General features: G+C 39.7%; 3 protein-coding genes, 1 long non-coding RNA gene and 2 pseudogenes across 8 annotated transcripts; 1 reads left to right on the top strand and 5 right to left on the bottom strand.

Annotated features, from left to right (window-relative positions):
- Nucleotides 1-18,248: 18,248 nt before the first annotated feature.
- Nucleotides 18,249-20,813, bottom strand: LOC123648902 (fibroblast growth factor receptor 3-like). 3 transcript variants are annotated; one of them, XM_045566823.1, is made up of 3 exons: nt 19,905-20,813; nt 19,726-19,818; nt 18,249-18,959 (listed from the first exon to the last, which is right to left on the bottom strand). In XM_045566823.1, exons 1-3 carry the CDS (start codon nt 20,239-20,241, stop codon nt 18,838-18,840), a joined length of 552 nt encoding a protein of 183 aa, XP_045422779.1. In that variant the 5' UTR covers nt 20,242-20,813; the 3' UTR covers nt 18,249-18,837. The 3 variants fall into 3 exon arrangements, with proteins under 3 accessions (XP_045422779.1, XP_045422780.1, XP_045422778.1); XM_045566824.1 differs by lacking the exon at nt 19,726-19,818; XM_045566822.1 differs by lacking the exon at nt 18,249-18,959 and having other exon boundaries at nt 19,473-19,818.
- Nucleotides 20,814-26,078: 5,265 nt separating this feature from the next.
- LOC123649199 (zinc finger protein 665-like) lies at nt 26,079-65,067 on the bottom strand. The gene is made up of 3 exons (XM_045567159.1): nt 64,884-65,067; nt 47,565-47,691; nt 26,079-29,161 (listed from the first exon to the last, which is right to left on the bottom strand). The coding sequence occupies exons 1-3, from the start codon at nt 64,884-64,886 to the stop codon at nt 27,762-27,764; spliced, it is 1,530 nt and encodes a 509-aa protein (XP_045423115.1). The 5' UTR covers nt 64,887-65,067; the 3' UTR covers nt 26,079-27,761.
- A 6,821-nt stretch (nt 65,068-71,888) lies between these two features.
- LOC123648851 lies at nt 71,889-97,637 on the bottom strand. Of its 3 annotated transcripts, XR_006738804.1 has the most exons (6): nt 97,526-97,637; nt 95,973-96,059; nt 91,361-91,487; nt 90,300-90,394; nt 74,338-74,437; nt 71,889-72,168 (listed from the first exon to the last, which is right to left on the bottom strand). It is a non-coding gene; the product is annotated as an uncharacterized LOC123648851 (long non-coding RNA). The 3 variants fall into 3 exon arrangements; XR_006738803.1 differs by lacking the exon at nt 71,889-72,168 and having other exon boundaries at nt 74,007-74,437; XR_006738805.1 differs by lacking the exons at nt 71,889-72,168; nt 74,338-74,437 and adding an exon at nt 77,345-77,474.
- A 13,012-nt stretch (nt 97,638-110,649) lies between these two features.
- LOC123649010 lies at nt 110,650-121,214 on the top strand (annotated as a pseudogene).
- A 1,676-nt stretch (nt 121,215-122,890) lies between these two features.
- LOC123649009 lies at nt 122,891-123,688 on the bottom strand (annotated as a pseudogene).
- Nucleotides 123,689-123,743: 55 nt separating this feature from the next.
- LOC123649007 (transcription factor SOX-2-like) lies at nt 123,744-138,916 on the bottom strand. Its single transcript, XM_045566964.1, is given in 4 exon segments — nt 123,744-123,961; nt 123,964-124,317; nt 124,320-124,749; nt 138,674-138,916. Coding segments are annotated over 4 exon segments (1,245 nt in total).
- Nucleotides 138,917-144,179: the final 5,263 nt, after the last annotated feature.

Below are 144,179 nucleotides of genomic sequence, written 5' to 3'. Positions count from 1 at the left end.
CCCCCTCTCGGGAGTGCCTTCCACTGACTACCGAGTGGCCCCGGACTTATCTCCCCTCTCGGGAGCGCCTCTCACTGACTGGAAACCAAAAAAAAAGCAAAACCAACCGTGGGGGTGACGGACGTCTCCTGTCACTCCCGACCAGCGACCCACCAGCGTGTCCGCCTAAGTCTTCTGCCGGTCTCTTCCCAGGGCCCAATCACCTACACCGTACGGATTTCAAGAGTTCCAACTCCTCCTTGGATCCGGATTCTGTTCCGGGGGATTTGGGATCCCGGACGAGCCCCCAAAATGTTAGAGCCAGATTCCCTCGGCCCCGGGAACAGAATGACAGAGTCACTGAGGCTGTAAAAGGCAAAGGAGTTTATTGACTAGTTCGAACTAGGGTCCAAGCCCCGAGCACCAACGCAGTGGTCTCTTTCTATGGGCAGGGACCCCGCGCAGCGGGAGTACAGGTCTCTTATGTATTTTTGTTTTCTCAGCTCTTTATCGCAACCAAGCATTAAGCAAGCAAGCCTTGTATACAAAAGCGGACTCTGGCTGTTAGCTATAAGTTAAGCAAGCCATCACAGAATTAACTAAAATATTGTTTCATTCCTGTTCTACAACGGAAGGCCAGGAAGGAGATTCTGCGACCCTTGGGCCTCATGCCCTACCTATGCTCACGCCTACCTTCTCTGACAGAGGCCGGAGGGCAGAGAAGCAGAGATGATGGAGGGAGAACATCTGTCCCTCCACAGGGGCCTTTCTGGCTAGCTCAGCCATCCAAGGAGGCATCCCCGTGGCGGTTGGCAGCACTTTCTCCTGCCGGGGTGCCAGCTTGTACACCGACACCATGCCCCCACATCTTTTCTCTTCCTCCTTGGCTTCAGAGGGCCTGGACCCTTCTTATGGAGGAACGCTGTGCGCCAGAAAACATTCCCACTCCATCAAGGTCAGCATTGGGGCATCCACTGTGTGAAGCTTTCCATCTCCACAGTGCATTCTTAGTGACTGGGCAGGGCTGAAGTCTGTGCCCATCCGCCCAGCCATTTGTTCTGTCAGCAAGGGAGTGAAGCCTTGCTGTCAGTGCCCCATCGGTGGTTCCTCATGATTCACATGAGCTGAGCGGCAGCACACCTTCCCTGGCCTTTGCCTTCTGAGGAAGAGGCTGTTTCACTTGGAGTCCGCTCTCCATTCGTTCCTTTCTTGCAGAGAGATATATGCTTGCCTCGTTCCTGCGGAAGCATGGATAAGGGTGGGTAACGGCTGGCAGGGGCCATTTCCCGCCTCTGTTTGCACTGAGGGTGTTGGGGAGCAGGAGGAGGAACTGGACTTGTGTGGCCGCAAGGTGGCGGTGGCCCTGGTCCCCTTCGCTGAGGTTGGGGGGCTGAGTGCACTGCCTGGATAACCGTTTTCTCTTCAGGCGAGAATGCCCAGTCTTGCCCAGGCCTGCGGAAGCGGGCCTGTGCATGTGGTCCCAGGTAGGCTCTGCTTTCCCCAAGCTCTCTTGGGGCACTTTGGGCCCCTGGAAAGGGTGCCTTCTCCCCAGGGTCGAGTTGGAGCCGGCCGGTCCTGCGCGGGAAACACCGCCGCCTCCCTCCCCGGATCCTGCTGGGCTTTCAGGTCTTAGCCAGGCACCACACTGGTCACACTTGCTGTCCCTGGGTCTTGCCTGGCTGAACCTTTCCGCCTACCCGGAAGAGCAGTGGGGGCAGGCAGGATCCCACGGCGACTAAGACCAGGCCAGTACCTGGTGGGCCCTGGGGGCCCCTGTAGGCACAGGACACCTAAGTTGCTGAACTGTTACCTGGAGCCTTCCCTCGGGCCTCAAGTCACTCCTTGTGCCCCACAGGCCCGGTCCCCGCTCACCAGAGTTCACGGCCGCTGCCGTGGGCAGCCACGCCTGTCCCCAGTGGGTCTCATGTGAGCTGAGATCCCAGCAGGAGGGATGGCAATGTTCGCCTCTCACCTGAGGCCGGCCCTCCCCTGGGAGCTGGGATCCCAACCAGAGCTCTGCGCAAAGAGGTCCTGAGGAAAGGACGGGGAGGCTGTGCCCCCCCTCTCGCCCGGATCGTGGCCCTGGTGCGGTCCAGGCCCCGTTGCCTCACAGCCTCCTTTGGCCCTCCCAGACACCCTAGGCAGCACCGTCTCGCCCTCCACCGCCGCCGCAGGTGGGCACCCCTGTCGCCATCGCAGGATTGCCAGGCCAAAGCCGCCTTGGCCTGCTGATAGCCTTGCCCCGCGCGAGAGCCGGCCTTACAACCGCGCACGCGCAAGCCGCTGTCATTATGACAGCGGCCGTAGCCTAGGGGCGCGTCCCTTGGCGGGAGCCCTCTGAGGCCAGGCCGGGCGCGTCCTTGTCAGGCTGTGGCCTGTCCTCTCCAGGATGCCTGCCAGGGGATCGTCCGCGCTTCCAAGGAGAAGGAGGAGGAGGGCTCAGCGGGCTGAAGAAGGCTCCGTCGTCGCAGCCTGCAGGAAGCAGCAGCGGGATCCACAGACCGGTCGCCCATCGCCACCTCACGGCCGCCTGCTGGCTGTGTATGTGAGTCTCCCCGAGAGTCCAGAGTCTTCATACCCGTGACTCGGAAGGCTCGACTACCCGTATGCCCGTGTGTCCCTCTGGACTCAGGGGTTCTCCTTCGCCAGCCGCAGAGCATGGCCCTGTCGGGACCTGGCTGAGTGCCTCTGGCTTCTGAGAGAGAGAGGGACAGAGAGAGAGAGAGAGAGAGATGAGAGAGAGAGATGAGAGAGAGAGAGAGAGGGAGATTATAAGTATGTTTTCTCGCCAGTGGGAGTAAATGGTCTGTGGTGTTCGCCATTTGCCTCAGGGCTCTTTTAAGTCACCTCTTGGTGAGCCCCTTGGTGCAGTTCCGCTCGGGCTAGGGAGCCGGTGCCATTCGTTTTCCGTGCGGTTCCTGCTTGGGAGTGGGATGGTCTGGCTCCGTCGTGGTCGGGGGGTGTGACACCTGGCACCGGCAAGAGTAGGAACGTCCTCGCCGCCAGGAGGTGAGCCAGCTTTCCCATCCGAAGACGATGACAACCAAGCGGCCACTGACGAGGACCACCACTTCAACAGGAAGGCTGGATGCCAGGGAGTGGTGTGCAGGGAAGATGAGGAAGGAGATTCTGTCACCCTTGGGCCTCATGCCCTACCTAATGCTCATGCCTGCCTTCTCTGAGGGAGGCCGGAGGACAGAAAAGCAGAGATGATGGAGGGAGAACATCTGTCCCTCCACAGGGGCCTTTCTGGCTAGCTCAGCCATCCAAGGTGGCATCCCCGTGGTGGTTGGCGGCGCTTTCTCCTGCTGGGGTGCCAGCTTGTACACCGACACCATGCCCCCACATCTATTCTCTTCCTCCATGGTTTCCGAGGGCCTGCACCCTTCTTCATCTGAATGAACCGTGTGCGCCAGAAAACATTCCCACTCCATCAAGGTCAGCATTGGGGGCATCCACTGCGTGAGGCTTTCCTTCTCCACAGTGCATTCTTAGTGACTGGGTAGGCCTGAAGTCCGTGCCCATCCGCCCAGCCATTTGTTCTGTCAGCAAGGGAGTGAAGTCTGGGTGTCAGTGCCCCATCGGTGGTTCGCCATGATTCACATGGGCTGAGCGGCAGCACACCTTGCCTGGCCTTTGCCTTCTGAGGAAGAGGATGTTTCACTTGGCATCTGCTCTCCATTCGTTCGTTTCTTGCAGGGAGACATATGCTTGCCTCGTTCCTGCGGAAGCATGGATAAGGGTGGGTAACGGCTGGCAGGGGCCATTGCCGTCCACTGTTTGTACTGGGGGGGTGGGGGCGAGAGTAGGAGGGACTGAGTTCTGTGTGGCTGCAGGCTGATGGTGGCCCTGGTCCCCTTCCCTGAGGATGGGGGGTTGAATGCACTGCCTGAGTAACCGTTTTCTCTCCAGGCAAGAATGCCCAATCTTCCCCAGGCCTGCAGAAGCGGGCCTGTGCATGTGGTCCTAGGTAGCCTCTGCTTTCCCTGAGCTCTCTTGGGGCCCTCTGGGCCCCTGGAAAGGGTGCCTTCTCCCCAAGGTCGGTCTTGGAGCTGGACGGTCCTGCGCGGGAAACACCGCCGCCTCCCTCCCCGGATCTTGCTTGGCTTTCAGGTCTTAGCCAAGCACCACACTGGTCACACTTGCTGTCCCTGGGTCTTGCCTGGCTGAGCCTTTCCGCCTACCTGGAAGAGCAGTGGGGGCAGGCAGGATCCCATAGCCACTAAGACTAGTGAAGATCGGGAATTGTTTTTTTTAAAAAAAACAAAACTGTGCTGTCTTTGATTCTAACAGATTCTAATTGTTTCTGTAAACATGGTTTGCTGACCTAGCTTAAGTGGAGCCAAGGCAATCAGCCACTTTTCAAGGAGCAAATGAATTAAGGAGGGAGGGGGGATGGCATGCCCCGGGGCAGTGCTCTGCTAAAGAATATAAAAGACATGCGCCCCCGCTTTGGGGGCTTCCTGCCCATGGAAAGAGACCACTGCGTTGGTGCTCTGGGCTTGGACCCTAGCTCAGGCTAGTTAATAAAACTCCTTTGCCTTTTTGCAGCCTCAGTGACTCCGTCTTTCTGTTCCCGGGGCCGAGGGGTACTGGCTCTAACATTTTTGGGGGCTCGTCCGGGATACCAAAAGTCCTGGAACAGAATCCGGATCCGAGGGGGAGTTGAAGTGCTGAAAATCCGTACGGTGTAGGTAACTGGGCCCTGGAAAGTGACTGGCAGAAGACTTGGGCGGACACACTGGTGGGTCGCAGGTCAGGAGTGACAGGAGATGTCCGTCACCCCCGCGGTTGCTTCCGCTTCTCTTTTGTATTTCCAAATGGTGGGAGGCACTCCCGAGTGGGGGATAAGTCCGGGGCCACTGGGCGGAAACTCTATTTGGGAAAGTGAAACCAAGTGGAGCCGTTTGAGGAGGAATCCAAAGGGTAGCCGGCTAAAATCTCTGTTTGTTGCTTCTTTGTTTGTCCTTCGTTTTCCAAGAGCGGGAGGCACCCTGAGAGGGGATAAGTCCGGGCCCTTCGGTGGAAATTCTGCTTCTGTTTGTCTGAGTTTTAGATGGTTAGCACAGGACCGGTCTAGTATTGTCTGTTTGTGCCTTTGTGGATTTCTTTTGTGTGATACTGGCCAATTTGTGAGAGAAAGACCAAGAAACGAGTCCGGACTCTTAGGTCAGGCGTGTGATTGGAATTAATGCTTACTGTATGGAGAGTCTGTAAGTGCAACTAATGGTGAATGAGATTCGTGGGTGAGTCTGCTGAGCCGAGGTGCTGCTGAGTGGAGCAGCCCAACAGCTTCTCCTTTTTCTATGGCCCTCTCAATCTCTGGATTTACACTCTCCTGGTTACGGGTTGTTCTTTGGGGGCTCCCTTCCCTGTTGGTGCTACTGCTTGGTATTGGCTTGTATGCTGTGACCCCTCAATCTTGGGGACCTCTAAAGAAGGCTGCCTTCACACTTCTCTACTAGCTCTTGGTGGGACTCCTTGTGTGGCTGCGAACTGCCCCCCCCCTTCTAGTGGCTTTGTGTCATTCAACGTCTTTTAAATGTTTTCATTCCCCTTTCTCTCCTCACATGACTCAGGAGGACGGGGCGTCCTCTGAGGCCCCGCCGCGGAAAGAAAAAAAAAAAACTAAAACAGGATCTGATCAAGGTCAAGACCTGCTGCCCATTTTGTGCAAGAAACCAGAAGAAAAAAAAACAAAAAAAAACAGTAGGCAACAAGAGCAGGCAGCAGGAACTCGCTGGTGATGCCGGATCAGCTGGTGGAACCAAATCACACCAACTAACGGTGTCTGTTTCCTTGCAGGAGTGCTGCGCAGATATGGGACAGACACCATCGACTCCCCTGTCCATTATTGTGGGCCATTTTAAGGATGTTAAGGAAAGGGCGCACAGCCTTTCCCTAAAAGTAAAGAAAAAGACATTCATCACCCTGTGCGAGGCGGAGTGGCTGACCCTTGGGGTGGGATGGCCACGGTAAGGGGCATTTGATGCTGAGCTTATTGAGAAAATAAAAGGGGTAGTCTTTGGTCATCACGGCCATCCGGACCAAGCCCCCTATATTATAGTCTGGCAGGACTTGGTCCAGGATCCGCCACCTTGGCTAAAGACCCTCCTGCCAGCATCGAGGAAGAAGACACAAGCCCTAGTTACCGAAGAGGTAAAGAAAAGTGGGGTGCAGGACCCTCAGCCCACGGGATCACCTGTGCTGCCGGACTCTAATCTATATCCAGATTTAATAGACTTAGAGTGGCATACACCCCCACCTTACAATCCTAGAGTGGCCCAGGCGGCCTAGGCAGCTCCTGTGGCTCCCGCAGCCCAGGGGAGGATGGGGCCTCCAACAGGGGGGCTGGCATACGGCACTAGACAACGGACTGGACAAACTCCAGATCTTGAACCAGTGAGGGCACTTCCCTTGAGGGCTGTGGGACCCCTGGGAGTGGACGGGGAGCAGGTGTATCAGTACTGGCCCTTCTCCACCAGTGATCTTTATAATTGGAAATCTCAAAATGCGAATTTCTCTGATAATCCGAGAGATCTAATTAACCTTTTAGATTCTGTCCTTTTCACTCATCAGCCCACATGGGACGACTGCCAACAGTTGCTTAAGGTTCTTTTTACCACGGAGGAGAGGGAGCGAATCCAGGGAGAGGCACGAAAGTTAGTCCCTGGAGAGGACGGCAGGCCTACCATCAACCCGCGGGTCATCGACCAGACCTTTCCCCTTGAACGGCCGCCATGGGACTACAATGAGGCTGAAGGTAGGGAGCGTCTCTGGGTCTACCGCCAGACTCTGATGGCCGGTCTCCGAGCGGCGGCACGGAAGCCGACCAATTTGGCTAAGGTAGGGGATGTTCGACAGGGGCCTGAGGAGAGTCCAGCGGCTTATCTAGAAAGGATTATGGAGGCTTTCAGACAGTACACTCCCATAGATCCTAATGCAGAAGAGAGCAAGGCGGCGGTAATGATGGCTTTTGTTAACCAGGCAGCCCCTGACATTAGGTGTAAAGTGCAGAAAATAGAAAGGCTGAGTGAAAAAACTTTGAAAGACCTGCTGGAAGTGGCAGAAAAAGTCTATAACAATAGGGAGATGCCAGAAGAGAAGTTAGAAAGAATGAGACAGGAAGATAGGAAGTTCCAGGCGGGTGAGGCACATAAGGCAAATAAGGAGATGGCCAAGATCCTACTTGCAGCCATGGAAAGGGGACAGTCAGGGGCAGATGGCAAAGGACGACCCCGGAGGGAAAGACTAGGCAAGGATCAGTGAGCCCACTGCAAGGAGCACGGACATTGGGCTAGAGAATGTCCCAAGAAAAAGGGGGGCCCAGGGAGGAGAGCATCGCCTAAGAGAGTCTTACTAGCGGGGCAAGGAGAAGATAGTAAATAGGGAAGATGGGGTTCAGACCCCCTCCCCAAGCCCAGAATAACCTTAGATATAAAGGAGAGCCCAGTCAATTTCCTGATAGACACAGGGGGTGCTCACACAAACACTGAGACCTTGGAGGCAGCTGATGGTGTACCTGTCCAAAAAGCTGGATTCGGTGGTGGCAAGATAGCCGGCGTGCCTGCAGGTTGTCGCCACTACTGCTTTGCCGGTCAAAGACGCTGACAAGCTCACCCTGGGTCAGCATTTGCACATCACCACCCCTCATGCCATACAGGGGATCTTGAAGCAGCCGCCAGGGCAATGGATCACAAACGCGAGGCTGACTCACTACCAGGGACTTCTGTTAGACGCCCTTCACATTGAGTTCCGGACTCCTGCCATCCTGAACCCAGCCACGCTTCTGCCAGATCCGGTGCCAGCAATGCCTGAACATAGCTGCCTTGAGATCCTGGCCGAGTCCCAGATGGCCCGGAGTGATCTGCAAGACCGCCCCCTCATGAACAGCGACCTGACCTGGTTCACGGATGGGAGCAGCTTTGTCCGGGACGGACACAGGTACGCAGGGGCGGCCATAGTAGATGAGCAAGGCAGGCTTATCTGGGCCACGCGCCTTCCACAGGGGACCTCGGCCCAGAAGGCTGAACTGGTCGCATTGACAGAAGCCCTTTGCCGGGCCCAGGGGAAGAGGCTGACGGTGTATACTGACAGCCGCTATGCCTTCGGGACAGTGCATATACACGGAGCCCTCTATAGAGAAAGGGGCTTCGTTACAGCTGAAGGCAAAGAGATTAAGCACAAGCCAGAGGTACTCCAACTACTAGAAGCCATCCTGCTACCCAAGGCAGTGGCTGTAGTCCATACCCCGGGGCACCAGAGGGGGGACTCCCTTGAGGCCAGTGGCAACCGGGCCGCGGACATTGAGGCAAGAAGGGCTGCGGAGGGACCGGTACTAACCGATGTTCTGCATCTGAGCTTGCCACCCCCTGGGATGGGAAAGATGCCCCCCCAACAGGACTATTCCAGCACGGACATAAGGTGGGCCACAGAAAAACTGCAGGCGATGCCGAACAAGGACGGCTGGTTCCAAGACGGAGAACATCGCCTGATAGTCCCTGAGGCCTTAGGGAATCACCTACTAGGGCACTTGCACCAGACAACGCATCTTGGCAAGAAGAAGATGTTACAGCTGCTGGCCACGGCACGACTCAGATTCAAATCACAAGAGAAGATGGCAGAGGACATTGTCAAAAACTGCCATGTCTACCAGGTTATGCAGCCGGGGAGGATCAGAGGGACCCATGCAGGTACCAGGGAACGGGGGAGGCAACCTGGGTTGTTTTGGGAAATAGATTTTACAGAGGTAAGACCAGGGAAATATGGGTACAAATACTGGTCATGGTAGATACCTTCTCAGGGTGGGTAGAGGCTTTTCCTACTAAAGGAGAAACTGCTTTAATAGTGGCAAAGAAAATATTAGAGGAAATAGTTCCCAGGTGTGGGCTGCCGGAGAGCATAGGGTCTGACAATGGACCAGCCTTCACAAGTCAGGTTAGTCAGGGACTAGCCCGGGTTCTGGGGACAGATTGGAAATTACGTTGTGCATATAATCCCCAGAGCTCGGGGCAGGTAGAAAGAATGAACAGAACCCTAACGGAGACTTTGACTAAATTGGTCCTGGAGACTGGCGGAGACTGGGTGACCCTCCTTCCCTTCACCCTGTTCCGAGCCCGGAACACCCCCTATCATTTAGGCCTAACCCCCTTTGAGATTGTATACAGTGCTCCTCCACCTGTAGTGCCAAAAATGACTTCTGGGGCTCTGCCTGAAATCCCTAAAGGAGTGCTGCAGGCTGTACAGGCCCTGCAACGAGTTCAGGGCCAGATCTGGCCTGCGCTCCGAGCCTTTTATCAGGCAGCCCGACAGGAGGGAAAAGAGGTTGCCGGGCACCCCTACCAGCCGGGAGATTGGGTATGGGTGAAACGGCATAATAACAAAACCCTAGAGCCCAGGTGGAAGGGACCTTTTCAGATTATTCTTGTCACCCCCACTGCCCTAAAGGTTGATGGAGTGGCGACCTGGATACACCACTCTCACGTGAGACCTGCCAACGAGGACGAGCGAGAGCAGCAGCAAGTTCAGTGGAGAGCCTCGGCAGATCCAGAGAATCCACTGAAGACCAGACTGACTCGCATGACAACCAGACCGCCACAGAAACAATGATAAAGACACACGGATTAAAAATGCTTGTAGTGACTGCTATATTCATAACTCATGAAGTTTATAATAGGACTTCAGGAACGGCCCCACTAAACACTTGATGGCCGGACCTGTATTTTAACTTAAAACAACTGCCAGGCAGGGACAATCTGCAGTATGACCCTAAATAGCAGAGATTGGGCTATAAATGCCCGGATAGAGCTAAGTAAGAATGGGTTTTATGCATGTCCAGGATTTAGAACAGGGAAAATAAGACACGCGTGTGGGGGGATCGAGTCCCTCTACTGTGCAGCCTGGAAGTGTGTGACCACCAATGACAGAGAGTGGAAATGTGCCCCCTGTATTTCTGGAGACAAGATTTGATTTCAAAAGTCACATAAGGCTTTGCCTTAAAGAAAAAAGAAATGTGTCAGTTTAAAAGCTGCCTTGTCTCAGGAGGGCATCTCCTTGGTCAGTAATAGCTGCACTTCAAAGAGACAGCTGTAAACTGGGCCTATGGTTCTCACCTGTTTTGAAAGACAAGACAGGCTTCTTCCTAGAGCCATGGGTTGCCAGAACTGATAAGGGCCCCCAGAAAGGAGAGCTGATCAGAGAGATATGCTAATGGCTAAGCCGGGCCCAAAAGGAGCCATGCGGTTAAAGTAATTAACATAAGGCACAGCTCATGTTGACTTCTGAGATCATCTCTGTCTCCAAGAACACAATCACAGGAGCCAAGATGTCTCTGTTTTTTTCTAAAGTAATAGCCTTATCAGAAAACTTAGAAGTTTGCCCCAAGAACAGTTTACAACTCATTGTTCCCCTAGTTAGAGTTAGTTAAAGGATTTGTAGTAGCCTTTTAGAAGACTTTGACCCTAAGCCTGTTAGTATGTAAATCCCATTGCCCTTGGCAACGGGAGCCTGTATCTACCCTATATAATACCTGTGTGGATTTTCAGTTTTGGATATATTTTAGTCGGGAGCGTGAACAAAGAGAAGTATGGTTTGAGTCATGGTTCAATAGCTCCCCTTGGCTGACTACTTTGCTTTCCACTATATTAGGACCCCTAATTGTAATCCTGCTCATCCTCACTTTCGGACTGTGTATTCTAAATAGATTAGTTACTTTTGTAAAAGAGCGGGTCAATACTATACAATTGATGGTATTGTGGCAGCAATACCAAAAGCTAAACCGTGATACCTGCTTAAAAATAGAGGAGGTGGGAGACCCCCATGTACGAGCAAGAGTGCTCATAGGTAAAAGAAAAAGGGGGGAATGAAGAACGGGAATTGTTTAAAAAAAAAAAAGTGTGCTCTCTTTGATTCTAACAGATGCTAATTGCTTCTGTAAACATGGTTTGCTGACCTAGCTTAAGTGGAGCCAGGACAATCAGCCACTTTTGAAGGAGCAAATGAATTAAGGAGGGAGGGGGGATGGCATGCCCCGGGGCAGTGCTCTGCTAAAGAATATAAAAGACATGCGCCCCCGCTGTGGGGGCTTCCTGCCCATGGAAAGAGACCACTGCGTTGGTGCTCTGGGCTTGGACCCTAGCTCAGGCTAGTTAATAAAACTCCTTTGCCTTTTTGCAGCCTCAGTGACTCCGTCTTTCTGTTCCCGGGGCCGAGGGGAACTGGCTCTAACAGTTTAACAGTTTCTCCAGAGGATGGAGTAGCCATAATAAGACCGGAATAAGTATCTACAGAAACATGTACAACACCTAACTTGCCAAATTCAGGAATATGTGTAACATCCATTTGCCACAATTCATTTGGTGAGAGACCTCGAGGATTAACTCTTGCAGAAAATCTAGGCTGATTAATTAATTGACAAGTGGGACAATGAGAAATAATATGTTTGGCTTGATTATTGGTTATGTGAAATTTTTTAATTAAACCTTTAGTATTAATATGAGTCAGTTGATGAAATTTAGTTGCTTCTTGAACAGAACCAACAAGCAATTGATCTATTTTTTCATTGCCAGCCACTAATGGGCCTGGAAGGTTAGTATGAGATCTGATATGGGTAATAAAAAGTGGAAACTGGCGATTCCGTATAATCGATTGAAGTTGCTGAAATAGTTTGGAAATTTTATCAGTTTCTGTAATAGTAACTGTTTCTAAGGCTAGAACTGTTTGTACAACATATTGCGAATCAGAAACAATATTTAAGGGTGAAGTAATATCTAGTAAAAGCTGAGTAACAGCCTGTAATTCTACTTTTTGTGCTGAAGCGTAAGGGGTGGTCCATACCTTAGTTAAAGGACCAGAATAACCTGCCTGACCATTGCTACTGCCATCAGTAAAAAAGGTAGGAGCATGAGGTATAGGCATGGACTTTACTATCTTAGGTAATATCCATTGAGTCAATTTTAAAAATTGGAACAACTTATTTTTTGGATAGTGATTATCAATAATTCCTATAAAATCAGATATACCTGATTGTCAATCTAGGTTTTGCTGATAAGCCGTTTGAATTTGAGAATTAGTAAGAGGAACAATGATTTTTTTTAGGATCTAGGCCACTTTGATGTTTTAATCTTTGATGGCCTTTAAATATAATTTGACCGATTTTGTCCAAATATGTCGAAAGACGTTTTTGTTGTTTATGTGGGAGAAAAATCCATTTAATTATACCCTTTTCTTGAATTAAGGTAGCAGAGGGAGAATGTTCTGATGGATAAACAATTAAATCTACTCTCTTTTTAAGATTTATTCTAGAAAGTTGAGCTTTGTGAATATGAGATTGAATCCATGCCAATTCCTCCTGAGCTGCCTGAGTTAGTTGGCGAGGACTGTTAAGATCAGAGTCACCCTTTAGTATAGCAAACAAATTACTTAAAGCATAAGTAGGAATCCCTAACATAGGTCTAAGCCAATTTGTGTCTCCTAACAACTTTTGAAAATCATTTAAAGTTTGTGATTTGTCAATACGTAACTGAACCTTTTGGGGAATTATTTTGTTTCTATCAATGAGAGATCCCAGATAAGTAAAGGGGTAGTCTTGTTGGACTTTATCTTTAGCAATTATTAAACGGAATTGAGGCAAAATTTGTCTGGCCTGTTGGTACAGTTGTTCTAATTTTTGTTTTGATGAACATGCAAATAAAATATCATCCATATAATGAATAATATAACTATGAGGAAAACAGTTTTTTAATATATCTAAATGCTGATTGATAAAATGTTGGCACAGGGTTGGGCTGTTAAGCATGCCCTGAGGCAAGACTTTTCATTGGTATCGCTTAGTCGGCTGTTGGTTGTTTAATGCAGGTATGGTAAAGGCAAATTTCTCTCTATCAGATATTTGTAAAGGAATTGTAAAAAAGCAGTCTTTTAGGTCTACTATTATAATATGCCAATCTTTAGGAATCATAGCTGGAGAGGGAAGTCCTGGCTGTAGGGTTCCCATTGGCTGTATAATTGCATTGATTTTTCTTAAATCAGTTAACATTCGCCATTTGCCAGATTTCTTTTTAATAACAAATACAGGAGAATTCCACGGACTGGTGGATTCCTCTATATGTCCTGCTTGTAATTGTTCTTCTACTAATATTTGAAGAGCACCCAATTTTTCTTGGTTTAGTGGCCACTGCTCTTTCCGTATAGGCTTTTGTGATATCCAATTTAAAGCCAGAGCATAATGGTGCTTTTCAGTAGCAGTGGCCGCTATCCAAAATTTGGATAGCCTAAACCATGCCGAGAAGTATGTCCCTTTGGTGCCTTGAAAGTCTTAGCCCCTTGGCTCCTTTTACCCAAACCAAAACAAGGGTTGTAATTCATATTTAGCATAATTTGTGTAGCAGGAGCAGATATATTAGGTATATGGATGTATGCTCCCCATTGCTGTAACAAATCTCTTCCTCACAAATTAATAGTGATGTTAGTCACATAAGGTTTCAAAGTGGCTGTCTGTTCATCAGGGCCTGAACAGTTTAAAATTTGTTGACTTTGAAATATATCAGTCATTGTTCCTATTCTGGTAAGAACAGTACGAACTTGTTGTAAAGGCCAAGCCTTTGGCCAAAAACTTTTAGAAATAATTGTAACATCAGTTCCAGTATCTACAAGTCCAACAAAAGTTTTGCCATTTAACTTAATTTTTAATTGAGGTCTCAGGTCATTAATAAAAGTTTGCCAATATACTTTAGTTCCAGTACTCCCAAAACCTCCTTGCCTTAGAACATCAGATTTTCCAATCTGTATATAAGGTAATAATAGAAGTTGCGCAATACGGTCTCTAGCTTGAATAAGATAATCAAAATTGGAACTCATCATAACTGAAATTTCTCCTGAGTAATCTGAATCAACTATACCCAAGTTTGAAACTGTTGTGGGGAAGCCGGGAACTGCCAAACTGGGAACTGTTGGACTGACTGATTTCCAGTATTTTTCTTGGGGCCCCGGGCAAGGCCCTGCACCCCGTTTCCCTGTTTCGTAAGGGGGTAGCCATTAACGTGAAATTTAGAAATGCAATTTTTGGCCCAATGGTATCCTTGGCCACAGCGGGTGCAAAGTCCAGGAGCAGGACCAGCAGACTGGTCGTTGTTAAAAGCCCCAGAAGGCTGTTTACAGTGTTTTTTCAAATGTCCTTTACCACCACAACTGAAACATTTTACAACAGTTTTTTGTTTTCTGAAATTATTTTTCCCGCACATAGCCTCTGCCAACATTTGCATTTTATAAACTTTTGATCCTATGTCCTGGCAAATTTTTAAATATTCTTCAAGCGGTGCATTGTTTAATTTTAATGGACGCAAAAGCCGCTGGCACTCTGAATTAGCAATATCAAAAGCCAACATATGTAACATCAAATTTCCCAAGTCAGGCAGATGAACCATCTTCTGCACAACATCCTGTAATCTAGCAACAAAATCTACATAAGTTTCATTGACATTTTGTTTAACATTTATACACGAAGGCAGGGACTGACCAGGAGATGCTATTTTTTCCCATGCTCTAATACAGCACTGTCGGACCTGGGCAATGGCCTGATCATCATATCTTAATTGAGCCTTTATGCCAAACCAATTTCCTTGTCCTGTAATTTGAGCTTCTGAAATTTCTATCGGCGGATCATGAGATTGGTTTAGCCATGCTTGTTGGCGAGCTTCATCCCTCCACCGGGTAGTGAACTGTAAAAATTCTGAGGGAGACAGAACTGTTCTTGCCAAAGACTCCCAATCCCAAGGAATTAATCCTTCCGTTTGAGCCAATCCTTCAATCAAGTCCTTGGTGTAAGGAGAATTTGTACCATACGTGACACAGGCTTGTTTTAATTCTTTTAGAGTTTTAAATGGAATAGGCTCGTGAATATAGCGGGGGCTCTGAGATACTTGTTCCGCCCCATCCTGATCATCAGAATCTGAATTTGTCTGTACTATAGCCACAGGGTAAAGACACGCCTCCAAATCTCCTTTTAATTGCGCCTCTCTGATACCCCTCGAAATCTTCGTCTGTCCCTTTGGAATTCTTTCCGTTGTCTTTTCTAAGGGCAAATCACACTTTTGGGCGCTGCTTGCCTTATAAAGCAATGGTTCAGCAGATGGAATTTTAAGGTGACTAAGTCGTGCTGAACAATGGGAGAGGGCATCTTTAACTGTCACTGGAGCCTCTTGGCCAGTCTCATAAGGATCAGAATGAGAAGAAAGTGAAGATTTACTTTCAGAGTCTTTTCTTTCCCTTATCCTTTTTGCAGACCCGTATGAAGGGTCAGCGGCCAATTTTATTGGCTCTATCTTATCTTGACCTGAAGCAGAGGGAAGGTCATATGTAACTTCTTCCTTCTCGCAAAAAACAGGCTTTGTATCTTCCTCTAAGCTTTTTTTAGGAGGGGAATCCTCCATCTCACTAGAAGATTTTGAATCAGAAAAGATAGTCTTCCTCATTATTTTAATCCAGACAGAATAATAATTTACTTTGCCCTGGAGATGTTCACTTACCTCTCTTCAGGTAAGACACGCACGTGACTTTCAGTCCACTCCAGGTCCCTTGCGATGCAATTCGGGAATTCCTTTGCTCGAGCAAAGCCTTTTGCCTTTAAGATCCTATCGGAATATCCTGCCGGCTACGCCAGTTTGCGGGGAGTTAGCTACTCTCCCTGCAAAAGGGGTTTTATCTCTTTCTTCGGATCAGGTCTCTAAGTTGACCACGCCAGTTTGCAGGGAGTTAGCTTCGCTCCCAGCAAAGAGGTTTTTTCTTCCGATCGGGTCTCTCAGGTAGGGGTCATCGCAAAGGATGAAAAAATAGCAGGAAACAGAAATAATAACAATAATACACAGAGCCAAAGATACAGTTTATAAAGTAAAGGTTTATGAAAATAGATAAAAACAGGGTATCCGGATGGGGATATTTCCTCCCACTAGAAATATATCCAAAACTTAATATCCACACAGGTATTATATAGGGTAGGTACAGACTCCCGTTGCCAAGGGCAACGGGATTTACATACTAACAGGCAGTTTGCTTTAGGGTCAAAGTCTTCTAAAAGGCTACTACAGATCCTTTAACTAACTCTAACTAGGGGAACAATGAGTTGTAAAATCTTCTTGGGGCAAACTTCTAAGTTTTCTGATAAGGCTATCACTTTAGCAAAAAACAGAGACATCTTGGCTCCTGTGATTGTGTTCTTGGAGACAGAGATGATTTCAGAAGTCAACATGAGCTGTGCTTTGTGTTAATTACTTTAACCCCATGGCTCCTTCTGGGCCCGGCTTGGGTGTTAGCATATCTGTCTGATCAGCTCTCATCTCCGGGAATCCTTGCCAGCTCTGGCAACCCATGGCTCTAGGAAGAGGCCTGCCTTGTCTTTCAAAACAGGTGAGAACCACAGGCCCAGTTTATAGCTGTGTCTTTGAAGTGCAGCTATTACTGAGACGAGGCAGCTTTTGAACTAACACATTTCTTTTTTCTTTACGGCAAAAGCCTTATGTGACTTCTGAAATCAAATCTTGTCTCCAGAAATACAGGGGGCATTTCTATGACTCAGTATTCTTACGCTCAACAGTAGTGTATTTAAATGGTCGTTATTTAGCATCCTAGAGAGTACATCTCTTCTAATTAATATTTTTCAGAACTTTCTGAGTTATCTTGGGCAATTAATGACATCCTCTTTAAATGTGTATTTTTATTTTGAGACAGGGTCTCTCTCTGTTTCCCAGGATGGAGTGTCATGGCATCATCATAGCTCAAGGCAACCTCAAACTCCTGGGCTCAAGCAATCCTCCCAACTCAGCTTCCCAAGTAGCTGGGACTACAGGCTTCTGCCAACATGCCCAGCTAATTTCTCACTCTTGCTCAGGCTGGTCTCAAACGCCTGACCTCAACCAATCCTCCTGCCTTGGCCTCCCTAAGTGCTAAAAATACAGGCATGAGCCACCATGCCCAGCTGTAAGTGTGCATTGTCCCTTCCTCACTGACATCTGAGGTCCCAGCCTTATGCTCAAGAGGAATCTTGGGTATCTGCACCTTCCCATGTTGATCTGTAAAAAGGGAATGCTTTCAATATTACAAGTCATAATTTCATCATGAGAATAGTTCTTAGTATGTAAAAAGCCTGGATGTTGAGAATGGGAGTCCACATGCTTGACCCTAGCCATACCTTAGAATCACATGGGGCACCTAATTAAAACCACATGGATGCTCCCACCCAGAAAGACTCTGTAGGGAGGGAACAGGTGATGATGTTTCTTCAAACTGGTCATGGGATTATAATTGGAAGCCTGGGATGAGAGCCACTTCGCTGAGCATTGCCTCTCAAGCTTCAAGGTGCATAGAAATCATCTGGTGTCCAGGCCCCAGTCTAAGTAATGTGATTCTACAGATGTGGAAGGGGGCCATGGATTGCACATCTTTGCAGTTGTAAATTAGCTTCAATTTTGTTATTACCAGAAAGAAGAATAATGAAGACAACTTTTTTAGTAGGCCAGAAAGAAGCAATACCATACATACAGTTAAAATTTAATTCAACATAGTGCATTATAATTGGATACAAGAGATATATTAAACAAGAAAAAAAAATCAGAGACTATTTGTGTCATTTTAGCAAAGCATCCAAAAATAGGCCAGGTGCGGTGGCTCACACCTATAATCCTAGCACTTTGGGAGGCCGAGAGGCGGGAGGATTGCTCAGGTCAGGAGTTTGAGACCAGCCTGAGCAAGAGCAAGACCCTGTCTCCACTAAAAAAAATAGAAAGGAATGATCTGGACAGCTAAAAATATATAGAGAAAAAAATTAGCCGGGCATGGTGGTGCATGCCTGTAGCCCCAGCTACTCGGAAGGCTGAGGCAGTAGGATCGCTTGAGCCCAGGAGTTTGAGGTTGCTGTGAGCTAGGCTGATGCCATGGCACTCTAGCCTGGGCAACAGAGAGAGACTCTGTCTCAAGAAAAAATAAAAAATAAATAAAAAAGCATATAAAAATAAATGTAGTTTGCAAATTGCAGCCAAATCTACATAATTTCTTGCTCTTAAGGATTCAACTTTATTTGAATATACTTTTCCAAATGTCCTTATAACTGCTATGGACAACATAGAGATTCTCATTTTTACATGTTAATGTAAGTAAAGTGTAGGATCACTGATAAATGTTCTGTTACATGGCTTTTATTTCATTTTAGGTTACAATTATAAAAAAGATGATGTTCAAAGCAGATTTCTAACTTTTACCTTTTATTTTTATTGTGTTATTACAATATTTTTATCCCTGGTATCACCATGATTCAAGTTGCACTTCAATGTTCAGTGGTCACTGATTCATTTAAAATATTTATTGAGCACATAACAACTGACAAGTGCTGTTCTAAATAACAAAGTCACATTAGTAACAGACACATTCCCACCCCCACAGAATTTACAGTCTGGCAGGAAAAGCTGAAAGACTACAGGGTGGTAGAAGATCTCAGTCAAATAGGGGAAATATAGAGAGACATATACATTTAAATATAGGAAAGGCCTCTTTCAAGAACCGTTTCTTCAAACAAAGAGCTCAATATGAGTACATTTTATCAGCAAAGGAAGACAGAGATCATGGTACATGAGAGGCATAGGAATGAATGTGTCACATTTGAGGATCTTTACTAAGTAAGATATGGCTCAAATGACAACTGAGTGGTGGTTCCACAGATAATTTTAGGTTCCAAAAATTGTTTAGAATTCCTAATCTACTGAGCAATATAAATTGTACTAGAATCATGAAAGGGACTATGAATTTTACTACATTACATTCTAGAGAGGACTTTTTAAAAATTTTGTAGTAAATGTGTTGCATGTCTTACACTTATCCAAATTTAGTGCATAAAAAGGATAGCATGATAGCATGCTGACATCTTACGTGCAATGAGTTCAGGAGGACACCATGATTTCCAGGTTTGATTTCTTGGTCATAAATTTCTTTATATCCTGAGGAAAAAGCATATTATTACTTTGCCACAAATATAGAACTTTTCAGAAGTACTAATGTGGTAGATGGCTATGTTTATAAGAATATGCATAGTTATATAATAAATATGGCATAAATTCCTGAGGAGCACATTTTACTGTATAGCAAGCAACTTAAAGTGTTTTATATTAAAATAAACGCAACGGCATTATGGAGTAGAATGTAAAATTTGTACAACCATCAAAAACATTAGCATTTGAGGAGAGTTTATAGGCACAGTAAGTAAAATTATATTATTGCTTCCACACGTTTATATTGTCTTCTCCTATGATGACTGTAAGTGGTATACTAATGAATACATTTGAAAACATTGATCATTTGAACTTGTCTGATTCGCATGGTAGTTGACTCTGATTATTCAGCACATCCCCTTCTACATGTGAAAATGCTGATTCATATAAGGTTTCTGTGATGCAGACCTGAATCATCTTCGGTAGTTGTCAATATCAAACTATTGATTCTTTTAAAAAACAAATTGCATATGACAAATTATTTTGGGTCTATTTCAAATTCTAGGCAAATTTACATCCAGTAGAACTGATCACTGCAGAAGATTTTGTGTCCTGGGTGGTGCCCTAATTTTGTCTTTCGTAAGCCACTCCAGAAGCTCTATAATGCTGGTAGACTTCAGTGAACTGGAGCCCCCAGGCTGCCCACCCCCACACACCCAGCCAACGGCAGTGCTGACCCTGATCATGGTAAGGTGGGGACTGTGGTTGAGCCCACCTTGCTGCCACTCTCCTCCACCTGTCACTGGAGCCTTGCAGGGGACCCCCTCACTGCCAGCACCGCTGTCTGGTTGGCCGGCGGCAGCGCTGCCTGCAGAACGGGCTGGTGAGGAGAGCGCTCTGCCAGGGCGGGTGGGGCTGGGGCTTCCCCTGCCTGCCCCTGCCTTTGGCACTTACCCAGCACACACTGCCAGATGCTGCCAAACTCGATCTCCGCCGCACAGGCAGAGTGGCCGAGGTCCAAGGGCACCACGCTCTCCGCGACCAGGCTCCACTGCTGGTGCCGCAGCTGCAGGGGGATGCTCAGGTGGCAGGACTGAACCACAGGCCCTGCCCCAGGCCCCACCGCCACCTCCTCCCAGGGACGAAGGCCCTGCCCCTGCAACCAGGCCCACCCTGAGGCTGTGATGCGATGCCCGCCATGGAACTCCTTGCAGTTCTTCAGCCAGGAGCTGGTGAGAGCAGGGTAGCCGCCGACTGGGCAGCAGAAGCAAATGGTGCGCGTGGCCAGCATGGCCGGCAGCTTCTGCTCCACCCACTGGGGCTGAGATCAGTAAGGAAGGGCCCTGCCAGCCCTGTTATGAAGGTGATAACAGAGGTGGGAGCAGATGCCCATCTGATCTGACTCCCCCTTCCAAATCTGCCCCTGCCCACCCTTAGCCTCCATTTTCCTTCCTGTGAGGGGAGCACGCTGGCCCTTCTGGTACCCCTGCCTTGGTGGAATGAGGCTCCCAGAAGCCTCAACACCATGTCCCCCCATCCCCACCCCAGGCATCCTCAGAACCGGGCCATATGTCCCCTTCCTTCTGCTACTGCTGAGAGGTATGGGTGCTCCACCCTGGCCTGGGGGCCTTCAGGGCATAAGTGCATCTCCTAGGGGAGCCCCAGCCACTCAGGGAGGCTCACCGAGGCAGGCCCTGCAGGGGGGATTCCCAAGACCCAGCAGGCAGCCTATCCAGGTGGACAAGCCAGGACAGGCCTTGGGAGCATTTTACCAGGAAAGGGAACCCAGATGTCCACAGAGCCAGGAGCCTCAGAGGTAGAATCTGAGACCTACGCCACCCTCTGCAGAGCTTAAGGGCCTGGTGGGCACCCGTGAGGATGGCATTCTGGAGGTCCCACCTCCTCCCTGTCCAAATTTTCAGAGCTGCTACCTTCCCCCTCTCATAGCCCAACTAGTTTTTCTCCTTCCTGGGGGCTGCAGTGGGGTCTGTCTTCCTCCTGGACTTTTCGGGAGGCTGGACTGCCACCCACCAGAAAGGAGGCACCAGGGACCCAGGGCAGAGAAGGGAGGCAGCCTCCCCGCTATGGTGATCTTGCAGCTAGCCACCCACAGGGACACACCCAACTCTTAGGGAAGGAGGCTGAGGCACAGGGGGGAGCAGCATGGACAGATGCTGAGAAGAGGCACCTCCCAGAGCTCTGAGCTGCCCTCCTGGGCCTCCTGGGAGAGCCCAAAGAGAGGGACACAGAGCCCAGCAGGCCATGGGAGGGGCTGTTTCCCAGGACTTGGAGACCAGAAGGACTCAACACTGCCCACTGTCAGAGGGTGCCTTCTGGAAGGCAAATCCCCAGTGATCCTTGCAGCCCAACCCCACACAGGGCAGGAACATCAAACACTTGCTTGGGACCACCAGGAGGGCAGGGCGAAGCAGGGACTCAGGGAGTGGGCACTGGAGTGTGTGGTTGAGGCAGGGCCAAGGGTGCAGCCGAGCTGGAACATTTCCATCCTCCCCTGGGGTCTGCTCCCCTGGTTCCTGCAGCTCCATCTCCTTGGCTGGTTCCTCCCCATGTCTCTGCCTGCTCACCCCAGAGGGCACAGGGGCTCAGCCTACACAGCATCAGTCCCTAAGTTGTAACTGCCCCTGCTAGTACATCCCATGATGACCCTCATGTGCATGTGCACATCTCTCAGCTCAACCAAAACTAGAAGCCCCACCTCCCCAACCAGACCCTCCATGGTTGGGAAAAGTCCATCTGCCACTGTCCCAGGCCAAACCACCAGGCATTGTCCCCTGACTGCTCTCTCACACCCACAGCCCATCCACTGGAAAACAAGCTGCCAGCTCCCCCTTTACAGCCCCACAGCCACCTCTCCTCCTGCTGGACCGGGACAGTCACCTGCTGGTACCCTTAAACCCTAGGTCCATCTGCCCCGTGGCAGCCACCTGAGCCGCCATGCCCTGTTGTACTTACCTGTGGTGGTCATCTCAACCAGAGCCAACACCAAAGTCACCCCACGCCATCCTTGGCCTCCTCACTCTTCCAGTAACCCCCAGAGCCCTATGCCTCAGTCTCCCCATCTGCACCATAGGTGCCCCCCTCTCAGCACCAGCCTGCTACCCAGACCCCAGGCCCAGGCATCTGGAGCAATCTCAATGTCACAGGACCTCCTCCAGTGTGACCCCAAGGAGGTCATTCATTTCCCAGGCCTTGGTCCCTTACCTGCCTGTTAGGTAGGGCTTGGTAGGTGGCAAGCACACCCCACCACTGTCCAGCCCCGAGCACCTGGAATCTGGTCTCACCTGTGTCTTTAGCCTTGTCCTCCCATCCTCCTCACCTCCTGATGGAGCATGTGCAGTGCAGGAGAGGGTAAAAGTGAGTGGAAAATGTCCCTTCCCCCTCTTTGGGTCCCACAGCTTCTGTTCCTGCCAGCTCCCCCATCCCCGACCTCAAGGTGTTGACTTCCACCAGGTGCCTCATGCCAAGAACAGCTCACTGTGCAGCCCAAGGGGGTGCTGAGTCCTGGAGGGGCCTTGCTGGGCCTGGGGGGCATTTCCTAATCACAGAGTCTTTCTGACTTTGCCACTTGCTGGCCCTGTGACTCGGTTTCCCCCACTGTGGCACAAGGGTAAAAATTCCAACCTGAAGACCAGTGGTCCCACAGAGCCACCACACCAGCTTAAATGGCTGCAGCATGTGAAAGTAGGAGGGTGGGGGTGAGAAACGCTCCCTGCCCTGGGTTTCTTGCCTGGGGACTGATGTCCATGAGGCCATGGCCAGGCGAGGGTGCTGTGGAGCCATGCCTCATGCTTGGGGAACTTTGCTCCAGTTCTCGGTCTCTAGAGTTGAGGCACAGGGATGGGATGGAGGAGGAGCATCATACGGGCCTTGGGTCAACGGCAGAGAACAAGCAGCAAATTCAGACTTGTGTCTGAAGATGGCTGCCTCAGGGGATTTGGGGTTTGAGGTGAGATCAGGGCCTGGTGTCAGGGAACAAAGTGTTCTGCTTTTGGACACGCAGGAAGTTCTTCCCCGCTCTCTGGGGTACAGGATGTGTTGCCAGATATGGGCTTTCAAAGAGCTTAAGAGCGGAAGCACAGGGAAAGGCTCTGAAGCCCAGTGCCTAATCCGGCAGCATTCCCGCCTCCTCACTGGGAGACTTTCATCAGTTTCTTAACAAAGTCAGGGAGAGACATACGAGGGGGGTTGGGGGGAGAGAGATTGTTACGCAGAGGCCAGGCAGGCTGAGGGTTTACCGAAATCGTCAGTCTAATCATTGACACAACCCTGCCTTCTCAGGGCCTCTCAGGTGAAGAAGCAGGTTCCAGGAGGGCACCCAGAGCCGGGGTGGGCAGCTGGCAGCTTGGGGCCCCAGAGGTCCGGGCCGACCCCCCTCAACCCCCACCAGAGGCGACCCCGCTCCCGGCTCATTCCCGTGTAAATCTCAGGCCGGCGGCGCCCGCCCTGCCCCAGCCGCCTCGCTCACGTGCCATGGCTTCCCTGCAGGCTGCTGCCAGGTGGGGATGGAAGTGTCCCCTCTCCCAGGCCGGGAACTGAGCTGGCTGTCCCCAGGGGCGGGCTCCCGGCAGCAGCCCCCAGGCCACCCCTTTCTGCCCTACAGCTTGGAGCCTGGCAGAGCCAGGTTTGGCTGGGGGGCCCTAGGGGAAGCACCTCGGGGACGTGGCGCTCCGCACAGGCTGAGCCCCGCAGACCCTCCCCTGCTCTGGCCCCGCGGCTCCTCCTAGAAGACCCACCGCCTCGGGCTGGACCTCGACCGCCCGGGGCCCCACACCTCTGAGACACCCGGCCTGTCACCTCGGCCTAGCGGCCCAGGGTTGCAAGTGCATCCCTCCGGGACACACCCCTGAGCCCACCAGGCAATGAGAGCAGGGTAGGGGCAATTGTTGCGCCAGGGGGTGTCACCTCGTCTTGCCGGCCTCTGGGGGCAGGGGCCGGCTTCCGCGGGCGCACTGGCACCCACGCTCCAAAGCCCACCCTCTCGCTACCTTTGGCTGAAGCTGGCCAGGAAGCGGGACGGGGGCAGAGGCTGAGTACGCCACTTCCAGGCTGTGGCCTCACACTTGGGTGGTGGCCCTGCAGCTCCAGGAGCCACAGAAATCGCTGAACTGGCTCTGGCCCCAATCTTCGCGGAGAGCAGGAAGGAGGGCGCAGCCCGCACTCCCTGTGCCGCTCACATCCGGCGGCCCCTCCCCACCGGGCGCCCGTTCGGGTCCCTGACGCCTCCGCTTGCCGCGCCCTGGCCCCTCCCTCGGGCCCGCTGGGTCCTTCCTCATCTGCCACTCTTGGCAGGACTCTCTGTCGGGGGCTCCGAGGTGGTTCCGCCAGGACTACAAAGGCCACGCGGAGAGCTAGGGCGCAAGCCCTGAAGGCCACGAGGGCCAGCGGCGTCCTCAGGCGGTGGCACCGGCATCCACAGGAGGGAGCCGCTCTGGAGTCTGCGGGAGGAAGAAGGCAGCATGTCACCAGAGCTTCAGGAGCGAGCTCTTATCCCTCCCTTCTAATCCCATGCAGCCAAACCTGCTCTCAGAGAGGGATAGAAACACACCCTTCTCTGGTCCCTGGTTCCAGTCCCTACTCATGCCCTCCATTGGAATGGGTCTCCTCCTCCTCTGTGTGTTAAACCCTCCAAAGAAATCTAAGATGCAGAGGATGGAGCCAGGGAGTGTCCTGCCTGGGGGCGGGGGCTCTGACATCCATATACCCATGCTGCCCCAAAAGTGAGGGCCCCATCTGCTCACATTCCTCCTTTTCATAATGTTGAGTACATTTCCCTGGAAAGCAGAGAACCAAAGTCCATCAGAAAGGACCCCGAGCCCATGACTTGCCCCCATCCCCAACATGCTGCACTACCACCAGGGCCACCAGAGGCAGGGGATGTGCACAAAGCAGCAACCATATCTGCATCACACTCTCCACTGCGGAGGAGGGAGGCAGGGCAGCTGAGGCTCAATGACCCTCTATCCCAACCCTCTCTGATGACAGACAGGAAAACAGAAGCCTTGCATAGATGGAAAGTGCCAGCCACTTAGGACCTGCTTGATCATCAAAACAATCTTGATGTTATCACAGAAGTAACAGTCTATGAAGTACATAGAATTGGCATTTTTGACTTTTCCTTGAAGATCAACTTTAATTGTCCAGCACATTAACATGTCTACTCCCTGTATCTGGGGTGTAACAGCACAGAGATCCACCTGTAGCGTTGCCACCCATGACCATGCACCTGTCTATAAATTCCCCAATAAATCAGCCTCTAAGGACAAACTGGATTTGTCTGTCTTTGATTTCTACCTCCTTCTGCATCTGGGCATCGCTTTGCCATGTATGGATATTTTGCAAAACAATTGGTGTGCCACCCAGCAGCACACACGTCCAGTAACCAAAGTATGGGCAACTGGAAGAAAGTATTGGAGTGGAAAATCTGGGGTGTTACTGCTCATCTATTTGGGGTGGTGTTGCCAGTGTGAGATGCATGTGGACTACTGAGTACAGGGATACCCCTAAAATGCCAGAGGGACTAGAAAACTTATTAGCAGAAAACTTTATTATGCCATAGGGTAAAAAAGATCACCATGTGGCATTAACATTGGATTAGCCATTACTAGGAGCTCTGCAAGTGGCCACAGAAGCCAGTTATCAGCTCAGATGAAGGTATAAAAACTAGATGAAGAATTAGAAGAGGATATGAAAACCTCCACATCCATATTAGTGGTTAGCCTTATCGATAAGTCTGAAACTGAGAAGGTCCAGTTGGAAACTCTATCCTGATTTCTGCAGCTTGAAAGGTGGAAGCTGACACAGCCTAAAGTGTGAGCATGTGGCAGTCCATCTGTTTTCAACAATTTGAAGGACAAGAAAATCATATAATTACTCTAACTGAATAGGTGGCAAGTAAAAAAAGATAGGATTTGTAAGGGAGAATTCTGCACCCTGGAGACATGAGATTTGTAGGAAACATATTTCATGTACTGTAGAGAAATTAAGTTTACTTTAAGAATTTGTAAGGTCTAGTTTGCCTGTAAATCATCAGCTCGTCTGAAATTATCAGTTTTGATCCACTATTTCCATTTCCTTCTGAAAATAAGAATACACACACACATATTTCTTCCTCTATAGTTCTCTTACACAAAGTTTATTTTAGCTTGATGTATTGTGTACTACATTCAATGTAAATCTAAAAAAAACATCTCTATGTGTTCAACTAGCCCAGAAAAGGGCCATGTACAAAGAAAAATACTGGGTAAAATTTTATAAATAGTGATTTAGGATTTAAAGGTATGGCTTCAAATTATACTCCCATATAGCCTTTATCATAACCATTTCAACATCCCTATAGTTACAAAAGAGAAAAGGACACAAAATAGTAACTATGAGAACAATATTATCCAAATTATTGAAAGTTTAGGTCCCCAGGAAAAGTAGATTACTAGAGAAGTTATTCCATTGTGTTACCCAAATAGAATAATATTTTCATCTGTTAACTACAATCTTAGACAAGATAAGATAGCTTAACATTGGTGGCAGAGTAACATCTCATTCATTGTACATCACTGTTAATACACTAAAAAAAAATTTAGTTTTATAAATGAAAACAAATTAATTAACCCATAGCCTAAATAAAGCATTTTTAAATCCACTATATGCTCCTTGGTCACAAGTACTTAAAAAGTATTATTTTTTGTAGAATATAGTGATCTTAGAGTTACGCTGCTTTAAAGATTGAGGCTAATTATTTAGTGCACACTGATTTGAATACATATACAACCTTTCAGATAGGAGTTATCTTCGCTTTCCTCTGATACCTGTGAAGATGTTTTTTATTTTTATTACATCAAATAACATTTAAGACTTCTATGCCCCCTATCACATCAAATAATATTCAATACTTCTATTCCATTCTACTATAAAGCTATGTCAGTGTTTTAACTAATTAGCCAGTATTTTCCTACTTAAGGAGCAACTGGAAAAATGAATTATTTTGAAAATTTAGAATGTTTTTCTTAGTTTAATACAGAAGAAAAAAAGCCCTGATTACATACAGTATGCTTACATGCATTGCTGTTTTATGATTCAAACACAAAAAGCAACTCTCTTTAGATTTTCTTAATGTATTTCACATTTGTGATTAAAATTTCATAGAAAAATTGATATTAATCATACTCACCTAATATTGAATGACCTCTCATAGCTCTGATTCAGAAACAACAGATCACATATTTTTATATGAACATTAAAGATGAAGGTATTAACATCAACTAATTTGGGACTGGAATTACATCAATATTTGCTTTTGAAAAAATTCATATACTATAAATACAAGGTACCCATGGAATATAATTTCCTGTCCAAACATCAATCTTCTTGCTCTTCTGAAAAATAGGATCAGATAAATTATCTAACTGCTTTGACCTCACCTTATTCTCTACCAAAAGTAACTTGGTTAGGGTAAAAATTCTGAAAGTACGCTTTAGTTTATACTTATCTGAGAATCCCCTGCTGCACTTAGACTTCAGTTTTGATAAATATTCCTGCACATTTATTGCATCTATAACGCTGCTTCCCCATGAACTCTTTGGTGATTTTTAAGTTGTATATTTGGAATAAAACTTTTTTCACATACATTATTACATCTCTAGGGCTTCTGTACTATGAATTCTCTGACGTCGAGTAAGGTGTGAACTACAATAAAAGATTTTGTCACATTCTTTAAATTTGTAGGGTTTCTCTCCAGTATAATTTCCCTGGTGTTGAGTAAGGTATGAAGTATGGTTAAAGGATTTACCACATTCTTTACATCTGTAGGGTTTTTTCTCTAATATGAATTCTCTCATGTTTTCTAAGATTTGAAAACTGAGTAAAGGCTTTGCCACATTCTTTACATTTGTAGGGTTTTTCTCTAGTATGAATTATCTGATGTGTTCTAAGATTTGAAAACTGAGTAAAAGCTTTGCCACATTCTTTACATTTGTAGGGTTTTTCTCCAGTATGAACTACCTGATGTTTTCCAAGGCTCGAAGACTGGGTAAAGGCTTTTCCACATTCTTTACATTTGTACGGTTTCTCTCCAGTATGAATTCTCTGATGTTGTCTAAGATTTGAAAACTGAGTATAGGCTTTGCTGCATTCTTTACATTTGTAGGGTTTCTCTCCAGTATGAACTACCCTATGTTTTCTAAGGCTTGAAGACTGGGAAAAGGATATATTACATTCTTCACATTTGTAGGGTTTCTCTCCAGTATGAACTCTCTGATGTCGAGTAAGGTGTGAACTACGGTTAAAATCTTTGCCACATTCTTTACATTTGTAGGGTTTTTCTCCGGTATGAATTCTCTGATGTTGTCTGAGGACTGAAATCTGAGTAAAGACCTTTCCACATTCATTACACTTGTAGGATTTCTCCTCAATACAAATTTTCTGATGGTTAAGGTGTGAATTCTGGTTAAAGGTTTTATCAAATTCTTTATATCTGTAAAGTTGTTCTTCAGTATGGATTATGTTATGTTTTCTTAGGTTGGATGACTGACTGAAGACTTTCTCACATTTATTATGTCTGTATGAACTTTCTCCAATGTGAATTCCCTGATATTGAGAATGACCCCCTGACTGGGGAAAAGCTTCCACACATTCATTACATTTGTAAGAATACTCTTGAATATGGATATCCTCATGGCTAATCAGGTTTAAACACTGATGAAAGACATTCTCACATTTTTTACATTTGTACTGGATCTCTGGATATTGAGCTTTCTGATATTTTGTAGAGCATGAGGCTTGGTTCAAGGGTTTTTCAGTTTTATTGAATTGATAAATTCTCCCATCATCATAAATATCCTGGTAATTATTTAGGGTAGAGTTCTTGATAAAGCTCATCAAAGTTTTATTGGTTATGTAATCCTTTTCCCAATTATTTATTCCATGATATTGATTAAGCAGTGATTGGGTAAACACCTTACCAGACTGATCACAGTTGTAGATTTTGGCATCTGACGGTATTATTGGTTGGTGGATAAATAATAATGTTTTAATGAAGGATTCATCAAATGGATCACATTTAGAAATATCCTCTTCAATTTTAAATATCTGGTCTTCAGAAATATTTGACTGAACATTTGATCCAATTCTATATCCAAAGTCCTGAGTTTCTCTGAGGCTTTCAAAAGACTGGTTATTGCTTCCTTTAATATGTAGTGCTGAAAAGAAATTGATATAGTTTAAATGATATGCTGAGTACAGTGATAACAGAGATGAATAACTATTACAGCAACAGAGACTGTAGAACATACACAATTCATCATGGAAGGTAAAGATTAATAGCTTTTAACAACAAATAGGCAAACCTTTTTAGTGGGGAAAATATACACAGCACTCCAGAGAAGACACATCCTGCCAACAGTTTGAAGAAGTACCCAGAATTTCTACTGTGCCTGTATGGTGCTAAATTTCTCCTGAAAAAAGCCATTCTCTAAAGGATGGAACAGATAGCTGTTTTTTAAATGACCAAAATCTTACCAAAAATGAAAAGACATCATAGACACCAAGAAATATAGTTCCATGAAAGGGCAAAAATAAATATTCAAGTGATCCTACAGAAGTAAAGATCTATGAAGAAATTTTAAAAGTATTTAAAATATCTCTAACAGCAAAATGAGAACTTAAAGATGTTCTATCAGCAAAATGAGAACACAGACAACTAAATAATAGGAGAAAAGCAATGCATGAAAAAATGAGATAACTAAAAAAGTCATTAAAACTAACAAAACCCCCAAAAACCTAAAGTATGGAGCTGAAAACTAAATAACTGAATTTAAAGATTCACTAGACAGAATCAACAGCAGACTTGATACAGCAGGAAAAAAAACCCAGCAAGCTTTAATCAAAAGAGCAAAATGAAAAATAATGAAGAAAGGTGAATGGAGCCTAAGGGATTTATTAGCATCAGCCATGTCAAAATACTCATTGTGGGAACTCTAAAATGAGAAAAGAAAGAAAAATGGGTAGGGAATTTACCTGAAGAAATAACGTCCAAGAACTTTCTAAAGTTGAGGGAGAAAATGGCATAAAATTTAAAGAAGTTCAACCTACTCTAATTGGGAACAACAAAAAGAGACCCAAACCAAACATGAGGAACACAAATTTGTCTCACTTATCAGTTCTCTCATTAAATGTGAATGGATTGAATTCCCCACTCAAGAGACATAGACTGGCCCAATGGTTAAAAAAATACAAGCCAAGTATCTGCTGTCTTCAGGAAACTCATCTAACCTGTAAGGATGCATTTAGACTGAAAATAAAAGGCTGGAAATCGATATTTCAAGGAAATGGAAGCCAAAAGAAAGCTGGTGTGGCGGTTTTAATCTCCGATAACTTAGTTTTTAAATCAACAAAAGTAATGAAAGACAAAGATGGTTACTATATACTGGTCAAGGGTACAATTCAACAAGAAGACATAGCTATACTTAATATATATGCACCCAACTTAGATGCACCCAGATTCATAAAGCAAACCCTACTTGATATGAACCAGACGATAGATAACAACACTTTAATAGTCGGAGACTTTAACACACTGCTGACAGTACAGGACAGATCCTCCAAACAAAAAATAAACAAAGAAATAATGGACTTAAATAGAATGCTAGAACAAATGGGCCTGACTGACATCAACAGGACATTCTACCCAAAATCCACTGAATATACTTTCTTCTCATCAGCTCATGGGACATTCTCCAAGATTGACCATATCCTAGGACATAAAGCATGCCTTAAAAAATTTAAAAAAATTGAAATTATACCATGCATCTTCTCAGATCACAGTGGAATAAAAGTAATAATGAACCCTAACAGAAACTCTCATTCCTACATAAAGTCATGGAAATTAACCTTCTCCTGAACGATTATTTTATAAATGAAAAAATCAAGACAGAAATCAAAAGATTCTTTGAATTAAACGACAAAGGAGACACAACTTATCAAAATCTGTGGGACACAGCTAAAGCAGTCCTGAGAGGAAAATTTATTTCCATAAATGCCTATATCAAAAAGACAAAAAACTCACAAATAGACAATCTAATGAATAGACTCAAAGAGCTGGAGAAGGAAGAACAGACTGACCCCAAACCCAGCAGGAGAGAAATTATTAAGATCAAACCAGAACTAAATGAAAAGGACAACAAACAAACCATAAGAGAGATTAATAAAACAAAAAGTTGTTTCTTTGAAAAAATAAACAAAATAGAAACACCTCTGGTTAGACTAACCAAGAGGAGAAAAGAAAAAACTCTAATAACCTACATCAGGAACATGAAAGGAGAAATCACAACTGATGCCACAGAGATACATGATATCATCTACGAATTCTACAAAAATCTTTATGCACACAAATTGGAAAATGTGGAGGAAATGGATAAATTTTTAGAAACACACAGCCTTCCCAGGCTCAACCAGGAAGAAACAGAAGTCCTGAATAGACCAATATCTGGATCTGAAATCGAAACAGCAATAAAAAAACCTTCCGAAAAAGAAAAGCCCTGGACCAGATGGGTTCACACCTGAATTTTACCATACCTACAAAGAAGAACTGGTGCCCATCCTACATAAACTATTCTCCAACATCGAGAAGGATGGAATTCTCCCCAACACATCTTACCAAGCCAACAGAATTTTGATACCAAAACCAGGAAAGGATGCAACAAAAAAAGAAAACTACAGACCAATATCCCTTATGAATATAGATGCAAAAATTCTCAATAAAATACTAGCGAATCAAATCCAAGTGTTTATCAAAAAAATAATCCATCACGACCAAGTGGACTTCATCCCAGAGATGCAGGGATGGTTTAACATACGCAAATCTATAAATGTAATTCACCACATAAATAGAAGCAAAAATAAAGATCATATGATCCTCTCAATAGATGCAGAAAAAGCACGTGGCAAAATTCAACACCCTTTTATGATAAGAACACTTAACAAAATAGGCATAGATGGGGCCTATCTAAAAATGATACAAGCCGTATATGACAAACCCACAGCCAACATCATACTGAATGGGGAAAAACTGAAAGCATTCCTACTTCGAACTGGAACCAGACAAGGCTGCCCACTGTCCCCATTACTTTTCAACATGGTATCGGAAGTTCTTGTGAGAGCTATCAGGCAAGAGAGCAGAATCAAAGGAGTCCAAATAGGGAAAGAAGAGATCAAACTCTCACTCTTTGCTGATGATTAGATGTTATATCTAGAAAACCCCAAGGATTCAACCAAGAGACTCCTGGAATTGATCAATGAATTCAGTAAAATCTCAAGATACAAAATCAATACACACAAATCAGAGGCATTCATATATGCCAATAACAGTCAAACGGAGAATGAAATTAAGGACTCAATACCCTTCAAAATAGCAACAAAGTAAATAAAATACCTAGGAATATATTTAACTAAGGAGGTAAAGGATCTCTATAGGGAGAACTACAAAACACTAATGAAGGAAATCGCAGAGCATGTAAATAGGTGGAAAACCACACCATACTCATGGATCGGAAGAATCAACATTGTTAAAATGTCTATACTACCCAAAGTAATCTACAGATTCAATGCAATCCCTATTAAATTACCAAAATCATTTTTCACAGATTTAGAAAAAATAATTATACCCTTTGTATGGAATCAGAGAAGACCCCGTATAGCAAAAGAAATTTTAAGCAATAAAAACAAAATGGGAGGTATTAATTTGCCAGACTTCAAACTATACTACAAGGCTGTGGTTCTTAAAACTGCTTGGTATTGGCACAAGTGCAGGGACACAGACCAGTGGAACAGAACAGAAGTCCAAATATAAAACCATCCTCGGCCGGGCACAGTGGCTCACGCCTGTAATTCTAGCCCTGTGGGAGGCCGAGCAGGGTGGTTCGCTCGAGGTTAGGAGTTTGAGACCAGCCTAAGCGAGACCCCGTCTCTACGAAGAATGGAGATAAAAATTATCTGGACAACTAAAAACATATATATAGAAAAAATTAGTCAGGCATGGTGGCGCATGCCTGTAGTCCCAGGTACTCGGGAGGCTGACGCAGTAGGATCGCTTAAGCCCAGGAGTTTGAGGTTGCTGTGAGCTAGGCTGACGCCACGGCACTCACTCTAGCCTGGGCAACAAAGTGAGACTCTGTCTCAAGAAAGAAAAAAAAGAAAAAAAAAAAAACAAAAAAAAAAACATCGTCATATAGCCATCTAATCTTTGACAAAGCAGACAAAAACATACTCTGGGGAAAAGATTCCTTTTTTAATAAATGGTGCTGGGAAAACTGGATAGCCACATGTAGAAGACTAAAACAGGACCCACAGCTTTCACCTCTCACAAAAATCAAATCACTGTGGATAACAGACTTAAACCTTAGGTGGGAAACTATTAGAATTCTACAAGAAAATGTAGGAAAGACTCTTCAGACATTGGTCTAGGCAAAGAATTTATGAAGAAGACCCCTAAGACAATCACAGCAACAACAAAAATAAATAAATGGGACCTGATTAAATTAAAAAGCTTCTGCACAGCCAAAGAAACAGTCATGAGAGTAAACAGACAACCTACAGAATGGGAAAAAATTTTCGCATACTACACATCAGATGACTGATAACAATAATCTACTTAGAACACAGGAAAATCAGTAAGAAAAAATCGAACAACCCTATCAAAAAGTGGGCAAACGACATGAATAGAAATTTTTCAAAAGAAGATATCAAAATGGCTAACAAACATATGAAAAAATGTTCAACATCTCTAATCATCAGGGAAATGCAAATCAAAACAACAATGAGATATCACTTAACTCCAGTGAGAATGGCCTTTATCAAAAAGTCCCAAAACAACACATGTTGGAGTGGATGCAGAGAGACAGGAACACTCATACACTGCTGGTGGGAATGCAAACTAGTGCAACCCCTATGGAAAACAATATGGAGATACCTTAAACAGACACAAGTAGACCTACCATTTGATCCAGCAATCTCATTATTGGGCATCTACCTAGAAGAACAAAAATCATTCTATAAAAAGGACACCTGCACCCGAATGTTTATAGCAGCACAATTCACAATCACAAAGATGTGGAAACAACCCAAATGCCCATCAATTCATGAATGGATCAGCAAAATGTGGTATATGTATACCATGGAATATTACTCAGCTATAAGAAATAACGGTGATATGGCATCTCTTTGGCTCTCCTGGAGAGAGTTGGAACCCATTCTATTAAGTGAAGTATCCCAAAAATGGAAAAATAAGCACCACATGTACTCACCAGCAAACTGGCTTCCCTGATCATCATCTAAGTGCACATTTGGGAATAACACCAATTGGGTATCGGACAGAGGTGGGGGCTGGGGGGAGGGGATGGGTGTATACCTACTTGAAGAGTGCAATACACACTGTCTGGGGAATGCGCAGGCTTGAAGTTCTGACTGGGGGGATGAGGGGAGGGGATGGGTTCATACCTATGTGATGAGTGCGATGAGCACTGTCTAGGGAATGCACACGCTTGAAGCTCAGACTCGAGGGGATGGGGGGGCATGGGCCATATATATAACCTGAACTTTTGTACCCCATAATGAGCTGAAATAAAAAAAAAAAAGAGAGAGATACCCAAAACAAGCCACATTGTAATCAAAGATTTATAAATTAAAAACAAAGTGAACCTTGAAATCAGCAAGAAAAATATGACTTGGCATGTACAAGGGGACTCTTATAGGATGATCAAGAGATTCTTTAGCAAAAACAACCTTACAGGCCAGAAAGGTGAAGGATGATATACTGAAAGTGCTGGGAAAAAATGACATCATCAATCAAGCACAATATTTCAGGCAAAACTGTCCTTTAAAAATGAGTTAAAAACAACAAAAAAAGCCAAAGATAAAAAAAAGCTTAAAAAATTGATAACCAAGAGACATAACCTATATGAATTGTTAAAGAAATTCATTTCTTCATACTGAAAAGAATTACTTACATAGTTATATGAATATATAAAGTTCCATGGTAAACACAACTATATGCAGATACCATTCTGTATTATAATCATGGTGAATAAAATGCTTTCAATTCTGCCACTGATTTGAAAAGATGAACTTTTAAAATAACCATAAATTTGTGTTACTGGATACACAATACAAAAAGATATAATTAGTGACATCAAGAGAATGCAATAGGGGATGTAAAAAGGAAGGGACTTTATATGAAATTAAAGTTGTCAGCTTAAAATAGTTTTTAACTTTCAGATGTTTTATGTAATATCTATAGTAATCACAAAAAACTACTATAGTAGATACACATGTCAATTATCCTAGGGTTTAAAAGAAAAAAAAGTGTAGTAGATACAAAAACTGAAATGAGAAAGGAAAAAATGTCACTAAAAAAATCAACAAGACACAAAGGAAGAGAGTAAAAGAAAACAAGAACAAAATGGCTATAAGACCCACAGAAATAAATAAAATATAACAGTCTTTCCTTTTCAGTAAGTACTGTCTTTATAAATGAATCAAATCAATCAAAAGACATTTTGTCTGAATAAATTCAAGAAATAAGATCCAACTCTATGCTTTCTACAAAAGACTCACTTCAGATATAAGAACATGGACTGAAAGTAAAAGAATTAAAACATGTTATTGAATGCAATGTCAAGTACTCTCGCATTGACAAAATGTTACATCAAAAATTGTCACAAGGGACAATAAAGGGCATTATGTGATTAAAGAGTCCACACATACCAAGAAGCTATCACAAGTACTAATACATATGAATCTACCATCACAGCTCCCAAATACATCAAGCAACCTTTTACAGAATTGAAGCAAGAATCAGCACCACAATAATAGTAGGATAATTTGATACAACAGTTTCAATAATGAAAAGAAATAAGCAGATGAGAACAAAAAGGAAGCAGAAAACTTGAACAATACTATAGATCAATTACACCTAAAAGTGTTATACTGAACTCTCCAACAGCAGCAGAAGACACACTATTCTTAAGCATATATAGCACATTATGCAAGACAGGCAACCTGGTAAGCCACAAAAAAAGTCTCAACAAATTTAAGCACATAAAAGTTGCATGAAGTATTATTATTCTGCCTAAAACAGAAGAAAACTATAAGTAAAAACCAAAAGAAAAGTGAAATGTCCAATAACATGGAAATTAAACAAAAAACTATTGAAAGCACTCTTGTTCAAGAGCTAAAAGTCTTAATATTGTTACTATGTCAATAGTACCCAAAGTGATCCTCAGATTTGATGAAATCTCTATCAAAATGCCAATGGAAGTTTGGGCACAAGTGTTATTTTATTCTAAAATTCCTATGGAATCTTTAAGAATTAAAAACAAACAATACTAGAATAAAGAAACAAAGTTGAAAGCATCATATTTTCTGATTTCAAAACATATTACAAAGCTATAGTATTCAAAAGATTGTGGTACTGGAATAAAGACAGACGAATACATGAAAGAGATTAGAAAGCCCAAAAGTACACCCTCATTTATACAGTCAACTTACACTCAGCAAGAGTTCCAAAACATCACAATGTGGAAAGGACAGTCTCTTCAATGAATAAGGTTGGGAATACTGGAAATCCAAACTGGACAAATTGAAGTTGGACCTTTTCTTGCACAATATATAAGCAAGAATTCAAAATATACTGACTGATTTTTTTGCAGCTTTTAAAAATGGAATTTTGAAATTTCTTTTTCAGTTCATTGTTATTGTACGGAAATAGTACTAATTTTTATGCTGATTTTGTATTCTGTAACTTTACTGATTTTTTAATACTTCTAACAGTATTTTTGTGGTGTAATCTTTAGGTTTTTTTTAAAAAAAAATACATAAGGTCATTTTGTCTACAAACAGGAACAATTTGTTTCCTTCTTTCTAATTTGAATGACTTTAATTCTTTCTCTTTTCTTTCTTTCTTTTTTTTTCTTTTTTTTTTTGAGACAGAGTCTCACTCTGTTGCCTGGGCTAGAGTGCCGTGGCATCAGCCTAGCTCACAGCAACCTCAAACTCCTGGGCTCAAGCAATCCTCCTGCCTCAGCCTCCTGAGTAGCTGGGACTACAGGCATGCACCACTATGTCTGGCTAATTTTTGCTGTATATATTTTTAGTTGTCCAGCTAATTTCTTTCTACTTAGTAGAGAGGAGGTCTTGCTCTTGCTTAGGCTGGTCTCGAACTCCTGAGCTCAAACAATCTGCCTACCTCGGCCTCCCAGAGTGTTAGGATTACAGGCGTGAGCCACCACTCCCAGCCTAATTCTTTCTCTTTTCTAATTGTCTCACAATGACTTCCAGTACTATGTTGAATAGGAGTGGTGAAAACAGGTATCCTTGTCTTGCTGAAAATCTCACAAAAAAAGCTTTCAGCATTTCCCTGGTCACTATAATGTTAACATTGGTTTGTCATATATGGCCTTTATTTTGTTGACATACATACATATTCTCTATACCTAATTTGTTGCATCTTTTTAACATAAAGGAATGTTGTCCAATGCTTTTCCTTCATCTACAATAGCTATAAAAAAACATTAAGATGCTTAGCAGTAAACTTAATTAAAAAGGTGAAAGTTATCTACTCTGAAAACTATAAAACATGAATAAAGAAATTGAAATACCCATGGATAAATGGAAAGTTATCTTACGTTAATGGATCGGAGAACCAATTTTTAAATGGCCATACTATCTAAAGTAATCTACAGGTTTAATGCAATTTCTATCAAAATACCAATGACATTTTTCACAGAAATTTTTTTAAAAACCCTAAAATGTATATGAAACTAGAAAAATACCACAAAAAGCCAAAGCAATCCTGAGCAAAAGGAACAAACCTGGAGGCATCACAGTTCCTGACTTCAAAATTTACTACAAAATTGTAGTAACCAAAAGAGTATTATACTGGCATATAAACATGGATGGATCTTAAGGACATCAGGTTAAGCAAAATGAGCCAGATACAAAAAGACAAATTATACATGATTGTACTCATGTGTGGAATCTAAAAAGAGTTGATATCATAGAAGCAGAGAGAAGAACAATGGTTACCAGACACTGAAAGAAGGGGAGGATGAGGCAAGGTTGGTTAACAGGTACAAAATTACACTTAGAAAGAGGGAAAAAGTTTTGGTTTTCTATTATACAGTAAGATGACAATGGTTAAGAGTAAGGTATTGTATATTACAAAATAGTTAGAATTTTGAATGTTCTCACCACAAACAACAAATAAATGCACAAGGTAATGGATACAGTAAATACCATGATTTTATCATTATGTAACATATATCCGAAACATCAAATTGTACCATATATATGCACAATTACAATGAGTAAATTAAAAACACATTCTTCAACATGAAATGAAGAAATGCTAACTAAAAATATGAAAGCATAAAAGTATAAATCTCACTAGAAACACTAAATACAAAGAGAAATTCAAGACTACTCAATTACTGTAATGGTGGTACATAAATCACTTGTAACTCCAGTATAAAAGTTACAAAATGAAACTATTAAAAATGAAGACAGATAAATAATTTATTAATGGATACACAAAACAAAAAGTTATAAAGTGCAGCATATACAGTATAAAATGTGTGGAGGGGAGAAAATTTGCTGAGTGTTTTTCTATGCATAGAAGTTTAACTGTTATCATCTTAATATAGACTGTTATAAGTATAAAATGTTCTATGTAAGTTTTATGAAACACTAGGAAAATAACTGTAGTACAAAAAAGAAACCAAAACATATACCAACAAAAAAATCAATAAAATTAAAAACAGACAGAATTAAAAAGCAAAGAAACTATAAGACAGAGAAAACAAAATTGCAAGAGAAAGTTCTTGCCTATCCATAATTACTTCACATATAAAGAGACTAAATTATCCAATGAAAAGACACTGCTACAGACTAAATTGTGCCTCTAAAATTTAACTGCTATATGATGGAATTAAAAAGTGGGACTTCTGGGGCCGGGCGCGCTGGCTCACACCTGTAATCCTAGCACTCTGGGAGGCTGAGGCGGATGGATCCTTTGAGCTCAGGAGTTCGAGACCAGCCTGAGCAAGAGCGAGACCCTGTCTCTACTAAAAATAGAAAGAAATTATCTGGACAGCTAAAAATATATATAGAAAAAATTTAGCCAGGCATGGTAGTGCATGCCTGAAGTCCCAGCTACTCGGGAGGTTGAGGCAAGAGGATTGCTTGAGCCCAGGAGTCTGAGGTTGCTGTGAGCTAGGCTGACGCCACAGCACTCTAGCCTGGGCAACAGAGTGAGACTCTGTCTCAAAAAAAAAATAAAAAAAAAAAAAAAAAAAAAAAAAAAAGTGAGACTTCTGGCCGGTTGTGGTGGCTCATACCTGCAATCTTAGCACTCTGGGAGGCCGAGGTGGGAAGATTGCTCAAGGTCAGGAGTTCGAGACCAGCCTGAGCAAGAGCTAGACCCCATCTCTACTAAAAATAGAAAGAAATTAGTCCGACAACTAAAAATATATAGAAAAAATTAGCCGGGCATGCTGGCACATGCCTGTAGTCCCAGCTACTCGGGAGGCTGAGGCAGGAGGATGGCTTAAGCCCAGGAGTTTGAGGTTGCTGTGAGTGAGGGTGATGCCAGGGCACTCTAGCCCAGGCAACAGAGTGAGACTCTTGTCTCAATAAAAAAAAAAAAACTAAAAACATAAAAAAAAAAAAAAAAAGTGGGACTTCTAAGAAATAGGCCATGAGGGCAAAAATGAATGGATTAGATTTTTTTTTTAATCATAAGACTGTGTTAATTATCATGAGCATAGGTCTGTTTCAAAAAAAAAAAAAAGGCAAGGTGCAGTGGCTCACACCTGTAATCCTAGCACTCTGGGAGGCCAAGCGAGAGGATTGCTTGAGCTCAGGGGTTCAACAACAGCCTGAGCAAGAGCGAGACCCCACCTCTACTAAAAATAGAAAAAATTAGCCGGGCATGGTGGTGCGTGCCTGTAGTCCCAGCTACTCAGGAGGCTGAGGCAAAAGTATTACTTGAACTCAGGAGCTTGAGGTTGCTGTGAGCTAGGCTCAAGCCACGGCACCGTAGCCCAGGCAACAGAGCAGGACTCTGTCTCAAAAATAACAAATAAATACACAAAATTAAAAAACAAAAAACCAAAACAGTTCTGTCTGGTGCACACCCTCTCTTTCCCTCAGTTCTTTGGCCTGGTTATGTTCCATCCTATGTTGCAGCAGAAAGGCCTTTACCAGATGCTAGTATTATGCTCTTGCCCTGCCCAACCTAAAGAATCTGAGCCAAATAAACTCCTATTCTTTATAAATTACCCAGCCTGTAGTATTCTGTTATAGCAGCAGAAAATAGAATAAAACACAATGGCTGAATGGACTTTTTGAAACCCAAATCCAGGATTATGCTGCTTACAAGAGATTCAGTTTTGATTTCAGGACAAACAGGCTAAAAGTGAAAGGATGGAAAAGAATATTCCATGTAAATCATAAACAAAAGAATACAAGGGTGGCTATAATTATATTACACAAAATAGGCTTCTAGGAAAACTCTATTACAAAAGGAAAAATCAGTCAGTATAACAATGAGGTAAATTTGTGAAGAGGATATACAATTAAACATACATGTGCCTGCAACACTGGAGCTCCTAAATATATAAAGTAAACATTACCAGAACTGTAGGGAGAAATAGACAGAAATACAATAATAAAAGGGGATTTCACTACCCTACTTAAAACAATGCATATATCATTCAGACAGAAAACCATTAATAAGAAAAGACTGCACTTCTAAAATACAATAGACCAAATAGACCTTAACAGTTATACATATAACATTCCATCCAATATTGGAATGCATATTCTTCTCAAGAACACATGGAATACTCTCCAAATAAAGCATATGTTGAAACAAAAAAAAAAAACTCTTTTCAAATTTAAGAATATTAAAACTATATTATGTTTTCTTTCTGATCACAATGGTATGAAACAGGAAATCAATTGCAGAAGGAAAATTTGGAAACTCACAAATATGTGCATAGTAAAAAACATGCCCCCAAATAACAAATAGGTCAAAGAAGAAATCCAAAGGGCAATCAAAAAGTGTTTTGAGGCAAATTAAATTGGAAACACCACCAATAAACACTTCTGAGATACAACAAAAGCATTACTAAGACAAGTTTATAATAATAACTTTTGACATAAAGAGAAAAAGAAAGCTCTTAAATAAACAACCTAACTTTTATCCCCAAGGAACTTAAACAGGAATAAAATAATACCAATGTTAGCATAATGTAGGAAAAAATAAAAATTAGAGCAAGAAAATTAAATAAATGCTAGAAAGACAATAGAACAAAGTAACTAATAGTTGAGTTTCTTAAACAAATAGAATTGAAAAACTTTTGTCTAGATTAACCAAGGGGAAAACAAGAAGAGGACTAAAGAAAAATATAAATTAAAAAAAAAATTAAAATTGCTATTACATAAATATGAAGTATAATAAGGGGGATAATATTATGAGCAATTATATGACAACATATTAGATATATTAGAAGAAATAAATAATTTCCACAAAGCAAACCCATCAAGATTAAATCATGAAGAATTAGAAATACTAAACAGACCAATACTGAGAAAGGATACTGAACCAGTAATAAAAAATCTCCCAACAAAGTGAAGCCAAAGACCAGATGGCTTCTTCATAGGTGAATTCTATGAAGCGTTAGAAGAATTAATGTCAATCTTCCTCAAACTCCTTCAAAAAAGTGAAGACAGCCACTTCCAAACTCATGTTATGAGGCAATCATTACCCTCATGAGGCAGATAAGGATACTACAAGAAAGAAAACCACAAACCATTATCTCTGCTGAAGATACAAGCAGACTTTCTCAACAAAATACTAGAAACCAATTTAACAACACATTAAAAAGATCATACACCATGAACAAATTGGATTTATATTTGGAATGCAAAGATTTTTCACCATATACAAATCAATAAAAATGATATACTAAGATAACAGAAAAGATGCAAATCACATGACAATCTTAAAAAGATTTATTCTTGGGAGACAAGGATGTTTCAACATATACAAATCAATAAAAATGATACACACCAAAAACAGAAAAGATGCAAATCATATGATCATCTCAAAAAATTTATTGAAAGCATTTGACAGAATTCAGTACATTTCAAAATAAAAACTTGAAACAATAAACATACTAAGGTATGTATCTCAGCATAATAAAGGTCATATAAAACAAGTTCTACCATTATGCTAAACAGTGAAATGCTAAACAATTTTTCTCTAGTATCAGAAACAAGAGAAAGATACCCAATCTCACTACTTTTATTCAACATAGTACTGAAAGATCAAGCCAGAGCAATTAGGTAAGAAAAAGAAACCAAAAGCTGAATGCTGAAAAAGCTGAAAGAGAAATGAAGAAGTAAAATTCCCCCTGCATGTAGATGAAGTGATCTTATACATATAAAACTGTAAAGATTATATCAAAAAAGTTAGAGCTAATAAACCCATACGCTGAAGTTATAGGTCACAAAATCAACACTCAAAACTCAGTTGCATTTCTATACAGTAACAAAAAACTATCTGAGAAAAAAGTTAAGGAAACAATCCCACTCAGAAGAGCATTAAATACTATAAAATTCTTTAGCCTCAATTTAAAAAAAGGAGATGAAAGATCTGTTCAATAAAATCTGATATTAATGAATGTAATGAAAGAATATGCAAATAAATGAAAAGATATTCCTTGTTCATGGATTGGAATAATATAAAATGTCCACACTATACAAATAAATCTACAACCTGTATTTAATCCCTATTAAAATTCTAATACTGTTTTCTCACAGAAATAGTAAAGAATTTTAAAAAATTCTATAAAACCACAAATAGCCAACAAAATCTTGAGAGAACAAAACTGCAGTCTCCAGATTACTTGATTTTAAACTGTTACAAAGCTATACTAACCAAAAGTAACCAAGAGTATGGTACTGACATAAAAACAGACAAATGGACCAATGGAAAAAATAGAGAAAGCATAAATAAACCCAAGGCATTAGAGTCAACTAGTTTTAACAAGGGCACCAAGATGCACAAAGGAGAAAGTATAGTCTTGTCAATAAATGATAATAAAACTGGCTATCCCCATGCACAAAAATGAAATTGGACATTCATACCACATAGAAAAATTAACTGAAAATGGATAAACATTAAATGTAATACCAGAAACTATATAACTTATAGAAGAAAGCATAGAGAACAATGTTTTTGTATCACACCAAAAAGTATAAGCAACAAAAAAAACACCAAAAGCAAATAAGACTACATCAAACTTAAAAAAGTTTCTGTGCAGCAATGGAAACGAAAAACAACAAAAGAACAACCCAAGGATTGGGAGAAAATATATCTGATGAATGTAATGTTTAAAATATAGAAGGATCAAAAACAACTCAATAGCAAAACAACAAAAAAAAAGGTAAACCTGACTGAAAATATGCAAAGGACCTGAGTAGATATTTCTCCAAAGACAAAAACGTAGCAAATAGGTCTATGAAAATATGCTCAACATTATTATTCATCAGAGAAATGCAAGTCAAGCCACAATGAGATATCACCTCACACCTGTTATCATGACTATTATCAAAAAGTCAAGAGAGAATAAATATTGGGAAAGGTGAGGAGAAAAGGAAACCGCTTTACAATGTCAGAGAGAATGTATATTGATCTAGCCATTGTGGAAAGCAGTATGAAGGTTCCTCAAATACTAAACACAGAAGTAAGGGGGAACTATGAAACACTGAGGAAGGAAATAGGAGAGGACATAAACAGGTGGAAAACTATATCATGCTCGTGGGTTAGCAGAATGAACATTGTTAAAATCTCTATACTACCCAAAGTGATCTACAGATTCAATGCAATCTCTATTAAAATACCATAATCATTTTTCACAGATACAGAAAAAATAATTTTACGCTTCATATGGAACCAGAAAAGACCCCATTTAGCAAAAGCAATGCTAGGCAATAAGAACAAAATGGGAGATATAAATTTACCAGACTTCTAACTACACTACAAGGCTATAGTAATTAAATCAGCTTGGTATTGGCACAAGAACAGGGTCACAGACCTGTGGAATAGAACTGAGAATCCAGATATAAAACCATCCTCATATAGCCATCCAGTCTTTGACAAAGCAGACAAAAACATACTCTGGGGAAAAGAACCCTTATTCAATAAATGGTGCCGGGAAAACTGGATGGCCACATGTAGAAGACTGAAACAGGACCCACACCTTTTACCTCTCACAAAAATCAAATCACGATGGGTAACAGCCTTAACCTTAGGTGTGAAACTATTAGAATTCTAGAAGAATATGTGTGAAAAGACTCTTATAGACATTGGCCTAGGCAAAGAATTTATGAAGAAGACCCCAAAGGCAATCACAGTAACAACAAAAATAAATAAATGGGACCTGATTAAATTAAAAAGCTTCTGCACAGCCAAAGAAACTGTCATGAGAGTAAACAGACAACCTACGGAATGGGAAAAAATTTTCGCATGCTACACATCCTATAAAGGACTGATAACTAGAATCTATTTAGAATGCAGGAAAATCAGTAAGAAAAAATCAAACAACCCTATCAAAAAGTGGGCAAAGGACATGAATAGAAATTTTTCAAATGAAGACAGAAGAATGGCCAAACAAACATATGAAAAAATGCTCAACATCTCTAATCATCAGGGAAATGCAAATCAAAACCACAATGAGATATCACTTAACTCCAGTGAGAATGGCCTTTATCAAAAAGTCCCAAAACAATAAATGTTGGCCTGGATGAGGAGAAATAGGAACACTCATACACTGCTGGTGGGACTGCAAACTACCGTAACCTCTGTGGAAAGCAGTATGGAGATACCTTAAAGAGATACAAGTAGACCTACCATTCGATCCAGCAATCTCATTATTGGGCATCTACCCAAAAGAACAAAGGATACTCTACAAAAAAGATATCTGCACCCGAATGTTTACAGCAGCACAATTCACAATTCCAAAGATGTGGAAACAACACAAGTGCCCATCAATACATGAGTGGATTAATAAAATGTGGTGTATATATATACCATGGAGTATTACTCAGCTATAAGAAATAATGGGGATATAGAATCTCTTATGTTCTCCTGAATAGAGCTGGAACCCATTCTACTAAGTGAAGTATCCCAAGAATGGAAAAATAAGCACCACATATACTCACCATCAAATTGGTTTCACTCGTCAACACCTAAGTGGACATATAGCAATAACATTTACCAGGTGTTGAGCAGGTGGGAGGAGGGAAGAGAGGATGGGTATATACATACATAATGAGTGTGATGCGCAGTGTCTGAGGGATGGACACACTTGAAACTCTGACTAGGGGTGGGGGGCAGGGGCAATATGTGTAACCTAAACATTTGCACTCCATAATATACTGGGAAAAAAAAAAAAAAAAAGAAGTACCATCCAGTCCTTCCATCTCACTTCTGGGTATATATCCAAAGGGGGAAAAAAAACCCAGTAATACAAAGACTAATCCACTCTCCTATATTTATAGCAGATTATTCCCAACAGATGGTAGAGTATGGTTCAGACATAAGATGTGAGCTATTTGTGGAATCTAAAAAACCAGAAATCATAGAAGGAAAAAGAAGAATGATGGGTACCAACAGTGGCAGGGGGTGCAGTATAAAAATGAGGAGATGTTTGTCAAAGAGTACCAACTTTCATTTACAAGATGAATAAATTCTGGGGATATAATGTGCAGCATTGTGAATATAGTTAAGAGTGCCATATTGTATGTTTGCAATTAAGTAATACTATATTAAGTAGATTAAGAGAGTAGACCTAAGTGTTCTCACCCCTCAAAATTTGGCAACTATGTGAGATGATGGATGTGCTAAGTTCGTTTGTTAATCATTATACAATGTCTACATATATCAAATCATCAAGATGTACACCTCAAAAACGTAAAAATTATATTTGTAAAAAAACTAGCCACATGTCAGAAGGAAAGAACAGATGAGCAAACAAATGACCCTAGAGGACATATTCTTATAAGTTGCGTACTTAAACAAACAAAATTATAAAATGATAATTATTAATATATAAGGTAACAAACTGTTACTATATGCTGGACAATGTTCTAAGCTTCCCATAGACCATTTTTAGTTAAGAACTCTATAGGAAAAGCAGTACATTAAAATAGTTTACATATGTGGAAATCGTGCATATATAGTTTAAATTTCTAATTTAGTTCAGGCTAGGAAAAAGAAAACTGTTTATGTGAAATATATGGTAAGATTTTTAAAATAAATATTTAAAAATTAAACACATAATTAAATGTTTCATAAGCAATTTAATATTTAATTAAAGGGAGGTGCTTTATACTCTGATTAAATTATACAGCCTCAGTTTCTCTAGAATCACCTTTCAAACATCCATAGGATTAGAAATTAATAAAACAGAAAATATTTGACATCTGTCTATAGTATTCCTGGGACTTCTGAATATCACTATGTCCACAACTATGTTCACACACTTCTGACATGAAGCAAAAACAGAACTTAAAAAATGGTTTCAACATAGAAGCACTCTGAAATATGCACATATTTTTCCCAGGATCCCAAGGGAATGGATGAGTAGATCATGGAGGCCCTCACAGGCCAAGGGGAGAACTTTGGCTCTCACTGTGAATCGATGGAAGATCACTGAAGGACAAAGAGAATCCTCAGATAATATTTTTGACATTCTTAAGGAGAATCAATCTTCAGATAATCTAAGAGCAGGAGAGAGATGTTCTTCTATGAGAGCAAGAGAAATAAACCTGAGCTTCTCAAAAAGTAGATGCATTGTGCCAGAGCTTCTTAATCCACACTCTAAGGTCTGGCTTCTTCCTTGACCTTTGAACCTATCACCTGTGTTATCTGCTTCATTCATTCCCACCTACATGGGTGTTTCCCTACTATTTCCTCTCTCTTCACATTCCAGGTCTCTTTCATTTGTTTCAAAAAGGTGAACAGGTCCAGCTTAGACACAGCAAGTTCTATTTTAGTAGAAAAAGACACATGAGTTTTGTTTGAGGTTCCTCAATTTTCAACTTAGTATTATATTCAGTAGAGAAGAACAAATATTATAGAAGATTTTAGAAAATTATTTTCCAAAACACTATTTCCTGACAGACACTGTAGAATATTCAGGACGAATTTTAAATTTGTGGATTCTGCATTTCACTTTCAAGTATGACTAAATCAAAAATAAAACAGGAGTAAATAGATTTTAAGGTGCAGACAATATTTTATATCACTGAATTTCTAGAATCACCACTAAACCAGACTGAAACTTGCAAATCACCTCTAGAAAGAAGGTAAATAATGAAGTCAATGATTTTTTTGCATATTAATAAACCCTTCATTTTTTCCTGTAAGCAGGAATGTGAAACTCATTCACACAAAGCACTAATTCCCAAGATACATTCTGCAAAGGAAAGAAATGAATCCCTTGCGCTATATCAGACATTATGGAGGTAAGTTATTCTCACCCACAGAGACCAGGTTTCGGTAGTTCTCTAACATCACATCCTTATACAAACTTCGATGAGCAGGGTCCAGGTATTCCCACTCCTCTGGAGAGAATTCTATGGCCACATCCCTGAATGTCACCATTTTCTGAAATAAAAAAACAAAACAAAATAAAATAAATAAATAACACATTGATCATGTGGCCATGGGACGAGTTCTTGGGGCCCAGGTATTTTCCCTCCTCCAGAGAGAATTTTATGGCTATATCACTAAATGTCAACAGTCTCTGAAAAAAATCAAAAATAAATATATAAATGACCATGTGGCCATGGGCACAGTTCTTAATTTGAACCAAGATAAAATAAGGAGGCTAAGAGTGCTGGCTCTAACATATATGAGTGACCTGAATTATACTTTAACACACTAATATTCCTTAAGGCATTCTCTACCCTTGTGAAACAGAATGACATAAGATCCACAAAGTTAGTATAGTATCTATGCTTCTTTTTTTTTCTTTTTCCAGACAGAGTCTTACTCTGTTGCCCGGGCTAGAGTGAGTGCCATAGCATGAGCCTAGCTCACAGCAACCTCAAACTCCTGGGCTCAAACGATCCTCCTGACTTAGCCTCCCAAGTAGCTGGGAATATGGGCACACACCACTACACCTAGCTAATTTTTTTTTTTCTATTTTTAGTTGCCTGGCTAAGTTCTTTCTATTTTTAGTAGAGACGGGGGTCTTACTCTTGCTCAGGCTGGTCTCAAACTCCTGACCTCGAGCAATCCTCCCACCTCGGCCTCCCAGAGTGCTGGGATTACAGGCATGAGCCACCACACCCAGCCTGATACTATGCTTATATAGAATACTAAATATAAAACTAAAGCATCAACACAGGAATATATACTTTTGAGTGCTGTATTTTCATCATACGGAATCAGTTGTGTCTGTTCCTCAGGTGGAAAAGTTATGGGGAGTTAGAAGCATATTTCTCAAATTTTATTTGGTTCTACAATGAACTTCAGATCTTGTTATAATGCAGATTCTGATTCAGGAGATCTGGGTGAGGCCTAAGACTACATTTCTAACAAGCTCACCTGTGATGTCAATGCATTTTCAACCACAGAGAGGGAAAATTTCATGGATAACATGCAATGAAGAGTTTTATAAAACATACAGATTATAACATAATAGCAAGAATAGCAACAATCCTTTTTGAACATTTACTATATCCTAGATGTCATTGTTGCAGTTTATATATTAATGCTTAAAACCACAAAAATAATCTATGAGAAAAATAATAGTATCCTTGTTTTATGAGAATATTTTGCCAATTATTAAGAAAACAGTAGAGCTTGGATTTTATCCCAGTTTATCTGACTTAGAATTTAACTCAAAGGTACATGTACCCCAAAATACAGAGACAACCTCAACAGAATGTTCAGAGCAGCTTTCATAACTGAGAAGAGCAATGAAAACAAGTTAAAGAGGCAGCAACACAAAATTGATCAAATAATGCTTACATTTTATCCACACAAATACACAGAAATAGTAACTATATACACATTAATAGACTAGAAGATTTTTTGTATAAATAAATATATTTAATTGTAAAAAAATTTTAAATCTGTCAATATTTTTTAAACATTCTATGGAGACCACAACAATGATTTAAAATAAAATAAGAGCTATTGTTCCTGAGCCTTGTATTTTTTCAACTTTTGTCCCATTTATTCTATATGCCCTGTTATATTTTAAAGTTTTAAGATGCTTAAATATATTATGTGTTATGAGGTGAGAAAAAAATGGGAACAAATAGGACTGAGGCATGACTGTTTTAAATCTACCAATTTCAAAAGCAGTATCTCCCATCAACAAATGAGATACTTTATTCTCCAAAGCAAGCTGTGAAACTAAAAAGAAAGAACAGTTTTTGCATTAAATGTGATTGTTTATACACACCAGTCAGTAAATTTCCCCAAGATAGCATCAATGACAAAGAGAAACTAATGAACTTAATAGTGAAGGAATCTTGCAGAGAGCACCTTGAGACATTTACTACCATATGAGTTGTATTTAACTCAGGCTAGTTTTGCCCCTGGATCCTCATCAAGCAAAACTCTGCAGTTGGTTTGTGAAAATCTTACTTGTTGATGTTCTTATTGTTACAATTAATATTGACAATTTAATTCTGAAAACATGGCTTGCATTACATGTAACTCATGCACAGAAAACAATAACAAATAACAAACTAGAAAGGATTGCTTTAATAAAAAAACATGGCCCCAGGTAAAAATTTTTTTTTCTAGTGTGGCAGTCAATCTATTAACCAAATGAATTAAGTTACCGTCAGATTAATGGGACAAATAGGGAACCGCTGACAATGAGCACAGATGGACCATAATCACCACTGTGATATGAGTGGGAAAATTAAATCATAATCTGAATCTAATCACAGAAAACAGAATTTGTGAAGGAGGGCACAAGTGATGGCTTGTCTTCAAATTGGCCATGTCATATTAACTAGAAGACTGGGCTGAGAAAGACAGCCAAGTCTTGTCTCTCAAGCTACAGTGTGCATATAAATTATTTGAGATTCTGGGCCCCACTTTAAATAATGTGGTTTGGAAGGGGTCTAAGAATTGGCTTCTATAATAGGCCCCTGCTAATGCAGATGATGGTCTCCCTAGACCCATTATCAGTAGCACGCAGCTAGAGACAGTAGGCACAGCACAGAGTCCCTTACACCCAACACTCTTATCACAACACAAATAGCGTCCTGAAAGATCACATTCTTTGTTGGCCATTTCAAGTTTACAGAAGGCTGGAGAAGGCAGCAATGTCTGAGTGAGTCTACATTTGTAAAACAACATGCACACATGTGTTAATGCAATGTTTACTGAGCAGGTGCCACATGCTCACAAGCATGTTACAGAGCTCTGTGCTGGGGACATCATAGTGTGATCCTGGGAGTCAGGTACTAAATATCCCTAAATTCCAAGGAAGATTCAGATGAAAGACCCAGTCTTTGTATTTCTCTTAGGTTTCCCCATCACTGATTTTAAGAAGAAAATATATATAATAAAAGCTAAAACAGACAGGAGCAATACGAAAAAGAAAGGTGGAGTATATTTCAGAGGGATGTTTCATTGTTGTGTTTATATTTACCTTTTTATAACTTGTGGAGAAACTACTGGATCTGTAGGAATAAAAAAAAGGTTGCTAGTTGAGATGTCTCTAGAAACACAGGTTTTAATGAGAAAAAAATAAGGCCCCAAAATATATAGTCCTTTCTTCCTATTTACCTGCTTTTGTGATTTAAAAACTTGTGAGCACTAGCTTTGGAAAGACAGTTTGAGCAGCCACCCAAAATATAACCTCTTCTAGTCAGTTCTGTCAGGGGAGATTTCCAGGGAGGAGCCAGCATGGGCCAGGCTCAGAAGAGGGTGGATCTGGGCAGGGCTGGGCAGGGAGCAGGCCCAGGGCTTCTCATCTCTGTGCTGCTGGTTTGTTTTCAGTTGTCTTTCCTAAGCCTGCCCAAGGGAAATTATACTTACAGAATTTGTTTGATTTTAGTCATTTACACTCTATCTTTATCTATTCTATAAAATAACAATAAACAATTTAACCCAAACACTTAGGGCTTTCTAGAAAAACTATATTAGAAGCTAAATATTTATTCTTAAGGCAAAAATCAACAGAAATAATAATCATAATGATAACGACAACTCTTCTCTTCATGAATTGTCCTTCAGTGTTGATATCAGCACTCACAACAACATAAGGGAAGTGGTGCAAATGAAGCCTGAGTCCCCTGTACACCTCCCTTCTTGGTACTGAACACAAGATGCTAAGTGCAACCATTTACACATCTTTTCTGGACTGAAAGTTTCTGGACATTAAAGACCTTGACTTTTTCATCTGGTTTTCTCGTGGCCAGATAAAATGAGGCAATTGATTTACCTACCAGTATGCATCTCCAGACCTCCTCCTTGTTATTTACCCAAGGACCAAGACACTGGAACAACTCCCATCTGGGCACCAACCAAGGAGATTTCTTCTGTGAGGGGAGAAACAAACCCTAGTTCATTCATTTCTCTCCTTCTGAGATGGAATCAGAATTAAACCCTGTTGTCAGCCTGCACTCAGTCTGCACAGCACAACCCCAATATGTCAAAGTCTCCCCGGTCCTGGTAAAAGAGTCCCTAGTGACATTAGTCTGATGCTCACATGGTGATCCAGGCAGGGGAAAGTCAGGCTCACTATGTAGGTCACAAGAGAGAATAAGCCTTCCCTAGTGATGCAGCTGACCCTGGATTAGCTGTGTGCTATTGCCTATTCATGATCAGCTAACTCTGGAGCAGGAGAAAGGACAAGAATACCCTAACACCCAGTAACACAGCAGCTCAATGGAAAAGATCTGGAAAAGTCAGAGGGCCCCACTCCAAAAATAGGGCTTTAAGATATCTATGTTGATCTCTCTCAATGCAGAAAATGTCTCCCCTAGACTTTCTGTATATCTTCAGGTCAAAATCTGATCCTGTCTTGTGAATCCCAGGTAGGGGCCAGATCTTATATATGCAGATTCTAGGTGGGATCAACCTGGCTCTGTATTCTTGGGTGTTGCAGTGGGGGGGGGGGAGCTGTAGGAGAGATCTCCTCATGGAAAGGCTCTAACATATTGCGAAGAACCCCAGGACCTGGATTTAAATTTTGGAGCTACAGGTTTAGGTCTTGAAGATGTGGGGGATGTGCAGGTGCCTTCTACACATCCATGAACATTTGTGCAACAAGAGGAGGGGGAAGTTGAGATTCTAGGTCCTACTCAATGCAGGTGTGCAAGCATGGTTGAGTTTTGGGACCCCGTGGCCTGTGATTCAGTTTCAAGTTCAGAAGATACCAAGTACATTCAAAAAAAGAGCTGGAATGACTGATTGCTGCCCTGTGAAGTTATTTTCTTTTGTAGAAATCTGTCCTAAATGTTCTAGAAGACACTGTAGATGCCAAATAGGCAGAGAGATGATTCCTGGAATTTGTGATAGAAAAAAACAACATAGCCTATCAATAGCTTATGAAATTTTAATGTAAATTCTTAATGAGCTTAGAAACTGCCTCTCCTTCTTTTTCTTAAAAGCCCACTTGTAACTGATACTAATTAGAGCTTATATTCAGGGTAACTTGAATCTATGCTCCTGGGTAAGTCATCCTTAACCATTGCACATGAATACTCTCCTTAAATTAGATTCTGATCTTTTTGATTATTTTAGGTTGACAGTCATCAGTCCCAGCTGTAAAGTGACACTGAATCCCATGACAATTTGCGGCATATCAGCCCATGTGCAAGAGGACAGAGCTTCCCTTCCCTGAGACACCCAGAGTCTTCTTCCAACCCAGGCCCTGCCTGATCCACACTGGGTGAAATTCACAGGCATTCATGTGTCCTTGGTCCCCGTAATGTCCCTCACTGGAAACATCTGATCTAAGTTTGGGAAACCTTAGCACAAAACCCAGTCCCTTTGTTTTGGGTATCTCTCAATTCATATCATCAGGAATGGTGACAGCAATGAGCATGAAGGTGTTTTTACCCCAGCTTTATTTGAAAATGAACAAATGTGCAACAGTGGAGCCTGGTTCCATAATGTGTGGCGAAAATGCATGGAAGCCATTAACAATGATAACACGATGCCTACGTGATGATACACACAAAGGATGTCACGATCCCTGTAATATGATAAAACAGATTATAGCAGCAATAAAAAAACCTAAATATTGTTTTTGCTTAGTTTGTGTGTATATATTTTCCGTGAATTGTAGTAAAATATATATTCTTTTTAATTATATTTTCTTACCTTTTAAAAGTGTATTGTTTCAGGTAAATTGGAAAAATTCATTTTTCAAATATACTTTCAGAGCATTGAATCTTTTAAAATGATAACTAAAGTGTTTCTTACTCAACACACAATTTAATATTTATGTAATAAACAATTTTTACTTTACTGGGTTCCAAAATTTTTTATCTAAGATCCTTTTTAGAAATGATTAGTCCAGTAGCATTACCTCAATATAGTAAGCATATGGGACATTCCAAATACGAAAATAAAAAAATTTACAGATTTTGAAGAAAATCTCATACCAGTAATTGGGTAGAATTGATATGGAGGCACGTGTCTTACTGCCAACACATACAAAGAAACAGACAAGCAGAGCAGGGATGTGGTTTGCACTAGGCAAGGTAAAGCAAAGATGGAAGGGTGACTGGGAGTACAGTTAACAACAGTTGAGTTTAGGTGAACCCAGGAAGGCATAACTAATTAGAAAGTTTTAATAATTAATGGTGAGTAACACAATTGTGATGGAAAGGGTAATGAGAAAGATGCAAATTTAATTTGTCATAGAATTAAAATGTTGGTGGTCCTACGGAATGAACTATTAATTTCTCCAGTCCAATGACTGACATATTCTCATCATTTCTGTTATATCAGTTAACTAATCTAGGTGAATTATTTTAACTTCCAAGTCAGGATATTACATTTGTAATCTTTTCTACTCCCATGGACAGCTTTGTTTTCCTGTTTTACTTTCTGTCTTCTTTAATCCTCCCTTTGGCCTCTGTAGGTTGATGGTCACTTGAGAAGCTGAGAATCTAGAAAAATATGGCCTGAAGAGGTGGACTGCACATCACATGCACTTAACCAAACTTCTTTAGGCTGTCACTGGGAGGCGTATGGATCTTGAAAGGTCTACAACTTTTTGCTCCCTCTTTGGAGATGTGGTTAAAGCCATAAGGACTTTTGGGTTTTCTTTTCATGCATGTTCATTTGTGTTGGTTTTGAGTTATTTATTCAGGTATGTCTTTGATTTAAAGTGTTGGTTTATATTTAGAGTATGCTAAATAAAACCATATACTCAGAAATAAACAGTTTATTAAAACATTTCAGAGACAAACAGCTTTAGTGATTATACTAGGCCTCTAATAAAGAAACATGCCCCATCTCCATAACAACTCCTTGGTGTAAATTTCAGAAAAAAAAAATCCAAGAAACAGGAATCTTTGCTATTTACCCAGACCTCATAAAATATTTTTAAGAACTCTATAATGAGAAGTTCATTTAATTAGCACTGATATTTAGACTATGTATACATATGTCTATTTGAGACCTCTCAAATAAATAGCTTCTTGGTCTACTGAATACCTCTCTTCTTAAACTCACACTAACTATATGTGCTCCCTCTGTCTCTCCTCCCCTTGACATAATTTTTGCCAACAAAAATGTACAACTACGTTGGCCTTTTGGAAAATATCCTCTCAAACAGGCTCCTCTAAGAGTTCTTCCATTTACTGCTCTGTTTTTCTTTTCTCTTGCCACCTTTGACAACACATGAGGAGACATAAAAGAAACTTAATGGAACATGAGGACCCTTTGAGGAACAAAGACAAAACAATATAGGCTCTTCCTCTTTTGGCAGGGTACACCTGTTTTTCTTCAAGGATACGCAAGAGTTGTGGGTGAACAGATTGCTGTCATGTCTAAAGCTCTACTCTCTTTTACAATGAACTACTATTTATGTTTGCTTTTAGATGCATACATGTGTACCTATATAAGTTATATGTTCTGTCTACATGCCTACACATGTATTTATTGTCTACATGGTACTAAATTAACTTAAAAATAAATGAGTGCTCATATTAATAAATTAAATAAATAAGCCCAGATATATATATATATATATTTTTTTTTTGAGACAGAGTCTCACTCTGTTGCCTGGGCTAGAGTGAGTGCCGTGGCGTTAGCCTAGCTCACAGCAACCTCAAACTCCTGGGCTCAAGCAATCCTCCTGCCTCAGCCTCCCAAGTAGCTGGAACTACAGGCATACGCCACCATGCCCGGCTAATTTTTTCTATATGTATTTTTAGTTGGCCAGCTAATTTCTTTCTATTTTTAGTAGAGACTGGGTCTCGCTCTTGCTCAGGCTGGTCTCAAACTCCTGACCTTGACCGATCTACCCACCTCGGCCTCCCAGAGTGCTAGGATTACAGGCGTGAGCCACCGCACCCGGCCAAGCCCAGATATTTTTTAAGTTCATGTGACTTGAGTAAATGTTTTGGTAAATATGTCTAGCTTAATATAATTTGTTTAATAAAAACAACTACATCTGAATTATCAGCAAAATAGGTTATGCATTCAACTTTAAGGTTATTACTTTTATGATACTTTCCTAACATACAGTAATATAAAAATGGTTAATAGAAAATTTAACTTAAGGTGACCACTAGATTTGCCTAATGTCTCATGAGATTTTTCCAAATATAGTTGCTAAGAATGAGTAAACAAAATAGATGTAAGGGCTGAAAGTTTATAAATTTATAATATTAATAATAAATATTTTACTGAAATATTTACTTAAAAAGGTTTCTCAAACACTTTTGTATCTATATCCTTAGAGTTTTGCTAAACTAAGTTATATGATGGGTATTCATGAAATATCTGGATCATTTTCAAATAATTAATGCTAGGACATTGATTACTAAATATGAGTTTAAGCTTATATACTTTTGGCTTCTTATTTCTGAGAAACAAAAGATATTTAGATGTGTTAGAAAACATATCCAGTTCCACACTGAAAAATTGTTCTATTAGAATGCCTAGATTTCTAAAAATTATAAAATGTGTATTCACAAATTGTTAGCATGAGAGAGTTTTTTTTAGTTCTTAGGTTTTTCACTATGACTTAAGATTACTCAGACTTAAAATTCTGACTAACATATGGTATGCTTAACTAGAGAAAAGAAGAGAAACTATTGTATGTACAGAGTGTATAAAGAAAATTAGATGTGTTTTTTGGTGACAAAAAGTTATACAAAAGAGACATGAGGATGTGGTTTTTCTCAAAGGAAAAGAAATTTTGCCTAGTTTAGAAGTTATTTAAATGTTGAATTAAACTAAAGAAATAAAATAAGAAAAAAGATAGACACATTAAATGATATAGAAAGTTGGAGAAAGAAAGAATGGGAAAATTTGTAAGAGGTTATTAAGAGTTTATAGAAACATTATCTAGTATGGTAAAAGCTGATTGAAATTAGATAGATCTGTTTACAAAGTTTTATTAAAATTAGCCTTAATATTAATAATATAATAATAAAAGGGTACAAATTGTTTTTTAAAGTAATATTTTCATAAAGTATTGATGAGATAATAGGAGACTTTGGTTTATCTTTTTAGTAAAGTGTGAAAAAGGACCAAATTTCTCTGTTAACTGCATCTTCAACCATGATCATTTTAAGTCTTGTACTGTTTCATCTTTGGGACTTCCTTCTAAACTTCACAGAGATCAAAAAACCAATTTAACTGGTCAAATAATTCAATCTATTTACATATGGCCAATTTTTCAGCATTTTCATTGTGTATACCACTCTTAGTCTTCTGAACCGGTGGAATGCACAAATGGAATAAAAAAAAACAATTGGCAAAGTTCACAGAAACTTTTCACCTTCTCTGGCAAAAGGCTCTTCTCTTGATATTGTTTAACTTACCTTCTACCCCATCTGGAAAACATCAGATTTCTCCCTTTAAAATAGTGACAGAAAGGCCCATGGACCTGGAAGAAGTACCCTACAAACCAGCTCATCTTAAATGTGGGTGATATTCTTCATTATTGTCAAGGCCTTACAAAGTTTCTCACTAAAGATTCTACATTGATTAAAGATTTTTAACAGTGAGCTCCCAGGAGATGTAGATGTCAATGATCATGACTGCCAACCTAGAAATTTTGTTTATTGGCAATAACATTAAATAAAAGATTCCCTCCCACTGCATTGGAAGGAGCCATAGTAGGTACTGTTGACCAATCCCTGTGCTGCTAAATTGAAGGGCAACGTCTCTTAGGATATTTGTTCCCCCACTATCTATAGATAGCTCTGAAGAAAGTGAACACTGGACTAGTTTCCTCAAACTTTTCTCTAGGCATGAACACTAATTTATTTTAAATGGGCATTATATTTGGGGAAAATGCTAGTTATCTGCCTGGCCATGAAGAAGATAGCTTTTTGCATTTCTTAGGGAAAATTCTTTTGCCTTAGTGGGTGACGCTTCATATAAACACATGATTAAAAATCAACCTTAGAAAAAACTGATGGCAAAACCACTGCCTCCATCACAGCTCAACAAAAAGCTGTTAAAGCACTGGCTGAGGTTGTAGTAGGCTATTACATTATTTTGGATTATATACTAGCTGAGCAAGGAGGTCTATGAATCATGGCAAATACCTCTTATTGTATATATATATATAAATAATTCCAGTGATGTAGAAACTCATCTAGGAAAAATCAGAAAAGTCACTTGGTTACAAGTCTCTAAAGAAGAACTTGGATTTGATTTTCTTCATGATATTTTTAGTTGGCTCTGTAACAGAATAGGGTTTTTGTTATTGTTGTTCTGGCATAAAAATCCTCTTTTTATAATCCTTATGTGCATTATATTTCTACTAATCCAATTATGAATGCTATGTGTCTCTTGTTGTTTTACTTGTCCTAAGAAAATTAAAGTCATTGTATTCTAAAAACTGGAGATGATAAAATAAGCGACAGCAGCTATATAAATCAGTGACTTGACTGAAATCTCACTTTTGCCACTCTGTGATGGATTCCAATTTGGTTTTAGGGCATCCATAAAACTCCTCACTGAGACATATTCTCTCTCTTTCCCCACCACCTGACTTAGGACAGGACGATCTGGAAGTGACCCCTCTCAGTGGTGCAGGATACCTTGACACTTACACTTAGATCATTAATGCTTTCAAAGAGAAGAATTTTGATCAAAAAAGGAAAATAAGAAATAAAAGAAAGTTTTTTTTTAATTTGAGGAATGCACATCTCCTCTAAATTATCAGGCCCAGACAGTCACAGGAATGAGTCACCAGTTATGTCCTACTCAACTCCTTGACCCCTGAGCTAAGTAATAATTTCTAGAAGCTGCTTGGTGTACGGGCTCTTGACTTACAGATACCACAAGTAGCTATTATAAATTAACAATGCTACACCCTTGACACCATAACATATACCCTATAGTTCAACAATGTACAGCCAATCACCCGTCAGTATTTGGGTAAACCAATGAGAATTCTTGACAAAAAACTTTTTATTGGCCCAATTCTTTTCTCTTTTTTCCCTTCAAAAGCATTCTTGTAATAAAGACCAAATGGAGCTAATATCCAAGGTTACTTAGGTCTGAGACTTCCAGGCAGCTATCCCCGACATTGCTCAAGTAAATACTTTAAACATGCATTTTGTTACCAACATCATCTTTCACAGATCTAGAAAAGATAATTCTATGCTTCGTATGGAATCAGAGAAGACCCAGTATAGCAAAAGCAACCTTAAGCAAAAAGAACAAACTGGGAGACATCAATTTACCAGACTTCAAGCTATACTACAAGGCTATAGTAACGAAAACAGCATGGTACTGGCACACGAACAGAGACATAGACCAATGGAACAGAACTGAGAACCCAGATATAAAACCATCTTCATATGGCCAACTAATCTTTGACAAAGCAGACAAAAGCATACACTGGGGGAAAGAATCCTTATTCAATAAATGGTGCTGGGAAAACTGGATAGCCACATGCAGAAGACTGAAACAGGATCCACACTTTTCACCTCTAAGAAAAATCAACTCACAGTAGATAACAGACTTAAACCTAAGGTGTGAAACTATAAGAATTCTAGAAGAAAATGTTGGAAAAATCCTTATAGACATTGGCCTAGGCAAAGAATTTATGAAGAAGACCCCAAAGGCAATCACAGCAACAACAAAAATAAATAAACGGGACCTGATCAAATTAAAAAGCTTCTGCACAGCCAAGGAAACTATCACTAGAGCAAATAGACAACCTACATAATCTGAGAAAATATTCACATGTTACACATCTGATAAAGGGTTGATAACTAGAATCTACATAGAACTCAGGAAAATCTACAAGAAAAAAAATCAAACAACCCAATCAAAAAGTGGGCAAAGGACATGAACAGAAACTTTTCAAAAGAAGACAGAACAATGACCAACAAACATATGAAAAATTGCTCAACATCTCTAATCATCAGGGAAATGCAAATCAAAACCACAATGAGGTTGGTCCAAGTGCAGTCGTGTTTACAACTAATTGATCACAACCAGTTACAGATTCCTTTGTTCCTTCTCCACTCCCACTGCTTCACTTGACCAGCCTTAAAAAAAAAAAAAAACACATGAGATATCACTTATCCCCACGTAGAATGGCCTTTATCAAAAAATCCCAAAACAATAAATGGTGTGGATGCGGAGAGATAGGAACACTCATACACTGCTGGTGGGACTGCAAACCAGTGTAACCTCTGTGGAAAGCAATATGGAGACACCTCAAAGAGATACAAGTAGAACTACCATTTGATACAGCAATCCCATTACTGGGCATCTACCCAAAAGAACAAAAGACACTGTATAAAAAAGACATCTGCACTCAAATGTTTATAGCAGCACAATTCACAATTGCAAAGATGTGCAAACAACCCAAGTGCCCATCAAAACATGAGTGGATTAATAAAATGTGGTATATGTATACCACGGAGTACTACTCAGCTATAAGAAACAATGGTGATCTAGCACCTCTTGTATTTTCCTGAGTAGAGCTGGAACCCATTCTACTAAGTGAAGTATCCCAAGAATGGAAAAATAAGCACCACATGTACTCACCATAAAATTGGTATTAACTGATCAACACCTAAGTGTACATATATTAATAACACTCATTGGGTGTCAGGGAGGTGGGAGTGGGGAGGAAGGGATGGGTATATACACACCTAATGCATGTGGTGGGCACCGTCTGGGGGATGGACACGCTTGAAGCTCTGATTGGGGTGGGGCAAGGGCAACATATGTAACCTAAACATTTGTACCCCCATAATATGCTGAAATAAAAAAAATGCTTTTAAATGATAATAATATAAATAAATAAACATACATTTTGTGCCTTAGTTTCTATCTTTAGGCTGACAAATTTATAAAGTGATGCAACTTGAGAACAAAACCAAGAATGACATCATCAGCAACATCAAAAAACAAAGCTTAAAACAACTCAAGTACTAAAATCAGTGAAATTGGGGAGTAAATTGGGTGATCCACAAACCCAGACCATAGCCTGTATGACACAGAATGAGGCACAGAAACCATAAAAAATCTTTTCAGCATAATGTTAATCATATATTAATAGTAATCTTAAGTTACTGAAAAGTCAAAAGAGACAAAAATGAAGAAAACGCTGCTTTATGACAAATGGACGGTTAAGTGATAAAGAATAACAAAAAAAAATCAAGAGTGATATCACCTCTAGGGAGACAAACAATTGCCTGATGCTTACTTATTTATTTATTTTGGAGACAGAGTCTCACTCTGTCACCCCAGCTAGAGTACAGTGGCATCATCACAGCTCACTGCAACCTCAAACTCCTGGGCTCAAGGGATCCTCTTGCCTCAGCCTTCTGAATAGCTAAGACTAAAGGCTTATGCCATGATGTCCAGTAATTTTTTTCTTTTTTCTTTTTTTATAGCGATGGGGTCTTGCTGTTGCTCAGACTTGTCTCAAACTCCTGAGCTCAAGCAACACTCCCACCTTGGCCTCCCAGAGTGCTCGGATCACAGGCATCAGCCACTGTCCCTGTCCCCAGTGCTTATTTATTCACCTGGATGGTGAGTGCATGTGGAATTATACCTTTTTAAAACTCAGCATAAAACAAACAACTTACTTCAAAAATTAATTTTGTTTCTTCAGACCATACCACTCAGTACACTCATAAATTCAACCAAGAAAATAAAAAGCTTATACTTAAATCATGGGATAAAATTTTTAAATACTTGAGAAAACAGGAATTATATGGCAAAAAAGATTTGCTGGAGTGAGCAGGCTGGGAAACTTTCAGTGAAGGCTCCCCAGGAAGAATTCACTGGGCCTTGAAAGACCTCCTCTGGCAGGCTCAAGTTTGGCCTTAGTTTGGAGTCACTGGGCTCAGGACTCTGCTTTTTGCTCAGTGTTATTTATGTAACTTTATATAAACGATAAACCATATTTAAAGAAGCCAGCAACACCATTCAAACTCAGTGTCATATTTATAGAATAAAACAAAATTCTAAATGGGAAAAATTCAAATCATAAGGTTTTTCCTCTGCTCTCATACCACAACAATCAACACAGATTTCTGTAACCAAAGGTGAGGTGACTTCTTCCTATCAACAAGCAAGCAATCAATTTTGCAGTATACACCAGCACCAGCTGGGTGTCCTCAAACCCAGTTCACTTACAAGACCATCTACCTGGAAAAGAGGGATGGGTACAGAGCATTCATGTCCTTGACTGACTCACCACCTTCCAGGAATGTCCGTGTGTTCAGCTATCAGGAAGCTCCACAAATCCCATCCTTTTGGGTTTTTATGGAAGCTTCATTTTATTCACAAAATTAAACCATAAGTCATTGGTAATCAACTTAACCATAAGCCCCTCTCTCCTCTCTAAAGGTTCAGGGTGGGATGGAAAATTCTATACCTCTGGGCAAGTGGCTGGTTCCTTAGGCAACCAGCCTCCCATCCAGTGGTTTCTAGAGGTTTTCCAAATATCCTCTAATTAAGGTAAGCTCAAGTGTTATAAAGAGCTTGCTGTAAATAACAAAATACTATTTTTCATCTTTACTGGTCAGGAGCTACCTCAGAAACCAAGGACAAAAGACCAAATAATCTAATAAAGGATGTTCCTATTGCTAAGGAAATAACAAAGCTTACAAAAGCTGAGAGCCAGGAATCAAGGGAAAAAACAAAATGTATCTATTATAATATCACAGAAATTGTAAAGCAATTTGTGTAAAGTGTCACACCTCAACAGGAAAAGCAAAAGTATCTATCTCTTTTAGACAATAAACAGTTCATTTAATTATTATTTGTATGATAAAAATCATTTAGTAAACACATTTAGGAGTTGCCAAATCCTGTCTCCTAACATTCATCATTGAACTCCAACATCCTAACAACAGCATATAAAACAGAGTTAGCCACTGTCACAAACTATCCACCTTGCAAAAAAAAAAAAAAAAAAGAGGAATGGATGTTTTGCTGAATCTTTGTCATTCACCCATTTTTCTACTCTACTTTCTGGTAGAAATGTATTCATTTCTCTGCAACCAAAAGGGAAGAGAGATTTTTCCTATTTCCTTTTTCATGTAGCATTCCCAAAGCTAAGGCCCGGAATTCCAAAATCACCTCCAAATAAAGAACATACCTGAGAAACTTACTACACTCACTCTGGGAAGAAAAATGATAAATAAAATTTTTTAACAAGTAGAATATATGACCAGATATTTTTCCTAAGATCCACATATTTCATGCCCATTTGAAAATATTTTCTTAGGCTTCAAGCTCTACTGCTAAAATTTATTTAACAGTTAAAGAAAAACTGAATCTAAAATAAGTGAACAAATATTTTCTACGTGGCAACCCCAGGGAGGTGCAGTGATGACAGAAACAATAACATGTGGGACTCAAATGACTGACAAGTCAGGCCATCCTATCACTTGGCACATCTGTCCATCCCCATTCTTCTTATTGAAGAACTGGATGACCCTTGTCCCTGGAGTCCCTGCACTGTGTCCCTCTGTGTGCCCAAAGTGCATTTTGCTTTGCATGTTCTTACACCACCTCACTGGGGTCTGTTTTCCTTATCCTTTGGGATAGTTTTTCTCCCTTCAATAGAGTGAGAAAATTCTGAGAACAGGAATCATTTGTGCCTTTTTTCCTCAATACCAGCATCCAATTGGCATGTCTCCAAAAAATGAAAACTGGGGATGGAGGAAGAAACTCTTAATGTCTCAAGAAGTTAACTTTCTAGATGAAGGATATACCAGGAGATTCCACTCAGCCCCAAGGCATCCTGATGTTCTCCTGACAGGCTCCAGCCCCATATCTCAGGCTGTCCTCTTGGAGAAGACGCCGGGGCTGATATTCAGTAGACATTCCAAGAGACATGGCCACTGCGGGCATTCTGGGTCATCCCCAGACAGTTGTAAAATCCAGTACCAGGAAAAGACAGGAGGGTGGCTAAGGACACATCACCCTATAAAGTTTCTAAAGACAAACCTCAACCCAAAGGCATTCTGGTAAGATGTTTTTGCCTGGAGAAGACAAAAGAAGTGGAAACCACAGCACTCTAGCCTTGGCAACAGAGCAAGAATCTGTTTTAAAAAAAAAAAAATAAGGAGCGGCACAAAGAATTGATAAAGCAGAGTGTCAAGTGAATGTTCTCTAATTTCCTCATGTTCAGAAACACAAATATTTTAAAAAGAGCCACGTACTACTCTGTGAAAAATGAAAAACAATTAAAATACTGTCTCTTTGAAAAGTACGATAAAGGACAAATAGTGGATAATGTGACCCGGTAAGTGAAAGTTGACATTTGGGAATGTGGGAGAAAAACTAGAAATTTAGGATTTTACTGCAAACCTTAGAAGAGTTAATCTGGGGGAAAGGTGTAGTGGATTTGAGATTCTCCTTGCAGACTTTGGAAAATGCAGGGAGAAACAAGTCCTTCTGTGCAGTGTTAAAATAACTAAATAGTTGGCAATTACACTGAACTGACCCTTGTGTCCTGACTTCCTACCTAAGGATACAGAAATCTAACTCAAATGTAATTTTTGTAAATTCCTAACTTAGAGAGCAACAACATTTAGGCGGTACAAACTACAAACTACCAATTACGCTCTGATTATAGAACCAGAAGATAGCTACCTAGACAGATCAAATAAGGTGACTACATAACTGTAACCAAGCAATTATTGAATTTGGTTTCCTTCCTCATGCACCTTATAAAATCCTTTCCTTCAAGCCCCTCCTGTGGACCCCCAAACACAAACCATGGCTGGGGACCTCCTGACTCATACCTCACTGTTTGCGCTAATAAACTCTTTAATGTTCTAACGGTGTCTTAGTTTAATTTTTAACAGGAGAAAGAAAAGACTGGGGCCCTCATGGAACCCACCACTGAGTCGGGACTCGCCCCTAACGACCCTCCTGTCCTTACCGCACAATCCGGAAGAGACGCGGGGCTGCGGGCTCGGGGCTGCCCAGGGAGGGCCTGCTGCCGTTCAGGTCCCGCGGGGGCGGGGCAGGCTCCCAGGGCCTGGCTGGGGCGCCGGCCCCTCCCCGCGACCACGGCCGTCAGGGGGCCGAGCTGATCGGCGGGGACTCGGGTCCGCAGACTCCGGGGCTGACGCGGGGGGGGGGGAGTGACCCGCCACAGCCGGTTCCGGCGGGTTCCAACCCCGCACACTCACCATCCCCGGCGTCCGTGTTGTCCTGGTGTCCCCCTCACAGCATCTCGCAGGACCTGCCGGGCACGGGGCAACACAGGCCGCAGCACAGACCAGGCGGCCTTTCCCAGCGAAGGAGAAGGCGCAGTGACGGGGGATTGAGCTCGGCGGGCTAACGGAAGGGACCGAAACCACGCCAGACCGTAGAAGCCGCCCCTTCCTGCCCCGCCGGGAGCCTCAGTGGCCAGAGCCCAGGCCGGCGCTCCTGACTGGGTACAGCCCCAATCCCCTCCCGTAATCTCGTGAGTGACAGGTGATGGGACCTCGTGTATTCATAGGCGCAACCAAGGTTGTCTCTCCCTATAGACAGGGACCTGGGACTGCCTGGAAGACATTCACATTTAACTTTGCATATTACATTATATCCATTGTGCTTAATATTTATAATATTCAAAATTGGAAATTATAATAACTATTTTAAAATTTAAGGTTTTGAGCTAGGCCTGGGAGTTCGGGCCTATAATCCTAGAACTTTTGGAGGCCAAAGCAAGAGGATCACTTGAAGCCAGGAGTTTGAGAACAAGCCTGGTCAACAGAGACAGACCCCATCTCTACAAAAGATAATAATAGTAATAAAATAGCCAGGCGTAGTGGTGCATGCCTGTAGTCCCAGCTAATGAGGAGACTGAGGAAGGAGGATTACTTGAGCCTAGGGGCTGGAGGCTACAGTGAGCTATGATCAGGCCACTGCAATCCACTCTACGCAATAGAGCAAGACCCTGTCTCTAAAATTAATTAATTAATTAACCACATTTTATAACCTTCATGGCTTCTGTTTTTTTGAGGAGGCAGCCCGAGTTTTGAAAATGGAGGCAGTCCTCTCAGGCAATGCCTACAAGAACTAAAGTAGGAGCTACGTGTCATCTTAAGTTTTATAGTAGCAACATTAAAGAAAAGAATCATGTGAACCTGATTGTAATAATTTATTTAACTCAATATATCCAAAATATTATCAGTTCAATATGTGATCGATACCATATTATTAATGAAGTACTTTTTGGTACTAAATTTTTCAAAGCCAATCTGTATTTTAAACATCCAGAACATCCCAATTAAGACAGCACATTTGGATGCATGTCTGTTTTTCACACTTTTATTTATATTTAGGTTGATCAGTGGCCCCAGCAAACAAAGAAAACATATGAATGATATTTTTTCCTAACATTATTTTGTATATTTGATAGGATTCCATACACTGCAGTCTAAATCTATTTTTGAATTCAAATTGTCCCATCTTAGGTCAGTGAGGGACCCTTCACATTGCCTCCTGTGTCCTTGTGCCATGAGACCATATGTTATGAGAGCTTTCTTATTTTCTAGAACACACATTCATGCTTCCCTTTCTCTGTTATATAATCTGCAGATAGCTATCCCATTTGGCATATTTCTTTTTCCTTGACTTATGCTGTTTCCTACCATGTACAATATCCTGGTTTTATACTGTGTACTCTATCAATCTTTTCTTTTATTAACATTTCTTGATTTAAGTCACAGGCCAGACTTAGCCTCACAGCTTGTAGAAATATTTACCATATTTTCTGTAATTTATTTGTAAGTATTAATATTACTTTTATTGTAATGTTGTTAAATTGAGTTAAAAGCATTGATTTATGTGATATTTAAAATGACTGTATAATTCCCCTGTTAACTACTTTATCCTGGATCTGTATTTGTGGGAGCCTCTTTTATAACTTTTGTACTCCTATGAATATTATATTGTTTAGATTTCCTTTCTAAACAGAGGTTTATAGTGGTAAAGAATAGTTTTCTAGAAAATTTCCATATCCTTTTGTTTTCAAAATCAATGTACATTGAGTTGTGCTAATTATTCTTTAGTGATTTTACTATAAACATATATTATGTTCAATCTACATCTAACCCATTGATGAATCCTTTTCAGTTTCTTTATATCACCTAATTATTCTTCCCATAACTTAAATAAAGGGGCATCTCAGAAATCTAAGAATTAACTAAGTGTTAAATGTTGAGTAAAAGGTCTTCTCAGGGAAGCACATAATCCAGTACACAACACGTGCTTCACTGCCAGGCCCTCTCGTGTCAGACCTCAGCATTTCCCACTGTCTTCCATATGACACCCTCCAAGGATCACGGAAAAAGAAGAGCCTCTTGGAAACCCTCCAATGGTGTCCTTAGAGATGCTGATTGATAACATGCAATTATTTGGGGGATTCATTACTAAGTTTTTTCAGAAGTCTCAGTTCCAGGCCGGGCGCGGTGGCTCACGCCTGTAATCCTAGCACTCTGGGAGGCCGAGGCAGGTGGATTGTTTGAGCTCAGGAGTTCAAGACCAGCCTGAGCAAGAGCAAGACCCCATCTCTACTAAAAATAGAAAGAAATTATATGGACAGCTAAAAATACATATAAAAAAAATTAGCCCGACATGGTGGCACATGCCTATAGTCCCAGCTACTGAGTCCCAGGAGGCTGAGGCAGGATTGCTTGAGCCCAGGAGTTTGAGGTTGCTGTGAGCTAGGCTGATGCCGTGGCACTCTAGCCTGGGCAACAAAGTGAGACTCTGTCTCAAAAAAATAAAAAAAGTCTCAGCTCCACTAGTGTTCACTATCATTGCCAGTATAGATAAAATGATAGTTGCAGTTTCATGGGGAGGTGAGGTCACAGAATGGCAAGAGTCTATCCTAGGGTTTTCCTGACTCTTCCACACACATACACTGACTGCCAAAACTGTCACACTGAGACCATAGTCCTAAAATCAGAAAGGAGTCAGGTATTTTAGGTTTCAGCCCGAGAAGCAGAGTCAGTAAGTGAAGGAGGCTTATCAGGAGTCGGGTAAATGCTCCTGTCTACAAAGGGGATTATTCTGGATTTAAATCTGGTCCACTGCCAAATACACTCATGATAAATCATTTCTGAGGCAAGTGCTGCCCTCTTGGAAATAGGCTGGAGGCCTAGACTATACACTGAACTCTATTTTCTCCTAATGTAATTTAATCCATAGTGATGGCAGTTAATGTTTTATCTTAGTAAATTTAAACTGATGCTTAAATTCTCTATGATTCTAATTCTGAAATTAATCTTCTCAACTCACAGATACCATTTTAAGGAAAATAAAAATGTTAGTATAAAATCTCCATGCAAGTGATAATTAAATGGAACTGGAATAATCAACTGCTGTACAGAAACCATGTGTGTGACAGGCAGTGGCTAGACTGTATCTTTTCTCTAATACTGGATGTATTAAGTGCTTCATAATGACAGTACGTGTTTTTACAAAAATAAAAATACCTCTGTTGTTTGTTGATTATCCTGAGATTATTTTTCCTATTGAAATAATAGAAGGCACATTTAAGGAAAAAGTTACAACATGATTTAGGTTTCAGATAGCAGAGAAAAAGTCAAAGCCTTTAGCAGTTTTTGCTTTTGGTGTGTCTGGTCATTCTTCAGCCAAGAGCATACCAAGAACTGAGAACAGAGCCCCACCTGACAGTTTCCTCCCCCCTTCTCAGCCCCCATACAATCCCACAGCAACTCCTGTTGGCTCTGTCTGCAGCACGAATCCCAACTGCAGCCTCTTCTTTCTGTCTCCATGTTTACAACCAGTTTCAGCCACCTTCCTCTCCCACTGATCTTCTGCCAAAGACAGCCTCTTAGCCCTCTGCCTGCTTCTTATCTTGCCCTCCTACAGACTGTTCTCCACTCAGCATCCAGAGTAATCTCTTGAAAATTTGAAAAACATAATGTATGCTGTCCACTATCCCATTTAAACACTGCCACTGGCTTCTCATTGCAATAGAATAAAAGCTTAGACAGCTTTTGGTTGTTCCTACTGTTGCTTGTGTAAGGTTTCTTTGAAGTAGCCGGTGCCAGAGAAAGAAAGACGAGCAGAGTAGAAAAGGATAAGTAAAGAGGCTTTATTGGGGCGCTCCCGGGTGGGGGTAACGAGTCCTGAGAGAGGGACCCAGGCGGGCCTCAGGGGACCCACGGAGTGGGAACCAGAGAAGCCGCCCCGCCCAGCAGTCTGAGTGGGTTTATATAGGTTCTTAGGACTGGGGGATGGGAGCTTCTTCGGCCAGATGTCGGTGCGAGGAGTGAGGAATTTCTTTGTTTCAGCTTTGGGGCGGGTATTGAGGGATAGGAGGGACTTCTTTTTTCATTAGGGAAGGGAGGGGTACCTGCCACCAGCCTTACAGCTTGTTCATACTATTGTGTGTTAGATTGATATTAGACCATAGAATCTAGAGTATTAGGTATGTAAGAAAAAAAGTCTAAAACAAAATGAAGGGTCAGATATGCTTAAAGGAAAAAAATAAGGTTTTAATTGTTCCAAGAAAATAATGAAAACCTAACTGATCTGCATGTATAGAACATGTGTCACTGCTAACTGGGCACTGAGGTGAGGATCCTATGACTATGATTGATTAGTAGTGTCTGCAAAGAGGCAGAGTGGGGAGTCACAGCAAATGTCTGTCTCAAGTATGCTCATTGGAACCCAAACCAAGGCAGACCCTCTGCCCACGTGGACTGTGGGATTCCTCTGCCGACACGGGGCCCCTCCCCATGGTGTTGCAGTGCAGAGAGGAGCAGCTACAGACTGGCTTCCTGAGGAATTGCTGGGCTAGTTTGGGGAACAAAGACCCAACTACCATGCCCACTCATTTTGGTCACTATATTTATAGGTAACTTTGGCAGACCAGAACTCTGAAAATTTCTATCAGTCTTCAAACTTTCCGTTCTTGAAGCTTAAGATGGCCTCTCTGCAGATAGTGAGTTATCTCAATTGATTTTTCAGTCAGTTATAGGTCAAATTCCTTGTTCTACTCTTTCCCTTTCTCACAACTGCACTTGACTATACTTTGAATAAATAAATAAGAAAAAAATAATACCAGGATTATTGGAGTTGGTCGTTGAAAAATCAAAAACAAAATAGTGAAAACTGCAGAAGACTTTTGTTAGGTACTTATGTTGGATTTTATTATATAACTGTCAGAATCATTGTTAATATTTTAAATTCTCATAAGCCCTACATGAAGAATTTAATAATTTTTGTATAAACCTTCATGTACTGCACATTTGTCACATGAAATAATGGAAAAAAAGCAAATTTCTTCTCACATTGTAGTATGAATTTGGGGGTTTGATATTGGATTTGGGTGTTATAATTTGCTGTTAGTGACAACCATGTAGCTTTAGACTCAACAACAGACTGCTCTAAAAGTCCCTGCTACTCTGGAGAGAGTGCCATGAATAAACTTTGTTAGATTGATTTTATGATTTATATTTCATAAGCGATATTCTTAATCTTATAATGGCACATTTACATGTTCCTAACTATCTATATGTCAGAGTGGTCTTCTAAAGTGTGGCTTCTCCTGAGAGAACTTTCCTGAGTCCTGTCCCACAATCTTTGTCCTGTGTCCCAGAGCCTTCCCAACTTTGGGGGGATTTGTTTATAATTTATATAGTATCGTGGCCACAAGTTCCATGACAGTGGGATCCCCATATCCATGCCTGGCCCTAGGCAGTCAGTGAAAAGTTATTGGAGGGGTGAGAAAACAATCTGCAAAACAGATGTCATTACCAACCCATTTCAGGGGAAGTTCTTGGGATTTAACGCCTCCCTGGATCTCAACTTGTTTGAACTTGTCTTGTGTTTTTAAAGATTCACATACCCCAGTGGGTGGGGGTTTGGACTGGACTGCAGCACCTACCTGGAGAGAACAGGGTTTGGGTAGATTGTGCACGCAGTTCTGCTGCTGATGACACATTATTTCTCCTTTAGAAATCTTTACCTTCTTCATCAAGGGCATCCTGTCATTCTTCAAGGGCACAAAATGCTCTACAGCCCTTCCTTTGGCCACCAAAGAGTAGGCCAGTTGAACCTGAATTCATGGGAGATCTGAGGAGGTCACAGCTACAGACTCCCCAGCACCCTGAGGCCAAATGTGTTGATCTTAGAAGAACACATGGAGACCAGCTACCAGGAAGGCACTTTGCAAGGAGACATCAAACCAGGGCACTTCAGGGAGATGCCTGATGCCTCCCCTTCAGAAGCTTTCCTCCCTTCAACAGGCATTCAGCCACTTCCAGGAGGCATTTTGTAGGAAATTCAAATGAGGACCAAGATGTTCATCTCACATTTTTTATAATCACAAGGATTTGGGAAAACAGAACTGTCCAATAATAAGTGATTGGTTGAGTAAACAAGGTATTTCCCTTCGGTGGAACTTTAGGCATTTATTAAAAGTAGGATTTATAAAACTTTAGAACATGGGGAAAGGCTTATGAGAGATGATATACTATTAAAAGTATCAATTCAATGTATAACTTAATAATATAGTCAATGTTGTACAGTACGAGCTAAAAATGGAAAGTGCATAACCAATGACTGGAAAGAAATATGCCAAACATTAAGAATAGGGTTTTACTTATGGGAGAAAGATTCTGAGAAATTTGGGTCTTTGTCCTTTTATAATTTCCAAAAATCCTACAGAGAATGTTACTTAGAGCTCCTCTGAGGAATGAAAACCCCTTTTAAATAAGCAGTGCAGAACTTCAAAGAAATAATACAGTATCAGTGTGTGTGTTTCTTTCAAGGTCTTGCTTTATCTATGCAATGCTTCAGAAAAGGCCAGGTGATTTGAACAACCTACCTGATCATCAAGGCATTACTTTAGTGCATTGTGGGGGTCCTAGATCAACCATCAGACAGCCACTGAACATTAAGAAGTCCACAAATGGCACTGACCTGGGAGAGGGTATATGAAGTCTTGTGAAAAGAAAAAAGCAGCTTTCTAAACACTAGGACAGAGCCAAAACCATTTTTTAAATAGAAAAATTATAAATGTTATTATGCATGAGAAAAAGACCCAGGCCACACAGTGGTTAATTCATGCACTTTCTGAGTAATTTAAACTTAAATTTTGAAAATTAATTTTAATTCTAACTACAGAATTAATTTAATTAATGTAAAAATACACATTGTAGGTTTGTATCAGTATATTGTAAGAATTAATAAAAACACTTTTAAAATCAAAGTAATTTTTAATATTTATTTCTTTAGACTCCCTGGCAAGGAAGCCCTGGGAGGAGTGGACATTTGGCAGAGCAGAAGAAGTTAGAAGGGAGTACAGGCAAGTTGTGGGAGTAAAGTTAGGGGAGCAGGAGGGGCAGCAGGGCAGCCCTACCTCAGTCTCCACTGCTGGGGACTTCCCCACTCTGAGCCTGGATCACCTTCCCCACTGACCACATCTTGCCTGCTGGCCAGATGCTCCTGTCAGAAAACCAATGTCCAAAAAACTTGTGTACATATACAAAAATTAACTCAACATACATTAAATTTAAATGCAAAACCTAAAACTATAAAATTTCCATAAGAAATTTCCTAAGAAAACTTAGGAAAGACTCTCTGGACAGTGCCCTGGGCAAAGTATTTATTACTAAGACCACAAAAGCAAACACAACAAAAACAAAAATACATAAATAGGACTCAATTAAACTAAAAAGTTTCTGCACAGCAAAAGAAATCGTCAACAAAGTAAATAGAAAACCTACATAATGCGAGAAGAATACTGGCAAACTATACATCCAAAAATGGACTAATATCAAAAATCTACAAAAAACTCAAATCAGCAAGAAAAAAACAAGCCCGTTAAAGAGTGGGCAAAAGACATAAACAGATATTTTTCAAAAGAAGTATACAAATGGCCAAGAACCATATGAAAACAAATGCTTGATATTACTAATCATCAGGGAAATGCAAATTAAAATGACAATGAGATATAACCTTACTTGTCAAAATGGCCATTTTTAAAATGTAAAAAAAGCAATAAATGTTGGCAAACATGCAATGAAAAAAGAATACTTATTTGCTGTTGGTGGGAATGTAAATTAGTACAACCTCTATAGAAAACAGTATGGAGATTTCTCAAAGAACTAAAATTAAACCTGCCATTTGATCCTGCAATCTCACTACTGGGTATCTACCCATAGGAAAATAAGCCATTATATCAAAAAGACATCTGTACTTGTATGTTTATCAGGGCACAATATGCAATTACAAAGATATGGAATCAACATAAGTGCCCATCAAATAAAAAGTGGATAAACAAAATGTGTGCACACACACCCACACATATGTATATACACACATATGTGCCATGAAATAGTAATCAGGCATAAAAAAGATCTTTTACAGCAAGTTGGATAGAACTGGAGAACATTACCCTAAGTGAAATATCTCACGAATGAAAAAACAAATACTACATATTCTCATGTATAAGTGGTAGTTAAATGATGTATATACATGGTCATACAGAGTGGTATAATTGACATTGGAGACTTAGAAGGGGGGATATTGGGAGAAGCGGAGGGACAAAAAATTACCTATTGGCTACGATGTATACAATTTGGGTGACAGGTACACTGAAAACCCTCACTTGACTTCCCCACTATACAATTATTTATGTAAAAATAAAACACTTATATCTTCTAAAATCTTGAAATTTTAAAGAAAACATTTTTACTTTTGGTTTTTATTGTAGGATTTATCTATAAGGCCACTTCAGGTACAATGAAGAAACATGTTCTAATAACTTATACCAAATGTTGGCATACAAATGTATTTCTGTGTGGAAAGCATTTATTCACTGAAAGAAAGCAGCTTATAATATTCTTTGAGAAAGCATTCTTATAGTTTTCTTTTATAGCTGCATATGTAAATCTGAATAATATGAACCAATTAACAGAGAGTTTAAAAACTCGCAATATTAGCTTACAAATGTGATTCTTCTTCAAATTGTTCCATTCAGTGAAAGAAAACAGTTTTTGATGTATGTATGTTAAAGAAAGTATTTTTACAGTTGGGATTATGCAGGATTGCACTACTATTGCATATTCAGGTAAAATGGAGAAAAAACTAACTGTAGTACTTTACGCTAAGTATCAGCATACAAATGTCTTTCTCTGTCAAACTCTCCAAACACTGAAATACAACAGGTTATGTTTAAACCTTAAGAAAGCATGCTAACATTGCCTCATATCTGCATATATTAACTTGCATAATATGAACCAATGGAAGGAGAAACATTAAAATAATATATTCTCAAAAAAAAAAAAAAAAAAAAAACAAAGGAAAACAAGTGTCCAAAAAACTTGTGTGGATGTTGTTCTTAATTCTGTCCTAGAGCCTTGAAAACCTACTTGTGCCCACAGTGCCAGTCCTAGGGAGTTGGTAGGACCCTTTTCTTGGGGGTCTCCACTTCACCTGTTCTTTTTTTATTATTGTTTTAAATGAAACAAAGACAGAAGGGGCAACCAAGCAAAAGTAAAACAAATCTTGGGCAAGAACTGAACTCTTAGGGAGCTTGGCTCTCTTTGCCACACAGGGTACAAATTCAGGAGAGACTTTAGGGGTGAAGAATAATAAAGGATAATTGTTTACGCTTCACTCTTCCAAGCTCTTCTTTATGAAGTTAACATGCACAAAGTGTCATCTGGGATTTGAACCACAGCTTTGAACCCAGTTCCAGGACTCTCAATACCTGCAAAATGACAATGGGTGAAAGAAGTGGAGGGAGGGAACAGCTTTACTATGGCCATGATAATTAGGTGACTACTATGGGCTGGGAAGGCCCACTTAGATCTTTCCAAGGTCCAGGTTCAACTGCAGCAGGACACCCATGGTCTCTAAGGTCATGCCCAGGGGAGACAGCCTTAAGAGGAGCACACCACTTGAAGTACAGTAACATATTCAATCCTTTCCATCAATGCCAATTTCTTATCTGCACAAGAAAATATTTTGGGGCTGTCAGGAGCATCCAGAGCAACACACTAAATGTTCTAAAAACTAGTAGAAAATATGAGATAAAACATTGTGCCATTGTGAGCAAGAAAATTTACCCTATTTTATTTGCTTTGGTTCAAACCAATTTCTGCTGGGAGATAGCATATGGCCTTGTTGCCTGTAAGTAAGAAGTTGAAAGCATCTCTGAGGGAGACCATCCCTCTCTAAGTTTAACAGAGGAGGAAAGGCTCAAGGCTTGAATGGGATCATTACAAAAATTCTAATTTATGTGACACACTGAGTTCCACTCATCCTAATCACAACTGCCCGATAGTGCTCCTAAAATACTGCTTTTACCTACCCACCTTCTTGTTTAAAAGTGCCTCACTAACTCTGCAGCCCCCCCCAGATCTACCACAGTCCCTAGATGATCACAGAGACCCCACACTCTCTGCTTCCCACCTTGAGTCTCATTGGTCCAGCAAACTCACCGCTTATTCTGAATAAACCCCCCATGTGCTTACCCTCCCTCATGCTGCTGCCTCTGCTGGGATACTTCTCTCCCCATATGTCTCAACCTCACCCAAACTTCCAGTGCATGACCAGGGGCAAATGTCTCATTCACTCATGTTGACACCACATTTCCTTCCTCCCCCTGAATACATTCCCTCTCTGGATGAGCTTCCAGTTGACTGTTGCCAATTACAGGAGTTTGGAGCATCTGACTAGGATGAGTTTGCTGAAGTGCAAGTATGCCATATTAATGTCTACTCAACTTTGCCCTTAGCTTAGTGTCTGTCAAATAATTTAACACAATAAATAATCCCTGGGTAAATGCACTAATCCACAAAATGCCCTAGTTTGATTCCCTTAGAGTTTGGCTCTTTTCCCACACAGCCAGCCAGAGTTCTGCCTGGCCACAGTGAAAATGTTAATGGTTGTCACCTAACCTGTCTGAGTGTTTCCCATGTACATGTGACACCTGGCTCCTTCTCAGAGAATCCTTCCTCTTGACAGAGATCCCTGCTCAGAATGATATTATAATAAATGCTGGTTATGCCAACTTCCTAGAACAAGTGAAGATTTCATCTAGACTAGCTTTAGAAAGTAAGAAACAGTGAGTAGAAAACCTTTTTATACTTGTTCTTTGCACCTAGGGTTTATTAACAAGGTAAAATTGTAAGGAAGATTGAGTAAGTTTTAGGTGGAAAAAAAAAGTGTACATAACAGATGGAAGAAACGAAAAACAATTATAAATAGAAAATAGAATTCTTTACACCCTCTGATATCTCTGTAATATCCAAAGATGCCCTGCTGGATTGGACCTGGACCTTGTACATCACAAAATTCCTACTTTCCCTCCCTCACTTCCTTCCATATATTACCTGGGTAGTCCCCCCATCCATGTTCAAAGATGAGCAAGAGACCAGAAATAGAAAATATGCCTTTACCCCCTTTTCTTTTACCTGGGCAGCACCTATAATTTTTACCTCCTCACTATTTATCTTGAAAATGTATTTGACTAGAATCTCATCTTTTCTATGCCTCAAGCTAATATCCATTTTCCCACAGCCCATAGAATAAAAAACAAGGATCATTCTCAGAGGTGATATTTATTAAGAAGATAGATCCCCTCACTAACTATGCAAGAGGAACATAATTAAATCATTTTGCAGATAAAGAAACTGAAGATCAGAAATGTGGCTCTGAGATGAAAAGTGGTGAGATCCAGTATATAAATCTAGACTCTGTAATTCTAGAGTCTTCAATAAACCTTTATGTCTACTGACCTTGAAACTAACCAGAAAAAACTTCTGGATCCAACCAATTACATTTGTGTGTTGAAGCATAGCATGTATACTTAAAAATATGGCAATGATAAGGACAGGTTGAGCTTCCTAAACCAAAACTTTCAAATGTTCAAAAAGCTAAAGTTTTTGAGTGCTGACATGACACCGTAAGTGGAGTTTCACAGAGGACCTCATGTGATGGGTCACAGTCAAAACACAGTTGCGTGACACAAGCTTATTCAGTGGGCACACCCATATTTCCCCATGCAAACATGCCCACAAAAAGGAGTAAAACAGCATGTGTGCAGGCCAGATGCACCAGTTACACGTTTCCCATGATGCTTCGCAAAGGGCCAAGATCTATGTGCATTACTTACTGTGGTTGTTTTTTGTTTCTTTTCTGCTCTCCGATGTAAAGATATATTAAAATGCTCAAACCTGCCTGCAGATACCCTTATGGATAACAGTAATAAGAAAAAGAGGAAGCATTTACATTTGTCTATAGTACAGAAAGTCAATCTTTTGGAGAAACTGGACAGTGCTGAAAATATGAAACATCTTACAGAAAAATATAATGCTAGAGTGAACAACATATATGACCTGAAGAAACAGAAGGATAAATAGTTGAAGTTCTATGCTGAAAGTGATGTTCACAAGATAATGAACACTGTGTAAAGGCAAAAATGAAGATCTTAGTTACATATTGAAGTAGATTCATAAAGTCCAGTAAACACATGACACTTAACGGTATGTTATGAAACAAGCAAAAATCTATCACAATTAAATAAAAATTGAAGGGAACCATAAATATCCCATGTGCATACACAATAGAATAAGAAATCATGACAGTTTATAAAATTATAGAGACTTGTCAAAGAAAAATTATTCTTAATGAGGCAAATCAAACTGGAGTAAACATTCTAACAAGCCATCCAGCAGAACGCCACCTCATTTCTGGAGGACCAACATCCTGGTCCATCAAAAGCTTCTGATGTTTCTTCAAACCTAAAAAATAAAATACTCTGTGCAGAAACATTTTAATTAGAACACAGCATCACGGGTAGAAACTGAAAGCCTGCCATTATTTGTTGATGCTGCTGTTCAACATGTGATATGGGTGTTCTGGTGATGCTATTGTGCTGATTAGTTACCTTAAACATATTATTTTTTCATAGTATTAATGGTATGTCCACTGTTTTACTGTTAACTACTTATGTGTGAATAAGCAAAAGAAAATGATTGCTTATCAGTAGCATATAAATTCAGTTAGGCATGATGCCACAAAGCATAGATTGTCTGTATGGGTGGTAGAGATAGTGACACCTTTGCTTTCTGATGGTTCAGTATATGCAAATGTTTCAAGCAGAAAAAATAAAAATCATTTAAAAAATTATTTTCAGGTTATATGTATAAACAGTGTGTGTATATGTGTGTGTGTGTATATATATATGTATATATATATATGTGTGTATATATATATATACATTTTATATTTAGACATGGGTCCCATCCCCAAGATATCTCATTTTATATACACATACATATTCCAAAATTCAAAAAATCTCAAACTTGAAACACTTTGGTCCCAAATATTTTCGATAAGACATACTCAACCTGTATATAATAATGAATTATTTGATAGGAACACACAGAGTAACCAGTGCCCACTAGAAATAGAACATTAGAAACCTTTCATGAGCCCCTTATATTCTCATCCCAAATCACTGTCCTTTCTTCCCCAATGGCAACAAAATATTCTAACTGCTGAATTCATTTTGCTTCTCTTAAATGTTTTAGTGAAATTATACATAATATACTCTTTTATGTCAGCATAATTTAATTAGGTTTGCAAGTTTTTATACCATATAATCAATGTGGCTGTATTTAATTGTTACATAGGTATAACATCTTTATGAAAAGATATATAGCCTGTTTTATTTTTTATTTCTATTACTAATGTAGATTTGGGTTGTTTCCAGTTTGGAAAAGTACCCAAGACCTGAAACTCTAAAACTACTATAAGAATACATAGGGTGAAAACTCCCTGGCATTGGTCCAGGCAATGATTTTATTAGATTTAACCTAAAATCCAAGGCAATGAAAGTAAAAATAGACAAACTGACTTACTTCAAAACTAAAAAACTTTGCACAGCATGAGATAAAATCAATAGAATGGTGAAACAACCTATGAATACTAGAAAATATCTGCAAATTATACATCTGACAAGGGCTTAATATCCAACATATATAAGAAACTCAAAGAACTATATAAAAAAACTATTAAAAATAGGCAAAATATCTAAATACAGATTTCTTAAGAAAGACAAATTGCCAAAAGATGTATAAAAAATATTCAACATTAATTATTGTCAGGGAAAGGTAAGTCAAAACCACCAAATCAATTCACTCCTGTTAGAATAAATATGATTCAAAAGGCAAATGATAGCAAGAGTTGGAAAAGATGTGGAAAAAGGGAATGCTTGCACACTGTTGGTGTGAACATAAATTACTACAGGCATTATGGAAGACACTATGGAAATTTCCCAAAAGACTAAAAAATATAACTACCATATAATCCAATAATCACACTGTTAGGGGGGAAAACCTAACAGGTGCTCGCAGCATGGGTGGAGAAAGATTCTCACACAGAGATTAAGATATATAAAAGTAAAGTTTATTTTATCCCTTTAGAAGGACAGAGAGAATGAGAGAGAGAGTGGAGAGAAAAAAAGGGTTGAGGGGGGAGCAGGGAGACAGTGTTGGCATCCCAAAGAAAGAGAAGGGAGATGCCAGCAGTGAGGCCAAGTGGCTCCCTGCTTTTATGGGGACAAAGAGAAAAATAGTTAATTGTTGTGAATTCCCTTATTTGCATTTGTGCCTTCTCTTCTTAACTGCAAGCAGATAATGGAATTCTGTGTGTGAACTCCTGCGGCCCTTCTCTTTGTTTTAAGGATAAAGTGAACTTGCCCTCAAGATATGATTTTGGGCTGTGTTTGATGTCTGGAGATTGTCCACCATGCTGTCATCCAGGAATTTCTCAGGTACTACTCCAGGCTATAGAAACAGATGCTAAATGACAGTTTTAGTCAACAGGTCTAGCAACTGTAAAAAACTTTACTTTTGAGATGTTTGTGACACCCAGTCCCTGCAGGTTGCCCTAGAGAGGTGGGGAGGGAGGGAGAGAGAAGAGCGATAGCAGACGGAGAGCCGAGAGTTGATCTATTTTGTTCACAGACCCATCATCCTTTCACACACTATTAGATATATTTTAAAAATGAAATAAGCATGGTGAAAAGACATCTGCACTTCCATTTTACTGCAGCACTATTCACAATAACCAAAGTATGGATTTAACCTAAGTGTCCATCATCAAAAGAATGGCTGAGGAAAATGTGATATATGTACACAACGGAAAACTATTCAGCCATAAAAAACAAGAAAATTTTTTGACTTCTGATCATATAGATGAACCTGGAGAATATTATGTTAATTGAAATAACCCAGGCACAGAAAGACAAATACTTTGTAATCTCACTCTAAAAAGAAGAAAAATATAACTGATAGGAAAAATATTCTCCAAATTATTTGAAGTCTAAAGCTACTGGGAAAAAAAATCACTAGCGATGTCACGTCACCATTTTATTCAATCATATATTGTTACCATTTGTTACCTTTCACCTTAAGTAAGTTGAGATAGATTAACATTGCTGATAGGATAACATTTCATTCAATGCACAACACTTTTAATACACTAAAAACAACTGTTTTATTTACTAAAACAGATTCACACATACTTTAAAAAAAGCATCGTAAAACCCACTCTATTTTATCACCTTCATGTGCAATTGGTGAAATAATTTATTTCTAAAATTCAAAACGTTTCTCTCTTACTATAATACCGAAGAGATTATTACTCTGAACAGTTAACTCATGTGCCACTTACAACACTGTTATAAGTCAACCAACAAGAGCCTCTCCACTTAAATATTCTTCAGGTTTTACATTTCGGTTTCTGTCCTCTTCCATAAAAAGCATATAAATTATGCCCACAAAATAGAGAGGGACCTCTCATAGCACTGATGCAGCAAAAAGTGGTCATACTCCTTTACATAAACACTAGCAATGATGGCATATCATCAAATAAGTTGATAGTTAAATTACATCAATATGGTATGAAACACTGATATGTAAAATAAATAATTAGGAATAAATTACACTATCATTCAGATAAAGGTTGACTAAAGTGAATAAAAAAACTAATGATTTTGCATGCAGTAAACTTAAACACACAAACCAAACTTTTCAATAAATGTGGGGTACATACTGATTATTTAATTCACTTTTTATATAACAAATATATAAACATGTTATTTTAGACCTTGTGAAGATGAAATTACAGACAAATTTGGCATATGACAAATAAGAAGGTGAAAACATATAAGACACCATCCAAGTAATTGTCATAGTAAAGAAGACAAAATTATAAAATAATGGTTATTAGGAAATAAGGTACAAACGTGGAATTCACTATATGCTGGTCAATGTTCTAAGTTCCCCAATGGTGTTAGTTTCATTGAGAAGTCTATGAGGTGACTACAGCAAGTAAAGTTTTTTATAGTAGAGTCATTTGGCATAGAGTTTAAATTTCTAATTTTTCCTACTAATAATACAATTAAAGTGATGCAGACAATGAGATTTTTGCATATTTAATGTTATGCTTTATGCTCTGATGAAATTTCTCAGTCACATTTTCTATAGGATCATCTTTGAAGCCCTCATAGGACTAGAAATCATGAACCAGAAAACATGCCACATCTGTCCCTAGTATTCCTGGAATTTCTCAACCAAATCTCAATGTCTCCACTACTTCCCTCACATAGTTCTGACATGAGGCACAAACAGAGCTTAAAAACAGCTTAGCATAAAGATCTCCAAAGGTGCACAGATTTCCCCAGACTGTCAAAAGCAATAGATGAGCAGTCAGATCATGCAGACCCTCTTTCAGACTAAGGAAGAACTTTTGATCTCACCTGGAACTTACTGAAAGATCATTTGAGAGACAAGAGAGTCCTTAGAGGATTTAAGAATCTAATAATGATATGTGAGGAAAGTCCCTCTGTAACAATAAGAGAAATAAACCTAGGCTTTTGAAATACCAATTCCATTGGCACAGAGAACTTCCCAAACCACATTTTAAACTCTGGCTTCCACCTTGATCTTGGGCCTCTCACATGTGTTATCTGCTCATTTATTCCCTTCTATCAGGGTATAAGACTCTTTTTTCATCTCTTTTCATATTCCAAAGATCTTTTATTTGCTCAGACAGTAACTATGTCTGGCTTAGGGACTGTCCACCACAGCTCCTCATCAACCTTCCCAGAACAGCAATAGGGCTCAGGAAAAATGCCTGACTTCCATCATCTCCCTCAGGAGAGAACTAGAAGAGTGGAATACATGTTAAAAGTTTTGGCTTTTTGGGGAGCTGCCTGATGATTACATTCTGTCTCCTCAAACATGGCTGCTGGAGGAAATGAAGGAGTAATGTGAATTAGGGTTTGTGCCTAATAAGGAAAAAAGTGAATGCTTGTAACAGCACTAGAGAAACTGCTTTACCGCAGATAGTCAACTGTGGAAGAAAAATATTACAGAATCTAAAAGAAAAGTAGAGGGACATCTCTTTACATAGAAAATACACACCCATTATAAGAAGAGACAGCCAAGAATATGTTTGTGAAACACCTAGAATGTTTAGCCTGCTGACTGCTGTCCATATTCCCTTGTCATAGGTCAGTCTGTAAATACTAGATTAGACAGCTCTCATATAAACTCCCAAATCATATCAAGAGATTACAGAACACACAGAGAGGGTAGGAAACATGCCCTAATTGAAGGAAAAAAAAAATCTTCAGAAATTGAGCCTCAAGAAATGGAGATTTTTGTTATCTGGCAAAGAATTCAAAATAGTCATCTAAAACATGATCTGTGAGCAAAAATAAAACAGAGATAGACAACAAAATTAGAATAATGATGCCTAAGGCCAAGCAAGCTGGCTCACGCCTGTAATCCTCGCACTCTGGGAGGCTGAGGCAGGGGGATCGTTTGAGCTGAGGAGTTCAAGACCAGCCTAAGCAAGAGCGAGACCTCGTCTCTACTAAAAAAATAGAAAGAAATTAGGTGGACAACTAAAAATATATATAAAAAATTAGCCGGATATGGTGGTGCATGCCTGTAGTCCCAGCTACTCGGGAGGCTGAGGCAGGAGGATTGCTTGAGCCCAGAAGTTTGAGGTTGCTGCGAGCTAGGCTGATGACACGGCATTCTAGCCTGGGCAACAGAGTGAAACTCTGTCACAAAAAATAAAATAAAATAAAAAATAATGATGCCTAAAGAAAACAATATCAATAGAGAAATAAAAACTATAAAAAATGAACAACAGAAATTGTGGAGCTAAAGAATACAATAACTAAGTTGAAAAATTCACTAGAAAGATGTAACAGCAGACTTAATAAAACAACAAATAATTAGAAAGTTGAAGACATATCATTTATCAATATTGAGGCATGGAAGAAAAACTTTTAAAAAAAAGGAGGAAAGTAAAGATGGAGTATGGAACTTATTATACATCATCAAGTAGACCAGCGTATTTATGAAAGGAGTCTTAGAAGACTATAAGGAGGAAGTAGCAAACAGATTAATGTAAGAAAAAAATGGCTGAGAAATTTCCAAATTTCCAAATGATGAAATAAAAAATACTACAAACCAAGAATGCTTGATCTGGGAAAATTTTATTTCAAAAATAAGGGAAAAATAAAGACTTTGCAAGATAAACAAAAGCAAAGTGTGTTCATCACCACTACAACAGCCTGATAAGAAATTCTAAAGGGAGTCTATTATGTTAAAAAACAAAGTGATGCTGAATAGCATCATAAAACCATACGGAAACATAAAGCTGTCTGTTAAAAGTAAATATACACACATAATTCAAATTCTTTACTATCAAAATGATGGTGCCAAACCCTTCAAAATTCTGCTATAGAATCTAGAAAAAAAAAACATAAGTTTGCATAAATCTGTTAATAGATACACAATACAAAAATTTATTGTTTGTGACATTAATAATAAAGTGGGAATGTAAAGAGGCATTTTTCATATTCAATTGAAGTTTTGTGATTAAAATGTATTGTTATACTTCAAGATGTTTTATATACTCTCTATTTCTCAAGGCGATTACAAAGAAAATTCATATAGAAGATATGCAAAATGAAAGGTGAAAGGAATCAAGGCATGTCACTAGAAAGTCAATAAAACAAAAATGAAGGCAATAAGATGAAATGTGGGATACCACAAGAAACACAGGAAAAATAAACAGAATAGTAATAGGAACTTTATTTCATTCAGGAAGTATTTTAAATATAAATAAACTCTTTAATGAAAAGAAATAAAATAGTTCAATGGATTAAGAACAAACAGATCCTGCAATATGCTATTTATAACAAAGTGACTTTAGCTCTAAGGATTAAAACAGGCTGAAAGTAACAAGATGAAAATCATATATCCCATGCAAACAGTAACTACATTTAGGTGGGGTGGCCATAATTATATTAGATAAAATATACATTAAATAAAAACCTGTCACAAAAATTGATGTTATATAATGGTATAACATGGGTCCATTTACCAGAAATCTATAACAGTTATAATTATAAATAAATAAATATATGTATACGTGTATAAGTATATATAACTATAACATCAGGGCTCCTAAGTACATCAAGCAAATATTGACAGAAAAAAAGCAAGAAATATATAGCAACACAATAATTGTAGAATGTAACACCCCATTTTCATTAATAAATACAAATATCAGACAGAAGATCAACAAGGAAACAGAAAACTTGAACAGTATTATGCACTAGGTTGAACAGACATGTACAAAAGTCTTCAGTGAAAAGCAGCAGGAACACAATATTCTCAATTACACATGGTACATTCTGTTAAGACATATAACAAGTCTTATCAAATTTAAGACTAAAACCATATATTGTATCTTTTCTACCCAAATTGGAATGCAACTAGAAATCAAAAGCAGAAGGAAAACCAGTAAATGCAAAAGTTTGTGAAAATTAAATGCACTTTTGAATATATTCTTGCACAAGGGTCAGGTGATTTAATATTGTTAAAATGTGAATACTACCCACAGTGATGTATAAATTCAAAGTAATCTCTATCAAAATCCCAAGGGTGCCTTTTTTTAGAAATATAAAAAAAAATTTAGGCTGGGCGTGTGTGTTGGCTCACACCTATAATCCTAGCATTCACCCCACATTGACTTCAAGTATATATAGAATTGTAAATGTAATCCAACGTTATCATACATAGGTAAAACCAAACACAATAAACTAATGTTAAGAAACCTAACCTAAAAAAAAACACAGTAACACAGAATTACAAAATGAGAACAGAAATATTTACTCATAAAATCCTATATGTAACATTAATGTAAAATTTTAAAAAACTTTTTTTAGATAACTACAAGGTTCAACTATGACTATCCGTTTAGAGCAAGTATTTTGAATTATTGGCATGCGGTGTATGGCAATACAATTTCACATAAAATGCACTATACTCATTAATAAAAGGTTCTAATGAGAATATTTTAATACCTAAGCACTTAAATGGCACTAAAGATAACATTTTATTATGTTAATGTATTGATACTATAACTATACAAAATGAAAAAGCTGTAATCCAGCCTTAAGAAGGAGAGAAAAACCTTATGTTTCTGAATAAAGAAAAAAATACGATTTTCTTATTTTTTAAATATGAAGAGTCACTGACATGGAAAATAAACACTTAGGAATAAATTATATTATCATCTAGATATTATGCTGAGGAAAGTAAATGGAAATACTAATGATTTCTTTTTGCCGGCTGTAAACATAAATTTACAAGTGAACACTATAATAAATATGGGGTGCCTATTAATTATCTAATTTATCCTTATATGTTGTATAAATTCTAGCATATTGTTCTGTATGTTTGGATCTAAAATTACAAACAAATTTGAAATAAAACAAAATTGAAAGGGAACATGTATAGGGAGAGTGACATCAGCAAGATGGTGGGAGTTCTGCTTATACATCCTTCCACAGAAACAATTAATTTGGCAGTCATCCATGGACCAAAGTGCCTTTATAAGACAGTCAGCCACCATAGCTCATGTCTGTAATCCGAGCTACTCAGGAAGCTTAGGCAGGAAGATCGCTTCAACCCCAGGAGTTTGAGACCAGCCTGGGTGATAAAATGAAACCCTGTCTCAAAAGAAGTGCCTTTATGAGAGCTTTGGGATTCAGGAAAGAGGTTATGAAACCCTACTAAACACAAGACCAAGAAGGATTATTTCGAGAAAACAAGCACTCATATAGGTGACAATCTTGAGGACCCCTGGTCATGCCTACAACGTGAATATAGCCCACCCAACTTGGTCTCATAGAGAATTATGAAGTGACACTGTAACTGTCTCCAACACATCCCAGCACATCCAGAGTGGTCCTGCAAATCCAGAGATCTGAAGGGAGATGCCCATTCAAGGGCATGGAGGCAGGCCTGCAGACCTTGGACTTTACTGTGGTCTCTGAAGCAGTTCTGTGACTCAGTTCCAGCCCGCTCAGCCACAGTCCAGGGCCAGTCCTGCCCACCTAGAGGCCCACCAGTGACCTGGAGAAACTCTCCAAGGTACTCCATGGGAACCACACTCACCAACACCCTTGATATCAGGCCCACCATATGTGGACCCAAATGCAGAACCCCTCCCTAGTGCCTACCCAACAGAGGAAAGTCCTGAAGGCAATCCAGTCTGCCCAGGAATAAGACAGGATTCACAACCAACCAAGGCCCCGGTCACAGGCCTACTAAAGGCAGACCCCACGGCAGATCCAGTAGTAGCACTGTGACCCAAATACAACCCTTCCCCCAACAAACCCAGCAGGGATCCCATTAGCCTTGGTCCCCCAAAAGAGATCTTTACCTGCTGAAACCAGTTTATATAAACTGAAAGAGGTGTCTGCTCCTTTAAATTTACAGATACCCATGCAAAGTTATTGTGCCTTTTTTCAGCACTTCTATTTTAACATAACACTACAAGTCCTAAAAAGAACAATTAGGCAAAAAAAAAAAAAAAGGAAAGAAAAAAGAAAAAAACCCATCCAAATTGAAAAGAAAAATGTTCCTGTTTGTAGATGGAATAATCTTATATATAGAAATCCATAAACAGTATACTAAAACAGCTTAAACTTAAACATACTTAGTAATTTTGTAAAATATTAAATTAACATACAAATATCATTTGTGTTCCCATACACTAACATGAAACTATCTAATAAAAAACAATCTCATTTACAATAGCATCAAAATAATATTAATAAATTGCTTAGCAATAAATTTAACCAAGGAAATGAAAGATCTTTACAATGAAAAATATTAAGATATTGATGAAAAAATGAAGATACAAGTAAACATAAAAATTTCCTGTGTTTGTGGATAGGAAGAATAAATATTGCTAAAGTTCCATATTATCCAAAGCAATCGGTAAATGAAACTGGATTCCTATCAAAATTCCAAGGACATATTTTACAGTAACAGAAAATACAATTCTAAAATTTATATGAAAATGCAAGAGACTTTGAATAGCCAAAGCATTCTTGAGGAATAGAACAAAGCTGTGGTATCATACTTTCTGGTTTCAAACTACATTCCTAAACTCTAGTAATAAAGACAGGATGGTATGTGCATAAAACTAACGCAAAGACCACTGGAACGGAATAGAGAACCAAGAAATAAACCTATGCATGTAAGGTCAACTAATATTTGACTAGGGCACCAAGAATGCACAATGCAGAAAGTATAGTCTCTTCAATACTTGGAAAAACTAGATACCCCCAAGCAAAATAATAAAATTAGACCATTTTTCCTACACCATACTCAAAAATTAATTAAAAATAAAACAAAGGCTAAAATAGAAGACATGAATCCTTAAAAATTTTAAAAGAAAACATGTAAAACATTTCCTTGATATTGGTACTGGCAATGATTTTTTTGGATACAACAGCAAAAGCATGGCAACAAAGGCAAATATAGTTGGACTGCATCACACTATGATAAAAAGTTCTGCACAGCAAAGCAAACAAAATAGCAAAACCTACAAGATGAAAGAAAATATCTGCAAACCACAGATCTGATAAGAAGTTAATATTCAAAATATATAAGAAACTCATACAAGTTAAAGGCAGAAAACAATAAAAATCCAACTGAAAAACAGGGAAAAGACTGAATAGACATTTTTTCCGATGAAGACATAGAAATGGTCAACAGGTATATGAAAAGGTGCAAAACATGATCAATCATCAGGCAACTACGAATCAAAACCATAATGAGATATCACTTCATACTTGTTAGTATGGTTAATACGAAGAAAAAAATTAAAAAAAAAAAGAGAGTGTTTTTAAGGGTGTAAAATCTGTGCACTATTGCTCAGTTGTAAATTGGCAGAATCATTAAAAAAAAAAAAAAAAACAGGGCCGGGCGCGGTGGCTCACGCCTGTAATCCTAGCTCTGGGAGGCCGAGGCGGGTGGATCGCTCGAGGTCAGGAGTTCGAGACCAGCCTGAGCAAGAGTGAGACCCCGTCTCTACTAAAAATAGAAAGAAATTATCTGGCCAACTAAAAATATATATACAAAAAAATTAGCCGGGCATGGTGGCTCATGCCTGTAGTCCCAGCTACTCGGGAGGCTGAGGCAGTAGGATCGCTTAAGCCCAGGAGTCTGAGGTTGCTGTGAGCTAGGCTGATGCCACGGCACTCACTCTAGCCCGGGCAACAGAGTGAGACTCTGTCTCAAAAAAAAAAAAAAAAAAAACAGTGTGGCAGTTCTCAAAAAAAAAAAACAACAAACTAATGTACGTAAAATCTGACAATCCTACTTCTGTGTATAATCATAGGAAATAAGTATCTTGAAAAAATAGCTGCTCCCCTGTGTTCACTGCAGTATTATTCACAATTGCCAAGATATGAAAATAAACTAAACATCTGTAAACACTGAATGGATAAAAAAATATGGTATATATTAACAATAAAGTATTATTCAACCATTAAATAAAATCCTGTCATTCAACATCAGATAAACCTGGAGGACATAATGCTAAATTAAATAAGCCAGGCACAGAAAGAAAAATACTGCATGATCTCACTTATCTTGGAAATCTAAAAACACTGAACTCATAGAAGTAGAGAATACAAAAGTGTTTGCCAGGGCCTGGAGGCTGGGAAAGTGGGGTAATGTTCTTCAAAGGGTATAAACTTTCAGTTATAAGATGAAAAAGTTTTGGGGATCTAATGTATATCTTCATGACTATAGTTCATAATGTTTTATATGTTTAAAATTTGCAAAGACAGTAGACTTTTAAGATTCTAACTATTAAAAAAGGTTAACAATGTAAGGTGATAGATATGTTCATTAACTTGATTGTATTAATCATGTCACAACATATATATATATCAAATTATTATATTCTATACAATAAAGATGTAGTTATACAGGCCAGGCATGGTGGCTCAAGCCTGTAATCCTAGCACTGAGAGGCTGAGGTGGGAGCATCCCTTGAGGTTAGGAGTTCGAGACCAGCCTCGGCAAGAGCAAGACCCCATCTCTACTAAAAATTAGCTGGGCAACTAAAAATAGAAAAAAAATTAGCCGGGCATGGTGGTGCACACCTGTAGTCCCAGCTACTCGGAAGGCTGAGGCAGGAGGATGGCTTGAGCCCAGGAGTTTGAGGTTGCTGTGAGCTAGGCTGACACCACAGCACTCTAGCCCAGGCAAAGAACCAGACTGTCTCAAAAAAAAAAAAAAAATATATATATATATATATATGTGTGTATAAAAATATATATAGTTATACAATTTTTATTTAAAAAAAATTGATACACAGATACATATATATATTTACACACGTTATAAATATAAGAATGGCACAGTCTTAGTAAACATCATATTAAACAAAATTATAAAATCGTAATAGCTATTAAAAATAAGGTAAGGAGTTTAATATATGCTCAGAAATATTCTACGCTGCTCAATAACATTAAGAAAAGTAGGGAGTAGATATATAACACTGTATTACAGTTGAGGAATTTGGGTATATAAAGTATAAATTACCAACTCAATTAACACTAAAATAATTAAATTTTGAAATAAAATAACATTATTTTTTTATATTTAGGGAAATGCTTAGTGTTCTGATAAAATTACAGAGAATGAATCTCTGTAAAATCCCATTTGAAACCCCCATAGGATTGGAAATTATAATGCTCATAAAGCAGAAAACATGCAATATCTGCTTGTGGTGCTCTTGGGATTTTCGAACCAAATCACATCGCCACTACTCACATGATACAAAAATGTATTTTAAAGTTCCACAAAAATGGAACTTTAAAAATAGTTTAATGTAGAATTCCTGAAAAATATGCACAGTATTCTCATGTCTCCCAAAGCAATGGAAGAACACTCAGATCATACAGCCCTTTATAAACCATAAAGAGGACTTTGGCTCTCACTGGAAATGCAAAAGATCACTGAAGAGGAAGTAGAGTCCTTAGAGAACGCTGGAGCATGACACAGAAGATGCCCCTATGTGGGAGCAAGAGAAAGAAACCCAAGCTTCTGAGAAACTATTTCCATTGCAGCAAAACTTTCCACAAAATATTTTAAAGTCTGGCTTCCTCCTTTACCGTTGGGCCTAACATACATATATCAACTGCTTCATTTACTTCCACCTACCTGGGGTTTGGCTACTTTCTCGTGTCTCTTCATATTCCAGGGCTCTTTCCTCTACTCCAGACAGATGATCAGGTCTGGCTTAGAAACAGCAAGACCTGTTTTATTAGAAAAAAATTAACATGACTCTTAGTGGTGTTCTTCAATTACCACCAAGTACTGTACTCATTACAGAAGAGAGACCATTATAGAAAATTTGAAAATAGCTAATTCTAAAATAATGTTTCCTGACAGAACCTTTAGAATTTTTGGAAGTATTTTAAATTTGTGGGTCATTAGCTCCACCACCCAGCATTGCTGAATCAAAAATATGTGATAAAAGTTGGATATTAAGGGGGGGGCAACAATGTATTATGCTACTATATTTCTATTAATAGAATTACCACTAATTAATAGAATTACCACCATTAATCTAGAGTGAAGAATGTACATGACCTACATAAATGGGAAGGTTAATGTCAATGTAAAACATCTTGAATATTTTCTTTCCTACACCAAAAAATCCCAAAGTTTTCCTTGAAAGGAAGGCTCAGAAACATGTTCATGCAGGCTGGGCACAGAGGCTCACGCCTGTAGTCCTAGCACTCTAGGAGGCTGAGGCAGGAGGACTGCTTAAGCTCAGGAGTTTGAGACTAGCCAGCCTAGTAAGATTGAGACCCCAATTCTACCAAAAAGAAATTAAAAAAAAAAAAAAATAGCCAGGAGTTGTGGTGCAAGCCTGTAGTCCCTGCTACAAAGGAGGCTGAGGCAGAAGGATCACTTAGAGCCCAGCAAGTGGAGTCTGCAGTGAGCTACAATGACACCACTGCACTCTGCCTAAGGCAATGGAGTCAGAGTCTCTGTCTCAAAAAAAAAAAAACAACAAAAAAAACCCACAAAGAAAACTGAGCACCCCTCCTCACAACCCCCACCACCCTTTACAAAAAAAAAAAAAAAAAAAAACCACAATCAAAAACCCCAGAAACTAGTTTATGCAAAGCAAAAGTTTCCAAAGAACATTTTATAAAGGAAATAAATGAAATCCTTAGTGTGGAAGAGGAATTGTACATTGAAGCTATATTCACCCAGAGAAATCAGGTTTCTGTAGTTTTCTAACATCACATCCCTACACAAAGTCCTCTGAGTAGAATCTTGGTATATCCACTCCTCTGGAGAGAATTCTGAGGCCACATCCCTGAATGTCAATAGTTCCTGGGGAAAAAAACATATTTAAAAAGTAGCCATGGACAGAGTTCTTTGACTCCAGGTGAAAAGACACAGTGAAGAGAACCATTTCTGACTAATATGACTGAATGGAATTGTCCAGTAAGATCATTTTTAACATATTAATATTCTCTAATGTATTCTCTGAAGAAATATATAACTCTGAAAAAAGAACATGGCAAACAATCCACAAAACCAGTGTAACTATTATACTTTTGTGGATAATAAATTATAAAATTAAGGGAACCAACACAGGCACACACATTTTGACTGCTATCTTTACATTACACAGAATAAGTTGTGTATATTTCTCAGTGATTTGAAAGGTATCTCTCAAAATTTGATGTGTAAAACAATGAACTAGAGATTTTGTTGAAATGCAGATTCTGATCAGGAGATCTGGGGTGAAGTCTCAGTTTCTGAATTTTTTTTCTTTTCTGGAGACAGAGTTTCACTCTGTCACCCTGGCTAGAGTGCAATGGTGTCATCATAACTCACTGCAAGCTTAAACTCCTGGGCCCAAGCAATCCTCCTGCCTCAGCCCCCTGAGTAGCTGGGATTACAGGCATGTGCCACCAGGCTTGGCTAATTTTTTTCAATTTTTTACTAGAGATGGGGTCTCACTCTTACGCTTGCTCAAGCTGATCTTAAACTCCTGAGATCAAGCGATCCTCCCATCTCGGCCTCCCAGAGTGCTAGGATTACAGGTTAAGCCACCATGCCCAGCCAGTTTCTGAATTTCTAATAAGCTCACTAGTGATGCCAGTGTTCTGTACCAAGAATAATATTTTGTCAAACATCTAGTAGGTGGGAAAGCTTGTGTTTATCCAAATTCATCTGTCCAGTAAATAAAAATGAGAGCTATCATTTCCCAAAGCAAGCTATAAGAGAATCAGAAGAGAAAAAAGAGCTTCCAGATTAAATGTGATGGTTTATGTACATCAGTTGGTAAACCTCCCTAAGGTACTTACTAATAATAAAAAGACAAGTAATTAACTCCAACATGGAAAAATCTGTCAGATAACACTAAGTAAGTGAATCAAATTAACATCCACTGTAATAGAAAAGTTGGTATAAGGTGATGCACAGGAGGACACAACATCACTGTTGTGAGATTATTTGCCACAAAAAGTAAATTATAACCTGAATTTAATCATGAAGAAACATCAATTTTATGCAAAAATTCAAACTTCAGATACCTTCCAGGTTCTGTAATCTCTAATAGTGTATTTAAATAGTCTTTCTTTAGAATCCTAGGAAGCAAACCTCTTCTAATTATTCTTTTTCAGAACTTTCTGAGTTATTCTGGGAAATTAATGCCATCCTCTTTAAATGTGCATTTTCTTAATCCTGTTCTGCCAAAGTAAATGGAGTATCCAGATGGAACCTCAACAGTCCATGTTCCCCTTCCTCACCGATACACAAGGACCCAACTCCATCTCCCATAAGAATCTTGCACATCCCATTTATATTCCCATGCTCATCTCTCACAAATAGAACATTTTTAATATTGCAGCTCATACACTCAGTGAGAATTGATCATAGCATGCAAGAAGCCTGGATGAAGAGAATGGAGAGTAGGCTCTGGTATATAAAGGAGAAGGAATTTCTGGAGCCGCTTGACTCCATTAAGATTTAAAAAGAGACCAGGCTCCGTGGCTCATGTCTATAATCCTAGCACTCTGGAAGGCTGAGGTGGGAGGATCCCTTCAGGTCAAGAGTTCAAGATTAGCCTAAGCAAGAGTGAGACCCTGTCTCTACTAACAACAGAAAAAATTAGCCAGATGTGCTGGTGTGTACCTGTAGTCCCAGCTACTAGGCAGGCTGAGGCAGGAAAATCTCTTGAATCCAGGAGTTTGAGGTTGCTCTGAGGTAGGCTGATGGATGGCACTCTAGCCTGGGTGAGAGAGTGAGACTGTCTCAAAAAAAAAAAAAAAAGAAAGAAAGAAAGAAAAACTAATTGAAACAAACATATTAGGTAGGAACATCAAAAGTTGAGATGCAAACGTTTCCAAGTTCCAAACATGTGATATTTCAGGAGGAAAAGTGGACATAGCCCCTGAACCGGGACACATTCACCAAAGAGCAGCCATTTCTTCCTCGTTCTCCTCCTTCCCTGGGATTTTTTTTTAGATTGTCTGGACAAATCACACCTGTATCCTTAGAATCTGCCTTTAAAGGCCTCAGCAAAACCCCTTCACCTGCTACCACCATACTCACAGGCAGAGGAAAGGCCTTGAAGTACAGAAAATGTCTACCTTCCTCTGTCTCTTGTCACAGGAGAAATTCAGGAACACTGAGTTCCTACAAGAAGACCAAAATGTGAGTGTCTCCCTTCTCACCCTTCAGTGATTGCCCCTTCCCCAGACACCAGCAATTTCTGCTGCAGCAAGCAGTGTATGTGACATACTGATGCAGCCCTATCAGACCTAAGCAGAACAGGTCCTGTGACCTCACTTTGGAACAAAGTCTGAACTCAACTCTCGTGAATGTACCTGGGACCCCTCATGCTTGACTCTGGGTTTCTTTACAATCATGTGGGACACTTAATTAAAACCACATGGATACTCCCACCCAGAACAGAGTATGGGGAGGGCAGATGATGGCATCTCTTCAAACTGGCCTTGTGATTCTAACGGGAAGACTGGACTGAGAACCACTTACCTACACATTGTCTCTCAGGCTTTAATGAGCATACAAATCATTTGGTATTCTGGTCCCCAATATAAGTAGTGTGATTCTGTAGGTTTGGAAGGGGTTCATAAATTGGCTTCTATAAGAAACTCCTAGTTAAAGCTGATGTTGCTCCCCCAGACCTATTATTAGTAGCACTCAACTAGAGACAGCAGGCACACCACACAGAGTCCCTTATGCCCCAAAACCTACCACAACACAAATACTTTTGGTCCAAAGTGAAAACTACCAATTACCACCCTGAAGCATGACATTCTTTGCTGGCCCTTTAAAGTTTACAGCAGGTAGAGACAGCAGTAATGTCTGAGTAAAGCTTCATTTGGAAAATGTCATGTATATATGCATTAATGCAATGTTTACTGAGCAGGTACTATGTGCTCACAAGTATGCTATGGTGCACTTTATTGGGAATCTCACAGTGTGTTAGTTATTCCTCATAGCAGCCTGGAAATTGGGTACCAAGATTGGCATAATTCCCAGAATTTAGATAAAGGGCCCAGAATTTCCATTTCTTTTTTTTGTTTTTCTACCATTGATTTTAAAAAGAAAAACTCTGGAATAAAAACTAAATATAGGCTGGGTGCTGTGGCTCACATTTGTAATTCTAGCACTTTGGGAGACCGCGATGGGAAAATTGCTTCAGACCAGGAGTTTGAGAACAGCCAGGGGAATGTGGTGTGACCTCATCTCCACAGAAAATTTAAAAATTAGCCAGCTGTGGTGGTTGGCACCCATTATACCAGCTACTCAGAAGGCTGATGCAGGAGGATCTCTTGAGCCCAAGAGTTTAGGGCTACAATAAGCTATGATGGTCCCACTGAACTCCAGCTTGGGTGAAAAAGTGAGACCCTACATTAAAAAAAAAAAAAAAGCTATCCTGGCATTCAAAGGCAAATGAAAAAAGAAAAAAAGAATATCTAAATATAGACAAATAGGAGGGACATATAAAGAAAGTACAGCACAAATGGATTTTTTCATTGCTCTATTTATAATTACTTTCTTCTGACTTGTAGAGCAGCTACTGCATCTGCAGGAATGGAAGCAGGCTGCTTAGTGGGATGTCTCTAGAAGCACTTGTTTTAATAAAGAAGAAATTAAGGCCCCCAAACATATAGTTTTCTTTTTGTTCCAATTTATCTGCCTTTTGCTTTCAAGAAATTGTGAGCACAAGTTCTGGAGAGGTAGCAGCAGCAGCCATCCAAAACTGTGATCTCCTTTTATTAATTTCATGAGTTGGGGGGAGATTCCAAGGTAGGGCCATACCTGGATAGGGCCTCAGAAGAGGCTGGATAAGGGCAGGACTGGGCAGGAAGCAGGCCTTGGGCCTCTCATCTCTATGTCAATGGGGTATTTCCAGGTCTGTCTTTCCCGAGATTTCCCAACAGAAACTAGACTCCCAGAGTTTGTATAATTGTAATCTATTGTAGCCACTTCTTTATTTTATAACATATAAAAATAAGCAATTTAACTACAATCCTTAGGGTTTCTAGGACAATTATATTAGAAGCTAAATATTTATTCTTAGCAAGGTAAAAGCAAAAAATAATAACTTTTTTCCATAAATAGCCCTTCATGTAGTGACATCAGAATTCACACAACATGAGGGAAGTAGCCTAGAGGAAGCCAGAGTGTTCTGTACATTTCCCCTCTTTGTACTGACCATACAATGTAGCCATTTATCCATTTGCTCTAGTTAAAAGTTCATGGATGGTAGGGACCATGACTACTTCACCTGTTTTCCTAATAGCCATATGAAATGGAAACAATTGGTTTATCTACCAGTTTGTATCTTCAGACCTCCTCCTTGTTCTTCATCCAAGTACCAGGAAACTGGAACAATTCCCATCTGGGTACCAACCACAGATTCTGTGAGGAATAAAACAAAACCTGGATGACACATACATTTCTCCTTCTCTTAGACAAAAGGGCAAGTAGACCCTGTCTGAAAGGACATCTTCAATGTCTCAAAGTCACCCAGGTGCTGGTGAGAGGGCTCTCAGTGAGCCTGTGCTAAGATCCCCATAGTAATCCAGTCAGAAGAGACTCAGACTGACTCTTTGGGGTCAGGAGGGAGAAATGGGGTGGAGAATTTGAAAGCCTGCTTGCCATAACTTTGGAAAATGCAGGGAAAAACCAGTCCTCCTGTGAGTGTTAAAATAATTAAACACAAGGCAATTAGAGGCCGGACGCGGTGGCTCACGCCTGTAATCCCAGCACTCTGGGAGGCCGAGGCGGGTGGATCGCTCGAGGTCGGGAGTTCGAGACCAGCCTGAGCAAGAGCGAGACCCAGTCTCTACTAAAAATAGAAACAAATTAGCTGGCCAACTAAAATATATATAGAAAAAATTAGCTGGGCATGGTGGCGCATGCCTGTAGTCCCAGCTACTCGGGAGGCTGAGGCAGGAGGATCACTTGAGCCCAGGAGTCTGAGGTTGCTGTGAGCTAGGCTGACGCCACGGCACTCACTCTAGCCAGGGCAACAAAGTGAGACTCTGTCTCAAAAAAAAAAAAAAAAAAGGCAATTAGACTGAAGTGTCTCTAGTGCCCTGGGTTCCTATGTAATAAAAAATACAAAACCAAAATTGCATTTCTTGTAAATTATTAGCTTAAACGGAAACAAAATTTAGTCCTAAAGAACTACAAACCTGCAATAAACCTCTGATTACAATAACCAGGAAATTTCCACTTGGACAGGCCAAATAAGGCGACAATATAACTGTACCCAATCAATTATTTAATTTGGTTTGCTTCCTCATGCACCTTATAAAACCTTTGCCTTCAAGCCCCTACGGTGAACCCCCAAACCACAAACCATGGCTGGGGGTTCCCCATTCATGAAGCGCTGTTTACTTAAGTTTTAGCGTTCCTCAGTTTAATTTTTAACAGGAGAAAGGAGGAACAGAGAACCCCATGGTTCACAGCTCCTCCCATGCAGGAACCTCGCACAGCTAGTGGGGATTCTCACTGAGGACCTTCTCGTCATCCCTGCACAATCTGGGGGAGACGCGGGGCTGTGTGCGCACAGCTGCGCAGACAAAGCTCCCCGCGGGAGCCTTAGTCACCCCATAGGCACGGAAAAAGCCGTGTTATTGTCTCCTCCAGCTCCCCACCACCCCACCCCTGTGGCCGGAGGAGACTTCAGGCCGAGCTGCGCCAGCACCGACCTGTGTCCACAGACTCCGGAGCTAGTGGCGGGGAGGCCCAGGTCCCCACATCCCCTTCCGGCCGATTCCACCCAGCACCCTCCTCCAAATGGGGACACCCGGCCCGCACAATCACTATTTCTCGGCTTCCGCAATGTCCCAGTGTCCTCCCTATGGACCTGCCAGTACCTGCAGGGTGACAGAGGCTGTGGCAATCACTGAGCCTCCCGGAGCAGAGGAGAAAGAACAACGGAGACACAGCCGAGTTTGGCGGACAGGCGGGGATAAGAGACAAAGGCCCCGCCAGATCATAGAAGGCGGCACCCTCCGCCCCTCTGCGGCGCCTGATTGGATAGTTACCACATCAGCGCCTCTGACTGGATAAGGCCCAAGGTCCCACCCCTTAGAGTCCTGAGTGACAGGTGATGAAATCCCGCAGATTCACGCCTGCATCGGGACTTCCTTCTCTACGCCGAGACTTGGTGCCGCTAGGGGGACGTTTGCATTTAGCCTTGTATATAAGGTTATAGCTTCTTGTGAATAATATATGTAATATTCAAAATTGGAAACAATGTAATGACAATTATTTTTAAATTTCACATTTCATAAGCTTTATGGCCTTTGGTCTCTAAGAGGGCAGCCTGAGGTTTGTTTTGTTATGTTTTGTTTGAGAGACCGTCTGGCTCTGCTGTCTGGGCTAGAGTGCCGTAAGATCAGCCTAGCTCACAGCAACCTCAGGCTTGTGGGCTCAAGCGATCCTCCTGCCTCAGCCTCCCGAGTAGCTGGGACTACAGGTGTGTGCCACCACATCCAGCTAATTTTTTCTATTTTTAGTAGAGACCAGATCTCGCTCTTGCTCAGGCTGATCTCGAACTGCCGACCTCAATCAATCCTCCCATCTCGGCCTCCCAGAGTGGTAGGATTACAGGCGTGAGCCACCACTGCGCCACAACCTGAGTTTTGAAAAGAGAGACCATCCTCCGAGGCAGCCGTTTCTAAATATGAGCCACATGTGTCACTTTAAATTTTCTCATACGAACATAAAAGACTTTGTCGTAATTTATTTAACCCAATATATCCAAAATATTATAAATGAAAATTTTTTTTGGTACTAAATCTTTCAAAGTCACTCTGTATTTTAAGCTCCCAGAACATTCCAATACAGACAGCACAACTGGATGCACATGTCTTGTTTTCACACTTTTATTTATATTAAGGTTGATCAGTCGTCTAGGGAATGTCTGCCTGTTATTTTCACATAATTGTTTAGCATTTATTAGTATTTCCTAATTTCATTTATTTCAGTAGGGTTGCAAAATAGCTGTTTTCTAATTATATCCTCTGCATATATTAGTTTTCATTCTTCTATTAAGAATTGCATTTTCTCATGAGCTTTTCATTACATTAAAAACTAGAGTATCAGGAAAGAAAGGATAAAAACTTGGTGTTTCTTTTTATTAAAGTTGACATAATAATGAGGGTGTGGCCACAGCAAACAAAGAAAATATATTAATAATATTTTCCTAACATTATTTTCTGTGTATTTGATGGGATTCCATACACCAAAGTCTATATTTATTTTTTGAGCTCAAATTGTCCCATCTTAGGTCAGTGAGGGACCCTTCAAATTGCCTTCTTTGTCCTTGTGCCACAAGACTGTATGTTTTAAGGGCTTTCTTATTTTCTGGAACAAACAGATGTGTACTTTCCTTTGTTATATAAATCACAAACAGATGTCTCATTTGGCATTTTTCTTTTTTACTTGATTTATGGTGCTTCCTACCATGCACAATATTCTAGTTTTATATTGTGTACTTTATCAATCTTTTAAATTTTTTGTTTTGAGTTAAAACATTTATTATCACAGCTTGTAGAAATGTTTACCAATTTTTTTCTACTGCTTACATGTTTTCATACTTTACCATTTACATTTCTCCTTTATTTGTTCTTTATCTTACTGTAGCATATAAAAATAAATCCATTTTTACTCTTTTTATAGGAATATCCAGTTCCAAGATGCCAAGAATTAATAAAGACGACTCCTCCATAGTTTTTATAGCATGACAATGCACTTTGTTAGATTTCTGAATTTCCTACTATCCCTGTCTGTTGCCTGTTTTTGTATCAATACCACACTGCTTTAATTATAGAATATTTTATGTGTTTTAATTTCTTATAGAACTAGAAACCCTCACTGTATCTCTTTCTCAGGGATTTTGGCTATTCTTATATATTTCTTTTTCCATGTGCACTTTGCAAAATCATTGCCAGCTTTAAAAAAACAGTGATCAGTATATGTTATGAGATCAAATACAATGATGAAGTTAGCTTAAGTATAAATGACTTATTTATATTATTTAGTTTTTTCTATTCAAAAATATAATGTGACTTTCCATTTATTTGAGTCTTCATTCATATATTTCAAAAGTGCTTTATTATTTTGCTCATATAGACTTTGCACATTTTTATTGGCTTTATTCCTAGGTAATTTTGTTTTAATTTTTAAAATTTAAATTATACTTTCTCTTTGTATCCTCACACTGTACCCATAAATAATTGAGAATTATACATAGAGAGGTATGGTTTTTGTGCATCTGTGTTATGTTGTATTAGTTTATTGAACTATTTTTTGTATTAGGTCTTTTTTTTTTAACCAATTCTTTTGTGTTTCAAGATATGTAATTATATTATCTGCAAATTGAGTTTTACATATTTTTAGCAATACCTTATGCCACTTTCAGTTGCCTTGGATAAAGCTCTATGCAAATTTAATGAATACTAGCGGCAATGTTGTTCTTTTTAGTATTGCTTCTGAAAATAGTTGATCTTCCTCACTTTTTTATGAATATGAAAAAGACTATTGCCAAGTTTAAAAAGATCTATCAATTTATAATTTTGATGGTTTCAAATTAACAGTAATGCATGCTAATTCTGCTAAACAGACATTTTTTCATCTATGAACACGAATATGTGACTGTTTTGTTTATCTCTATGAAAACAATGAAATCTATGAGTGGATTTCCTAATGCTGAATCACTCTAGAATTACAGGGGTAAACTGCATTTTTTATTATACGTTGTTTTTACTAATCAATTAGAATTTGTTTGCTAGTATTTTATTTTACATATTTCCATGTGTAGACATAAAAGAGATTTTTCTGTAATAGTCTATTTTGTACATTTGGAAGTTTTGGGTACCAGTGTTGCATTTAATTTGCATAATTTGTTTGAAAGCAGTACTTCTATTGTAATGTTCTTGTACTGAGTTAGAAGCATTAAATTATGTGCTATTTAAAATGACTGTAGAGTCCCCCTGATAAACTACTTGATCCTGGAACTTTATTTGTGAGAACCTTTTTTATCTACTAACATGGATATTATTCTGTTTGGCTTTCAAATCTAAATATTTTTAAAGAATATTTTTCTAGAAAATTTTCACATCTTGTTTTCCCAATCAATGTGCATTGAGTTGTGCTAATTATTCTTGAATGATTTAATCTAAAGTTATTATATCATGTTTAATCTTCTATATCTAACCTACTAATGCATCCTTCTTACTTTATTCATGTCACCTCACTTTTCTTTCCATAACTTAAATAAGGGACATCTCTGTAACTCAAGAATTTAAAAAGTATTAGATTTTAGGTAAAAGACCTTCTCTGGGAGACACAAAGTCCACCACATGCTTCACTGCCAGTCCCTCCTATGTCAGACCTCAAGATTTTCTGCTGTTTTCCACATGACACAATGTTTGTCTCCAAGGACAATGGAAAAGAAAGAGCCTCTCCCCAACACACCAATAGTCTTCTTGGAGTTGCTGGTTAGAAACTTGTGATTATTTCAGGGATTCATAACTGAGATAGAGTTTTCCAGAAATAGTCTTATCTGCACTAGTGTGCTTTGTCATTGTCACTATAGATGAAATGATAATCACATTCCTGTGGGAAGATAAGGTCACAGGATTGTAAGAGTTTATCTCAGGGTTTTCCTGCCTCCCTTCCACACACACACTGAGTACCAAAACCGTCACACTGAGACTACCTTCCTGGCAGCAGGAAAGAGCCAGTGAGTATTTTAGATTTTAGTCTGAGAGGCTTAGTCTGTAAGGAAAGGAGGTTTATCAGGAGTCTGGGTAAGTGCTAAAGTCTGAGAAAGGGATTCATCTGGATTTAAAACTGGTCTAGTGCCAAATACTTTCAGAATGAAAAAATAATTCCTGAGGCAAGGGCTGAACTCTTGGAAATAGGCTGAGATCCTAGGCTGTACATTGATATCTATCTTCTCCTAATATTATTTAATCCATAGTAAAGAAAGTTAATATTTTCCTTAGTAAATTTAAGTGGATGCTTAAATTCTCTATGATTGTCATTCTGAAATTAATCTCCTTTACTTGAATCCCAAACATCATCTTCAGGAAAATAAAAATAATGGTTTAAACTATCCATGTATGTGATGATAATTAAATGGAACTATAATTAAATGGAACTATAATACACTGATCCACTGCTGTACAGAAACCATGTGTCTAAGTGGCAGTGACTAGAATGTAAGTATCTTTTCTCTGATGCTGTCTTTTTTTAAAATTTTATTGTATTTTACTTTATTATATATATATGTGTGTGTATATATATATATATATATATATATATATATATATATACTTTTTTTTTTGAGACAGAGTCTCACTTTGTCACCCCAGCTAGAGTACCATGGCATCAGCTTAACTCACAGCAACTTCAAACTCCTGGGCTCAAGAAATTCTTCTGCCTCAGCCTCCCAAGTAGCTAGGACTCCAGACGTGCACCATCACGCCTAGCTAATTTTTTATATTTTTAGTTGCCCAGCTAATTTCTGCCTATTTTTAGAAGAGATGGCGGTCTCACTCTTGCCAAGGCTGGTCTCGAACTCCTGACCTCAAGCGATCCTCTGCCTCTCAGAGTGCCAGGGTTCCAGGCGTTAGCCACCGCACCTGGCTGATGCTGAGTGTCTCATGTGCTAAATGGTGACAATACCTGTTTTGACAGAAAAACTATACTGTCTGTTGATTATGCTGAGACTGTTTTTTCTATTGAAATAATAAAATGTGTATTTAAGAAAAGAAGTTACATTTTGATTTGGGGTTTAAGATAGCAAAAGAAAATCAAGACCTTCAACAGTTTTTGCTTTAAAAAAATTGCAATAGCATCTCTTATCTCACTATGAATCTCTCCAATAGTTATTCAATGAATTTATTTTCATTACTTTTGGATGCACCTTTATATATTTACCTTATATTGGAGTATAAATAATAATGATTACATTGTCATAAGATATTATTATTCCATTTATTATTAAACAAATTACAACATAATCATAATCAATGTAGTCTGTACATTCCAGTGCTTTATCTTATGTTCGTCTGTCAGATCCTGTCCCTAAGCTCACAGTAGTATTCTGCAATGATATTGGTGGTTGGCACCATTGTAAGCTAATTTCTGGATCAAGGGGACATATACAAACTTGTTAATGTAGTATTCTGAGTAAGAATCCTTTCTTGACAGCCAAACAACCTGGGTTTAGACTTTAATTCAGGCAACATACTGGGATGGGAGTTACATGAATATTTTACCTTGTCATTGCCTAAGGTTCCTTGTCAGTCATGAGAATAATATCAATACTTTCGCAGAGTTGAATATTCAGTCTGCAATTTTATGTAACCCTAACCCTAACTCTATAATAATAATGACTCTTACTCTAAGTGCTGTATAAAGGATAGTAAATATGCAAACATAATCAATCACTTCTTAAAGCAAATAATAAGTGTTTCTGAATAAATTCTAAGTTGAGAATATTGGACTTCAGGGGCCTTGAAGTAACACTGCCATGTTTCTCTGCAGTATCCTCTGGCTCCACAAAGGATATTAATGTCAGCACAGTAATATGGCAGAATGGTCTCCAGGGATCTGGCAATAGGGCTTATCTCCTCACCGCAGGGTATGGTTGGAATCATGGTGAATTTATTTTTTTATTTACATTACACTACCTTTAATTCACTAGATACTTGTCAAGGTCCACAGATCTGTCAAGCACCTGAAATAAGCTAACACCTTGGCCATTTTCTCTAAGGAGTCTCCCAGAAAATGGCAGTGTTAGAGATGAAACATTTCTTCAATGATTTTGGATGTAAATTTAGGTCTTATCTTTACAGAATAACGAATAACCAGAGGTGTGTCCTTTGGCTCTCCCGCATTTGGGGTATCTTCCAGGCCATTGCAATCTGTCCCTGGAACTCCAGGCAAACAGAGCTTAAAGGGAAAGCTCACAAGTACATTGAGCTCACAAGTACAATTCAGCATCCTCTGCTGGATCTTGCAAAGTATTTTAACATATTTTTCTATATATATTTCTGGAAAATAGAGCAGTAAGGAAACCACAAAACAAAAGGATTGGGATTTTTTTTTTTTCTTTTGAGACAGTGTCTCGTTCTGTTACCCTGAGTAAAGTGCCCTGGCATCAGCCTAGCTTACAGCAACCTCAAACTCCTGGGCCCAAGTGATCCTCCTGCCTCAGCCTCCCAAGTAGCTGGGACTACAGGCGCCAGCTACCACACTCGGCTAATTTTTTGTTTCTATTTTTAGTTGACTGGCTAATTTTTTCCATTTTTAGTAGAGATGGGGGTTTCGCTCTTGCTGAGGCTGCTCTTGAACTCCTGAGCTCAAGAGATCCTCCCACCTTGGCCTCCCAGAGTGCTAGGATTACAGACATGAGCCACCATGCCAAGCCTAGGATTCGGATATTGTTCTTGTGTATTTTATGACAAAGTGATGTCCTCTAAGTACTTCTAAGTTTTCAGCCTGTCTCAGTACTTTGGGTCTTCGACTTAGGATCTGAGCTAGTGGTTCTGTGGTTTTCATCTTGTACAGACACAGGCAGTGAGTCTAACACATTTATAGGACCAACATTTCTCCCAGATTCTCTCCTAAGGCCAGAGTTACCCAAAGAATCCTTATGCGGTTGAGAACCTTTGTAACTTTTCTCACCCTCTCCTCCTTACAGTTTATGAGGCTTTTTTCAATGAACCAGGTGATGGCTGGTGAACATCACTGCATTAATAAATTTGTGTTTCCCAACTGTCCTACCCTTTGTTCTCATGGAGCAAGACTACCATGTATTCAGACTCTGTTCTGCCTGCTGGAAACTCAAGGCCCAATTCCCTAATCTGGTAATCTGGTAATAGAGCAGAAGTTATTAATATTTTTCTTTCTACAATGTGCAGTTATTTTTAATTTATTTTTTTCTAGCAGCTTGAGATATAATTTACATATTATATAACCATACCTTTTGGATTATACCATTCATTTCCTTTTTAGTGTATTTGCAGAGCTATGAAAACATTTTGACCATTTAGTTTTAGAATATTTTTGTAACCCAAAAAAGAACCCTCACACCCTGCTCCAGTCACTCCACATCTGTCCCCACTCCCCAGCTGTAAGCAACCACTAATCTACTTTCTGTGTCTGTAGATTTGCCTATTCCAGATATTCTAGAGCAATACAATCAAACAGTACGTGCTATTGTGTGACTGGCTTCTTTCACTTAGCATAATTTTTCTAAGATTCATTTGTGTTACAGCTTGTATCTGCACTTCATTTTTTTCCATGTGGAATAATATTCCATTTTACAAGTAGACATTTTTAAAATCTGTTTATGAACAGTGAGTACTTTCTTTTTGTCTGTTGGGAATAATGCTTCCGTGAACTTTCATGTACAAATTTTTCACTCATCTGAGCTCTGAGTCAAATTAAACATTCCCACTACCCAAGGGATAAAGTTTTTCCAGGTAGCTGTTGATTTGGACCAAATATTGACGGTCCTCTAGTGATATTATGTTTGTCCAGCAGCTTTACTGAGATATCATTGACATATAAAAACTGTATATGTTTAAGGCGTACTTGATGTTTTGATATGTACATTTTGAAATGTTCACCGCCATTCAGCAATTTAATACATATATCACCTCCACAGTTACCATTTGTGTGTATGAGTCAAGAAAATTTAAGATCTACCTCCTTAGCAAATTTCAAGTACACAATACAGTATAACGGCGATCCCAATTGTGTGCATCAGATCACAGAATTTATTCATCTTGCATAACCGACGTGAAATAAAATAAATGACATTTGATGGCAGACAGTGCCAAGGCGGTGGCGGCAGTCATGCTACCATGTGACCTGCCTAGCCCGCCCTCCGCCGTGATCTGCTGTCATGGAGCTGTGAGCCGCAGCCGCGTCAACCTCCAGGACGCCCGCAGCCTCGAGTTTGTCATCTGCAGGACGAGCAGCTCCGCAGCGCCCTCCCCGCCCGCCGCCCCTGCAGCTCCCAGCCCAGGACATCCTCCCGCAGCAGCTGCGGCAGCTCAGCCACGGCGGCCCCCGGCGGCCCCTCGGGCTGCAGGCCTGGGAGCGCCGCCCCCGCGGGGGCCCCGGCTGTGCACCCGCCACCCCCTCGGCTCTGACGTGGGCGGCAGCCGCGGACGGAGGGCTTGGGCCAGTGCCCGCCCCCTGGAGCCCACGGCCGCTCGGAGCTGCAGGAGCAGCCCGAGCCGAACCGCCAGAACCCGACTGCGGGCCACGCCGGGCCGCCCTCCCTGGTTCCGATCGTGGAAGGCTCGGTCGCGCCGCCACCACACAAACAGCAATGTCCGGAGCCGCAGCGCAGCCCGCCGACTTGGCGCCCCCGAGTGGCTGGCACCATGTGGAGCAGGGCGCCCCAAACTGCGCAACAGGCCGCTGGCGCTGCACCCACGGGGCCACTCGGGGCCCATGAGAGCACATTTAAGGAGGAGCGGCCCTGACTGCAGGCAGATTTGCTTCTTACTCAAATAAACTCTTTAAAATTTTATTGTGCCTCAGTTTACTTTTTAATAGGATAAAATAAAATATATAACAATGAAGCCAACAAAATGTGTATAGCATATGAGATAAACCTTAGAAAAGTTCTAAAATATATGAATGCAGACATAAACAAATGGAAAATATCATGTTCTTAGGTAGAAAACGTCAATATCATCACATCGATTGTTCTTAAGGTAATTTATATATTTAATTTGTTCCAACACAGGTATCATTAGAGGTAGGCAAGTTATATCTTATAGATGAAGGCAAAAGGGTAGCCAAGAAAACTCCGAAAAAGAAAAAAAAATAGTTTGGCCAGCCCTGTGAGACAACTTGATTGAAGAAAAGACTTATATTAATAGATCAGTGGAGCTAAAAATTCAAAATTAGACAAAAGTGCATAAGAAATGGTGTAGTCCATTCAGGCTGGGTACTAAAAAAATACTTTAGACTGGGAACTGTATAAACAACAGCAATTTGTTACTCACAATTCAGGAGTCTGGAAAGTCCAAGATCAAGGCACCAGCAAATATGATGTCTGGTGAGGGTCCTGTTCCTCTTAGATGGTGCTTTTGCCGTGTGCTCGCATTGAGAAGGGACAAGCATATTCCATTCAACCTCCTTCACAAGGGCACTAATTCTATTTATGAGCATAGTGTCCTCCTGATGTAATTGTAAGGTTTTAAGACCAGAGTAGCCGGCGCCAGAGAAAGAAAGACGAGCAGAGTTAAAAGGGATAAGTAAAGAGGCTTTATTGGGGTGCTCCCGGGTGGGGGTAAAGGGTCCCAAGAGAGGGGCCTGGGCGAGCCTCATGGTCCCACGAGTGGAACCAGAGAAGCCGCCCCACCCAGAAGTCTGGGTGGGTTTATATACCTTTTTAGGGGTGGGGGATGGGAGTTTCTCTGGAGGGAAGGTTTCGCGGGAAGAATGAGGAATTTCTTTGTTGCAGCTTTAGGGCGGTACGGAGGAGTAGGAGGGGCTTCTTCCTTTTCCATTAGGGAGGGAGGGGTGCCTGCCACCAGCCTTACAGTAATCACTTCACCCAAAGTTCCCACATGTAATACTATCACATTGGGGATTAAGTTTCCCCAGATGAATTTGTGGGGGCGGGTGGGACACAAACATTCAGCCCATAGCAGAAAGTTCATAAGCATTAAAACTACATTACTAGTACTTGGGTGTGAGAATTTGATTCTCCTCTCACAAAGGCAAAAAAATTGACTTATTCTTCACAACCTATAACAAAATAAAGGTCCACTGAAAGATGAATCTATATGAAAAAAATAAAGTTTAGATAAGGTTAATTCTTACAGGTTGTACCACTGTTTTTGTGGTTTATGGGGCATAGCGTCCCGGAGTTCCCTCCTGTGAAATTTTCACTGGTTACTCATCCTCATACTTAATTTGAAATTGGATGAAATATTTTCTGTTTCATTATTTAAGAAATTAAAAATAAAGAAGGATGATTTATGCATGATCTTCAAACAAATATTTAGTCAATGGTCCTCTGCTAAGGAAGGGCACAGAATCTCACACCTGCAGAAGCCTGGTGTTCCCTCAGAAAGGAGGCTTGGCCCTGAGCCAGAGCTCCACCCTTCACTCATGATCAGAGGCTTCATAGGCACGCACTGCTCTGCAGCCCTGCCACACAGGCTTCACCCTGAGAGTCTAATCTCAGAAGGTGACTGATGAGTACACGTACTCTGATCCACAGGGATCCTGGCCTAGCTTTATAATCCCTTCCAGGGCTCTGGGATGTTTTCTGGATCCTTCTACCACATAGAGATAAGCTGGAAAGTCTGAACGGAAGCTTTAATTCCCACTGGGACTTTTGCCCTATACCACCAGCTTCTCTAGAAGTACAACATTTTAATTTCTCCTGAAAAGACTCCATCTCAGGGTATTTCTCTTGGCCAACATAGTTAACTTAGTAAAATGGGTAGAGAAATAGTCAAGAGTCAGTCTATGCTAGGGGCTGGGTCTAGGGTTTCCTTACATAATTTATGTCTTCAATTGACTCAAATACTGACAAATATAGATTCATCTCTAGGTGGTAGAAAAATAGAGGAGGAGCCCCAGCTACAGAGGAAGAAGAAAGCGGAATCAGAGCTGAATAGATCCATCTTAAGCTCAGCCATGGGGTACACAGAAAAAGCAATAGTTCTCCATCATCTGAAATACCTGCGGCCTCGAACAGCGGGACACTGGAATCACACATTTCTCACTAGAATTCCATGACTACATCACAGAGAAATGTAACAGTGCCAAAGGATTCTAAAGGGTGATGTGGAAGACCAAAAGGAGAAGATGAACCTACACCCCCTGCCCTACCATCTGGCCTAAAAAATTATCCCCATCTGGGCCCAACATGATTCTTTGACTCTTCTCTGGGCCTCATGAGGGGTGAATCAGAAAGCAAAAGGTTATTAATGCTCTTCCATTCCCCATAGCTCCTGCGGTCTATCATGTTTACTCCCCAGGTTTTGGGTTTTTGTTCTCCTGTTTGTCCCATCCCAATACCTATAATTTTACCTTTACTCTGCTCACTCCCTAGTTTTTCCTAGGCTTTTTCTCTGTAAGAGCCAGGTGATATAGCAAACAAGGATGTTCTCCCTATGTAAAACTTAACCAGAACTGAATGGAGTCCCACAGCTCCCTTTGGGCTGTGCTGCCACTCAGAGGGTGTACACATCAGACTGACCTGGGGCTGCAGTCAGGGGAAAGAAAGACACATCTTATCAGGGAATGGTCACTGTGGAATCTCAAATTGGGGAAATAGATCCCTATAGTCCCCAAGAATTTTATACTTACCTTGGAGGCAGTCATGGAGAGATAATCCCTTTTTAGGCACAACCACATTTAATCAACAAATTACCTAATGACATGTGTGTACCAAGATGACAAAAAAAGGCAAAATCAAACAGTCAGCACATTTTCAGTAAATTTTTTGACAAAATACATAACAGAGAGGGCAAGTGATCTTGAAAGTCTAAAAGGTAACACAGATTAGTTTCAAGGGTCACAAGGTGTGGCTGGTGTCAGATACTGTTATGCTAAGGCGTCAACAGTGGTGAGGCATGACCGTTTCCTCAAGAAGCGGACCAAAGAGCCAATGCAGTCATTCTTCTTGGAATGGTCTGGGGCCTCCCTAACCATCAGACAAAAAGATCAACTTTACCAAGAGACATAAGTTTGGCTTGCACCAATAGCCTTTGCATTAGACATAGATTCAGGCTCAATCCATAGCTTGACTATGGTCAGTCTCTTCAAAAAACCGTGGAATTCTAAATAAGTAACTCAGCCAATTAGATCTGCAGCTAATATTGTTTCCACTTTGTAGCCTCCCAAAAGGGTGTCCTTATATAGACAGTCTACAGTTTTCAATGTGAAAGACCAAACATCTAGAATGTGGGCAATGACTTAAAACCCTGAGTCCTGATCACTGAGTGGAATGACCAGCCCTGTTTCAGGTTCTGCATGACTCGCATTGAGGTTAAATAGCCACAGCAGCCCAGTGGACACCATGAGGTGGCAGCTTCCCTGACCCATCAGTAAACCAGGACCATGCATTGAGGAAATACATGGTGAATGGGGGTCCCCATAGAGCAAGCAGCTTTGCTTCAGGCAGTGCAGGAGGACATAACATTTCCACCAAAGATAAATTCTGATATTTTCATTAGAGCTGAGATATTTCTGTGCCAGTCTAATTTTCTTGTAAAATATTTCTATTTAACAGTGGCCTTCTGTGTGTGTGTGTGTGTGTGTGTTTATTTCAGCTTATTATGGAGGTACAAAAGTTTAGGTTATATATATTGCCCATCCCCACCCCCAGTCAGAGCTTCAAGCATGTCCATTCCCCAGATAGTGCTCATTGCACTCATCATGTAGGTATACACCCATCCCCTCCCCCCACTCCCCACATCTGCCCAACACCCAATTGGTGTTATTCCCAAATGTGCATTTAGGTGATGATCAGGGAAACCTATTTGCTGGTGAGTACATGTGGTGCTTATTTTTCCATTCTTGGGATACTTCACTTAGTAGAATGGGTTCCAACTCAACAGTGGCCTTCTGAGGTCTTTCACAGAGCTCAAATTGGCCCACCTCAAAATTGGAATATAAAGCTGGGAATCCCCCAATCTTCAATGGGTCAGGATTCAGTTTGCCAGGTGCTCTGTAGCATCCTTACAGCTGACTTTCAAATCAATGTAACTAGTACTGTTGGGGGGGCTTTGAATCCAAAATCCCACAGATTACCTGTACGTGAAGGCTGAATCCATCTCCCAGAGGCTCCAGATGAAAAAATCATTAAGTTTTCTTTGACCACTGGAAGAAATGAGCAATGTAAATCTGCCCACATGATTCCATTAAACCTTAACTGGAAAGAAGAACTCTGTGATTTTTTTTGTCTTACCAGCTACCCCTCCCTACTGGCAGAGAGATGTTACCCATCCTGGACAGGGACACTGAAACCGAGGCTTCTGATTTGGCAGCTAACAGAAGATCATCTAGAGTGGACAGTGAACATTTTGGACATCAAAGGGTGGAGGCACTCATGACAAATCCTGGCCTGCCTCCTGTGGCCAATGGCAGGGACGTTTGTCTCACTTAAACTTCTCTATCTGTCCCTCACCCACACTGGAATAATCCCCTCTGACACTTATGGGACAGAGAAGCACAAAATTATATAACAGGACAATTCCTACTATAGATTCTGATGTAGAAACACTACAGGACATTGAGTTATCCCAAAGGCCTCACTTCCATTGTTATGTGACCTTCCTGCCCTTACTGTGAACTCTGCTCCAATCCCATCAGTTGAGTTTCTGTTTTTATTTTTTTCTGTGTGTTTGTTTTTGTTTATTTTCTTCTCTGTGGAAACACAGACGTAAGGAGTTTACACTATTCCCAGGGCAGGAGAACACAAGGAACCAGAGGAGGCTACAATAGGTGTGTATAGGGATAGGGCCAGGGTATGGGAGGTTGTTATTCTCATTAAGCTTTTCACCCTAAAGTCTGTGCTTCCTTCTTGTCTTTCTACCTTCCAGCATTTGGAGAGTGTTCAGGATCAGAAGCTTTTATCTTTCTGCCTCTTTGCAGCCATGCTTCCACCCTACTGCCCTTGGCATTTTCACACACCTTTTTTACCCCCTTTCCCTGCCCAGGGCACCATAGAAGACAGTAAATGAGCATTTACATAAAACAAAACTATAAAATTTTGAGTTGCTCTCTCCCCAAAATTTCCAAATGGATTCAATATTTTTTCCATAAAGCTACTAAAATGGGGCATATGTGGAGAGAGGGATCAGTGGGGACAGGGAGAGAGCGACTCCCTGCTAGTAGGCAAAACACCAAATGCCACATTTTCTTGAGTTTACTGCTGTCAGCAAAACCACAAGGCTTAAAATATTTTGATTTATTCAAAGTGTTATGTCAGCTTTGGGGACTCTTTTGTTCTTTCCCCCTCCTGACAGGAGGAGAATGAACAACAAATGGGACACAGACCAGTGGAACAGAACAGAAAATCCAAATATAAAACCATCCTCATATAGCCATCTAATCTTTGACAAAATAGACAAAAACATACTCTGGGGACAAGAATCCCTATTCAATAAATGGTGCTGGGAAAACTGGATAGCCACATGTAGAAGACTGAAACAGGACCCACAGATTTCACCTCTCACAAAAATCAAGTCACGGTGGATAACAGATTTAAATCTTAAATGGGAAACGATTAGAATTCTAGAAGAAAATGTAGGAAAGACTCTTACAGACATTGGTCTAGGCAAAGAATTTATGAAGAAAAACCCTAAGGCAATCACAGCAACAACAAAAATAAATGAATGGGACCTGATTAAATTAAAAAGCTTCTGCACAGCCAAAGAAACAGTCACAAAAATAAACAGACAGCCTACAGAATGGGAAAAAATTTTCGCATACTACACATCAGATAAAAGACTGATAACAAGAATCTATTTAGAACTCAGGAAAATCAGCAAGAAAAAATCAAACAACCCTATCAAAAAGTGGGCAAATGACATGAATAGAAATTTTTCAAAAGAAGATAAAAGAATGGCTAACAAACATATGAAAAAATTCTCAACATCCCTTATCATCAGGGAAATGCAAATCAAAACCACAATGAGATACCACTTAACTCCGGTGAGAATGGCCTTTATCAAAAAATCCCAAAACATCACATGTTGGCGTGGATGCGGAGAGACAGGAACACTCATACACTGTTGGTGGGACTGCAGACTGGTGCAACCCCTGTGGAAAGCATTATGGAGATACCTTAAACGGATTCAAGTAGACCTACCATTCGATCCAAATGAAGCACATTCTAACAGCTCATTCCAATCCTCCCCCTCACACAGCCTGGTCATCAGGTCAGAGAGCCGAGGGGCCACTCTCACTTCACTCACACTTGGGTGAGAGCATTTGCTACCTGTTCCAGGCAGCCTTCTCATAGCCCCTAACCATGTCTGTGAAGAATCTCTCTACTTTCCTGTTACACAAGGTTATATCTTAGAAACCACTCTCATTAGCAAAATTGTCAAAAATGTGAGAGCTCTTAGACTTTTTCCCTATTTGCAAGCCAACAAGTTATATTATTTGTTTCACAAACTGAAAAGCCAGCTCCAAGAGTGAAGTGATGTTAAATTGGGTGAGGCAGTGACAGGTGACAGCAAATAAAAAGAATCATAAGAAAACATTTTAAAAATAAATTGAATTTTGTTAGCTCACTGGAAAAAAATTAAATCACCAGCCATACAACATTAAGTCTGAATAGATTGTGAAAACAAATTTTAAATATAAATCATGGTATCTTTAAAAAATAAAAAAAAAATCTCTACAGTCTTAAAATAGAAAAAAAATTAAATGAAACAAAAAACATTTAATATATTGAGGAAATAACAAATGAGATTACATTAAAATTAAGAACTTCTCATCAAAAGACAGAAAGAGACAGAGAGAGAGAAACAGAGCAACAGAGAAGACAATGAAACGACTCCTACCCAGCATACATAAAAAACTCCTACAAATCCATAAAAAGATGGCTAAGTCAATGGAGGATGGTCAAAATAAAACAACATAGTCTTCTAAAAAGAGGTAATTTAATATCTTAAGAAGTGTGAAAAAAAGTCTAACTTTTTTAGTAATCAAGGAAACGTAAATAAAGCCTGATATAATCACACAGAACTAGGAGACCAAGCACAAATAAAAGAAAATACCATGTCAGCAAGGATGTAGATATGCCAGGAAACTTATACACTGGTGGAGGGTGTGAAAAGCAGTACAAACATTTTGGAAAACTGTTCAGCATATTATCTAAAGCTGGAGATATGTAAACATATGACACAACAAATCTACGTACATTCCCAACAGAAATTTATACATGTGTCACCAATACATTTTCTAGAATTTATAGACTGGCAGTATTCCTAATAGCGCCAACTAAAGCACATGTGCATCAGCAGTGGAATAATTATGTTAATTGTCTTATATTTACACAACAGAATTCAATGCTAAAAAATGATTCACAGAAATGCAAAAATACAGATAAACTCAAAACAACCTACGGAATTTAAAAAGCCATGTACAAAACAGTTTCTGCTTCATAATATTTATTTAATATATAAATTATAAAAGAGATAAAGGTGACCTCTGCTGTGAGTGATCAGTATAGTGCTCACCCTTTAGGATACTGACTGGTTGAGATCATAAGACTGTATCTGTGGGCTAAAATGTCCTTCTTAGAAAAAAATCTAAAAAGCCTCATACATGATTATGCTGAAGTTTTAATATTTCATTTTGCTTTCCACGTATGACCTGTGTATGAACTTTTAAATATTTTAAACACATGTGAGAATTTTTTAAAAGTTGAAAGATGGTAAATAGATTATTTTAATATTGTCCATAAGGCATGGGTATTAAGTCACTGGCCACTATGATTAGTGTTTAAAAGAAAGTTTTAATTTCTAGGTTAAAAACTAAGAGATAAAAAAAAAAGAAAATAAAGCAAGTTATCATGAAGAACACATCCCAAATATGTGGATCATGATATTTAACAAAAACCCCCAGACTAATCATTTATATTAAGACAACATAATTTGACTAAATTCAGTTGGATAATTTAAAGATAAATTAACAGTTAATCACCTACCATAGTGATATAAAAATCAAATGCAATAGACTTTATGTTAAAGCATTTGTCATTGTTGCACTTGGTGTTATTTTTACATACTTAATGTGTAATTTTCCAATGTTATTGCTTGATAGATAAGAATAACCTGTCACTAACACATAAAAATACATATACACATATCACCACATTTATATTAATACTTATACAAATGCATTTATCAGTGTATATAGTCAGTTTCTTGAAATGAGATTTCCATGGTTGTGTTTACAATTCTATGAAGATGAGTGAATAAACAACTCAATGTTGAAAAAACACATACAATTCACATATTTCTGAGAGGATCTGGGGTTTGTATTACTTACCCAGGCAATGCAAAGCTTCGATACATTGGAGTCTCTGCTCATAAGAATAAGGGGCTGACAGTTGGGAATCCTGCATTGGTTATTATGGAGATGGGCACCATCAACTGACTGGGATTACTACAAACAGCCAAACAAACTTGGAAGATGAAGGAGGCAGTGTAAAAAGACACAAAGTTGCTCACCAGAAGAATACTTTTGGTAGCTCTGGACTCAGGCAAGGATCTGTGGAGACATTAGTCCTTTGCATGTATTTGACCCATTACGTGCCTGTACAGAATGAAAACCATGGAGCCACTGGCCCAGGGCATGGTCCCCAAACATAAAACAATGCTGCATGGAGTGACTACAGTTTTGTCAGGATAAACAGTAGAACAGTGTCCCAAATCTTCTGTCTTTGTGATATTTTTGTTACTTCATTTGTCAGTCACATACATGGAAAACAAATATTTACCAGAATCTGGAGGATCCACCAGAGGAATATGGAGGAGCCAATATAATCGGGAGCTTTCAATCGAATTGGAAGCGCCTGGAGTTCCCACCAGGAGTTCCTCAGCCTGATTGTGATTGCTTGGAAGACACTCAAGGGGCAGGTGGTGGAAGTGAACAGACCCCTGCCCACTCTGCGAACATAGAAAAGTAGTTTTTATCTGAAATTACTGAGGGAATTTTTTCATCCCAAAGCTACCACTGTCTGTAGAGTTTCTCTAGAGAAAAGGAATAAGGATTTGGCTGTGATAAGGTGCTCAATAATCAACTCGGTGGACCTTAATGAGTGAAGTAAATCTTCACTGAAAGAAGAGAGAAATGGTAAAGAAGACAGAAATTTTCCAGGATTCCAAGTATGCCCTGTGTTAGGAAGATCATTCCTATTGCCAAATCCCTGGCGGCCATTCTGTCAGCTCCCAAGGACTGATATTTATCTTCAGAGCCAGAGGATCCTGCAGGGGAACATGAGGCATGGGTTACATTTAAAATGTCAACTAAAATGCAATATTTTCCATTGACTCTTAGTTCCTACTGAGAAATATTACTTAATTTTTTTCTATTATTAACAGGTTTCCAATACGTGACTGTGTACCATTTAACGTGTACTTGCAATGTATTTTTTTTTTATGCAACGTATTCATCACTGCTATGAAGAACAGGCATGAGGTAACTTCTTTAGTCTTCACTAATTGATGAGGTACATGCTGCCATTATAATGATGGGGAGGATTTAAGCACAGAGAGGGTAAGTGATTCATCTAAATTCAGATGCTGCATGGGGGTAAAGTGGAAACTTGATCCTGTCTGGGCTGATTTCAAGGAGTGCTTTTACCCCCCATGCTCTACTATCAAAGCTAGCTACCTGAATTCTTCCAACTGTCTAGATATATATTTAGTTTTGATTTTACACCTTGTCATTATATTTTACAGTGGTGATATTTAATTTTATATTGCTAGGTTTAACAAGTTTCTATGGATGTATAAGAAAAGTATTCCAAGGATCAATATCAATTATGAATAAACCTTTAAAAGTTTTGATAAAATGTAGATACACTTATGGCAGTATAATATCACAGGAACTTGCCCCAGGATTATGTTGGATTTAAAGACTACAAGATTGGTTTTGTCCTAGGATGGCCACAGAAAGACTCAATTTATCTTATGGAAGGAACAAAGGTACAACAGCAACTACTACAAGAATTATTAAACAATCTCATATCATGTCCTAAACAATGGGGCATAAAACACTAGTACATGATAAAATAGTGTAAGATAGAAACTAAATTGTTACAATTTAAGTTTATATACTTATCAATTAATATATAAGTTAAGTAAAGCAATTAGCAATGTGGTGAGGTTTGTGAAAGATATTAACATCAGACAAATATGGAAAATGAAATCTGTGAATCATGGAATCTCATGTATTTTATAAATTGAAATGGTAGATTTGGGAATTGAAATTAGAATTTTTTAATCTAGAGAAAGTAATCACTTGATACATTGAGTCTAACAAATGGTGTCTGAAACCCATTATTATAAAGTTACCTCTGCTTTTAATTGCCTTCCTAACTTCAAAACTGAAAATAGTCTCATCATAATCAACATGCCACTATGTTTTCAGTAGAGACACAACTGCTGTCTACTGGCACTTCATACATCAGAGTTTGAGAAAATATTTCTATTCTAGCAATTGTCATTCATATATATTGATTCTGCACACATAATTCAATAGTTATTATAGATCTATACTATTCTTTATTAGCAGCATGGAAGTGATATAGATGCATCTCTGAATTCTAAAAATACTGTCTATGATTAGTGTAAAGTAGACTGAATAGCAGATGGGTTTCAGAACTACAATTTTCAAGCACCTTAACAGTCAGATTTCATTATCACATGGATTAAATATCAACAATCCCCATTGTGAGGATTACATTAAATTACATACCTAAGAAGGATTTTCAAAGAGGTCAAAGTAAAAGGAAGTACATGATGTCAATAATATGCATTAGAAATTATTAGACTCATGCAGAACTCAATACCAGTTAATATGGAAATTTTGTAGGAAAATATAGTTTACCAATTACTTATATAAATAGTGCTATATGAACATATAAAAATATATAAATATATATTAATAAAAACACATAAGATGTAGCATTACCAACAAAGGGATAGAAATTATTATAAAAAACAAGGAGAGATACTGAAGTGGAAAAATGCAATAAATAAATTGAAAAATTTACTACAGGTATGCAACCATCAACTTGAATAAATAGAAGAAACAATCAACAAACTGGAATACAGATCATTTGAAATTATTGTATCTAAGGAATGAAATGATTTAAAAAGGAATGAAGGAAAGTCCAAGGAACTTTAGGGACACTAACCAATGGGCCAATATATGTATTATGGTGTCCCAGTATGAGAAGAGAGATATAAAGGGGAACAATGTTGATTTCAAGTAATAGTGGATGAAAAATTTAAATTTCAGGAAGAACATGAATAAACAAATACAAGTTTTATAAATATCAATAAGGAAAACCCTGAGACCCACAACACCAAGACACATTCAAATCAAGCTATTAAAAGGCAAATATTAAATATAAAGATAATATTAAAAATAACAAGAGAAACATGATTCATTACATGCAAGGATTCATAGAAAAGATTATTGACAGATTTCTCAGTAGAAATATTGCAGGCAGAAGGTAGCATAATAATATATTTAAAAGGATGAGAGGAAACAACAAACCAACAACACAAACAGAAAACAAAGCAAAGAGCTATCAACTAAGAATTCTATGTCTGGTAAAATTATCCTGCAAAAATGACTGTGAAATTAAGACATTTCTAGACAAACAAAAGCTAAAAGCTTGTTTCCTACCCCTAGACCTGCCCTACAAAAATGCTTTAGAGTTGGTAAGGTTGAAATAAAAGGTTGGCAAAAAGTTTCTCAAAGCCATATGAAAATATAAAGTTATGCAGTAAAGTTAAATACATAAGCAAATATTTGAAAAATTGTTATAGTAATTTTGGTTGGTGACATTATTTTTATTTCCTAAAGATTTAAAAAGAAAATTAATAAACATAAATCTATGTTAATGACTACACAATATATAAAGGTGTAATTTGTGACATCAATAAAGAAAGCGGAACTTTAAAGAAGTAGAATTTTTGTACCCAATTTAAGTAAGTATAGGTTTATTTTATTTTATTTATTTATTTATTTATTTTTTTGAGACAGAGTCTCGCTCTGTTGCCCAGGCTAGAGTGCCGTGGCATCAGCTGAGCTCACAGCAACCTCAAACTCCTGGGTTTAAGCAATCCTTCTGCCTCAGCCTCCCGAGTAGCTGGGACTACAGGCATGTGCCACCATGCCCAGCTAATTTTTTTTCTATATATATTTTTAGCTGTCCAGATCATTTCTCTCTATTTTTTTTAGTAGAGATGGGGTCTCGCTCTTGCTCAGGCTGGTCTTGAATTCCTAACCTCGAGTGATCTACCTGCCTGGGCCTCTCAGAGTGCTAGGATTACAGGCGTGAGCCACGGTGCCTGGCCTAGTAAGTATAGGTATAAAATAGATTTTCTTTTTTTTTTAAGCCCGTCAAATTTAGCAGTGGGGGGTTGAAAACCAACTTTAGTGACACTAATAAGTTCTGATAACCCATTACCATCGGACCAGCCTAAAATAGATTTTCATAACTTTAGAATGTTATGTGCAATTTCCATGGTAATAACAAAGAAAATATCTATATAATATATAAAAATGGAAACGAAAAGAAAATCAAAACGTGTCCCAACAAATAAACACAAAGAAATGAAAGCAGATATGGAGTCTGAGGAACAAAAAACCTGTAAGACATACAGAAAATAAATTAAAAATGGCAATGTAAATCCTTTCCTACCCATAATTACTTTAAATATAACAAAATTAAACTCCCAAAGTAAAAAATTAAAATTGGAAAAAATAAATTAAAAAAATTACACTATATAATGTCTACAACAGACTCACTTTAAATCCAAGGACCCATAAAGGTTGAAAGTGAAAGGATGTAAAAAAATATTTCATGCAAACAGTACCCAAAAGACAGACAGGGTGGCTATACTAATACCAGAACAAGAGGACTTCAGTTAAAACTATTTTAAAAGAAAAAGAAGGATATTATATAATGATAAAATGGTCAGTTCACCAAGAAGATGTAACATAAACACAAATGTACTGAACGTCAGAGCTACAAAATATAAGAAGTCAATATTTACAGAACTGAAGGGAGAAATGGCCAGCTCTAGAACAATACTAGGAAACTTCAATACCCGCCTCTCAATAACCAGTAGAACAACTAGACAGAAAATCAGCAAGGAAAGAGAAGACTTCTACATCACTATAGGCCAATTAGAACAGATGTATACAGAATACTCTAACCAACAACAGCAGAATACATACACTTTCTAGAGCACATAGAACGTTATTCAAGATAAACCATATATTAGGGTACAAAGGAGTCTTAATAAATCAAAAATTGTTGAAATCAAATAAAATACCTTTTCCGAACACAATGATAGAAAACTTGAAAATGGCAGAATGAAAAATAGGAATCCACAAATATGTGGAAATTACATAACACACTCAAACAACTAATTGGTCAAGGAAAAATTACAAGGAAATTTATAAAATTATATTGATAGAAATGAACATAAAAACAAAACAGGACCAAATTTATGGGATGCTGTGAAAGCAATGCTAAAAGAGAAATTTATCTCTATAAATGATTACGTTACAAAGAAGAAAAATCCGAAATCAGCAGCATAACTTTACTCCTTAAGAAAGTATTTAAAGAAGAACTAAACCCAAAGGTAGCATTAGCAAGGAAATAAAGATTACAGCCCAAGATAAAATAAAGATCACAAAATTACAAAGGAAATCAACAAAATCAACAGTTAGTTGGTAAGAAAGATCAACAAACTTGACAAACCTTTAGCTAAATGACCAAAAAGGGAGGCGGGGCGGGAAATAGAAAAAGGATAGACGGTCGCTAGGTGGGTGGGGCACTGGGCGGGTGTCTCTTGAGAGCCCCTGATAAAGCGCTGGCGACAAAGGGCGAGAAGGCCTGCCACCGGCGCAGCGCAGGCTCTGGCGTCGGGGTTGTGGTGTAGTCAAGCGACACCGGTAGCAGTCTCGGAGACGGCAGGTACCACCGCCTTACCCCCGCGCGGGCTCCGCGGCTGCCCCGCGGGTCTCTGCGAGCGCCCGACGCGTCTCCTCGAGGACCCGCGCCAAGCAGCGACCCTGAGCCGCCAGCCGAGCGCCGGTCCAGCAGGGAGCAGGAACAGACCTTCCCGACCTCCTCTACCTGGGCGTCGGCAGAACAGCCCAGAAGTGTTGACGAGGAGGACCTCAGGATAAATAAATAAATAAATAAATGGCCCAGAAGTGGGATAAAATGAACATCCTGGTGACATATCATCCAGCGGACAAAGACTGTGGTTTAGTGAAGATAGATGAACCAAGCTCTCCTCCCCATAGTGTGAGAGGTGATGGTGAAGGTGCAGGTAGTGATTCAGAAACCGCTGCAGCCAGGACTCCAGATGTCTTAGCTGAGAAATGAACTCCTGCTGAAGGCTCTGAGCCAAAGGATCTGGTTCAGGAACAAGAAAACAGGGGAGAGGGCGACAGCGACCTCGCACTTGGAGAACGAGGAAAAAAAAGTGAAAATCTGAAATGAAGAGGAAGCTTCACTGCAGTGAAGGACTGAATATTAAATCATTATAGCTAGACAATTAATTTTAAAACAACTACATGATGAGGAGGAAGATGAAGAAATGTTAGAAACTTGATGGAGAAAGCATGAATACGGAAGAAGAACCAAATCAAGGATCTACTACAAGGGACCAAGAGCAAAACAAATCACGAAATTCACAGAAGAGATTTGTTCAATACTGCAATTATTTGTTAAATACAAAGTTGTTACTGTTATACACTGCTTCTTATTCTCAATTCAGTACTTAAGTACCAACATGTATATCAGTTATTATATAATATATTGCAAAGAATTAAATAACCTTAGAGATTGAGTAGACTGAAAATGCCTAATTGTTACATGTATTCTTGTGCCTAGTATTTCACCACAAATATCGCCTAATGTCATATGTCCAAAACTGTATTACTTTTGTTAAGAACATTGGTTAATTTGTATAAGATATTATATAGCTTTTTATGCTTTAGAGGTTAAACAGTGTCTTTGGGGGGTGAACTAATTTATTTTCATCACTTCCCAGTTCTTGCAAAGGAAAAACAAAAAACTGATTATCTGACCCACTGGATGGAATTATGCCCATTTAGGAAATACCCTTGGTTGTAATTAATGTAAGCTTTAGGATTTGATTACATCAGTCATAGCCCTCAGCATTTGGTTGGATAATCCGAAGAGGGCGTGCCTTCCAAAACAGAAAGCGCCAGGCCCAGAAGAGTTCACTAGTGAATTCTACCAAACATTTATTTAAATTGTACAATTATACAATAATTGTATATATTTATGGAATACAATGTGATGTTTTGACATATGTTGACATTGTGAAATGATTAAATCAAGCTAATTAGCAAATTTACCACTTCACATATTTATCATTTTTTGTGGTGAAAATATTTAAAATGTAGTCATTTGGCAATTTTGAAACATACATGGCACTATTATTAGAGATGTCATTCTGTGCAATAGATCACTAAGTTTAATCCTTCTATCTAAATAAAATTTTATACCTTTTGATCAATATTACCCATTCCCCAGTGATCCCGTTCCTCCAGCCTCTGGTAACCACCATTCTCCTCTGTACTTCTGTGAGTTCAACTTTTATAGATTTCACATATAAATGAGATCTTGCATTACTGATCTCTCTGTGCCTGGCTTATTTCACTTAGCACATTGTTTTCAGGTTCATCCATGTAGTCACAGATGACAGCATTTTCTTCTTTTTGTAAGGCTGAATGCTATTCCATTGTGTATGTATACCACATTTACTTAATCCATTCATCTAAGGATGGACAAATAGTTTGCTTCTATATCTTAGCTATCGCGAATAATGTTGCAAAATGCATGGAAGTACAGGTAGGTTTTCAACATACTGATATTATTTCGCTTGGGCATATACCCAGAAGTGATACTGCCATATCATATCATAATTTTATGTTTAGTTTTTTGATGATTCTCCATAGTTTTCCATAATGGATGTATTAATTTTCATTCCCACCAACATTACACAAGAGTTTCCTTTTCTTCATACCCTTGTGAAAATTTGAGATCTTTCACCTTGTGAGGTGATAACTCAGTGTGCTTTGTTCAGAGATTACATTGTCACCTTTGAAAATTCAATAGAACCTAAAGCAGATATTCTTATCAATATATTTAATATTGAACCTGGTCAGAGGGTAAATTCTGATTCAAAGCCACTTGGAATTTCAAATTGTTTCTGTTTTTTTTTATTTTCCCCCTCTAGAAAGCATGATCATTATGACAATTTATTCTGTTTGCTCAGGGCATGTTTCCTTTTATTTAAGTCTATTTTATAAAGTGCTGTAACTTCAAATTTTCAAACAGACAAAATTAGAAACTACCAATGTTGTATAAAACAATATTGGCTCAAATGCCCATTTTAAATAAAATTACAAATCATTCTATGTAAATATAACTACATGGCAATTTGGACATCAGGCTGTGAAGAACACCCTGTGAGGACTGTGCTATCATGCCAGAGCTGATACTTTTCGTTTCTATGAGCTTTTCTCTTCTCCATCTTTGCTCGGTCCTTTTTGGTTTCCTGTCTGCAACTTTAGGCTTAAAAACTTTGATTTGGCACCTGAGTGTAGATCTGTGTATTCCCCATTTTCATTCTGCTTAAAGTTGTCAGCCTGCATCCTAAAGGGCACTCCTTTCCACCTCCATGCTTCCGTGGAGCGAATTCTGCCTGGATGAGCGTGCCTGATTGAAAGCAGATGTGCGTTTTGCAGGGTCCCACGGACACTCAACTGCATTTAACTGGCTTGGATTTGTCTTTGTGTCAATTATTCCTACAGACATTGGGATATCCAAATCCAGAAGTCTGTCTTCTAAACGATCCCACTTCCAACCTTCAAGTTGCCCATGCTCTGTATATTGCAGCCATCTGACACGGAATACAACCCTCGTGATGTTCTTTACCAATTTGCAACTCATCTCAGGCATACCTCCAATTTCTTAAGACTGACCCTAAAGTGTTTCCTCGCGCAGTTTTACTGCTGGCAACGTTGCAGCACACAACACACGCTGAAAGGCTGGGTATTTAGTTTCACTATCCAGTGGAAGGCTGGGATCTTCCTGCTTGGAAATAGCAACGTCAAGACATCGTTCACTCCTGTTGGATGCGGGAGAGGCAGGCGCCGAAGTCAGGCACCAGCCCTACGGGGATTGCTTTGTGCATGTTAAGCACCCAGGCAGCTTCCAGCCTCATCATTGCCCCACGCAACGCAACGCGGCTCCGCGTCCCGGGGCAAAGGGGCCGGAGCTCAGCTGGCGGCTCTTGCGGGAGGGCAAGGGTGAAGCCTCCAGCAGCCCGGTGAGTGGTCACTAGCAGCAGCCCGGTAGTGCTGAGACAGGTGAAGTCTGCTGGGGGCGGGAAGTTCCCGCACCTCGGCTCCAGGGAGGTTCCTGCTGATCTCGTCCCGGAGGTCCGCAGCCTGGCAGGACGCCCTGGAGTGGGAGGAAGCGGTAACCACAGGGGGATGGAGCTGGCCTCGGACTTGACCACCGCTCCTATGGAGCCAAGAGCCCTGCCAGGGGTGCCCTGCTGCAAGCAGAACATGCTGTAGGTGGGCGAGCCGTTCACGCAGGTCTGCGAGCTGGCCATGGAGTTGTACTGCCCAGCGCTCACGTCGTGCCGGTGCCTGGGCTGCCTCTGCGCGGCGCCGTGCGTGTCGAGGCCCAAGAGCTGCCGCCAGCCCCGCCGGTGCTGCATAGCGCGGCAGCTGCCATTGCTGCAGCCGCTCGTGTGCGCGCACCTGTCCCTGCGCCGGTTCACGCCCGCGCCCAGGTCGGCGCCCACCCCGACCCCGCTCGCCACGCTGTCGCCGCCGGGGCCCGCAGCCCGCGGGGCAGCGTGTACTTATCCTTCTTCATGTTCAGCGCTCGCAGCCGCTCGGCCTCGTCCGTGAACGGCCGCTTCTCCGTCTCCGACAGAAGTTTCCACTCGGTGCTCAGGCGCTTGCTGATCTCGGAGTTACGCATCCTGGGGCGCTCCTGGGCCATCTTGCGCCGCCGCCCGCCGGACCACACCACGAAGGCGTTCCTGGGCCACTTGACGCGGGCCGGGCTGATCTGGTTGCCGCCGCCGCCGCCCCCCGGAGTTTGCTGCGGGCCGACGGCTTCGGCTCCGTGTCCCGAGCGCGGCCTGGACTTTGGGGGTCCCGCGCGCGGGGGGAGAAAGGGGGGGCGCGGGCGTGTCGGGAGCGTAGGGCAGCGCGCGGAAAATGAGATGAATGAATAATTGGAGAGAGAAAAAGAGAGAGAGGCAAACTGTAATCAGGATCAAAAAAAAAAAAAAAAAAAAAAGCTGCCCTCCTCCTCTGGCCCATCCTGCCGCCAGTGATGATTGTTATTTTTTGGAAAGGCTTAAGCCTGGGGCTCTAATTTCTCTCCCTTTTTTACCCTGCTCTCCTCTTCTTTCTCTCGGTCCTAGTCTTAAAAAGGCAGCAAACTACTTCCCCCCTTTTGCAAACACTCTCTTCTCTACCTTGAAACTCGTGATACTTTTTTGAACAAAATAATAGACAACCATTCTCATTTTTATTTCTTTAAAAGAGTTTTCTTGGCTATTCTTATTTATATTTTCAATCTGTAAGACTTTTTTTACAGTAACATGCCTACCTCCAATATGTAATGGTATCTGCATTGGAACAAAATTAAATTCAGTTGTTGATAGTATTGAGTTTTTCTACCTAAGAACATCATGTGATTTTTCCATTTATGTCTTCGTTTGTATATTTTGGGAAGTTTTTATGGTTTTACTCATATACTATACACATCTTGTTAGATTTATTCTTAGCTAGTTTATTTTATCCTATTAAAAAGTAAACTGAGGCACAATAAAATTTTTCAGACTTTCAGAAACAATCCATGAATTGGAGAACACCAGACCGAAAGAGGTTTAGTGTTTTGATGACAAAGTGTCAGAGACAAATATTTATTTAAAAATGTGGAGGCAAAATAATTATTTGGTTGAAGTTATAAAATTGTTTATTTCTTTTTTGTTTTACATTGTTGGAAAGTCCCTAGTTATATAATTATAGGTTTGATTTATATTACCGATTGTTTGAGCTTAAGTTCTGTTTTTTGTTTTTTTTTTTAATATAGGCCTTTGCAAGAAATTGAAATACCTCAAGTTAACGTTTGCTTATGCTTGCAAAGCAAGCAAGGTTGAGGTCACTTAGGAGGCATAACTGGTTTTGTCTGCTCAGGGAGTCTCTAGGATGTGTGTCCATTTTAATTTACTTTAACAATCCCTTTGTAATTTTATCTCCCATCCCAACTGTAACTTGTCAATTATTGTTGTACATATGTAGGTACTTGTGTATTCATTGAAGGCAGGTCCTGGTTTTTAACTGACTCGTAGTATATTATCATTGAATTGGGCTCACTTACTGGAAGGATAATCTGCCATCCTCCAACTACAACAAGAGCTATGAGGTCTGTGGAAGTCAAGGTGGAGATGAAGCAGAAGTGAAGAGAAAACATATCCTTACCCCACACATGCAGTAAAAACAAATTCCAAATGGATAAAATGCATAATTATCTGAAATTGAAAATATTCAAAATACATTAACATTTATTTAACACTGTATTGTGGCCTCATGTGTTCTATCTAGGAGAATGTTTTATGAGATATTGAGAAGATTGTGTATTCTGCTGCTGTTGTGTGGAGTGTTCTCTGTATGTATATTAGGTATAATTGTTTTATGATGATTTCCAGTTGTCTGTTCCCTTTTAATATTGTGTCCTGCATTATTAATTACCAAAAGTGGGATAATGAAGTGTCCTACCACTATTATATTGCTGTGTATTTCTTGCTTCAGTACCATCAATGTTTGCTTTACATATTGCCAACCCTTATTTTACACACACACAGACACACACAAACACATATGTATATATTATTTACGTATATAACACATGTAGATATAAAATATAAAAATAAATCATAGGTTTCCAGTGAATAAATGCCTTTATTATTTAATGTCCTTCTTTGTCTTTTGTGACAGTTTTGACTTAAATATAGTCTATGAAATAGAACAAGTTTTGCCTCAAAATATATTGTGCTTAACTGAGACCTCCCCTGCTGTCATTTGATTAACATTTGCATGGAATGTCTTTTTCTGGCCTGCCAATTTTAGTCCATTTTATTATTTGATCTAAGATGAGTCTCTTGTATTTTTTATTTTCTTAAATTCCTATCTTCATTCAATTTATGTCTTTTGATTGTGAAGTTTGGTCCATGAATATTTACATAATTTTTTGAAAGGGAAGGTCTTACTATTGCCATTTTATTAATTGTTTAAAAAAATTCTTGTAGTTCTTTTATTCCTCTTTTCCTTTCTGTCTTCCTTTGTGTTTTATTGATTTTTGTAGTGACATGCTTTGACTCCTTTCTTATTATTTTAGCATATCTCTCTATAGGTATTTTTATTGTGGTTACCATGGTGATTACACAGTATTTATTGTAGTCAAAACAACATATTTTAAACTGGTAACAACTTAACTTTAGTTGCATATAAAAATTTTTCCTCCTTACATCTGCCCTCAACTTTGCTATTGATGTCACCAATTATATCTTGTTATGTTGTATACCTATTAACAGAGGTGCGGTGTTATTTTTCTCTTTTTGTCTTGAAATTTTAGAGTATAATTAAAAGTGTTTTCTGCACCATCTTTGTGATACCACAGAATCTTACTTAGGTGTATTTACATATCTTTCCTAGAGAATTATTTTCATATGATTTTGTGTTTTCTAGCATCTTTTTATTTTCAATGCAAGGAGCTCCCTTTGGCATTTCCTGTGGGGCAGATCTAGTGATGATAAACTTCTTAAGCATCTAGTTGTCTTTTTTTTTTCTTTCATTTCAGCTCTTCATGGGGGTACAAAAGCTCAGGTTATATACATTGTCCATGTCCCGCCCATCCCCCTGAGTCAGAGCCTCAAGCGTGTCCATTCTCCAGACAGTGTGCCTGGCACTCACCATGTAGTCATACCTGCATCCCCTCTCTCCACCCTCCACCTCCCCAAGTCAGCACCTTCAAGCATGACCATTCTCCAGACAGTGCGCAACGCACTCATCATGTAGGCATACACCCATCCCCTCCCCCCACCCCCATCTTAGTCTGATATCCAATTGATATCCTTTCCCGATGTGCTTTTAGGTGATGATCAGGGAAACCAATTTTCTGGTGAGTACATGTGAAAGCATCTAGTTATCTTGATAAGTCTTCATTTTTCTTCATTTAGAAGGGCAGTTTTCCTTCTGCTTTGACGTTTTTATTCTTTTAGCACTTTGACTTTATCATCCAATTCTTTTCTGGCATGCAAGTTTTCTTTTGATAAATCCACTAATAATCTTTTAGGAGTATGCTTATAGCAAACACATCACTTTTTTCTTGCTGCTTTTGAGATTTTATTCTTGTTTGTGACTTTCCAAACTTTGCTTATAGTCTGTCCCTTGCTGTTTTTCCTAGCTGAAATATGTTGAGCTTCTTGATTTTTTTTTTGTCTTTATCCTTCCCTTTGAGAATTTCTCAGTCATTTCTTATTGTATGCCTCAGCTTTTGTTTTTTGTTGACATTCTCATTTTCCTGATTTCATTTAGTGGTCAAAATTGTTCCCATTTCACTCCTGAAGCATCATTCAGATGGCTATTTTTAATTTTTTTCAGGTAATTTATACATTTCTATTTCTTTATGATTGGTTTCTGATTCTTTTCTTTTTTTGATTGGATATGTTACCCTGATATTTTGTATGTGATTTAACCTTTTGTTGAGATTTGAGGATTAACAAAAAGTCACCTTTCGCAAACTTTTTTAACTGGCTTTGTCCTGGGGTCTCCGATACCAATCCACTGCGCTAGAAATTCGAGGAATCTCAAATCTTTTCTGAAGATGTTTCTTCTGTGGAATTTTGTGTTTAATTTCCAGTTAAATCAATTTTCTCACATTTCTTCTTAAGAGCCTGTCATCATTTGCTACACCAGTTCTCCATCTGTGGCAATGAGGTCTCTCTGCTGCTGTAACACTCTTTTACCTTTGGCTCCAGCACACCCAGTCTGTCTTTCAAATGAGAGCATCATTCTTTTCAGCACTCTGTGTTATGGGAGACAGGAAGCAGTCTTTGGAATGGCCCCCAAAAGCCAGAAAGATGGCCATGGTGCTGCTTTCTTTCTCTGTTGAGGGAGAATCTGGAAGTTGGGAATTTACTTCTATATGCACTATGATGTATTAAGCAGGAGGACAGGCCATGGTGGATAAATATAACAAAGTTTTTTCTTTTCCTTCTGTGTGGGGCTCCTGGCATTGTGCTCACCTGCTGTGCTGCAAACTCTTATCTGGTTATCAGAATTTCCACAAAGGCAGTTTGGTCAGTATAATTTTGTTACATTTATTTATCTAAAAGAGAATTAGAGCATGTATATTGTATTATGCCATCTTGCAAATGTGGTTGGTATAATTTTACATATTAAATTTGTAATATATATTCATCTGATTCTAAAAAGAGAAATAAATGTAATAATTTGGTATTTTTAAAATTTATTTCAGCTTTGTCTACTCATTTTACCCAAGACCATTTGCCAGAACAGGGCATAAATATTTCATTTAGTAAAATGGTACTGAGATGATATGGAAGCTTTGGCTTTGTGAATTTAAACTTAAGGAAAGACTAGAGAAGTGTAGGTGAGTGTAAGGAGCAGAAAGAATATTATAATGGACTTAACCAAAGTTCAATAACTACCTATTGCAATATCTTCCAATGCAATAAATGTTTGAAAGTCTTTAAAAAATTTGTAAATCTAAGTAGACATAAGATGAGACAGAGAGAAATTTTTTAAATGTAAAGAATGTGGGGCCGGGCGTGGTGGCTCACTCCTGTAATCCTAGCTCTCTGGGAGGCCAAGGTGGACAGATCCTTTGAGCTCAGGAGTTGAAGACCAGCCTGAGCAAGAGCGAGACCTCGTCTCTACTAAAAATAGAAAGAAATTGTATGGACAACTGAAAATATATATAGAAAAAAAAATTAGCTGGGCATGGTGGTTGCTGTGAGCTAGGCTGTTGCCACAGCACTCTAGCCCAGGAAACAGAGTGAGACTCTGTCTCAAAAAAAAAAAAAAAAAAAAAAAAAAAAAAGAATGTGGGAAGCCTTTAACCAATGCTCACACATTATTAAACATGAGAAAATTCACAACAGACAGAAACCTTTCAAATGTAAAGAACGCAGCAAAATCTTTAAATCTTGCTCAAGTCTTTCTAATCATAACATAATTCATAATGGAGAGAGACCCTAATAATATGAAGAATGTGGCAAAGCCTTTAACTGGCATACTAACCTTTCTGTACATAAGAGAATTCATACAAGAGAAACTCTACAAATGTGAAGAATGTGGCAAAGTCTTTACCCAGTGCTGTTACCTTACCGTACATGAGAAAATTCATACATGAACAAAATTCTCCAAATGTAAACAAAGTTGAAAAGCCTTCAATAGACCCCTAAGGCAATCACAGCAACAACAAAAATAAATAAATGGGACCTGATTAAATTAAAAAGCTTCTGCACAGCCAAAGAAACAGTCACGAGAGCAAACAGACAACCTACAGAATGGGAAAGAATTTTCGCATACTACACATCAGATAAAGGACTGATAATAAGAATCTATTTAGAACTCAGAAAAATCAGTAAGAAAAAATCAAACAACCCTATCAAAAAGTGGGCAAAGGACATGAATAGAAATTTTTCAAAAGAAGATAAAAGAATGGCTAACAAACATATGAAAAAATGTTCAACATCTCTAATCATCAGGGAAATGCAAATCAAAACCACAATGAGATATCACTTAACTCCAGTGAGAATGGCCTTTATCAAAAAGTCCCAAAACAATACATGTTGGCGTGGATGTGGAGAGACAGGAACACTCATACACTGCTGGTGGGACTGCAAACTAGTGCAACCCCTGTGGAAAGCAATATGGAGATACCTTAAACAGATTGAAGTAGACCTACCATTTGATCCATCAATCCCATTATTGGGCACCTACCCCGAAGAACAAAAGTCATTCTATAAAAAAGACACCTGTACCCGAATGTTTATAGTAGCACAATTCACAATTGCACAGATGTGGAAACAACCCAAATGCCCATTAATACATGAGTGGATTAGTTAAATGTGGTATATGTATACCATGGAGTACTACTCAGCTATAAGAAACGATGGTGATATAGAATCCCTTTTGTTCTCCTGGAGAGAGTTGGAATGCATTCTATTAAGTGAAGTATCCCAAGAATGGAAAATTAAGCACCACATATACTCACCAGCAAATTGGTGTCCCTGATAATCACCTAAGTGCACATTTGGGAATAACACCAATTGGGTGTCGGACAGAGGTGGGAGATGGGGGGAGGGGATGAGTATATACCTACATGATGAGTGTGATGTGCAATGCCTGTGGGATGGACATGCTTGAAGCTCTGACTCGGGGGGATGGGCGAGACATGGGCAATATATATAACCTGAACTTTTGTACCCTCATAATAAGCTGAAATAAAAAAAATAATAAAATAACAAAAAGAAAAAAAAGAAAAGCCTTCAATAAATGCTTACATATTACTTTACATCAGAGAATCATGTTGGGTAACGGTAGTGTAAGTGTAACAACTGTCAAAATATCTTTCAGAAAATAATATCTTAGAGTGCACCAGAGTATGTGTTCTGAGAAAAAATATTACATCTATAAAAAGTGGTGCAATATCTTTGCTTCTAGCACAGATCTCATTGTTCCCAGGAGAATTTATACTGGAATAAAACCTTACATCAATTGTTCAAACTAAGTTCACAGAATTTGGGCTGGAGAGAAACACTATGAATATAACAAATGCAGAGAAACATTTGTTCAAAAAACATATATTAGAAAACACCAAAGTTTATACTAAAAGACATTTTACAGATGCCATAATGTGAATAAATATTTAATAAAAAATCAATCTAGATAAACATCAGAGGATTCACAGTGGAAAGCACTAAGGCACCAATACTTGCAGACATTCCTTGAAAGCAGAGTGTTGATTATAAAGAATAATCCAAAGTTAAAATAGTTAGATAATTTATGCATGTGCATGTTTTAAAAAAGCAGGAGAATGATTGTATGGTAAGTTATAATTACATTCAAAGTTTACTTTTCACATTAAAATTTTAGATTTTTTTGAAAATTAAATATTGATGACATTCAACTCTGAAATTAATGTTATGCCTTCATTTTGTGAAAGCATGTGGTCAATTTTTGCTGCATAAAAACAATGAAAGGTCCTTCTAAATTAGGTAGGCATGATTCATATACTCTTCCAAGTTATATTGCGGACACTGAAATGTAAGATGCATGAAGAAAATCTAACTGGAGAAGCTCTGTGTGATTGACTTATAAGAGTGTTGTAAGTGATGTCAGAGTTAGGTGTTCAGAGAAACATTCTTCTTTATTATAGTTAGAAACCATTTGAATTTTAGAAGTAAATTGTTTAACCAATTGCATATTAAGGTAATAAAATATATCATAATAGATTTTGAAATGCTTTTTTTAAAGGGTGTGTGTAAACTTCATTTGTTTTAATAGAACAGAATTGTGTTTAATGTGTTAAGACTGTTTTGAAAAAGTGAAGTTTTATTTTGTCACCAACATTAAGCTATCCCATCTTATTCAAGGTTGTAGGTAACACTATACTATTGGGGAAGGTAGAAGAATAACATCTGTAGTGACTTTTATTCAGTAGGCTTCAAATGGCAAATACTTTGAAGAATACCATTTTCATAGATTATATTTTCATTCTTTATGTAGGTAAAAGGTCATTATGATGGTTATGATGCTGATTATATAGGAGTATAGTAAAAATCCATACATTTCTGAATCCTGATTGACTATTTGCAAAATTTCATCCTACATTTTCTTTGAACATGTGGCCACTATGGTCTGCAAAACACATATATACTTTTACTTTGTATTTAAATGGAGTCAAATATAGAAGTATATTACTCTAAAGATAAACTTTAGTTGTAAGAAGGTTGTAGAGAAAGTAATTTTGTTAATGTGAGTGTGTATCTGTTTTGAGAAAATAAGAAATATATTGGAACAAAACAGATAATTTTAAAAGTGTTGATAATTTACTAGCAAAGTAGAGACCTCAAAGATTCTGTAGGTAAGTATATTTTAGTGCTTTGTATTGAATTCATTTCTCTAAAATCTTATGGCTCCTATTTCAAAATGTTCCCATGAATATCCTCTAGTTTTAATTGTCTCTTAATTATGCTAGACCCAATATATAATTTTCTTTTTCCAAAGTTTATGAAGTATTCTTTATATGACCTGCTCAGAGATTATAAGAATGATTTTTTTGAAATCAAATGGTGCTCACAAAATTATTTCAAAATATGAGTAATTCCACAGTGAGTGTATTAAGTTAAATTTTGTTAATTTGAATATTCCATTTTTTCTTCTGAATTGGAGAATCCTACTTGAGCTAATTTTTTTAGTTATTATTCTTTTTACTTTTTATAATTGACATAACTAAGTTGGTTGACTTTATTGGTCCAATTTGTTTAGGTACTACTGGGAAGACTATGTAAGTCATGATTTGTTTTGACATTTACATAGGTGGACAAACACAAGACAGCACTAGGTATTCAATAGAGGCTCCATGTTTTGCAGTTAGTCTTCCTATTGGTATGAGTTGTGGCTCCACACAAGAGATAGAGAATAGCCACATATAGAAATGGCATTGACTCTTCTTGTGTAAAGAGGACACCTGCTCCCAGGCTACACAAGTGACTCTGTCTGCATTTGGAAAGAAGGATTCTGCTTCTTTCATTTCCTTATTATCTTTAGTTCTTGTCTCTTTATGTTTATCTCTAGCTACACATGCATCTCAGCTCTTTCTTCCTTTCCTGTATTATGGCTAACACCTTTCTCGCTGTTCTCCCCACCTCATGTCATTTGCCATAGTACATTTTAGGTTTTGATGAGAATTTTGCATTTTTTTTAATATGGTGAAAAATTCTTTATATTTAGAGAGTTTGAGAGCATTTCTAGGATATAAATGAAAAATTTTCACTTAATTGAGATAAAAAAACATGTACTGTTCGTGGACCAGAGGGTTAAATTAGGCAGTTAGCATTGTTTTTCTTTGTTTGCAAAAGAAAAATGTTATTATATCCTAACTCAAAGTGTGATAAATATTAAATTAGTTAAAATATTAAATTAGACTAGGTACAGCATTTTATAACAGTGGGCCTTCACATATTGTAAATGATTTGTATAGAAACACATCAGAATTTTGATATTTCTTAAAAGTAAACATATCTTAGAAATAAAAGTTTCAGAAGAATTAATGGTAAGCGATGAATTTAGGGTTTTTTTTTAAATGAAATACTTATAGTACAACTTATGTTTCTCTGCAGAATCTTCTATTTTTGAGTGTGTATATTAAGTGTTGGACAATAATAGAATGATGTCTATGGATTTAAAATTTGGAATGATCATTCTTTTCTAGATTGATATTGCAATCCTTATGAATTTCTCATGAATATTATTATCTTTCTCTATGTTAATGAGAGCAGTTCACAGTCCACTGTTTTCCTTTGTAGTCACCTAACTGTAGCCAACTCCTTGTTCATTCTGTCTAGAAAAATCTCAAAGATCATGGCAGGTTTTGGATTGAAACACTCTTTCAGTGATTTTGGATACAAACTTTTTTTTTCACCTTCACAGAGTGACAAGAGATGGAACTGTTAGCACCACCTACCACTTTAGTGTCTTCCATACCCTCACCATGAGCACCAGGAAATTCAAGTACCCTGAGGTTAACATAAAAGCCCTAAAGTACATTGGCCACTGCCATGTTCTGTGCTGGGTCCTACACATACTGGTAAATATCAGAGTTCCTATGCCTATGACTGACAAATAGAATGACAAAAACATCACAAAATCTACATTTTTTAATGCAGTTTAAGCTTAGCTTGTGACAAAGACACAGACTCAGTATTTGGAATACTGCCATCCTACCATGATATTTTAAAAATTTATTCATTTTAAATTGACAGATAAAACTGTGTGCATTTTTCATGTAAAAATGATGTTTTGAAAGATATATACATTGTCAAATGTATCATTTAGTTTTTCTATACAGGCCCCCCAGTGGCCTGTCCCATTCTATGTGTTCAGCTGTTAGCTAACTAATATCATCCCATTTGGAGTAATGGGTGGGGCACAAGGGGTGGGCCCTATCCATATTAACTCTAACTCACTCCTGGACCATCTGGACAATGTATTGCTTAGTGTCATTCCAGGTGGGCCACCCAGAGACATCATATGTGGTGTTCCATTGTGTTGGTGTATTGAATCACATTGGTAGGGTGTATTTTCCATGCCAGGCTGGTGGAGGCAGTCACAGGAACTTCAGAACAGATCCAATAATCACCGCAGTTTAACTCCAGGGCAATGTGCTTGGCCCAATACAGGAAGCTGTTGGAAAAGCAGTAACTATGGGGCAAAAGACAGCTTATCATGACAGACAAGAGGGGTAATTCTCCAACTGGTAAGACATACAATAACCCTTTCCTGAGTTAGCATGGTGCCTAACTTGAGATTCTTTCCTGGATGGGGATACCATGCCTTCTGTCCTGTTGGCTGTTGTCTGTCTAAAAAGCTATGGTTTATTGGGGGTGTTTTTATTTGCCAGAGAGACAGAAAATATGTTCCCCAATTGATAAGTTTTTCTCCGTTGTAGGCTCACATTGTCTGTGGCCAGTTCCCTACTATGGCTGGCCAACATCTATGCCTATCCCTTTCCCCCAAGGGGCAAATAAACCACACCAGTGAGTCTCTGCCTGGATATTCCAGGGCCAGGTAAAAGAACTGGCTCTTTGGGGTAGGTCTTGGGGTACAGGCAGGTTATTTTCTGTGCCCCACCCAGGCTTGAGTGTGGAGTCCACAGAGGGAATTTATAATCACAGAGGTGATGCCCATATCTGTTGGAACATAGCTAGGGCAACAGGCCTGTCAGCTCTTGGATGCTCATTGAGGACCCACAAGGCCTCTGACAGCCTATATGTCCATCCCTGAAGTGAGGACTTTTTTCTTTAATTTGTCCTTTAAGATGCCATTGTATCATTCGGTGATGCTGGCCCCTTGCAGGTGAAAGTGCCAGGTGACATGATGATTGCTGGCCCATTTCTGAACATGGGTCCCCATAAAGTATGTCCCTCTGTCACTCTCAATATCTGTGGGTGTTCCATACATACTACAGAGCTTCTGCAGTCCTCTGATGGTGATCTGTTGTGTAGCCTTTTTGCTAGGGAATGCTTGAGGAGCTCCATAGGTGTATCTGTGTACATCAGGGCATAGTGGCAGCTTTCCAATAGTGGGAAAGGACCTATATTGTCTATCTGCCAGTGAGTGAGGGGCATTTGTCCTCTCTTTACATGTCTTGACATTATTCTTGGTAGGAGCTGAGAGTGCTTCTGTGTAAAAAACACACAATCAGAGCAGACATCAAGAACCTCCTTATAGAATAGTGGCAAACCCCAGGCTTTCATGCTTTCCCACATAGCCTTTTGTCTGGCATGCTTTAATTTTTTGTGCAGCCACTCAGTGAGATTGGTAGTCAAGTCATCTTCCAGCCAACAGACTCATGTCAGTGTGTTGGCTTCAACATTTCCTGGCATCTGCAAAGGTTGGTGGCTGTGTGCACAGAACACAGTAACATCCTTTTGGTGAATAAGTTGTGAGATATCCTACTACATGTCCTGACCCCAGAGAGTCTGGGCATTTATTGCCCAATTCTGGGTGTGCCATTGCTCAATCCATAGGGAATGTTTTGATGTACAGCCCAACAATCTGTACACAGTGTGACAGGTGTAGGCTCATTCAGCAAGACCATCCAGGTGACCCTCAATTCAACCCACTGGCTGCTCCTCCCAGTGCTTTCATCTAACCAGATGGTTTTGGTGAATGGCTGGGACGCGACAGCTCTCCACCTTGACAGTTTCCCTCTGCTAGAGCTATTTGTGTATCGAGCCTCTGCAGAGGAAAACCCCTGCCTGGGCCTTACTGGACTGGAATGTAGCTGTTTTTCTGGGGAGGTAGTAATGTCTGAGCTATAAGTGATGGGCCTTAATCTTTGCTGTAGCTCAGAGCTCAAAGATGAAGTATTATATACATGCCACCGTTGCTAAAAAGCAGTCCACTTTGTGAGCATAGGCAACTGAGCCATCCTTGACCATGGGGCTGTTGTTAAGTTCCTCAACCAGCTGATAATTTGGTAGATGGTTTTTACATTGAGCTCTGAACCTCCTGTGATGGAATCACTGGCTGGGAGGGCCATTTAAGTGACTGCTAGTTTTTCTATGAGGCTATACTATTCTGCTCCTCTCCATAGCTGGGACCAAACCCAGTGGGGCAATGGATTTTCCATGCCTCTGGTAAAGACCCCAGGAGAACCCTTTCTGGGTGACATGAACCTCCAATTCTCTAGGACAGGAGGGATCATAAATGCCCAGAGTCTGTACCTGTTTTACTGCTTGTTTTGCATTTTCAAACACTCACTGGTGATTTTCTCCTCAATTCCATTGTGTTTCTTTTCTAATCTACATAGGGGTTGTAAGAGGTGTGCTAAGTGAGGAATAAATGCTTGTCAATAGCCCAGAAGGCAAACAAATTCCTGTTATTGCTTCACAGTGGTCAGCTGAGGGAAAGCCTATATTTTATCAATAATTGAGGAATAACTTTAGTGTTACCCAACCAGGCAACACCCACAAAATTGACAGATAAGCCAGGCCCTTGGACTTTGCTGGGTTGATGTCCCATGCTTTAGATTCCTATCAGAGATAATGTCCAGTACACACTCTTCTAAGGCTGTGGGGAGAGAGTGATGTTGACATGATGTCATCAATGTAATGAAACAGGTGTACCTTGTTGGGTAACACCGATGCAGCCAAATCTTCAGTAATCACGTCACAGCAATAGGTTTGACTGTGTAGGAATCTCTGGGGGAGGACAGTGAAGGCTCATTACCTGCATTCCCACATGAAAGCAAAGTGATCTTGGCTTTCAGGGACTATGTTGATACTAAAGAAAGCATCAGCTAGGTCTAATACAGAATGATAGGTGCCAAGTTTGATCCTGAGGCATTCTAGCATTGTGATTATGTTGGAGACTACTGCAAAAAGTGGAGGTATGACTTTATTTAATTCTAGATAATCTACTGCCATGCACCTGGTGCTATTGAGTTCATGCACTGACCTTATAGGAGAATTGTAAGGGCTGTGGGCAGGCCAAATTGTATCAATCTTTTCTAACTCAGCTATGGTAGTAGTAATGGCCTACCAGGAGTCAGTATTGTCTGGTAGCAACAACCCAGTGAGGAGGGGGTAGCTGCAGTGACTCATGCTTTGCATGACCCCTTAGAATTGCCTGCACAGCTCAGTCCTTCATTGCCCTAAATCTTAGGCAGAATTCTCCAACTGTAGTCTGCACAACCCTTCCTAAAAGGATATCCACTCCCAAGATGTATTTGGGGATGTGAGCTATATGCACTCTGTGTTTCCTTGGGGTCAGTTGATCAATGCCCAAAGTCAAGGAAAGCTGCCTAACCATCACTGTTTCCTATCATATCCATTGATAGCAGTCATGTGTCCCTTAAACCTGGTGGGATTAAGGGACACTCATGGATTAGAGTACACTTCACTCCTGTATCTACCAAGGCTTAGACTCTGCTTGTTCTTCAGGCATCAATAAATGGTAGCCTCTACATATGGCCTCTGGTCCCCCTCCAGGGTTCAGACTGGCAGGAGACCTCAGCCACCCCCAAGTCATGTGCCGACCAGAATCAAGGCTAAGTGGAGGAGATGTCAGTCTCCTAGGTGGGGGAGGGGAGCAAAGGCTCAGCCTTTTTCATTAATGCTGGAAACTGAGAGTTTTTTGTTTTAAAGTGGTGACTGCCCATTCCATTGTTCTCATAGCTGGTTTTAATTTTGGTGCTGGTGACAGAAGCAGCTGAAACCATTTTTCCTTTGGGAGCTGTTTCCAAAGATGCACTAATATGAGATTTGGCTATTTATTGATCTTTTCAGGATTTATTCCAGATTGTTTCAGGTCCACACTCATTTGTCTATGGGTAACTTTTATTGGGCATTGGGATCTTTTACTTCCATGACCTTCTTGGCTGCACTGTGGACACCCTTCTTTTGTTTCAACCATTCAGTTTTGCCTAAGTCTACCACCAGTTGGGCTGTGGTCTGCACTGACTTTTCCACCACAGGGCTCAAAACTGAAACCAGCATGCCATAGTATTTTGAGGGGGCAGTCTGCAGAACAGCATCCCGCATGGGAGTCATGAAGGGCTCTGCATCAGGCCCCTGGAAGTCTTGATTGTAAACATCACACCTCATTCCTAATTCTTAGAGGTAGGCTTGTAACTCCTCTATTGACCCCACAGGTCCTGTTAGGCAAAGGTATGGCACTAGCAGCTAGCATCTTCCCAAAAATCTAGCTAGCAGCTAGCATCTTCCCAAAAATCCCCATCACCAGCCAGAGAAGCAGAGATTCCTGGTATAACAGTCCAGTACTGGGGTCTTGCTGAATATGTGCACTATACAATTTTTGGTGATGGACAGCTGTTTGAGTTGTTACTGCCACCAATTGGCCCATTTCATTTCTGTCCAACAGCACACCATCAGCACCCATATCCCACAGCCAAACCCACCAGCCTGGAATAGTCTCTAGGTTTTTGTTTAAACCTCTGCATCCATTCTATCAGCTTGATAGAAGTGTATGGATGTGCCAATGCGTGCTTCACCATTGCGGGGAGGAGGGGAGTTGAGGATGGGGGGGTGGCTCAGACCTCCTGGCTGGCATTTGATCCTGACTAGTCTTTACATTGGTCTGTATTCTGGGTGCACGTTCAGTTGGTCCAAGCTGCAGCCCTCATCCTCTCCTCAAAATAATTCTGTGTGGGAGTTCAAACTGCCTGCACTGTTGTCCAGGGGGTCCCACCACTTAGGGCCCCATTCTGCCTGCGTGGTTAGAGCCCTTATATAAGGGGCAGGTGGCTCATTGCCCCACAGGTGAGCATACTGGCTCACCAAAACCTGTAACTGCTCCCCAGTTTGCTCTAGCCTAGTAGAAATTAACTATTTAGTGTCTGCTTGGCCCAGCCAAGCATCACACTCCATCTTGCAATTTGCCCTTTCTCTTTGAAGAGTCGCTTTGGCAGCCAATGTGGCCTGTGTTGTGAGTCATACAGCTTACAGTAGTGGTCATGCTACTGTGCCACAGTGTGCTTCAATTCTTTTCTTTTCCCAAGTGCAGAGCATGTTGCCACAGCTTCCATAACTGAAAGCAAGCCTCCAAGCATTTTTGGGGTATACCAGTACTCACATGGTGGTCCCCATGTAAATACCAACATTGCCACCTCATACCACATGGATCCAACTTCCCAGCCTGGGATTCTCCCCTCGGCTGATGCACTACCCATTATGTCACTTTTGCCAGGGGTCAACTCAACCGAGCTTTTCCATATCCTTCTTACTATGCCAACTGTTCTGCGGATTAAGGGACTTTAATGACACTGGAGGACCAGAGAAAAGGGATATGAGTTTATTCAGGGAACTTATGTGCAATCCACCAGTGGAGGCAGGCCAGAAAATTATCCACACTGCTCCCAGAAATAGAAAGTGATTATATAGGCAAGCACAAAGAAACAATAACTTGGGGATATGGTGTGCGTCACCAGGTATAGTAGGGCAGTCTTCTATGAAGGTCAGCGTGTTCTCAGTCAGACTTCATGAGAGGGTGGCTAGTCTCTTGCACTTTCTTTAACTTTCTCAGCCTCTGTGAGTGGAATTGGGGCCAGAGCCCCCAATTACCCCACAGAGATAAACTTATTTAGATTATACATATGCATGAGATCATGGGGTGTTTATATTTCTGTATGTGGCTCATTTCAATTAACAATATCCTCCAGGTTCATTCATGTGATGGAAAATGACAGGATTTTCTTTTTATGCCTAGTTTTCCCTTCTGTTTATATACTAAATTTGCTTTATTCATTAATTCAATGATGGAAGTGCAGATGTGTCTTCAACATGCTGTTTTCATTTTTTTTGATAAATAGTGTCACTCCTGTATTTTATGGTAGTTTTATTTATAATTCTTTGCACAATCTCCATACATTTTTCCATAATGTCTGTACTGATTAACAGTCTAAACCAACAGAATGCAAGTGTTTCCTTTTCTCCACACCTTTCCCAACACTTATTATGTTTTGTCTTTTTAATACTAGTCCTTCAAAAAGATGGAGTTGATATAGTGGTTTAGATTTCTTTTTTTTCTGATGAGCGTTGATGTGAACAAATTTTTCTTATATATTTTGGCCATTTCTATGTCTTCCACCATTTGAGAAATGTCTATCTATCTATTTTTCCCATTATAAAATAGTTACTGGATTTCTGTTTTCCAGTTGAGTTTTCATAATTTTGGATATTAATTCCATGTTGGCTATATAATTTACAAATATTTTCTCCCATTTCTATATTTTCTCATCATTTTGTTGATTATCTGGTTCTGTGTAGAGATGTTTTAGTTTGAATTAATCTCATTTGTCCATATTTACTTTTTTTTTTTTTTTTGAGACAGAGTCTTGCTCTGTTGCCTGGGCTAGAGAGCCGTGGCATCAGCCTAGCTCACAGAAACCTCAAACTCCTGGGCTCAAGTGATCCTCCTGCCTTAGCTTCCCGAGTAGCTGGGACTACAGGCATGTGCCACCATGCCTGGCTAATTTTTTCTATATATTTTTATTTTTATTTATTTATTTATTTATTTTTATTTTTTTCTCTTTCAGCTCTTCATGGGGGTACAAAAGCTCAGGTTATATACATTGTCCATGTCCCGCCCATCCCCCTGAGTCAGAACCTCATGCATGTCCATTCTCCAGACAGTGTGTCTGGCACTCACCATGTAGTCATACCTCCATCCCCTCCCCACACCCCCCACCTCCCCGAGTCAGCACCTTCAAGCATGACCATTCCGCAGATGGTGTGCAACGCACTCATTATGTAGGCATACATCCATCCCCTTCCCCCACCCCCATCTCAGTCTGATATCCAATTGGTATCCTTCCCCGATGTGCATTTAGTTGATGATCAGGGAAACCAATTTTCTGGTGAGTACATGTGATGCTTGTTTTTCCATTCTTTGGATACTTCACTTAATATAATGGGTTCCAACTATCTCCAGGAGAACCAAAGAGATGTCGTATCATCGTTATATCTTATAGCTGAGTAATACTCCATGGTATACATATACCACAGTTTACTAATCCATTCATGGATTATGGGCACTTGGGTTGTTTCCACATCTTTGCGATTGTGAATTGTGCTCCTATAAACATTCGGGTACAGGTGTCTTTGTTATAGAATGACTTTTGTTCTGGGTAGATGCCCAATAATGGGATTGCTGGATCGAATGGTAGGTCTACTTGAATCTGTTTAAGGTATCTCCATGATGCTTTCCACAGGGTTTGCACTAGTTTGCAGTACCATCAGCAGTGTATGAGTGTTCCTGTCTCTCCGCATCCATGCCAACATGTGATGTTTTGGGATTCTTTGATAAAGGCCATTCTCACCGGAGTTAAGTGGGATCTCATTGTGGTTTTGATTTGCATTTCCCTGATGATTAGGGATGTTGAGCATTTTTTCATATGTTTGTTAGCCATTCTTATATCTTCTTTTGAAACATTTCTATTCATGTCATTTGCCCACTTTTTGATAGGATTGTTTGATTTTTTCTTGCTGATTTTCCTGAGTTCTAAATAGATTCTGGTTATCAGTCTTTTATCTGATGTGTAGTATGCGAAAAATTTTTCCCATTCTGTAGGCTGTCTATTTTCATGACTGTTTCTTTGGCTGTGCAGAAGCTTTTTAATTTAATCAGGTCCCATTCATTTATTTTTGTTGTTGCTGTGATTGCCTTAGGGTTTTTCTTCATAAATTCTTTGCCTAGACCAATGTCTGTAAGAGTCTTTCCTACATTTTCTTCTAGAATTCTAATCGTTTCCCATTTAAGGTTTAAATCTGTTATCCAACATGATTTGAATTTTTGTGAGAGGTGAAATCTGTGGGTCCTGTTTCAATCTTCTACATGTGGCTATCCAGTATTCCCAGCACCATTTATTGAATAGGGATTCTTGTCCCCAGAGTATGTTTTTGTCTATTTTGTCAAAGATTAGATGGCTATATGAGGATGGTTTTATATTTGGGTTTTCTGTTCTGTTCCACTGGTCTGTGTCCCTGCCCTTGTGCCAATACCAGGCAGTTTTAAGAACCACAGCCTTGTAGTATAGTTTGAACTCTGGCAATTTAATACCTCCCATTTTGTTTTTATTGCTTAAAATTGCTTTTGGTATACGGGGTCTTCTCTGATTCCATACAAAGTGTATAATTATTTTTTCTAAATCTGTGAAAAATGATGTTGGTAATTTAATAGGAATTGCATTGAATCTATAGATTACTTTGGATAGTATAGACATTTTAGCAATGTTGATTCTTCCAATCCGCAAGCATGGTATGGTTTTCCACCTATTTACGTGTTCTGCAATTTCCTTCCTTAGTGTTTCATAGTTCTCTCTATAGAGGTCCTTTACCTCTTTAGTTAAATATATTCCTAGATATTTTATTTTCTTTGTTGCTATTTTGAAAGGTATTGAGTCCTTAATTTGGTTCTCCGATTGAATGGTATTGGCATATATGAATGCCTCCGATTTGTGTGTATTCATTTTGTATCCTGAGACTTTACTGAATTCATTAATTAATTTCAGGAGTCTCTTGGTTGAGTCCTTGGAGTTTTCCAGATACAACATCCTGTCATCAGCGAAGAGTGAGAGTTTGATCTCTTCTGTCCCAATTTGGACACCCTTGATTCTGTTCTCTTGCCTGATAGCTCTCGCAAGGACTTCCAATACTATGTTGAAAAGTAATGGGGACAGTGGGAAGCCTTATCTGGTTCCAGTTCTGAGTGGGAATGCTTTCAATTTTTCCCTGTTCAGTATGATGTTGGCTGTGGGTTTGTCATATATGGCTTGTATCATTTTTAGGTAGGTCCCGTTTATCCCTATTTTGTTAAGCATTCTTATCATAAAAGGGTGTTGAATTTTGTCAAATGTTTTTTCTGCATCTATTGAGAGGATCATGTGGTCTTTAGTTTTGCTTCTATTTATGTGGTGAATTACATTAATAGATTTTCGTATGTTGAACCACCCCTGCATCTCTGCGATGCAGCCTACTTGGTCGTGATGAATTATTTTTTTAATAAGCAGTTGGATACGATTTGTTAGGATTTTATTGAGAATTTTTGCATCTATATTCATAAGGGATATTGGTCTGTAGTTTTCTTTTTTTGTTGCATCTTTTCCTGGGTTTGGTATTAAAATTATGTTGGCTTGGTAAAATATGTTGGGGAGAATTCCATCCTTCTCGATATTGAAGGATAGTTTATGTAGGATGGGCACCAGTTCATCTTTGTATGTGTGGTAAAATTCGGGTGTGAACCCATCTGGACCAGGGCTTTTCTTTTTGGGAAGATTTTGTATTGCTGTTTCAATTTCAGTTCTTGATATTGGTCTATTCAAAAATTCTATTTCTTCCTGATTGAGCTTGG

This window comes from Lemur catta, chromosome 13 (genome assembly GCF_020740605.2).
Source record: "Lemur catta isolate mLemCat1 chromosome 13, mLemCat1.pri, whole genome shotgun sequence".
Taxonomy (NCBI): Eukaryota; Metazoa; Chordata; class Mammalia; order Primates; family Lemuridae; genus Lemur; species Lemur catta.
The sequence above is the reverse complement of the archived record's forward strand: the minus strand, read 5'-3'. Positions and strand labels throughout refer to the sequence as shown.

Excerpts from the sequence above, each read along its gene's own strand:
- LOC123648902 (XM_045566822.1), bottom strand. The coding sequence starts at position 20,241 with ATGCTGGCCACGCGCACCATTTGCTTCTGCTGCCCAGTCGGCGGCTAC. Across the intron at positions 19,819-19,904 it reads CATCTGGCAGTGTGTGCTGG|GCAGCGCTGCCGCCGGCCAA; the intron begins GTAAGTGCCAAA and ends CCCGTTCTGCAG.
- LOC123649199 (XM_045567159.1), bottom strand. Across the intron at positions 29,162-47,564 it reads CCGAAACCTGGTCTCTGTGG|CACTACATATTAAAGGAAGC; the intron begins GTGAGAATAACT and ends ATTTCTTTTCAG.